Genomic DNA, 104,702 nt, shown 5'->3' on the forward strand with positions numbered 1-104,702 from the left:
ATTTTAAGAAGCAAAAAATAAAGTAATAACATCTTGGATTTAGGGTCTGTTCTATAGCCTGGTGTTAAATGTAGTCTTCCACTGAATCCCCAGCATTAAACTGAGCCTTATTAATGTGAAGTGTTTCATTCTGGGGTGTGTAATTGCTCTCTGACCTATCTGCCACTCACAGAAATACTGTATTTACCACCTTTCTGTAGGTGAGAAACTGTGTATCAAAATTATGACTCAAGCTCTCTACCAGGTTTTACAGCACTGCATTGCTAGGAGGTTGTGGAGAGCGGCGGTTACCAGGAAAGATTTGCTGCTACCCGATCCTCAGCAGCCCAGACTCAGCAAAACATGAAGCAAGGGCAGATTGCTCCCAGCTCTCCCATTTGCATAAGGCCAGAAATTAATTTAGTGGCCATGAACGTTGTGTGTGGTGGAGCCATGGACCCCACTGGTGCTTCCCAGCTGCATCTTTTCCCCTTTCGAGGGGTGAAGCATGGCCAGACTGACTCTGTGCATTGGCAAGCGTCTGCCATCTCTCTTTAGTAGATAGATGCTGCCAGTTGACTGAAGACCCAAGCCCTAGATGAACTGTTAAAGGACAAAGAGGGACAAGGTAAGAGTTAACATGAAACATTTGAAACCATATTCTCCTGTTCACGAATTCACCCCTTTTTATATATTTTTCTCAGTGAAAATGATTTGTGAAGGGAGATAATAGCTGTTTATAAATGTGGCAGCGTGTGTTATTACTGTGAAATAAGAACGACTCCTGAAAAACATAAAATTATCTAAATTATGAGAGAGGCCGTTGAACCCCACAGTGCTGACATTTAGAATGGTAAATATTGGAATGAAGCAAACAAGTGAATAATGTCTTTCCACAAAACACTGCACATAATAATCGACTTTTTCAGTCCCCACTTTATTGTTATGTTGTTTGTTAAATACTTGCCAAATTAAAATGTAAATTTCGAATTTCAAATGTTACAGAAATAAGTCTCACTACCTTGAGGAATGATTTTAATGTCAAACACAATGAGCTCACCGTTAAACAACAGCTTATCTTCTGTTATGGACATTCTGCAAAGACATGCAAAAACATTTCTACAGAGGTAAAGAGGTTTGTAGTGGGGGTTTATAGTACCCCTCTGGAGCATGTATTATTATACAAATACCAGTTTCTTCTTACCTGTAGCTATATTTATCCTAAAGTACTCCATGGCTAATGTTCTAGATATGATTGCTGATGGTATGGGGAAATGTATGGGGAAAGATGGTGGAAAAGAGGAGGGAGAAAGGTTGAGGAAGGCGACCCTCTTTCCCTCTGCTTACCCCACCATCCTTCCAATTCAATTCTCCTGCTTTCAGATACAGCAGTACACAGTAGGGGAGCGGTATGTGGGCGCAGAAGCTCTCCTGAGAGAATTCCTATAATTTTCAAGTTGTTTTTTTGTCTGCAAAGTGTGAATACTATGTTCTGTACCACAACACTCAAAGCAGAGAGGAAATGTAAAAACGATGAATCCCTAGACTGCTTTTCTAGGCCTCATGGCGGCCTGTAGCTCCCTCACAAGGGGAGCGGAGGGGCAGGTGCTGAGCTCTGCTCTCTGGGGACAGCGACAGGACCTGAGGTAACGGCATGGAGCTGGGACAGGGGAGGGTCAGGCTGGGGGTTAGGGAAAGGTTCTGCACCAAGAGGTGGCTGGGCACTGGGACAGGCTGCCCAGGGCAGTGGTCACAGCCCCAATCCTGCCGGAGTTCAAGCGTTTGGACAATGCTCTCAGAAATGTGGCTTACTTTTTAGGTTGTCCTGTGTAGAGGCAGAAGTTGGATGCTGTGATCCTTGTGCATCCCTTCCAGCTGGAGATATTCCATGATTCTACATAATTTAGATTACAAAGACAATGTTCCAGGTACAACAGTGTCAGTGTGATGTGTTGAGCCCATCAACAGCTGTGCATCCAGTTTTGGTCAGTGAATATCTGAGGTTTATTAATAAGAAGCACTTTTAATATTTACTAATGTATGTGCTATAACTAAAGCCATTTTTGCACTTCAAAGGAATTTGCACTATATTTATTCCCTTTTAAGGAGCTTATTTTTCATCTGGAGACAGATTTCCTGTTTTGAAGCTTTAATATTTAAAACTAATATTATCTCATATTAAGGTTGTTACCTAATGATTAAGACAGGGATTCAGCTCAACTGGTCAAGTCACTTCATATCTCCCCAAGATGTCAGCTTTCATGAGATGAGATTGCTAACATCTGCCTCCTTCATGCAAAGATGGGACAAGGTTTATTAGCTTTTTGTAAAGTTCGTTGAGTGAAGGACATTGACTTTGTGAAGTGAGGGACGTTTTGCTGCTTCTTGTAAATTATCCTCCTGCACCACTGACCAGCGTAAGACTCATGTTTTGCAGTCCAAAGGAGGGGTTGTTGGGCTTTAGTGACCCACTGATTCACTCAGACACAAAGGTACAATTAGTAGGATGTACTGAGCATTCAAACTTCAAAACCTGTACTCCAAAGGAAAAACTGATGCCAAGTTAAGTAGCTCCCATGAATTTTAGCTTGTGCACTCCATAATGCACCACACACGAGGCAGCCCAGCTCTTTTCTGAGTTTTGCTGTTACAGATGACTTTTCTCACTCTGTCACAACTCTGAATGTGAAAGCCTTGCTAGTGTGATGTTTCTCAGGCTTTACAGATTTTTTTTTTAATATTAATTTTCAGGAAGTATTTGCACAAGACTTTACAAGCATGTTGCTTTCAGCAAAGGAGGTGTGTTTGTTTATTCTCAGATTGCTTTTGACTCATAGACCTTTCCCAGATTAACAATTATCTCCAAATTACACTCTTGGTTTCAAGCTTAAGGAGAACAAGCTAATTGCAAAGAGACCTTATGCACACAGAGCTATTAATTGTAGTGAGAGTATAATATACAGGAAGGCTGAGAGAGATAAAATTTTGTTATCTGGCTGCAATCAACTCACATGGACCAGGGTTGTAAACTTTATTTCCCATCATATGACTTCTCTTTCTATTCCATGGTAGGCAGCCCTGAAAGACACCATTGTAATTTACAAGTCCTATTAAATTTTCATAAATATTGAACTTTGGTGGTGATTTACTGAGTGTCCTGTACTTTACGTCCTCTTTCATCTTGGAGTGATTTCCCTTGATAAACATTCATGAAAATGCAAGCAAAGTTAATTGACACAATTTCCCATTTTTATTCTGAGTGCAGTTGCTCTCAGTTCTACCCTGTTTGCACATGTCAAGGATCAGTTGTCTCAGAGATGGACTTACTCTGCCTGAGAGAGAAAGATCCCTGTTAATCATAACATTTTTCCACAGGCATGTCCATAAGTCTTTTGCCAGTCATTTTCATACCCAAAGATAGCATTAATCTTGTGGAAAATCCTTATAAAACTGAAAACTGTTGTCACTGTTAGAAATCAAGAAGCACTCCTTCCCTTCCACACAGCCCCATAACTTCTCCCTGAAGAGATACATCCCAGGAAATAGATTTTCTAGCTCTGTTTTAACCAGAAAGTAGTTAAGAGTTTGCTTTTCTTTAGAGATTTACTTCTTCTCTGAGAGCCATGATATCAAAAACATTGTTTGGCAGTGTTTCCTAAACAGTATTCATAGCACTCATTTGTCTCTAACCAAAGTCCACCAAATATTTAGTGACAATACCAACTACTCTTTCTTAAAAATAACAGCACCAGTTGCTGCATTCCTGAAGATTTTTATACCATTTCATATTAAGGTTTCAAAATAGGAAGATAACCAGAGAAAATAAATGTATTTTTGTAACATTTAATTTTGTTTATGATGTCATTATGTACACAGAATGCTTTCTTCAGACATGCCTCCAGCTTATGTATTATTTCCTTGCTCAAAGCCCTCCAAATATTAGTGAACATGTCAACATCAGTTAGTACAAAAGCAGCCTCCAGCACCAAAATGTGATGCTAGTAAGGTTTGCAATTCTGTGCTAAAAGGTCTTACAGTTATGAGTGTGTCACTTTGCTCTTACTATAAGCTATAAAATATCATTATATTAAGAATTTGCAAATATTTTTGGTTCCCTTCTTTTTTAGGGGAATGTTGTTACCATGTTCCTAAAGATTCCTGAGTTTTAGCAATTTTCTAAAGCTTCTCCACAACAAATTCTGACTTCCCTTCCACTTGCCGGGCAGTTCTCCCGTCGTCCTTTTCGCTGTAGTTGCAGGAGCCAACCTGCTTGCCTTTGGGTTCCAAGACAAGACCATGCAGAGTTAATCAGACAAGAGATTTCTCTGCCAAGGAATGGACAGAGTCAAAGAATGTCAAGAAAATTTGCGCATTCAATCCCATCTGATCTCAGCTCTCACCTCTCTAATCCCTGCTGAGATCCTCCTGTTATGGGAACTAAGGTATCTGGACACCTTGGAAAGCTGGGCTCATTGCTTGAAGGTAACCCGTGACCAAACGATAAAAAAATCAGCACTGAGACATTCTGTGGCGTTCTAAAATGATTTTATTTTTATATTTTTATTTTTATTTTTTTATTTGTTACTGGAATGGTATAGCAAAATAATCCACTCCTGATAATCCACTGCTGATTGGATTTTCAAAGTAAGGCCACAGTTTTAGCATTCAAATTTGGTTTTCTTTAACATTAAATCCCCAATACTAGTTTTTTGACAGTACCTAAGTCCTGAAGAAAATGAAAATCTTCAGGTGCTTTTGAAAATATCATCAGGCCTCTGTATTTTTCACATGCTTAAGCAGCAGCCTTTTCTGTTGGAAGAGACACAGGGGTTAGTCTCTTCACCCCAGCATCTCTCGATGAAGAGATGTAGAAAACAGTGGGGCTTTTCTGTCTCATTCATCATCTGGGCAGAAATTCTGCTTCTTTAGACAGGTATTGGGCCATGATTGTGTGCTGCAGTTAGAGAAATAGAGAGAGATGAATACAGAGACACATACAGATCTACTCTACAGCCTGATCGGGAAACGGGATGTGAAGGGGGAGCATTTGTACAATGAAACTTTTTTTTCTGCAGGCTTTAAACTTCCACATTACAAAACAGACACTGAAAATGATATATAAGTATGGGTAGTACGCATTCATAGGTGATCAGATCAGAACCAGGGATTTTCTCCATACAGGGGATGACACGTAAGTGGGGTGGTGAATGAAAGTGGCGAAACAGCTGCGTGTGTAACGGGAGTCAGCCTGTGCCAGGCTGGGGTGCTCAGGCATCACTTTGAGAAAAGGTGGCTGGGACCTCTTCCCTGCAAGCTCTCCATCCCACAGATCACAAACCAAGAGGCTCATCCACTCTTCTGTAGCCACTTATGTTCAAGGACTCATGTTATTTCTATATCATATAAACTAACGTAGAGTAAGAAATTACCTGGTTACGTATCTCGCTGTTCTCTCTGGTTTGAGCTGATAATCAAGGGTAGGCACACCACTTCCATGCAGCAGCTGTAGGATTAGTATTTGCTGTTGAGAGATACAAAACTGGTAAAATACAACAGCCTAATGCAAAACCTTCTTTTTTGTTTGTGGAGTGACACCCAAAGATTTCAAGGGGATTTTGCTCAACCTCAGAGCACCAGATTTTCCAAAGATATTTAGATGTCTAATGGGATTTTCAAAAGTACCATAATAGATTAGGCATCTAGTTGCCCTGAGATTTATGCACCTCATTTTTTTTCATCAGATCTTCATTTGAAAATGTGATGTCTGGGTGCCAGCTGCATTTCTGGAAATCCAACAATCTTTGCAAATTTGACTGCTAGCAGTTTGCCAGTGAGCACCTAGTATGTCAGTGAGCAAACTGAAGAGCACTAGCTCTGCAGCCTAGCTCTGCAGCCTAGTGATTGTGGCTCTCTTTTTGAAGCCTTAAGCATTAATGAAATTTCAGTGCATGAGTATGTCTGACTGACATGGATAAAAATAACTGTAAAGACATCGAAAGTAATTCCATGTCCTGTCCATTCCACATTAAGTTTTATGGGAAAAAGAACAGATATTTGTACTCTAAAGAGAAAGAAAAAATCCACTTTAGTTTTTGGCTTTAAAAGTGCAAATTAATTTATTTTTACCTCATCTGGATGTCTGCTTTTATTTTCCATAGTGGCTGAAAACTCTCCATGCATAATATTTTTTTCTTTTTTTTTTTTTTAATTTAAATCCCTCCTTTAAAGTTCTGTGCCCTATACTGCCTCTTCTTCTTCCTGGAAATTTTTACCATGACAAAAGAGGAGCAGGCTGAGTTAGGGTAAGGGATACCGCTTTATTTCACTTGGCCTTTGCATGGACCTACATACTTGCTTCTGATTTGCAAGGTTGCTGCTTTCATCTGGGCAGAAAGTGGTTGCTAAGCAGCAGCATTGCTTTTGAAAAGGCAGACCCAGGGCCTGATCCTGCACCAACTCGTACATGTGCTTATTCACAGGCTTGTGCCCAAGGAATGGGAAAAAAGTAGCTTATGCATACTTCCCGCCTACACACTAATGTATGTCTCTGTACAACTGACACGGGTGTGTACATGCGTGTATATATATGTACCCAGACAGAGAAAAAGAAACGGTGTTTGTGTGATATGCATTTCTGGGTGCATTGGTACAATTTGACTTAAAACCTAGTAGCTGTGCTATTAAATGAATAACTAATTGCCTGTAATTGTGGTGATGGTATGCAGCAGATCCACTGACTTGTGCCTTCAAACGATCCATCACAAAAGCCTTGCATCAGCTTTTTCTTGTGAGCTTCTTGCCAGACTTCAAACACAGAACTGAAAACCTTTGAAGCAAACAAACGAGGTTCATAACATATACGAGAACTATCGAGTAATATCTCAGCCATTAGTGCATGGTCGTGTCTCTGACATTATTTTTACTAAAAATCACTCATCTGTTGAAATTTATGCAAGTGTGCAAGATGCACAAGTGTAATATCGTTTGGAAATTTCTCTAATTTCCTGAAATTCATGCAAGTGTGCAAGATGCATGACTCAGTAATAGCATTTGGAGATTTCACTCATTAATTCTTCACTGAGTTTTTACATTTGGTCTTGAACACAGCAGTCAGGAAAATTCATGCTGTTATTTTCATCTCATAAAACAGACCAAAAGCCTTAGAGAGATGAGCGCAAATACATGAATTAATTTTAGATGTGCAGGTGAAGTAACTTTACCAAATGTAACCTAAAACACTGGAAAGCCACCATTCCATATAGTACTGAGAACTGGTGTGTTTTTAATCTTCAGGCCGGTTTGTATGCTTTACCTAATTCTCAGTAGTGCCCTTGAGAGGTGAGTCAGGTATCTGGGTGCTTGTGCAGAACTAGGGGAGCCAAAGCATTGCAGTGACTGTGTTAAACAGTGGGTTGGATTGAGCAGAGGTGTCATAAATTCCTTGCTTCGTGAGCCTTGTGGTAAATAGGCTGGACTGCAATCCATAAAATAAACTCATAAAATCCCCAGATCTGGCACAGGCTGCCAGGTGACTTGGGGCAAACCACATAGTTTATCCACATGTTGTTTTCTTTGTGTGTATAATGCACTGCTCTGGCTCAGCGTTGTGGCACAGGGGAGATAGTGTTGTAGCAAACCAGGCGACATACACGTGCCGGACAGCTCTGGATCATTACGGGGCTACACACATGCACATGTGTTTAGATAACTGTCTGCAGATCGCCGTGTTCTCTCTTTCCTCCACCAGCATCTGCATTTTTGTGGCAAATCATGCAGTCATGAGTATTAAATGACATGGATGTGAACATTTTAAAGTGTAGTCACGTCTGACAAGGAACAAGGTTGTTTTTCTTTTTTTTTTTTTTTTAAACAGGCTTCTGCCTCACTCTTTCCCTGTTACTTTTATAAGAAACAGGAGACTGTAGAAGACCACAGAATCTCAGAATCACAGAATCATCTAGGTTGGAAGAGACCTCCAAGATCACCTAGTCCAACCTCTGACCTAACACTAACAAGGACTAGATGAACTTAGAGGTCTTTCCAACCTTAATGATTCTATGATTCTATTCTATGACCGCAGCTTCTTTGTACAACTGGAGAATCTTTCGGCATCAAACAAAGGCTGGGGCCACAGTTTTGTTGAAATGAGCCCCTGTATGCAATCCCATGGACACAGAAGAATGGGATGATATTACTTCAGAAGAGCATGATTAATTTGGAGGTACATGCCAGTAGCACTTAGCTCAGGTTAGATCCCTGGTACAAAAGTTGGAGCAAAATGAAACAAGCTTCAGAAGCAAACACTCTCACATTGTTGTGGTACTAAGGCCAGGTTGTTAAAACTCTGTTTGAAGTACTATAGAAAGAGGACAAGGAAAAGCTAGGGTAAATCATCAGGGGTTGTCTCATTAATCCAGACAGGATTATACAATATACTTCAGTGAGCATTGCAGTATTCCCCTTTATCTGTGTTTATTATTTTTTCAGACTACCCACCTTACTAAGCTTTAATAGTTAATTAACGATATATGAATACATTGCCACTAGAGTGGGACTGTAGCCTAAACTTCTCATATTTTTTCCACTGCTGCTAACATTAATTCACTTTTACAAGGTATTCCAGCAACCAACATTTTAACCAGTCTGATGCTATCTTGGTCCGACATGGTCTAGACTGCTTGCTTATCTAAAATAACTTCAGCAGCGACTCAGTAGCTGTGTTCCACCATTGATTAAATAAGATACCCCTAGTACCTCCAATCTGAATTTTAGATATATGCAATCATATATACTTCTCTCATATTCTATAGCATTGTGTAAATGTCAGGGTTTAAAACGACTTTGCGTTCTTAGCACATGAAAACTTAATGCTTTGGCCAAATCTCCAGTTCTTGAAAGAATTTATTGCTGTTTCTCTTCAGTGTCGAAAAGCAAAACTGATTTAAAGTATATTTTTAAAAAGCCAGTGGGAAGTTAAAAAGAGAAGTCATACACATGACTCATGGTCCTGGAAACAGCTGTACTGCTTTTGGTAACAAAGGGCTGTTTTTATGCCTTATGTAACTTCGGCAAAATCAATATGCTGCAAACGTACTGAGCCAGAAAGGAATTTGACCCCAAATTTTAAAAATAATACAAGCTGTCCAATCTTATATCTTTAAAAGAGGGCTCTTGTCTCTCCAAATATCTTACTGTCGTTTCCAGAGAAAAGAATGAGTGACGTGTTTGTGGTAGATTGGGTCACTGGGGAACACCACAGATGAGGATGGGTTCAGGGTTAATCACTGCTACATCAGGATTGTTTAAGAACATAAGGCTTGTTGATCAATAAAAAAAAATGACAAAACACCAAGTTGTACCTAGTCTAACTGCAGACATCTTCATAGAGATAAAAAGGGTTATATGGAACCACCAGGCAAATGCATCTGTACAGCACCTACCTTTCTCTGGACTTCAATCTCCAGAGATCTCTGTACAGGGTTCTCAAAACCGCTCATTTCCACACTTCCCAAGTACTCTGAAAATCAGAGCAGGAATGCTGCTTGACTCTCTTAGGCACAGATTCTATCTGATACCAAAAGTGCTGGGTCGTGAACGAATAACTTTTTCTTCAGTATGTATTTCAAATGGTTATCTTTGTACCTGGCTGTATTTTGTTGCCCAGTACCCCTAACAATTTTTAATCTTGTTTTTATTGCTATGGTATTCTGATCAGATTCTATTGAGCACTGTACTAAAAACTAAAGCAAATCCATGTATCTGAGATATATATTTAGCTACCCCAGGCCTACTTATATAAGTGGTATAAGGAATTTCCTTAGACCAGGTTTCTACCTCCAACAGTGACAACAGGAAATGCAAATTCATCCATCAATTTGTCTAATTCCATTTGAGATTTGCACTTACTATTTACCTTCATCACCTCCTGTGGATACCAATTCCAGACATTTGTTACACTCTTTACAAGAAGTACTTTCTTTAGTTTTAACTGCTTCTTACTAGTTTCAACACATGCCCCCTTCTATTGAAGGATTTAGTGGCTAGCAGTTCTGTATTCATCTAGCCGCCATTACTTTTTACTCATTTTGCCATACAACGTACAAAACAAATACAACCAGCTGCTTTATGATAAGGCACTGCCTCTGCCTTCTACTGGTCTTCTTAAATATCAGGTTAGTGACACCTAGGGCTACACTGCACGCAGTACTGCTCTCCTCACATTGGATCCCCTTGTGTGCCAGCTGTAGTGGCAAAAGTAGGTGCAAGAAATGCCAGTCAGCTGTCCATACCCCTGCAAACTCTATCTCTGAAATAACTCAGGTTGAAAAACAGAAAAATCTCCCTAAAAAAACTTGTTTCTTGGCCTAGGTAATTTCCTTATCCTACGTTACAGCATGTCCCAGCAAACAATTGCCTTGGCGCAACACAGGGGGGGATAAAAACCACTGGGGTTACTCTTCCCAGTAGCTTATTTCTTCAGCTGGATTTGCAGAACTACAGCAATGTTGGTAACATATAATGAAGGAACACGTTTATCATATTCCGATTTTCTGTTAGAAGCAGATCCAGATCCTTGTGAAAATAACCTCTTTTCTTCCTTATGAACGGACTCATGGAGATTTCGCATAGAATACATCCCTTTTGGTCCTTTTTTTCACCCTAATTTGCAGAACCCTATAACTCCATGTCTACTGGAGGTATGGGCTGATGTGCTTGTCCTATCAAATCTCTCAAAACTGTTCCTTTACTGCTGTTTTTGGATCTGCTCCTGGAGAATAAAAAGACATTCCAAGTAATCCAGTGGGCTGTGCAATAAACTGTTGTAGATTATCTCCACTGCAGGAGAACCTGCAGTCCTGTACAGCAGCAAGAGATGGATCCCTTCATGGAACAGCTCATATTCTTATCGTTTCCCATTCTCCTGAACAGAAAGTGAGTACAGCTGCAGCTGGTATGTCTTCCTCTGTAGCTCATTTTCTGTATTTTATCCATTTGAATCATATATCCACCACCAAACTTATAACCCCAAGATAGTGAAGCACCTATCCAAAAGCTCATGGCGATGCTGTGCCTAACATCACAAAACTTGGAGACAAGTTGCTGTGGGGCAGGCAATCCTACAGGTCTGTTTCTGTCTTCACTTTGTGCCTTGCAACTCCTTTTGGTGGTGTACCAGAGTTGCTGTAGTCCCTGAAATCTGCAGCACACCTGATTCTCATCCAGTATTTCTAGTACCACAGCACTGAGAGGAGGCAAAGACTAAGTAGGCAGGACTCTGTGCAGAGCTGACTTTCTTCTGCCACATAAACTCAGGACATGTTTTCCATATCTAGGAATAGTTCTCTTGCTGTCTGATCTCCTGTTCCTTTGGATACAGCAGCAGCTGCATGCACAGTGTACCAGTGGTCTGAGATAGGAAAGCAAGTGTTTCTGCATCTGTCAGGGGATTTGTGAAGGAATGGATCTCACTTCACCACTTCACCACCTGCTTCTCTAACCTAAATTCTGGGTAAGGGAGGGAGAAAACAATGAGCTTGGGAGCAAGCAGAGAGCGTTCAGAAGTGAGAGGTGACAAGAAGTTCGACAATAAATGAAGGGTTTTCAGGCAGCAGACCTAGATGTGTGCCTGGGAACGTAAAGGGAGACTGGAGAAAATGACTGGGGACCACGATGAGCTAAACAAGTCCTAAGCTAAGGTGGAGTCAGAACTGGCAAAGTCAAATTCATGAAGAGAGTTAACTTTAGGATGAAGATGAATTGAGTCTGTAGGTGGAGAAGGGTAAAGGAAAGTGATATAAGGACTGCATCTGAAAAAGGAAAAACACCACAAAATGTCAAATAATACCACGTCCATTCCAGTTTGTTGTCTGTTTTTGTTTGTTTGTTTAATGCAGAAATCCTGGAAAGCTTCAGAATGTTTCTTCCTTTCCCTCCTCCCCCAGCCTTTTTGCTACGATCCTGCTGTTACCAGGATTCTTTCACCAAACATACACTTTCCCAGTCCCAATGTTTTATTTTTCAAAGCGGTGGCTAGGAATACTGCACAATACCTGCAGGTAGCCAGTTATTTTGGCCATCAGCCTTCACTGATGACTTCAAAAAAATCTCAGGTTTTTAATCTTAGCCAAACTGATTTCTGGGTATTTCCTCCTTAAGATCAGGCTGAGTTATTCAGATTCTTAAGGTGGTGCTCTTCTGGTTATAGTTACACAGAAGAGAAAAAGAAGCATGCATGCATGAGTCATTTGCTTTATTCTTCTTCACAACAGAACAATAGTTGTATGGTGAAAGTGTTGATAGAGGAATTGGGTAATCTGAATTTAATTCATAATTTTGCTATGTAATTCCCTTGTGATTTAAACCAATGGCTTAGCTTTGTTAAGCCTCAGTTGCTTAAAATGTAAAATGAATCTATAAATCTGAGTCATTTTGAGACTACAGTCATTAATCATGGTTATGGGATCAGAAACTACAGTGGGGAAAACTTTAAGAAAAGTAACTGTGGTTACTGTATAAAATATAATATACTATATAGTATAGTAGAATTCCAAGTAATGACAGGGCATAATCCTGATCAGCTCATAAAAAGGGAATGATTACAAAACTGAAAGAGATCGAACTTTCACTTAAAGATTTGAAATGTGTTTTCCTTCTATACATTGTGGCTGCAACTTATAGTTACGCCACTTCCCTTTTCCTATCAAGCACATTTTCACATCTCATTCTTGCTGTCATTTGTAAGCGAAAGGAAAAGACATCCCATAAAAGTACTACAACAGTAAAGCCACTGGATATCTTTAACAGAGAATTTGTAATATATCACTTTGCTTTTTGCCAAGTGACATAAAAGAAGACAATGAAAATTTCTGAAGAACATTCAGAAGACAGACCATAAATGAACAAGACAAAACAAGAGAAATGAACAAGAGACAAAAATTAATAGATGAAGATACATGATCTTCATTAACTTCTTTGGAGAAAAACAAGAGAACATTCTCAGTTTCTCTTTGGAATTCAGGCCCCAACCATACAAAGTGAAAATGTCTCTGTGGACTGATATAAAATGAGCATCTGCCTTGTTTGCTGTAGTGACCACTAGAATTCACAAAGGCTGAATACACACTGTATATTTTGGAGAGGCTGTATGTTATGTTTGGTCTCCATGCATTATCTGAAGACTGCTGGTAGAAAAACACTAATAACTTTCTCTCCTTTTCCTAAATATATATCTTTTCCTTTCTAATATTAGATACTTACAAGATAATTAAAAATGTAAATCATGCTGCAATTACTTTAGTAAATTGGCTAAAATCAATGTGTAAGACTGATCGGATGGGTGAAGTAAGTGTTACTAAAGTCTATTATTTCACGCAATTACCCAAGAGGCCAGTTCTTGGTCCGGCAGAGTTCAAAGGTAAACATGTTTTCAGTTATCACATGAGTAGAAACTTGACGTTGCCAGGCTGGGATGGCTGATGAGCTTTAAAGCTGAAACAAGATATACATAGCTATCACACATCAACAATCATCTTGGCACCAGACACATTTTTATACCATCACATTGCAAACACTTAATCTTAGGTATGATAATAACATAACAGTCCTTAACATGAAGGTCGTAATGTGGTATTTCATCTTAATAAAGACTGAATTAATTAAATTCCTCTCCTGAGCATGCTGGTATGCTAATATACAACACCTAAGAACAGCAGTATGTCATATATAAATGTACTTATATATTTATATAAAATTATATATTTAAAGAAATAAACTGATCATTTCACTGCAATGTGTTTGGCCAGGTAACAACATTACAAATACTCCAGTGAAACATGAGGCAGCCTGTAGCAGTTACCATTCTCTGTGATGAAAGGACATTGCCAAAAAGTGAGATGTATGACCTTATAATGGAATTTGCAGTCCTCAGTAGAGCAGATATACATGACACAGAGTGTTGCATTTAGTTCACTCCCATTGGCAGCCAGCATGCTGGAATTTTAAATTTCTGCAACCTTTTTGTCTTCTCTCAAGTCTGTGCTGTAATGCAGATTTTTGGAGGGACACTGGTGCTGCAGGACAATTGTTTTTTTGCTCCAGACATGTGCCTTTACACATGTGCTGCTCTATCTTCCATAAACCTTTAAGAACTACTCCTATTTACATTTGTGTGCAAGCCTTCAAAGTACATGGTATTTTCATTACACATTTTTTCTGTGACTGCATTACATAGTGTTGGCAACATAAAGTTGCTTCTGTGCATGAACTGATCCTTGATTAAATCAATATGTGGGTAAACTAAATGTAAAATCAGCCTGCTTTCTTCCCGTTTACTTGTATTTAAATTAACAGCTCTCACTAAGGAGAAACTTGGAGCTACCAGTGTCCTTTAATTTTAATGGTGACAGTTTCCTTAGGTATTATCAGGTCACACTACAGACATTAAATATGAACATCTCCCGTTAAAATTGTGAGATATATCCTCATACTAGCATTGCAATCAGAAGCTACCAGCCTAATATTAAAAAAATCAGAACTGAGAATAGCGACCTTCACGGTTTTGAAAAGGAAGTATGTAAGCAGAAGGAGCCTCAGGTGCCTCAGTTATCCTTTTAGCCCAACCACTGAAGAGATTCCTACTGCAATAAATACAATGACATCCTTATAGCACCAAGTTTTTGTAGCTTTCCTTACACGTCCCCTGTCTGCCATATCCTTCAAGATGAGCCCTGGCCTCTTCCAAGCTCCTGAGAAAGAACAGAGCTGCTAAAGAAACAGGGAGTTACCACCTCTGCAGAGCAGATGAGATCCAGGCAGCAAAGATCCAGCCCCCACACAGATCTCAGGAGGGAACCCTTCAGTTGATATGCTGGAATTAACAATGCTATAATCAAGGCTGTGCTGGAAGTGGTTCGGTACAGCTCAGTACAACCAGCTGTGAAAATCACAGGCAGTTCTCCAACCTCCTCTTAAAAATCATTTCCATCATTTGCCTTCTGCTGCATCTCCCTCTCATTGCTCCCTCCCAGGAATTTTGGGTCATCCCTAGCATGAAGCACTATGCATCTGACAAATGCCATGCCCCGCGCTTGCAGAAGTCCCACAAAACTCCTGATTAGTGGAGACTGCCCCAATCTTCATTTTCTTGCATTCTCTCTAGATTCAGGAGTTGGGCAACCTACTTTTTTTAGTGTTGCCAGTTGCACAGACTCCTTTTGTGATCTCACACAAATCAGACAGTTCTCTTCAAGGAGTCTACTCATCTGTGAAGAAAAAAAAAAAAGCAGAGAATAAATATAAAATAATTATCTTCTCCAATGCATTTCTATGCTGCTGAGTTAATTTACATAACATTCTGAGGTCTTCAAACAGAAAGCATTCCAGAATTGCAAAGTATCAGGACTCATGAAAGAGATCATTCCAACAGATACTCTGCTGGCTAAACTCTACCTTTGGTTCAAAGACAGCTCATTTCTGTGAAAGCATTGCTCAGGCATATTGAAATCCACAATATAGTGCAGTTGTAGCAGTCATCAATGTTTTTGGAAAATCATACCAGTAAAAGAGACATTTCACAAATGTTAAATGAACAAACAAACAAACAAACAAAAACCACGTTTTATGAACTCCCGACATGGATGAAGTCAAAGAGGATCTAAGTCCATGTATAAGAGAGTTATTTTTTCAGATACTACCAAGCTGCAGCATAATACAGCATGAAGACACAGTTCTAATAACTGTGTTCTTTGTATTCCACAGAGGGAATAAATTATGAGTTTTTAGGTTTAATTCATTGCTATTGATCAAGAAACAATATAGCTCATCTTTGGCTTGTTCCTGTGCACATCTGAAAAACAGCCTGAAAGGAGGCTCTCTCATTAACCTTTTGCTTTCCTCTTAGGATGATCTACAATGAGAATAGCTTTCCTTTTGCAGGTCTAAAATGATATTTATATTTTTCTTCTTTTTTGAAATGATATCTCTCAGAGCATTACTGTGGCTAATGCATATAAGCCAAGTTAAACTTTAGAAATAATGCTACTCTTCTACTTGTGCAGAGATTATATATGCATAGTCTGGGTTTTAAATCAATTCTATTCACATTAGCTTTAGAAGTTAGCACTATGTTAAAAAAATAAATAAATAAAGGCAATAGGTTCTTCTTCAAGATTGTAGAAACACTGAAAAAGGAGCTTTGCTTGAAAAAAAGCACCAAAATGGGAGCGTTAGACCTACTAGTACAAATCTTTGCTCACTGCTGCCTGGAACAGTTGCTGAGCTTAATTAACAGTTCCTTAATGGAGGAGGATGCTTAATTCTCTTTTATCTTACGAGAAAAGCAGATAAAATGACCTGATTATTTGTGAACTTACAGCCTTTGTGTTATTTTAAAAGCCAGCCCGAGATGGCGATGATGGACAGTGTATTCCTCACAACCATTGGAATGAAAATAATCTAGATACCTTAAAGGAGGCTGTAGCAAGGTGGGGGTTGGTCTGTTCTCCCACATGCCTGGTGACAGGACGAGGGAGAATGGGCTAAAGTTGCACCAGGGGAGGTTTAGGTTGGATATTAGGAAAAACTTCTTTACTGAAAGGGTTGTTAGGCATTGGAATGGGCTGCCCAGGGAAGTGGTTGAGTCACCATCCCTGGAGGTCTTTAAAAGACGTTTAGATGTAGAGCTTGGTGATGTGGTTTAGTGGAGGACTTGTTAGTGTTAGGTCAGAGGTTGGACTAGGTGATCTTGGAGGTCTCTTCCAACCTAGATAATTCTGTGATTCTGTGATTCTGCAATCTGTCTGGAAGCCCAGTCCTCAGCACAGGAATGATCTCCCAATCTGTTAAGAGGGTGCTATGCCTGCTACCAAAGTTGTATGCTAGTGCTTCTAATTACAGTCATCAGTTAAAGACCAGATTAGGGATGTAAAATTCTGCAGAAGTGCACGTGACACCACTGGCAAGAAGCAGCCTTTTCTAGCTGCCGTGCCCTAATGGGATTCACCAGTTCTTGGCACAAGAGGCAGCTGCCGGATTTGCACGTCTCACTTTCTTTTGCCTGTGTGATCTCACAATAATGTAACTTTTCATCTGGTTAGAGGCAATTCGGTGCTTCTTTGTTTGTTTTCCAGAGATTTCCAAATGCTACTATCCTAATGCTTGAAGAAATTTGCATAGTTGAAGATTTCTGATTTCTTTTTTAGATATTTTTCATTAGATCCCTGACTGAAAGTAATGATGTAGTTTATGTGGTGGGAAAAAAAAAAAAAAGAGAGTGAGAGAGAAGGAAAAAGCTAATTGGGAGCTACCATGCTGCAGTACAGCCAACAAACATATTTTGTGAAAGCAACACGAAGAACAAATAGTACAAAGCTCTTACTTGCATGCACAGTCAGAAGCTGGCAGAAAGTTTAAGGGTCATGAAGGCAAACAATTTAAGAGCAAACAGTTTTACAGCCTTTTATTGTAACACTCTGAACAGGATGTTTCTGCCAAAGAAACTATTGTCCTTATGGAACCAAGAAAGACGTACAGGTATATGGAACAAGTCATCATTTTTATAATGAACAAGTACAATATATTTGCAAATATCATTGCCCAGCAACCATAAATTAGTATAGCTTGAAATCAGGAAAGAGTTCAGGAAATGTTATTGGTTCATTTTAACCAATAACAAAATTCCATGTTCTACAGGAAAGCCATAAACTGGAGATTTTTTCTTTAAAGGAGGATTCCTGATCCAGCTCTTGAGAAGCTCTTGAACATGCATAGTCCAAAGGACTGAACTTAAAGCAAGTCTCCCTTATGTGTCTCACCACATTTGCTGGGGAATCAGATTTCAGTATCAAATTTTGATTTGTTTCCCCAGACAGCAATGGCATAGCAGATACTGCTTTGTGAACACTATTACGCAGTTTACATATGCAAATCCAGTCTTTCAGATTGGCGCTACACCTTAGTTAAATACCATTAAAAATGTTGCAGGCCAAATAAAGATGACTTGTAACATAAATAAAGGTGGTATCTCCATGCACTGAATGGATACACTGACAGTCACCAGGTAAGAATTGTCTTGAAAGAGCTATAAGAGGTATACTTTTTCAAAAATTGTAGCTATTTTCTCTATGCAAGATACATCTGCAGATTGGCGCTCCCATGATGCTTCATGATAAAAGCTGTGTTTCTGAGACTGCAGGAATGATCCTTCAAGGACGGGTAGCTAGATGAAGCTATTTTTTTTTAAGACACTAACTAGTGGCTCTGTCAGAATCCTGTGCACGTTTCTTATTGGCTTAATCCAATGTAATTAATTAAAAATAATTCAGTTTATTTAATGTAAATTGTATGAGACACAATTTATAATCTTGGTGTGGAGGAATCATAGAATCATTCAGGTTGGAAAAGACCTCTAAGATCCTCTAGTCCAGCCTTTAACCTAGTACTGGCAAGTCCACCACTAAACCATGTTACTAAGATCTACATCTACACATTTCTTGAAGAGAGTCTCTGGTTTTCCATCCAAGACAAAACTATTTGAAATCAAGGAAGTTCATTGTGGTGTCTCCTAAAATTAAGGAACAAAGTTGTTTACGCCCCTTAGGAAAGATGAACAGAGACTTGATAGAAAACTGGCATTTAAAATGTAAGGACACAGTTATTAACACTATTCTTCCATACTGTGTCTAAATTTCTGATAATCTTTGCTCCTAAGTAAAGAATTCATCCAAGATTATCATGTTTTGCCTAAGAATAAATAAGGAAAGGAAATGAACTGCACTTCTCAGAGTAGCTGTTATCAGACAGACAGGTGGCAAACGACGTGCCAGAATTTACAGGAAACAGTCCAACACAGACCATTAATTCCAACACAGCCTCTACACCCCAAACACCATTAAAGATGTCACTGTTAAGGATTCTAAGAGCCAAGACACCAACAAAACATGTTCTACACAAGGATTTCTGCAACTATAATGAATTGCTGAAAATCCTTCCAAAATGTAGCAGGGAAAACTTATGGAACAGTAAATTGGTATACATAATAATGTGAGAGAACACGAGAGACCTTTAATTGCAATACCTATCTATCTCTATTTTAAATATATATAGATATTAAGTGAGGTTTCACTAGATTTTATTCAGCTTAACAAAACATTCTGTTCATTCATAAAAGCTATTTGTATTTTTAAAGGAAGACAACTTAAATATCATGGACCTGACCTTGGTAATGTGCCTCACTAAGGCTGTGTATGTCACTGAGCTATACTAGTATGTGTCAAAAAAGAAAAGCTCCATGATGCTAGATTTAAAGATATATTGTTGAGTTGCTTACCTGAAAACAGGATTTGTTGTTACTTCTAGGACTTAAGTATTTTTTCTTCATTTTCTCCATTTTTAATGCAGCAATCCAAGCCACATATTTTGCTCTCACCAAATGAAATATTTTCACGTGTCAGGTGGTCTTTGTGACTAAGCTGTGGAGGAAACAGAGTTTAATGTTATGACAATAAGCCTTCCTGGTACCACAAATTTACAAATTCAGCCTCCACAAGCATAACTTTAGTCTTTTTCTTTTTTTCTTGAAATACAGTGTTATTAAAGACACGGTATTGTTAAAGAAGAGTTCTCAATATCTTAATATCACTGTTACAGCACAGGACAGCTGTCAAAGTAGGAGCTCTAGGACTCTAATGAACATCACCATCGATGCTGCTCTGATGTTTGCACCTGTGCTAACTAGTTCTTCCGCTTCAGCTCCCAGTAACTTAATTGTCTGGTATCAACTTGATCCCACCAGCCCCTTTCAATAAAGTGTTCTTTATGAATCAACCAACCTCGCTTAGAAAACAAAAAATTGCAGTCACAGCTTTCTGCATTCTACTCGTTGACATGCTTCAAGAACTAAGCAATACTGCCTACTTGCCTCTTCTGTTCCACCGAGCAGATTTTTCCCATCCAGAGACCTCATCTAGACAGAGTGATCTCCTGACGTTCAGTGCTTGCCAGTGGCCAAGTTTTGACTACCAGTTTTTAACGTGTATCATCCACAGTTCAGTAACATGGGGAATGGTGCAGCTGCTATCTGAGCTTGGTCATTTAAATTATTAGATATTTATGTAAAGCTGCTCAAGATCTCAAGATACACTTTTGGCTAAGCCATTGGGCAGCCTAGGTGAAACTCAAGCAGAAAATGTACTCATATGTGCGATGTTAAATCTACTGTTGGATTGTTATATATGAAAGAACAAACAAAGCAAGAGAGTAATACCTGAGTATTTCTGAGAGATCTTGCTTTCTTGAGCAAAAGTGACAGCTGAGGAGAGCACACTTGTATCTCACTTTCACTGCTCTCTCTTATAAAAAGAGTGATACTTGTGTCTAACATTTAGCGTAAGTTTCATAGAGACAGATACCAGAGTATTTAGCAAATTTAAATAAACTTATTTGCATGTTACAGAAGGCTTTTCCATCATCACAGGAAACAGTCATGTATCAGCTGTAACAATGGTGTTTTAATAATGTATACTGATTTCATGTGAATCACAAAGCAAGAAGCACCTTTCTGGGGTTGTGAGTTTGGGTGATCATAATGCAACTGGTCCCAAGAAGACAATGCCCGAGATCAGAGTCTAGCCAGTCTCAAAAAGCACAAACATGTTCCTTTGCCACAAGTATCTATGTGAAAAGAACTGGAAATACCCACCTGTTAACTGTGCTGTAAAGAAGATGCTATGCTTGCTCTTTGACATCACTAAGAGTAGCTGATAATGAAAATTAATGGTGATTCATAAAGACGTGTCCTTTCCTAAGAATACTGTAACAGCAGCTTGAGTAATACCGAGATTTACTTAATTAAGGAACATCCCCAGAACTGTTTCATTTGATCACAGTACTTGTGCCTTGTCTTCACCTCCCTCTCCTTCCCAGCTTTACCACAACTGCCTTTGATTAGCATGTCCTTAATAAGCTTCCTTCAAAAAGAAAGCGAAGAGTGGGAAGGTAGGCACTGAGGTGTGGCTAGTAATTTAAAAATTGAAAGGAACAGGGACTGGAAATATATCAGAGAGAGGTGAGAAGCCAAGACATTTCTGTTTGCTGCAGGCAGCATGAGAATCTGGAAAGAGGGCCCAGCATGGGTGCTGCGTTACCACACACATTTCCAGAGAGTGGTTAGATATGTACCCCTGAGCACTGTACCTGTGGCTTAATGCCTCTGTTCACCTCTCATTAGACAAGACAATTACTTTCAGCACACTGAAGCGCTTTCTTCTTGTAACCTCATAACCATCCAACTCCAGTGTTTCAAAATATGCTTTTCTACTGAGACTCTTGAAGAATATTAGGTAAATGGGGAAATATTATCATATATGTCTTACATATTTGACAGCTTAGATTCTGAAGCTGCATCTAACATAACCTCCTATAAATTCCCTAGTTTCTGAACAAGGTGGCCTCAGAATCACGAGAAAGTACAGGGGGAAATAGTGTGGGGAAGCCTGGAAGCCATACCACTGTCTTCCAGGTGACCTTGATGCTTTAAATTAGGAAATAAGCAAGGAACCTCAGACTTCATCCAACTACATGTTTTATTTATTATGATATTGCAGTAGCACTCAGGGCTCCAGCCATGAATCAGAAACCCATTACGCTATCTCCCATGCAAACACATAATAAACAGACAAGACTTCAAACACCCCTCATTTATCAGCAGCGATGTTTGAAAACTCCTTTGCCTAGGAAGATATGATTTATCTCGAAAAGCAGGGGCATATTTCACATTCGGATGGGAAAACGCCTTTATCCGAGCGGCTCACAGAGGCTGAGGCCACAGCCGGCTGCCACACAGGGCAGGCTGCCACGGGGAGCGTCCGGCACTGCGCCAGCTGCCCTCGGGTTATGCCTGTCCACGTATCTGGCTGTCCTCAGCTACAGGCCCAGGTGAAGGGAGGCCACCATAGCTGGGGAGGAAAGGCGTGACTAGGTGTGAGAAACAAAATCATCGAACTGGGCGTGCTTGAACTAAGAGCTACCAGTAAGGGCGCCAGGGCATCCGCTCAGACACGGCCCAGGGCCAGCCTCTGCCTTCTCTCACGCCGCCGCCTCCTTCCCCTTCCCCTTCCCCTGCGTGCCCGGCGCTCTCCCAGGCCCGGGGGCGCTTGGCCGGGGGAAGGCCTCCCGCCTCCCGCCTCCCGCCTCCCCTCACGGCCCGCCGGCCGCCACCGGCTCCCGCTCCCCTCGGGCGGCGGCAGCGCCCCCGTCCTCCCGCCGGCCACCTCGCCCTAACCCCCTCGGGAGGCTGGGAAGGACGGAGGGATGGAGGGCAGGAAGGAGGGCGGAGGCCGGGAGGGCGCGATGCCGCCCGCCCCAGCGCCGCCTCCCGCCCGCCCCGCAGGAGGCGGAGGGCGCCGCGGGCTCTTCCTGCTCCGGCGGCGGGTCCTCGGCGCTGTGCCCGCGCTCCCGCTCCGCTCCGCCTGCCTCCTTCCTTCTCCCTCGCTTTCTCCCTCCGTCCCTCCGCCGCCGCCTCGCTCCGCTCCCTCTTCCCGGCTGGCTGGGGCTGCGTCTCCGCCTCGGCTTCCCCCGCAGCCTGGAGCCTCCCAATATGAACGGCGTCGTCTGCGCTCAGAGGCACCAGGTGGGGCGGCGGGGGGCCGCGGCTCTTTGTTCCCGGCGCGGGGCATGGCGGCGGGCGGGGCGGGCAGCGCCGTCGGACCGGCAGGGCGAGCGGAGCCCTGCGCCTCTCCGCGGGGCCGGGGCCGGGGCCGGGGCCGGGGCCGGGGCCGGGGCGTTCTGCTTTTTTCGAAACGTTTCTCAAATCCCGAAGTTGCGCCGAGGAGAAGAGGCGTGATCCGCCCTCAGGCGGCGCCCCAAGGTCAGGCCGCCGGCCCGCGCCTCAGCCTCAGCCCGGCCGCCCGAGGAGAGCGCCCGGGGCCGGGCCTGGCGCGCGGCGGGTCGCGGCCGGGGGCCGAGGGCCGAGGGCGGGGTGCTGGCACGGGCACGGCCCCCCCGACACCCGCATCGCTTCTGGGAGCGGGCTGCGGGCCCGTCGGTGCTGCTGGAGGCCGGCGATAAATCAGAGGCCCTCTGGGCGTTAACGCTGGAGGGGAGGGGGAGAGCCACGGCAGGGCTGTGTGCCTGCAAGCCCGCCTGGCCGGCGGCCTCTCGGAACGCCTCAGAGGCTTTTCACGACGGAGAACACCCCGGCCTCGGCAGTTTCAGTGCTGCTCCCAAGACTCCCAGAAACATAAAAAGCGAATTGGTTGCAGTTCTGTGAAGGGTGAAAAAATGTTGACAAAGTGAGAGGCGAGGCATCCGAGTTACTTACGAAGGAAGAAGGATAGCAAGGCCGAGTGGTGACAGACTAGTGGAAATTCAGTATCATATCACTCTCTCCGTATTCGTCACAGTTTGTGAAGGGGAATTTTTTTTTTTTCTTCAGTGATGGGTGTGTAGACATCACATTTATTCTTTTCCGTCAGGGATCTACAAAGTAAGGAACTAAGCAGGATGTACCGCTGCAATGGTGAGATCGGTTTAATTTTAGAAGGTGGATTTTGTCACCACAAACCCAGCTCCTGGAGCACAGACAGGATGCAGCAGTCAGCAAATACATGCCAATTAGGAAATGGTACTTTAGCTACTGTAAATAGGTATAATTTCTTTCCTCAGTTTGAGTGTTTAAGAAGTGGGGAGTGTTAAAGGCAAAAACTGCCCAGCTGGGAGGGATGAGACAACAAACAAACAAACCCAAACAGTTTGCTGGTTGTGTGATAAACATTTGAAGAACTGTAGGAAGTGTGTTAGTAGAAATCCATGGGGGTGGGGGGTGGGAGAGAAATGTTCAGGTTTTAAGAGACTATGTATGAGGCAGAAAGTAGACAAAGACAATGAAAACAACAACAAAAAAGTTTTAACGAGGTGGAAAAGGAGAAGAGGAAGTGCAGAACTGGTATGGAAAAAGGAACATGAGACAGTGAAAGAGAGCATGTCAGAAGCATGGCGGAAAAGCACTGGAAATGAGTCCTAACTGGGCAGCTGGTGTGTTGCAGCTGAGTTGTAGTCAAAGGAGCAGTAACATTCTAGCACAAAACCTGCTTCTTGTAAATTTTTCTAGGTCTTCAAGGACACGTTTGTGTATACAGAGCTCTGTAGCCTTGCTCTCTGTAATGCAGTCCAAGTATTGCATTTTCTTGGACTACATGTAAAAGGTGTTGGAAAACGTCCATAGTACTTTCTCCTTTCGCTTCAGTCCCTAACTGGTGGTAGCAAATGCTCTATCCCTTTCTCCTCACTGTGGGGACATGGGGCATGGCGTGGGTTGATTTGCAGCAAAACACAACAATTTCATTTACAGGTTATCTACCAACCAGACTAAATGTGTAGTGGAAAATAACCAAAAAGTAAATATGCAAACCAACGTTGATACATAATCTATGAGTCTTTACTTGTATTAAATCACTGGTGTAAAGAAGTTGAGTCTGTTCGGTGGTGCAAATTATGTTGGTATATGTTTTAGCCCATAGTATTTTACCCAAATGCAAACCCAGACATGAAAATATATTATATTATGATATGGGTAAGGGACTGCAAGTACTCATAGGTCTGACCTACATTTCTTCTAAACTAGGCTGTGAAAAGTAGGAAAGCCCTCAGCGAGCAGAAAACATTTAGGAACACCAAATGTGGTGTTAAATTCCATTTATGTTCCACTGTATCAACAAGTGTCAATCATTCTATCAACAGGCATCAACTTGTAATCAAAAGTTTTAAAAGTATCTCCTAAACTAAAACATTAACTGAAAAATCATTGGTTTAGTGTTGAGTTGAAGAGGTAATACCTTAATATGGTAAAAATCTTGTGCAAAATTGGCATAAAGCATCGACTTTAATTTTTTACTGAAGTACTGCACATGGAAGTACCACCGGACTAGACCCAAGTTCTCAGCTGGGAGGAAAAATAAATAGCACGTGTGGCGTTTGGCCGTGGGCAGCCTCAGCGCTGGGACCTGCCGGCCTGGTACCTCACCCGAGGCTGCAGCACGTGCTGTCCCCAAAAGTGGCTCTGTAGAGGACAGTCCTAGGTCACGGCAACGGGTTTAAGACCTCAGAGAAATTCAACAGTAATCTTAATGCAGGTTTTCTTTAATGGCTTTTAAAAATATTTTTGATGTTGGAATGTTTTCTGCGTGAGGGGATTGTAAGTACTAAACACAACCAACAATGTAAAATGTATTACGACATTTAATTGCTCTTCTAACTGCCTGACCTAATCATATTTCAGTAGTGTTTGCATTGCAAGATAGGTGTAAGAGGAGAGCGTAGTGAAAGATGAGAAGACATTGTTATTTAAATGAGTCTTCTTCGAAAATGCACCTTAAAGTGTATATGCAGTGAAATGACAAGATGAGTTTAAGAGGAGAAAATTTCTCTTCTGGGAGTCAGCTAAGTGCAGTGAACTTATCGTGGAAAATTTTATCTGAGCTGTGAATCTTCCATAAGAAGATATACCACTGGAAATGGAGATCTCAGCCTGTGCATGTGGGTAAGTGTTCGGGCACTGCAGCTACGGGAACCCAGTGACGTTTCAGTCGAGCGAGAAGCAGGCACCTGAGTCGTGGCGTTCCTCTGCCCAGCTGCAGCAGCACGACGGGAGTGCTTAGCGCCCTCGAGCTGGCTCCTGGCTGCGGGGTGATGCCTCCAGGCTCAGCACCAGTCAGAATCCTTAAGGCAAAAACTACAATGCAAACCCAGATCATTCGCTTCTTGCTTTGGTTTAAAACTGTGTGCAGGAAATAGGCCTTCTCTCAAGAAAAAAATTTCTCAAATGGAGATACCCAGTTCCTGCTCAGGAATGCTGGTTCTGTGGCTTTAAAGTCTTAAAATGATTCCATTTTGATGGAGCTTGAAAAGTAATTTCAGTGGTATGAGACCTCATGCTTTACCTAGCTTACAGTGATCTGTGACTGTCGCACTTGATTAAAAAAAATTAAAAATCCTGGAGAATTAAAATAATAATTAAAAAAAATGCTGATAGTTCTGGTGACAGTTCTTGATGGTGAGCTAGAAGGGAATATAAGCAAAAATCAGAAAAAATGGTAATTAAAGGGCTACTTAAATTTCAAAGTGACCATAGAAAGGAATTTGTTTGCAGTACCTTTTTATAACTTTTGAAGTAGCAAATGTTGTCATTCTTGGCTTTTTGTTGATTTTTAACTGATGAAAACAATTGTTCTGCCATTGGCGTACCAAAACGGAAAGGATGCAGAATGCAAATAACACAAGCATATTCATTAATGCTACTTTTGAATACTAATATTAGCCGTGGTTTGCATACAACAGTACTAAAACTTAGTGGCAGTAGTTAGATGTTCAAACTCTTAGAAAACATTAGAAAATACTGCTAGGTGCATAAATGCAGAGGTTTTCATTCATGTGCAAAGGAACACTTTGAAGGACAGATCTTTTGTTTAAGTCCAGAGTTATTTTGGATGCCCTTTATAGGTCTTGAAGGTTGTAAGCGAGCACGCAGGACGAAGTTGAAACGCTGCCCATGAAATTAAGTTGTTCTGTTAGAACAGAATGTGGCAGAACATGCCTGGAGATGCAGACAGAATGGGGATGGTTCTGGCGTTTAATTTAAATTATTTGAATAGTTGTCGTGTAACTTGAAATCTACCCAAAGCCTTGACACTGGTAATTAGCAGCAACTCCAGTGAATATTGAACAGGGGAGTACATAATGCGATGCGCAAGCAGGCTGGAAGCCTGTTTGTCTGGATATGGCAGCAATGTACATTTAATTTGCTTTGGTAATTGTGGAGCTCAGAGCAGGTGAGCAGTGGCTGGATGGTGGTCCCTGGGAGGGAGAAGGCAGGTTTAAAACCTGAAATTGCAAACTCGGAGGTCTCATGGCTGTAACTCTTGTACATTTGAAAATAGTCTTGATGAAGCCCAACTTCTGGTACTTTCTTAGAACTTCTTTTTGAACTAGTTCACTGCCACGCTTGTGTTGAAATAGCATCTCTGCATCTTTGAACAAGAGAATGTTTCAAATGAGATGAATCTCCGTGGGAAGTGTGGACACCAGGTTGTTTGCTTTGTTTTTGAGAAGTGAAACTCCTTGTTTGCTTTAGAAACTGGAGATGTTTTCCCTGCTGTACCAATAAGGCAAGAAGCATTGACTTCCAAACGCTTACAGTTGAATAATATTTGGTAAATAGAGTTTGGTTTCAGTTTTGTAACATGCCTGTAGGATCATTTTAAAACAGCATACATTTAATGTGCAGAGGTTCTTCTCCCAGCAAAGTGTGCTGGGACAAGAGCGTGCTGTGGGAAGCTGTAGGGGTGCCGTGGTGCCCCCCGTGCTGGGGGCCCTGCTTGGCAGACAGGCACCGCTGCTGCTTGAGCGCGGGTGCTCGTGCTCGTGCCTTTGCTAGTGGCCACATGTAGTTAACACTAATTCTGGCTACCTGGCTGTCTGCTGACTGCCACGGCCTCTCCTCAGGGTTGCGGGAAGCTGATAGGGGTGGATGGAAGCAGTTTCTTCCCCTGGGGAGCTGCTGTGCTGTGGGATAATGCCCCCTGCTGCCCGGGAGAATCGGTCCCGTGCTTGAGCTGCTGCTGATCTGCTTGGAGTCCGAAGGAGGGCCAATTCCTGACAAAATGATCCTGGCTGTGGCCGGGCAGGAGAGCCACGGGGCTCTTCTGCCTGCTCTGTAGGTGACTTTTAAGTTTTGACAAGGAGAAATGGGCTGCACCTATTTTGAGGAAACCTGATTCCCAGCACGGCATTTAACCTGTAGCTACAAATATCACTTGGGAACTGCAGCGGGGAACTCAAGTGGATGAAGTGATCGATGTTTTCCCGAGGCGGCAGCAGGGTCATGGAAAGTTCCAGAGTGGGTGGTTGTTGCCTGCTCCCTCCCCACTGCTGCTCCTCCTCCTCTTCTCCCCTCCCCGAAAAGGCCGGCATAAACAGCCCCCGCACGAAGGATCCCACCAAAGCTACCCCGGGCTGCAGTGCCAGCGTGGGGCTTGGCTGCAGCTGACGGGTTCTGCTCGGGGGTAGTGAAGAGACTTGTTATCCAAGAGGTTGTCGTAGAAAACAACAATTTCTGACTTTATAGTTGTTTTTTTGGAAGTACCTAAGACTGGAGACATGCCCAGTCCTTTCAGACGTGTCCTTAATCCATCTTCGGTCCATTTTAGGCATTTAGGAGAAGAAGGATACAAGTAGACAAGTACAGGGAAAGCAAAAGGTAGGAGGCATGTGGAGTGGCTTCTTTTTTTATATATGTTTAGTAGTTTTTGTTTTGTTACTTAAGAGTTTGTCTTGTGTAAGCAAGCAGTAATATCTAGATATAGGTAGGAAGTGCTGAAAGTCAGGATTGGTAAGGAATTGTCTGAAAATTGGATTCAGCTGTTCTAACTTTTTTTTTCTAAATACTGCTGTAGCTACTATCTTGTCTCTGTGTGCATAGGAATTGGTATGGTGCACCTGTTGTTAGACATGAGGATGTAGTGGTGTCAATATGGAATTTCTCAGGTTGTTCGCTCTTTGTCTAGAACACTTGTTTTTGAGGGGTCAGGAACTTCTACTTTAGGAGACTAAATTTCACCAGAAATATGTGGTAGCATTATATATTGTCCTTACTTGATAATTTCTTTATTGCAGATTATGATGCATGACTATCACAGAAGAAATTCATGTCTATAGCTCTTAAGGACTTGATTACATCATCTTCAAGCCTGATAGTTTTGGAATCCATACTGCGGCTGCAAAGACACGTCTGTTTTTGCATTTCAACAAACATCTTCCCTATCAGAGGATACTGAAACTGAAGTGCTCTGTTTTGACACAGGGATACCATTGGAATAATTTAAGACCTCCCAGTTAAAAATTTACAGTAATATATTTGCTAGGTAAGTTAATACTGGTAGGTGTGTATTCAATAATTAATAGTTTTGCTGAAATTCTGTGACTTTAAAAACTTCCTGTCCTCTTTTTTTTCTTTTAATTTTAAATTGTAACAATTGAAAATCTATGCAAATAGAAACATCTGGAAGTAAGACTGTTGCCAGTTTACAGTCAAATACTTTCTGTATTAAGTGAAGGCAAAACAAGTGGAATAAAGCTAGAATTATTTGTGTGGAGCTTGCTATTATTTTTGTACTGTTTCTTTATTTCCAATTTTGTATTTTATTGGGGGGGTTGTTTAATCTTTTGCTTTTTTTTTAAATTTCAGAAGGAAATATAATTTATTGCTGATAATGTTACTAGCATTCCACATATTATTTCCTCTAAAATTGTTGAGGAAATTTTACTTTTGCGTATGTTGGCAACTCAAAGATTTGAGAGAGAGACAAATTCAGTATGTCATCTCAGGGTCATATTTTAGTACTCCTAGTTAGCTTCCTATTTCTTAAGAGAACTTTTTCTAAAGTGCTTAGTTTAAAAAAAAAATAAAAAAAATAAAAAAAAAGACAGTTAAATGACTTACAAAATAGCTTTCAAATTCAAAAGATAGATAGTTTCCTGAAGTTATTTTTCCAGTCTTGGTCCAAGTTGCATGAGGTGACATGTTTGTATATGGGTAAGATGTTCAGGGGAAGTTGCTTTAGCTTCATGAGGACTTAAAATACATGGTGGTGATACAGAATATATTTCAATCTGTCTGTTTTCTTTTATAGTTTTCAGCTATTCTGAAATATGTCAGCCATTACACTCATAAAATCAAGCAATTTTTTTTTTAATTTCTCTGGCTATTTGACTTCCCTTTTTACTTTAAATTCTCAGTTCTTAGTTTTTGATGCAGCTGCTTTTTAGGTCTGTGCAGAAATAAATCTGGTCAATATGACATTTTATGCAGTGAGCAGAAAATAGCAATGAATCTTCCAGATCTGATCTTAAGTGGAGGGAAATAAGGCTTCTTGCCTAATCCAGAGGTTTCCAACTTGCTTACAGAGAGCAAGCACAGGTTCAGCATCTGTTTTTGGAGCTGGTACCTGCGGAAGTGATGTGGAGAAGTTGAAAGGGAGAAAAAAAAGTTGTGGAGCATCTCACTTTGAAAAATCATTAATCTGGTCAATCCGAAGTATTGTTGTTAACACATAGTCACCAGCAGTAGTACTCTTGTAGTTTCTTTCTTTCTTTTTTTTTTTTTTTGAGGTGGATGTTTTTTTGAAAAAGTTCTTATGAATGTTTGCAAGTGATGTGTTAATTGTACTTCTATACGGAAGCAAAATGTTATATCTGAAAATGATACACATTCTGTTCTCAGCCAGACCAACTCCAAAATGATTCCTAATGGATATTTGATGTTTGAAGATGAAAATTTCATCGAATCATCTGTTGCCAAGCTAAATGCCTTACGTAAAAGTGGTCAGTTCTGCGATGTCCGACTCCAGGTAACTTTTTTCCTCTCAAGTATTATGGTTGAATGTGTTTTTTCATTGTTTTGTAGTACTATATATTTTTTTTCTGGAAAATCCATATTTAAAAGAAGAAAGCAGATACTACTTTGAGAGAAGCACCATACAACACTAATGAGTTTTTTCAGGTGATGTAAGTTGAAGGCAGTATTGATTAATTTATTGATTAATAAATTGATTTGAATGGGGCCATTCACTTGGGAAGGTCTTTATACTGCGTTACAATATAAATCTATTTTTTAAGAAAATCTTACAACCCTGTGGATTTTTTATCTGTTTTTTAAATAAAGGTGTGTGGACATGAGATGTTGGCGCACAGAGCTGTGCTGGCTTGCTGCAGTCCCTACCTGTTTGAAATCTTCAATAGTGATAGTGATTCTCATGGAATTTCCCATGTCAAATTCGATGATCTCAATCCAGATGCTGTTGAAGTTCTGTTGAACTATGCCTATACTGCTCAGTAAGTACTTTTCTGAGAAATGAGAGAGGGCAAGTTTTAATTATAAAGAATCAAAGTAATGAAGTTATGTTTCTTTCTTCAATAGGTTAAAAGCTGATAAAGAACTGGTGAAAGATGTATACTCAGCAGCAAAGAAGTTGAAGATGGAGAGAGTTAAGCAGGTACAGTTCTCAGCTCTTCCAGAGGTCTGTTCTGTTTTCTCAGTCAGACAGTGTTATGCTTTTTGGTGGTAATGGGACTAAAAAATGATTCTGTGGAAAAAGTGCTTAGCAGGTAAGCTTTTGCATAGTGTTAATTTGAGTGACATCAGGATGTATTGCTTTGGTTTGTGTTATCTTTGTGCTGAAGGCTCTCTGAAGCTAAATTTTTATTTGTGCACATGTGTAAGTAAAATGGCTTATGAATCTTAGCTGGTTAATTACCTTAAGGTTCATGGGAGCACTGATGTGCTTGGTTGTTTTGGGGGAGGCATAATTGGCTCTGTAACTCTGTGGCAGTGGTATGTGAAAAAGGAATAACCCACACACTGCGGAATGTAAGTTTTGAGCTTGGTTTCCAAAATACTTGCTCTTGCTGAAAATGGGGATACCTTTGACAAGGGAATTGGGATTTGTATCTTCACTTAATTGCAGGTAGGCAGTTTTGAGCAGGTTTGCAAAGAAACGCATATATGTAAGTAGCTTTTATATGTGTAGGACGTTCTTCTAATGTATGCATATTCTTATGGAAGGCGACATTTCATTTACAGCAGCTAGTGTGGGGAGATGACAACAGACAAACAGTCACTGTTCTGCAGTTAAAAAAAATTTGTTTCTGTGTGTTGGGGTGGATAATTTGTACATATAAGAATCATGTAAATTAAGATGCAGCTTCCTTTTTTAAAAGGTTTGTGGTGACTACTTGCTCTCCAAGATGGACGTTCAGAGCTGCATCTGTTACCGAAATTTTGCAAGTTGTATGGGAGACTCACGTTTGTTGAACAAGATTGATGGCTACATTCAGGAACATCTTTTGCAGATTTCAGAACAGGAGGAATTTCTCAAACTTCCACGGTTAAAGGTTAGCTGAAGTTTGTAGACTTACTTTTGTTATGGGACTGCAGGCAATGTGAAGGGAGTTACAAAATCACCTTTACAAAAAGTAATCCAAGGAACAAAGGTAAAGTTTTCCTGCTCCCAAAAGGGAAGCCATAGTATGCTGAGTTTTAGAAAACAACATGAACATTCTGTATAATATTCATGCTAATGTGCAACTTGACTGTAGAGCCTGTGCACTGTCATCCTTGTCTAGAATAAAACGTAACTGCAGTTGTACTTCAATGGGCTTACTAGTTTGAGCTTGTGCAGTAGAAAGCTCCTGCTGTCTTCTAGCTCCAGTGAAAAGCAGGAGTAATGCTCACTCTGTAAAGTACGGTATGCTGCAAATAAAAGGGTAAAACCTGTGGAGTAAATCATCTAGTAATTCACTTCCCTTCTTCTTCTATTTCAAGCTTGAAGTAATGCTTGAAGACAATGTTGGCCTACCTAGCAATGGCAAATTGTACACAAAGGTAATCAACTGGGTACAGCGCAGCATCTGGGAGAATGGAGACAGCCTGGAAGATCTAATGGAAGAGGTTAGTCTTTAAGAAAATGGGATTAACCATCTTTTTCTTTTTTTTTTTTTTAATATAGAAAAAATCAATATGAAGGATGATCCCTTTTTCTTTTTTTTCCACTTTTTTAACTATGACCCTAAAGAATTTAAATTTTACTGTAGGTACCCCTAAGCTGAGAAACTGGGGGGGTGTTCAGGTGAGCTGAATGAACTGTTCAGTCTGGTCTTCCGCTTTCCTTTTTTGCTCACTATGTGCTGTATAGTAATCTCAAAAGTGGCATGTATCTTGCTTTAGAACTGGGGAGGTGGTACTGAAACTTGCTGTAGATTCTTGATGTTTTCCTTTGCAGGTTTTACTTGTAAATGCAAAGTAGGTAAAAGCTTCTAATGGTTGTTCCTCCCCATTGATTTATCTCCCCATAGGTTTATTAACAAAACTAGGATACCAAGGCTGAAGAACCAAGAAGAAACCTCAAGTGTATTGACACGTACAGAAGCAGCAGTCCTGCCCCAGTTCTCCTAAGAAAATCCGCTGTGGGCAGAGAACGATGATGATGATTTAATGGTGTTTACTTACTCCTTTACAGGATATATTATTTTAAAAGTTGTGTGTTATTAAATGGCTTTACTCATGAATAATAATGCTAGATGTAGCCTGGGCAGTTTTTAATGGAAAAATTGGTGGGGAATCGAAATTTCTAATTGGCTGGAAAAAATGGGCTTTAGAAATAGACACCAAACATCAAAATTTTCCCAGTTTGTTACTACAGGCACGGTAGATCTTCAGAAACACTTGTATAGGCAAAAGTACATGTTGATAACTGTCATACCTTCTTGAGTGTATATTTCCTCTTGGAATAACTAATTTTAAGCTTTGATCATGTTGAAATTCAGATGCATTTCATTGAAGCAGTTGCATCTGATGTTTAGACGTGGACAACAGTTTCTTCCAGAGCTTAAATTTGTGTTGTCTCCCCTCATCCCCATACCTTTCTTTTAGAGTCCACTGTTGGCTTCCCTTAACTCTTTCTGGTCAACATAAATATGTGTATTTTTCAGAGCAGAAAACTTGTTTGCGGGGATAACAAAAATGCTTGCATGAGATTGTGAATTTGTGTAATTCTGCAAATTAATGTACCTCTTGCTTGTCTAATGTTTCTGTGCTGGAAAAAACAGTAGAAGTCCTTGGAAACCGAAGATTTCTTTCAAGCTGAGAAAGTAAGGAACCTTCATCCAATGTTTGAAGATTGCCACCATGACATCTGCTTCCTTTTAGTTTTGTCATTCCGCTAGATTGAGATGAGATGACGAGAAGTATGCTGGCGACTGCCTTTTGTAATCTGCCTGTAGCTAAGTAATAATGGAGACAGTAGCCACATGGGTATTCTGTTGTTGTTTTTGCAGGTTCAAACGCTGTACTACTCAGCTGATCACAAGCTGCTTGATGGAAATCTGCTAGATGGACAGGCTGAGGTGTATGGCAGTGATGATGACCACATTCAGTTTGTGCAGGTACAACTTGCAGAGAGTCCGAGGTAACCTCAGGTAGACTGGAGCAGTTCACAGCAACCTGAAGTCTTGTATACTGTAGCAGAGGAAGCAGCAGTAGCTTTAATGGTGAAATACATGACAAGAAAGCATATCTTTCTTAAAACTGCTGGACGCAATGATTTAGACTCTACTGTCAGTTTATCAGCAGGCTGACTCAAAGCGAGCCTTTGCAAAATTAAGTGCTTTAGGTTTGACTTTTAAATAAATCTTGGGCTGTTAGAAGGAGGAAAAGGTAGAGAAGCAGTCAGCTGTAGCAGGTTAGTTGTAGCTTAGTAGAAATGTCCAGGAAATCATCTCCAAGAGACTGAAAAGAATCGTGGACCGACTGCTTGGCTTGCAGTTTTCCTGTTCATGAGACTGACTTATGCATCTGTTAAGATTTTGGCACAGAAAAAGATTCCAGACATAAGTTCTAAGCTTTTAGCTGCCAGCATCCATTTCTTTTGTTCAGCTGTATTGGTAGCGTGCAAGAGAGATTTAAAAATAATTTCTGAGCCAGAGAGGGCTGATGCTTTGACTGTCTTGTGTTTTTTGAGTTTTTTTTTTTTTTTTTAGCTGCCAGCCAAATATGGTACTGAATCTCACCTCCTGAAAAACACGTGGCTCAGGACAATAGAGACTATTTAAGAAACAAACAAACAAAAATAAACAAAAGCTAATAAATGTAAATTGTCAGTTGCTTTATCCAAATATAATTTAAATTCATGGAGCTAAAAGTATGTGTATTTTAATTCATAAGTGATGTGTGCAAGTATACATTTCTTGAAATTTTTTAGCAAATGATTACGTAAAATACTTCCATCTTGGAATGTGGATTTTAGAAGTGAAGAGAGATGAAAATGAAGCCAGCTAATATTCCTCTTGTTGTAATGCATCTTAGTAAACCTTCACAGATTTCACTACCTTTGGATGCTATTCCTTATAGTAGTTAAAAGCTAAGAGGTGAACTTTCAAAAATTTCTTCTTCGGAAATGAGGCCAAAGAGTCCTCAACTTTTTCTTTTTTAAATCCTTTTTGATAACTGGAATTAACAATTTCAGAAATTTGCATCCAGCCTTTGGAAAAGTCAGGCAGTCGAGAGAACACCAAAAGCCCACAGACAATGGGTCTGGAAAATGGGTCAGTAACTTTAAAATTTCTGAATTATGGATGTTTGCAATGTCAGTGACTGTTGAGGTAGTTTAAGGATAGAAGAATAAGCTCTTAACTGAATGAAGATTCAGAAACAAAAATGCTATCCACAAATAAATTGGTTTTCATGCAAAGCTGAGTGTAGCTGTCAAACTCTGTGTAAGGTTATCTATGAGTTAGATGGTGTGTTCTGGAAATCTTATGACAGTTTCCATAGAAATCAGACTCCAGGGAACTGTGCAGGCACTGTAAATTTTGGTCCTGTGGTTATAATGTCTCTTCTTAAAAAAATAGAATTTTAACCTCCCTTTTGGTTCTTCAGATTCAGAAAAAGCCTGCATAATCCGACCAGCTGTGTCTGAAATGTGAAACTTTGGCTTTTCTTTTTTGGCAAAATAATGTAAACTACAGTATAAATTTAATTGAAGAAGAAAAGAGAGCAGTAATCTCCTGTTAGTGGGAAGTATCAAGGGAGTAAAATCCAAGAAACGGCTAATCTGAACACAGAGAGGAACTGAACTGAAATTAATTCGTCTTCAGGGAATGAAGAGAATAGTTAATTCACTTCCAACAGCTTTATACAATTAACTCAAGTTCCAGAAGCAGAGTTCAAGTGTGGCTTCTACTTTGTGAATCTTTTTTTTTCCAAGTAGATGGAGGTTTTTCCTTAGCCTTGAAAAACCTGCTAGTAATGCATATTCTCATCCAGGAATTTGAAATGATTTCTAGTCATACACCAGCAGTACAAAGGTGCAATCAGAGGATGAAATGAGTACCAAGCTAAGATGTAGGGTGGTGTTGGCAACTGTTGTTGAGTATGCAACAGTAGGTGGGCTATACACGATGCTCTGTGCAGGTGGTAGCTGAAGTGTTCTCTTGAATAGTTATGTATTAGCTCAGGGAAGCAAAGGTAGAAAGAGGAGCAGTCTCTGGCTAGGTTTCTGTAGCTGCCTTTTGATTTTGCAGAAGAAGCCACCACGTGAGAATGATCACAAGCAGATAAGTAGCAGCTCCTCTGGAAGTCTTTCTCCAAGTGCTACTGTTCAGAGTCCTAAACATGAATGGAAAATCATTGCTTCAGAGAAAACTTCCAGTGAGTATCTGAGGAGGCAGGGGAGTTGTCTAAAAGATGCATCTGGTGTTATGTACCCACCACCTCTCACACTCAAGGGTTCCCTTCAACATCTCTAAGCAGCACTTTTTCTTACTGATGATACGCTAATTTGTGGGGTGTTTCTAAAATAACTGGGGCCAAGCTGGGATCACCGATGTTTCGATCCCGTGTCCACAGGGCCATTAGAAATCCTGTGGTGTGTATAATTTGACCCAGAAAGTCCTAAGTCATTCGTATCAGTCTTCTCTCCTGTTCTCCTGACTTACAGGTAATACCTACCTGTGTCTCGCTGTTCTGGATGGCGTGCTGTGCGTGATATTCCTGCATGGCCGCAACAGCCCTCAGAGCTCTCCCACCAGCACGCCGCGACTGCTGAAGAGTCTGAGCTTTGAGCTTCAGCCAAACGATGTAATAGAGAAGCCCATGTCTCCCATGCAGTATGCTCGGTCTGGATTGGGCACAGCTGAACTTAACGGCAAGCTGATCGCTGCAGGTAAGAGAAGTAGTAACAGTTCTTTAGAACAGCTTGCTCAATTTGGAAGGGGTGCAGTTGGTCTTTGGAAGTTTGATACCATTTAACCTTTTGATTTTAGGTGGATATAACAGAGAGGAATGCTTGCGCACAGTGGAATGCTATGATCCGCAGAAGGACGCTTGGACTTTCATTGCGCCTATGAGAACGCCGAGAGCTCGGTTCCAGATGGCAGTTTTAATGGTGTGTGGAGATCAGATGATATGTTGAGATTATGTAAACATAGGTGGGATGAATATTGGAAACCTTATAAAACAGTAATACAAGTTGCTTAATTGAATTTAGAAGGTTACTAAAGTGGTAACGTTTTGAGTTGACCACTTGTATGTGAAAGGTACTCATTTTTTCCATTTAGGGGCAGCTGTATGTCGTGGGTGGGTCAAATGGCCACTCGGATGACTTGAGCTGTGGAGAAATGTATGAGCCAGAAATAGATGACTGGACTCCTGTTCCGGAACTGAGAACCAATCGTTGCAATGCAGGTAACACCTCTGCAGCTGATCAACTGTTATTTTCTTTATTAATTTATTAGCTTACTTATTATTCTTTCCTATATGAATAGGAGTATGTGCCCTGAATGAAAAACTTTACATTGTTGGTGGTTCAGATCCTTATGGCCAAAAGGGACTTAAGAACTGTGATGTGTTTGATCCTCTGACAAAATCGTGGACAAGTTGTGCTCCACTTAACGTCCGTAAGTCTGCTGTGCAATTTGGGAGGGAGGTTTTGCAGTTGCAAAACCATGGATTTTAAACAAAAAAGCTGGTTAAGTTTCAGCTGCTGTGGCAAGCTGTTAGTGCGCTGCGTCCGTGCTGCTCTGTAACTCGTGGTGTTTGGTTGCAGGGAGACATCAGTCTGCAGTGTGCGAGCTCGGCGGGTATTTGTACATAATTGGGGGAGCAGAATCGTGGAACTGCCTGAGCAGCGTGGAGCGTTACAATCCAGAGAACAATACCTGGACTCTGATCGCACCCATGAACATGGCTCGACGGGGAGCTGGAGTGGCTGTTCACGATGGTAGGCTCCTGCAGTCTTATGCAGCCTCTTATGCTTAATGAATTTTTCATGTTGAGCTACAGTGAAAGTAGAACACAAAGGTGTCTATTCCTTTGTATTCTAATAAAGGGAGGGAAAAATACTGGAAGAACTTGGTTTATGCCTTCAATTACTTAAAAACTAACCAGAAAAATGAAAAGCTCTGACTTTGGGAGCATCTCCCCCAGCCCTTTTTTCTTTTTTTCTCTTTTTTCTTTTCTCTTTTTTTTTCTTCCTCCCCCGCACCCCCCACCCCCCCCAACATCACCCTTGCAGCTTCCAGAACTGCACCTGTTTGAATTTGGGCTTTGGAAATTATTTCAGACCAATCAGCCCTAATGATCAGAAGAGCTCAGCAGGTCTGTGCTGTGACTCCAGAACCTAAAAAAAAGCAAGTTTCTGCCAGGAAACCCTTATGTTCCTTCGCTCTGGCTTGGTCTTCCGGGAAAGGAAGGCTGTGTTTGGAAGTATGGAGGGTGCTTAGCAGTGAAACACCCATTTTATCTCTTTTTCATAGGAAAACTCTTTGTTGGTGGAGGCTTTGATGGCTCTCATGCGGTGAGCTGTGTGGAGATGTATGACCCTGCTAAAAATGAGTGGAAGATGATGGGAAATATGACTACTCCGAGAAGCAATGCCGGCATCACGACGGTGGCAAACACTATTTATGCAGTTGGGGGATTTGATGGCAACGAATTCCTGAACACAATTGAAGTCTACAATCCAGAATCAAATGAATGGAGCCCCTACACAAAACTTTACAAGTTTTAGGTGAATTAAATTCCCTTTTCAAACTAACAGGCTTAGTGATGTAATTGTGTTTTAGTAGAGGTACACTTGTGAATAGGGTTGGGGAGGGCATAGATGTTGCCAACAGCAACACAGAGCTTTTGCATATTGCATATTAATGTGCTGTACATATTTGTTTTGGAAAGAATATCAAGATGAAGGGTTTTTTGTGTATTTTAGAACTTTGTTTCAGGGTGGTGGGGTTTTTTTGTTTTGTTTTTTTTTTAAGACTTTGACGATATTGCAAGAGAAACTAGATGGAGCGTATCATTTCAGGAGCTTCCCCCAGTGTTTGTTTTTGTCACTTTGCACATTAAATGATGTTTTCTTTTCTGTACAATGTGTTCTTGGGGCAGGAAGTGTAAGGTTTATGGGGGATCGTTTTTTCATCAGGCCTTGTTTTCTTCAGTAACTGGAACAATCTGTAACAAGAAGCCTTATTTAAATAGATATAATGGCTATTTTTTTTATTAAAAAAGCTGACATGCCTGCCAATACCTTATCTTTTATGATTGCCTTTTTATAACAGTTTTTATATACTCAACGGAGTATTTTATCTGTTGAAATGAAAACGGCAGATAAATGGTTATTGAAGCAAAAAGACAACCTTGGAGTTCATAGAGACTGAGTGGGACTGCGATTTACCACTGTAGTTGAGCTTCTGAGCTTTTGCCTCTGCTACAATATTGCAACTTAGTATGCAACACTTTCATTAGATCCAAATGGAGTTTCTGAACATAACATAGCTGTGACTTTCTAGCATGGGAAAATTATTTTGGCTCCAAATATTTTGACAAAAATGTAGAGGGTGCTTTCTGTACAGCAGTTTTGTTACTAGGGTTGACCTAACATTTGTAAAACAAACTTAAGTGTGGGGTTTTTCTCATGTTTTTTAAACTCTTCCAAGTTGGCAATGGAAATGTATTCATCTGATTAGTAACTGTTTTAAGTTTATTTTTCTAATATTACAAACTGAAAATGTGATAGAACACCGATAACTTGACTTCATATGTACTCATAGTGCTATGTTTTAGTTCACTTTCTCTATTCATATGGATAAAATGTTGGTTTGGATGACTTGGTGTCGAAGGTGTAGTGCTGCACATCTAAACTCCTGGTGCCAAAACTAGCACTTAACTGCTTGCTGCTCGTGCAAACACATTAAAGGTACCTTTTGGGAAATCCTTGCACCACAGGCTTCGTGTGCTGTGTCTTGGTGTTCCTTTCTTTAACGAAACAGTTTACAAACAACGTACGCCACTGAAAGGGGAGTTTCAGATGGATATAGGCGTCAGGCAAGCAACCTAGGACATTTAACTGAACTGCTGCAGCTCAGCCTTAGGGGGGTGAAGGGCTGTGTACCCCACCTGCCTGTGGTCTGAGATCCCTGAGCTCATGGTGCAGACACCAAGGCCTGGCTCACCACATCCAGCTACCGCCCCTGGGTTGGAGAAAGTGTTGCTCCTAGGGGCCATGCGAATTGAAGTGGGGGGGTACTGAAGGTGAGATGAGAAACTGGGCCTGTGTCTGAATCATTTCAAGAAACTTCATTTAGGTGTGTTCCTAAGCGTAGGTATAGGAAATAAAGCTGCACCCATGGTGGTGCTCATTTCTGTCCCCATGCCATTCTGAACTCGATGATTTGATTCACCTCTCAACAAGGTAACAGCTGACTGATGCTACCGCTAGGAACAGGCTTCTGCTACAGCATGTTTCTACTTGACACCGTGTAATGCATCAGCAGCATACTACAGCTGGACAGCAGAGCAGAAAAACAAGACCCAGGAGTTACTGATTAGGCCAAGCTGTAAAACTGGGTGTGTTCTCACAGGAAGAGTCTTTATAAGAAAAAAGCTGAATAGTGTCTTAATCTGTCAACTCTCTCCCCTGAAGTTTATCAAAAGTAGACATGAGCTAAGGCAGAAAAATGTGATGTGCGTAAGTGGGTCTAATTTCCTATGTATATGGTACAAACTGCCAAATAAGATTATCTGAACACAGCATCTTACCCACAACTGTGGGATAACAGCGTCAATGGAAATATCCCCAATAAGAATTTTGCTCTGATAGTTACTTTTGCAAGCTACTTAGCACTAGGCACTTCAAATCAGGGAAGAGAACTGCATTAAACTTGCATCCACAGCAGCTAAGCAAATAGAGTGAAAATAAAGCTCGTCAAAGCAACATTATCAGAATTAACTGTCATTTATTATAACAATAAATTAGATTTTTTTTCTTACAATAAAGATTTTTTACAAATACATCCAAAAGTTAATATCAAAATAAACACTTCTAGAACTTTACTGGTCATCTCATCTCTATACAAATACATACATAAAAGAGGTAGCTTTAAAGGCCACAGCAGCATTGAAAATGGCTGTTAGAAAGTTTTGTTGACTTAAAGCAGTTTTAGAAAGCAACATACAACACATTCAACGAGAGATGTCACCTGAAGAGCAGAGGCAAGTCACTGTGTGTAACACAGAGGAAAAAATGCTTGCGTCTTTACAAGAAAAGATGACAGAAGGATGAGGAATTTACCAAAAGATTTTTTTCTAGCAAGTTTCCACTGCATCAAGATTTAAGTGGCTATTTTAACAAAGGAAAAATGCCACTGTCTTCTGAACTTAATACTTTTTTTTTAAAGCATATTTCACATGCTTAATTACAAATGATCCTGGTTTCACTGCTGTTAACAGCCCGGAGTTTTCATTGGAAAAGGTCATACTGAGTATTCTGACAAAAGTACTTAAAAAGAGGTTCAGGACAAACACTTAGATGAGTTGTGGTGTGTGTGTTTTGTCTGTTTGTTTTTAAATAAAACAAGCATTAATCCATTTCTTTCCTCATTCTATATCCTCCTTTCAGCCTTATGTAGTGCAGTACATAGGACACATACTGCATCTGTGTTTTAGTCCTTCATGTCTGTAGGAGTGTAAGCATCATGGGCATCTGGCTTTGTAGTCAACTGCTGTCCTTCAGTCTTTTCAGAGCCTAGATATCACAAAACCCTTTTTTCCCCACACTGTTCACTTCCAGAGTGTCAGGAGAAATAAAAACCTTACCCTTATTTTTCTGTATAACCATATAACCATTAGTAACAGCTCTGACTTCCAACACAAACTTCTAGCATTTAGCACACCAGTCCAGCACATCTTGGTGTGTCCCAAAATTTTGTTGTATCGATCCAGAGACCCTCACTTGAGCCAGAAAATTCTACTAGCTTGCAACTGGCAGAAATTCTGACATTTAATGTTATACATGTATAACTTGTTTTTGTTTTCCCTTCAACTCAAATATAAAACGGCACCATTGAGAAAGAAGAAGGCAGGTTTTTTTGGCTCCGTGAATATTCCCTTCCCTCCCACCACGCCCCTGAGGAGCAGGACTTCATGTGGGCAAAGCAAACAAAGGGGGGTGAGAAGCACAGCTCCACACCTTGAGTCAAGTGTCACAGCCAGCCCCTGTTCTTTGCTTCCATGTGAGCAGATGCGTTGCACTGCTTAATAGTGTGCTCCAGCTGGGCCAGTTGGCAACATCCAACTTCCAGTCTTTCTCTAGAGATGAAAAGATACAAACCCAGGTTATCGGGACACAGTGGATCCCATTTTATAGACAGGAACATTTCAGCATATTGCTTTAAAACAGAATTCCAACGGATTCTAATACTGTGCGTTAACACTGTCAAAAGCAGAGAACATTCTGTACCTCTGGAAATCCAGATGTTAATCTTTTGCTGTAAAAATAAAGTAAGCTTATTGCAGAGCCAGCTAACCATTACATGCTCCCAGCTGTATCCTGCAATGAAACCTTTAAAATGCAACAGCCTAAAAGGCACACAGCAAACACTATTTCAACCTCAACACAAACCAAGCCTTCAACTAACACCAAATTTTGCCACTTTTCACAGAAGGTGTTTAGCTGCAGTTCAGCTCTGCAGTTCCTGTACATCTCTGGCCCGCAGACAGAACCAAGTTCCACCCACAGTTATGTTACAGAGATCCGCATTTTAGGCATGTGGAAAATTTAACTTCAATCTCTAGTGGGTACAGAAGGTCCTGTGGCTCTCGCACTTGCCTGACATCTGTATTTTTTCTGCTAATCCCTGGAGCGCCACCAACACAGAAGAAGAGACACTTTTATAAGCTTGTGCTCGTAGAAGTTAAATATAAGAAATATTTTCTGGAGTCTGAAAAGCCCAAAGTCTGGTTTGGAACACAGGGCAGGCTGGCAGACAGTGATGGATTTTGAAATAGTAGCTTGGCACGTGAAAACCTTCCCAATGTCAGTGGTTCCTCTGAAAGAAAGCACAACAAACCTTCCATCTTCAGAGTGCTTAAGTAAGCACTGGCAAAATGACCGGAGCCAGGACATTCTTTCCCCATGTCTCACTTCCTAAAAGTCAACCTGCAGACACCGAACCACCACAGGTCTGCAGCACTTGTACCTCCTCACATGGTTTGAGGGTTTTTTCCTGCACACTTTGCCTTTTCTCTAAGCTGTAAACTTGCCAAAATACCTGTTCTTGTTTTTGTCTCCAAACTTGGAATTAGTTGGTAAAAAAAAAAATCCACGCGTCTACACACAAGTTACTGATGCAGCCACTCCCCCACATTATCTGCTGGGTAACTGCCAGTATTTGCAGACAAATGTAACTTCTGAGCCAGAGCAGCCACCGCAAGGTGCTGCTTGCCTACCAAGACAGTGGCTGCACAGCTTGAAACCTGCTGTCCTTACTCAAAGGAAATACAATTTACTACCATTTTTAACTAGAAAAGGATATTGCAAAAGACAAACTACGCAGTTGTGATCTATATAATTGTAGAGGCAATTTCCATAAAACGCAAGGAACAGCTGTAACTTTTGCCTTAAAGCTGCTAAAAACAAGGATTTTACACAAATACCTTAAAAAAGCCAAACAGCAACACAGCAAAGTGGCAGAGCTGCTTTGGATGTTTTGCTTTTCATTGTAATACACAAAGGTAGTTTAAAAAAATAATCAGTTGAAAGGCCACTTTCATCAGCTTTCTTGACAGAACAGGGATTTTATAATGGTAGGTACAATTCAAACCATCGCTCTTATGTTTGCATATTTACACACGCAATAAATCTCTTGACTACAGAGACTGATTATTTAATAGACCTTTGTTTCGAAAGAGAAACCTAAACCTGCTTACACAAAAAACATTCTGCAGCTTTGGTTTTCCAAGATACTTGCTGGAAAGAACATTTAAAAGACTCTCCTTAAAAGCAGGGTTAAATCACGAGTGCAGCCTGAGGGCTACCAGACCAGCCTCTTAAATCTTTTTCCTTTTTAAACCATGCCAAGCACAAATTTACACACTTTACTTTTCTCCATGGCTGTATCCATGCAGATTTTATTCCCATCAGCTAGATCTGGTAGGTTTTCTTTCACTTGATCAACTTATAAAACACATACACGTGTATGTGTATATATATATATATATAGAAAAAATACAATTCAAACTAAGGGATGCAGTTAGAAGGATATGCACCATACCCCCAGCACTTTTCATTCTCACAGGTCACTTAAGGCTGGAGGATCAGCCCGCCAGCGCAGACGACTGAAGAGCGGTTAAAACAAAGAGCATTTCTCTGGACATAACGCCCAGCACTGGCAGAGCCGCGCTGACGACCACCCATCCTCCAGCCAAAGGAGCTCCGTCGCCAGGCCCAACCTCTCCAATGCTGCAAGCGCCTCAACAGTCTTTAGAGAGGAGTTCTTAAAAACTGGCACGGAGAAACACCTCAGCTGAGACATGGGTAATAAGTCACCCGTATCTAATTAAAATCTCCCCTACGTTATTCTAGCAGCCGCTGTGCAATGGCTAAAATGGTAAATTGCATGATACTAGCACAGGATTTACACCGCGGAACAGTGCAGCATTTTAGCCCACATGTAATTACCGCAGTTCCCGCCTGAAATAATTTTAAGTGGGTCGAGAGAGGGTGTTTCTGCGCCTTCCAAAACACAGTGGTGGATGGCGGACGGCAAATACCTTCCAGCAGACCACCAGGCCCGTCCCAAGGGGTGGCGAACGCAGCAGGGCACGGAACTGCTGGAGACCCCGCTCAGAGTGGCGATGGCAGCGTGAGGGCGGCGAACGTGGCAGGGCGCCTGCAGGACCGGGACCAACGTTCAGGAGGCGGGGGAAGTTTCACGGGGACGGCTGGGGCCGTGGTTTGCAGAGCCCGCGGTAGCTGGGGACATTTGATGAGTCTGGGTACGCCTTCATCGTGCGAAGGAACGCCTCCACATCGATTCATTGTCTGTCGACACGAACTGCTACCAGCCCCTCCGCAGGGAAAACTCCAAAGCCTTAGGGAGCAACCTAGAGACTCTGAGTCTCCGCATTAGCTGCTTGCCACAGAAACGAGTGACCCCTCTGAAATCTTCCTGCCATCCAGCACCTCTGCTCCCCCCAGGGCACAGCTGAGCCGGAAGGGAGGGAGAAAGAATAAGGGCTTTGCATAAACTCCTCTCCATCTACCCGGTTCTTCTGCTGAAGCAGCTCAGGGCTGTGCTATGTTCCCACTATTCGGAGGGAAAAAGCTTCACTCCAATGGGATTTTTGTCATGTTACGAAAAGCTTTGCTTTCTCTCTCTGCCCCCCCCACCCGGCTTTCACCACATCTCTACCACTATAAGTGAAGCAGCAACAGGAAAAACAAACAGAACAGCAGAGCTCTCGCATCAGCACTGCTCAGATCTGTAAGAGGAAGACTGGAATCTATTAGGCAACTGGTAGGGAGGCTCAGTCAAAAAAAAAAAAAAGTTACACAGAAGTTCCTGGTGTCTTACTGGAAAAACCTGTACTGTTGATTTGTTGAAACCACAAAAAATGGCAACAACTAGATGTCTGGGGAAGGGTCAGACCTTTGTTACATTTATGTCTTTAAGATCCGGATCTTTATATCGTAAAGACCTGGGCTGGCATCTTCTAAAGGCTGCTGTGATACCAAAGCCTGTAGCACCACGCAGAGACAGGGAAGCAGTGAGACCTGTGCATGTAGCTGTGGCTATCTAACAAGCCCTTTTCTTCTCCAGATAAGAAGAAATACTTTGGGTCAAAATCTCAAGAAGAGAGCATCTTGGGTTTATCCCAAGAAAGGAACAGTCACAGTACAAGTATCCTGCACTAAGCCACCTCCTTCAGGGGCCAGGCTGAAGTAAAAATGCTCACTGGTAATTGACACTGGGGAAACACTTTGTTCAGGAACTTCTGCTGAAGCCCGAGTAATTCAGCCTGCCTTAAAGCAGCCTCCATCCTGTGCTTTTGCTCTTGGAACACCTCCTTTTAACTGAGTCCTTTTAAAAGTTCATTTACCATCCCACGTTTATTGGGTGGAGTTATGTTTTATTTCCCGTCTGTAATAGCACCTAGCTTCATTCCTGCAGTAACTGACAACAAGACTTAGGCATAAGAGGGATTCTAAAATCCTGTGGATTAACTTTGTATGTTTTCAAAGCTTGTAACCTCTAGATAACAAAAACATCCCCCTCACCCTGTAGCACCACTCATCACAGAAACCAAAGTTCTGCTGAGAACATCTTTTTGGCCATGAAACCTCCTGTGGCAGACAGAAATCACAAAAACTCTCCACGTTTTTGGGCCCTCTGACAAAGTACGGACCTGGGGACACCTTTCAAACGTCAAGAGACTGGAGTTTCCTCGATACCCGTAGCACAACACCCAAGGCAGTAACACCGTAGATTTTACACAGACATTGACAACAATGTCCACAAATGTCTGAAAACTGCTGTTTGGGAGCTGTGGTCACCAGCTGAAGCCTGCTGAGCTCGCAGACCACTTGTCTCTGCTGACACATGGATGGAATCTCTCCCTTCCCTGCCTAACTCTTCTCCCACCACCCAGCAACGAGCACTTTTAAATTCACAGAAGAATTAGGAAATCAGTATCAATCCAGGCAGGCAAGTGGAAGGTTTCCAGAACAATTTTCCTACTTGGGTTAAAATAATCTGCAAGCCTTTTACACAGCTCATGGAACCACACTTCATATTCTGGTAAGTTACAGCTAACTCATATATATATTATATGTATGCTTTAACAGGAACTTCAAAGAAAATATTTACCTACCTTTTATTATCCACTCACGATTTATTTAAAAAAAATTATTTATATAAATTCATGGCATTTTAAAAACTCCATTGAACCTGGTTTTACAAGCCCTCAATTACACAAATTCAGAAAAAAACCTTCTTATGAGCCAGAAAATTTCCAGTAAAGAACTAAGACTTGTATGACAGTTATTTTTAGACTAATGTTTCCAAGGTCTTTAACTCAGCTGTACAACAGATCGTTTATTTCCCTCTGACTGAACTGTAAGAAATAAAATAAAATGGAAACAGAACTCGGAACCTTAAGTTTGGTTCTCCTTTTTTTCTAACTGTACTTTACTACACACAATGGCTTAATTTATGACTTCAAGTTCTCATAGTAATGACAAGTTCTGCTACAAACAGAACTGCAGTTATAATCAAATCAATTTAAATGCAGTCTCACATTCTATCCTACCTTATAACAGATGCTGACCTATAATGGCTCTGTCTGCCACTAAACCATGAATCCACAACCGGTACAGGGTAGCAGGACCAGCACCTTGCCCTGGGGTCAAACAGCTGAAAATCTCCTTCTGGGTGCTGTTGGCTCATCTCTAATTTATATTCTGTCCTCTCACATTCTGTTGTAACAGTATATCATAAGAAAAAAATCTCCATACTTTATCCCTAGCCCCTTCTCAGGATGGCAATTATTTTATTTAACAGAACAATTTCTCTTACATTACTCTGGTATATAGTAAAATGCTGTCCCAAAACCTATTTGATGTGGTCAGTAATTGGCTTACCGATACAACTCCTGTGAAACACACTCATAAAGCTCCTCAGCAGTAAATTTTATACTGTTATAAATCTAAAACAAAGAACAAAGAGCAAAGAATTACCAAAGTAAATTACCAAGTATCGCATATCAATTAAAATTATACAGCTGGTGTAACAGATATTATTAATGTATTATCTAACAGGCTCTCAAGTTCAGACAGTACATAAATGAATAAAATCGTGCTATGTGCTATAATATTAAATATTACCAATTAACAATCACGATTGTACATGATGGGAGGGACAGATACCACCCCAGCTCCATTTTTGAACCGTTTCTGCAAAAATGTAGAAGACCTTCAATTGTTCTTCCTCCCCTCTCAATTTACCCTGTAAACCTATAGCAACCAAAGAAAGTTCTGATTTGCTTTAATTCCATAAATACAGTCACCCCATATGTACAGGTCTGAAAAACAATAAATATATTTTCCTGTATAGGACTGCAAATCTGAAAAATGCAGTACACTAAACGGAAAAACACCTCTATTATACTGCAAACACTTATTTCTATTTCTTCTTAAAGTCCTTCAGCACAAATGAGTTAAAATTCATGGATAACTGATAATTTCAATCTATCTTCTTCTCTCTGAACTACGCACAGGATTCTCCATAGAATTACCCAGCTCAATGAATCACAGAATCATAGCAGCATTTAGGTTGGAAAAGACCTCTAAGATCATCTGACCCAACCTTTAACCTAGCAAAACTCTCTATCTTCTTAAAACGACTACGTCAGGGATGGTTTGGAGACTTCAGCTTCAATGCTTTTACTCTCTACAAGTCCTTCTTAACAAATGAGTGCACCAAGAGTCAGGCAAGCAACTCAAATACTGGTACAGATTCTAATAATTTTTGGTAGGTATCAACTAAAAAAATATTCTTATGTCTAATGTCTAATAAACAAAATACAATCCTCAAAATTCTAGTTTAATGGAAATATAATGATGAGACAGCTAACCTCCTGACTATTTTAAATAATCAGAAAACTGCAATAGAAGTGTATCTGACAAAACAATAATGAAGACTTCATACCTCATTGCTTATGAGGAAGTTATAGAGTGTCCAAATGTCTTGGAAACTACTGGTTGGGGTCAAAATTCTGAAAAAGAAATTTTTATTTATTTATTTTTTTAAAGTGTAAAATGATTCTATGGAACAATTAAAAAAATAGCAATCAGAAATGCTTCATGAAAAAATCTTATTATTTTTGAAAAATTTTCCCTTCCACCCATCCTTTTCCACTCCTCTACAAGAACTAAAAATGAGCTTATTATGTCTGCAAGGACCTTCTATGAAGGCTTTTCATAATTAAAAATTCAACTGATATTTTTATGAGCAATTCCTCTGAAAACCAGCAATATTTAAAAGCCTTTTGTTTCAGATAAGCAAAGCATGTTGTATTAATGTGGAGCAAGAGAAAACCGACACGCTTAAAAAAAACCTTCCCCCACTAGTTAACGTTGTATCTCACTCCCTCCAGTACGTTAACATACAGCCCAAATTTTACATTTTCCATACCATTTTTGCTACTTCTAAGAATAACCAATTCACACCCAATACTGAAAACTGAAACTAGGATTTGACAGCCGGAGAGGTGCTATTTTAACAGAAGTACTGTTCTTTTATTTAGCCCCAGAAGGCGCAGAGCAGCCAGCAACGTTCTTGTCCTTCCCCAAGTCTCATCCCTGTCCTACACACTACATTCAGGGATACCACCTGAAGAAACCCGTCGCTTCAGTGTCTCCAGACAGAGCTGTGAGGCTGAGGGACGTAAGCCCTTTTCCACAAGGCTCCAAAAATGATCCAGTAAGGAAGTGATTCGCTCAAAAAAAATTACTTCTCTTAATCTAGTTAAGCAGATATAATCCAGTTATACCTCAGTGTAACTTCATTTGCATTCACAAGGAAAGAAACCAGAACATTCTTGTATTACATTAAACATCATGTAGCACTTTACATATATTAAGAAATCCTGATAAAATTCTGCTTTATGTTACATTCCAAGTATGTAAATAGATTAAGAAAGTGATTTAACGTGAAAAAAACTGTGCTTTTGGGAAACTGTATTTACTTTCCCATGGGAAAGTGCCCCAATTCTCTTCCCCCCTCCCTCCCCTTGCAAGTCATAGTCATAAGCCTTTATAAATGAATTAATTAGGAACTGAAAAGAAAAAACAAACAAAACTAACAGAATCAGTTAAAAATCCCAGATAAAAACGACACCGTATTCTAAACACGCTGGAAGACAGTGACATACTCCAGGATTTATCGTAACTTGTAAGTCTGCTGCTTATTTTCATCATGATTTTACACAGGAATTACCACTGTTCACAAAAATTAGTCACACATTCTTACCCCCTTCATAAGAAGATGCACCCAGGATTTGTTCCTTAAAGTGGAATATTTAGACCTGCCAAATAGAAGTCAGCAAGAGAACCCACTGGCTAGCCTTCCTAAAAATACCTCGAAATCCTCAACAGCTACCTCAGTGAGAAAGCCATCAACTTTGACAGCATAAAACCCCTGCACAGACAACCTGGCAAACATCCTCGTAAGTGCTGGGAATCTTGGCAGCTTGAAGTGCATCGCTGCTACGATTCCCACCGCCGAGCTACGCGCAGCCGGAGCCAGCAGCCCTGTCTGCATGGGACAACGCATCAGCTTTGGCTATCACAGCCCTCAGCCACGGCACAAATAAACGAGCCTACCGAAGCCTGGGAAAGTGTGGTTTCTACTGCTGCTGATTTTTGTACCGTTCTGCCTTCTGCTTTGTGCCAAGAGGAGAGCCTGGGTATTGAACTGTTTTCACAAAACGGAAGGCAGAGTACTGCAGTGCCCAGAAGGTGAGGCACTACAGCAACTTCCCCCGAAGGCCATCGCATGCCGCCACGCAACGCGCTGGGGCAAAATTCGCCCATCCATGTATCCTCCTGCTCTGACAAGGACACACAGGGAAGGAAGAGTGCTGGGGTGGGAAACCAGCCAAGTAAGCTCTTCACCTGGGGGAAAGGGCAGCTGGGGAGAGAAAGAAGAGCTGCAGGAATTACAGGCTTCTGGGCCCTGCGGAAGAGAAGCACGTGGAAGAGGGAGAGACCGAGGGCAGAGCAGGCGCAGGGTGAAACCACGCTCCGTCTCCTGACCGTACTGCACCTGGCGCGGGGACTTCTGGCCACCCGACTCACCACGTCCCTCTCCCCAGGGCCTGAGACCTTGCGTGTCCCGCAGCCCTTCTCAGCAAGGCTACCTTTACAGAGAACCCGTCTGAAAGTCACTCCCCAAGCCCTATCAGGCCTTCGTTCCAGGTTCATTTTTAGACCTCTAGCTTTGAGCACAATATTAACTGTGGACTTAAACTGACACCTCCCAGACCGTGCACTCCAGGCACCGACCAAGATGACCCTCACTACTCCTCCTATTAATTTCTGGTGAGGGGACCAAGTTGGAAAGCACACGTATTTCTGTACTGGTGCCAAATGGTACTAGCAAACTGCTAACACAATCAGTTCAGCTCACCAGACCCCAGGTGGATGCACAGTCTGGCTGTGTTTCCAGTTCTTCGAAAGATCCAAATGCAACATGTTAATAAGTATATAAGTAACTTACTGTTCAGTCCTGCAGCTTATTTTATGGAGGCAGACTGGACAGTCACAACCGTTACTTCTGGGTTTGTAACATGACTAACATTTGGCCCAAAGCACTACGATATCTTCAAATGGAAGGCATTTGTTGTCTTTAAGGAGGAAACATCGCTATATGGGGAGTTCTGAAAAGAATTTATCGAGAGAGGAGCCTACACAGCGACTTCCCCCACAAATTCTTAATAGGTCAACATCCATAAAAACGCTTATTGTTGTTTTCAACTAAATAGGAGCTTGAATACAAGCTCCAGGCTTGGAATACATGGGCAGGGATTTTACACTGCTGCTGCTGTCTGCTGATTTAAATCATTTCACATTCCTTTCATCTCCTGTAGCCACTATTCTGTGTTATGGAAAACAGAAACTTTATGAGATGTACATTTGGAAATCCGGACATGTTTGCATGTACACCTACTCTGCATCTACTTCCTCATTAAATCACACTGATCAAAGTTTCCCAATGAAAAAAAATCTACTGCAGCTACACAAATATAACTAGAAACCAACCTCTAAATCAGTAATGCAAGAAGTGGACTCTTATGAAAAACTCTCCTAATGAGCAATTTCAGTATAGTGACCGCTGCAGTATTTAACCACTGCTTTTTCTTCTCTCTCAACATCAAACATACTTCAAAGGCAAATCCACTGACTCACTTTAGTCTTATTTTACTTATATTACTCTATGTCATGCACTTTGACTTTTAATTATTCCAAACACCCTGCTCTAAGCAGGTGTTGGCAAAGTTCGATTGTCATTAAAATTAAATTAGTTCAGGCATTGAGCTGTAGTATGGTTCTGTGCAGTTTTATGAGAATATTTAGTGCATGAGGTACAGAAGGGCATGCTACAAAAAAACACAATGCCAGTATGGGTACCAGCCACAAAATGGGGGTTAACTCTTGTTTTGGGGAGAGAAAGGAGAGAACCAGACTTAACAATTGCTACCTCATAAGCACAAGGGCTTTCCCCACCCCTCTGAATGTTTGTTTACCTGCTGGCATCAGACAAGTGACAGGACAAATGCACACAGAGTGAAATATATGATAATCAAGAATGGAAATGGGTGGGAGACAGCTCACAACGTGGTTCCTCACTTGTGCATGCACAAGACCTGGGAAATGAGCAAAGCCTATCTGGAAGGGATCAGAAAATTAAATTAGCAAATAAAGAATAATTTGGCAGGGAAAGCGGGTCTGCCTGCCACCCACTCACAAACACTGCAGTCCTGGGCAATGACAAGCAAAGCATACAGCTACAAAGCTGCATGAGAATACGTGGCAAGCATCCCCAGATCTGTCCATACCTCAGTATTTGTTACCCTAAGCTGATACCTCTCTTCAAGGGATACATGTAATCGCCTGTGGTGTAAGCCTGAGGGAGCCATCATGCAGCACTGGCCAATTCGATGAATCCATGGGCTTCACCACAAAGGCATATGTGACTTAACTGTATAAAGTCAACTTAACCCATTAAAAGCCCCATTGAACCTCAATGACAGAAGATCAAGAAAGCAGAAGAGATGACAACTGGAAAAACAAAACTACTATGTTGCTTAAAATCTTGGTAATTTAACAATTCCTCATGACGCTATGCTGCAATAAGGGACTCAAGCAGATGTTGGTATAATAGTCAACACATTTCAGGATTTTGTTTCACTGCCTTTTGAGGAGTTATGGGGATTTTTCCCAAAATAAAGTTAAGCTCATGCTGTCTTCTATAGTGGAAGTATTTCAGATGTTAGGTCTCAGGGCCACTTTGTCTAGATGATGCCTGTTCTGTAGCTTTACAAGGCCAGAAAGGACCATGGCTTTTAAAGCTTTAATTCAGTTATTTCTAGTTATTTCTTCCAAACTTTTCAGACTGGGTTAAAGGCAGCAAGGTGTAGGCACAGCATCACCTTGGCCCCACATCCTGTGAAGTGCTGACCCATTTCAGCTTCACTCGACAGAGGCAGAGGCCTTGAAACATTTTAATTTCTTACAGCTCCCATCCAACCAGACAGCTGGATAAAGGACCAGATTTGGACTCTGGCAACAGAGAAGGCTGTAGGTAAATTCAAAAGGAACAGAAGATTACAAAGACTTCACTTATGAAAGAAAATGTTACCACTGGAAGAAAACTGTTTGCCAGACACTGGCTTCAACATTATTGTTTTCAACAGTATCAGACAACAATTAAAGGACACGATACTACAGAAAGATGAGCTTCATAAATGTTATTACTGACATATGGTAATTTTTTTCTTAGTAACCACAGGCTGTTTCCACATTAGTGCTGACCCCAGGGGAGGGCCACTTCTACAGGCAACCCCGCACTGCGAGCTCCCTCCAGCCACAACCCTGCCCGCAGCCCTGCCAGCCCAGCCTGGCGCGGGTGTAACACGCCCCACAGAAGGGGCTACAAATCCCCTCCCTGCTCACTGTTTGCAGGTTACTCCAATTACGTTAATGCAGCTTGTTCAGAGATCAGAAGACTGATCACACGTAGCACACGCTGAAGCAGCGTTAGCCTCAGGCAGTGCCGTCGGCCAGGTCTGACAAACTGCACGTGGACCCGTGCCCCACGTCCATGCAATGTCTAGGTGCTGTATTTCAAACAACCGTTTCTCATCCATCCCAATTCGGTTTACGCTGGGAAACTGCACAGAGCCCAGCACTCTGAGGCTGAAATTTACATTTAATTTAGCTGCTCTTCTTTAGTGGGTCAAGAATGTTTCATGTTTCACCTAAATTAACAATAAAAGAACCAAACAGCTAGTGCTAGGAAAGTCCAACAATTTTTGAACTAGGAACTACTCGCTGTTTTACCTGCAGAAGGAGACAGCATGCGGAGGAAGATTAAAAGTAGAGCTCTTAATACAGAGACTTTATGACAAAACTGACTAAATATCTTGGCAGCCTAAGGGAAGAAAGACAATTTCCTAACTAGACATCAAGAAAAAGAAATCTCAATTCCCTCACTGAGTTTCTCTGAACCCACAGAATTGTTTTTAAATTAGCAGAACTGTAAAGTTAGTTAATCCCAAAACATTCAATTCAGTGACCAGATCTGATACAGTGATGTTTTACTTTAGAAGACTACTGTTTTACTGAGATCTTAAAAAAATTATACTTTAAAATTACAAATATTTATGGATTTCTTATCTAAATCAGTGCTTCCCAAACAAGCAAAAATATTAGAAATTTGACCAGAAATTCCATTCAGGTAGAAAAAGGAGAAGTCAGGTTACTTAGTGCAGTCACAGATAACTATATTTGTACCTGACACTATCCTAGCGTAAATGTCTGACTATTGTATCTAAGAGTATTTGCTGTAAATTGTGAGCAATTTTCAAGTTTGCATGTAAACAAAACATTTTTTCTTAGCATACTGATAAAAAAATAGCAAAACGAATAACTAAATCAGTTCACAAAAGACTAGGATTTTTTTTGTTGTTGTTAAAAAGAATTTCTTATCTAAAACTTGGGCAGGAAACACGAAGGCACAAGAAGGTTCCCATGTAAAATTCCCCAGAGGAATTTTGCATACAAACCCTTGAATCACAAGTTATACTCAGCTGAGGGAAAGTGAGCCCTACAGACACATTTAAATGCTGCTGTTGAAGCCTTTGAAGGTGTAAGAAAGCTGTCTGTTTCTAACATTCCGAACAGTATTTTAAGGGGATGTTCTAAAAGCAACAAGACATAAAAATATATTTCAGAAGACTGATCATGAAAAGCTCCAAGTACTTCCAATCTCCTGGTAGCACTGGCACACGCCTTAACTTCAGCAGGTGAAGAAACATATCCTGCATGCAGAAAGTGGAGGGACGTTATGATGCAACTTTAGGAGAGCGTCAAATACATCCCAAGTATATACACCTGCTAGCAGTGGCCTCTTGCGAGGCATTCTGCACTTCTTAGAACAAAATTTATTAAAAGCTAATTATCTGTGATAAATACTTTCCTTCTTTCTTCTCCAAACCTTTTCTTCTCTCCAAATAGGGAGGGCCCAAATGTCTTCCACCAGAATCAGTGGAAGAATGTTTCTACAAGTGATGAAAGACTTGGCACAATCCTTAAAATCCCTAGTTGCAGGAATACTTCTGTTGCCTCAGAGAGCTACTTGAAAACCAAGAAAATATTTCATGGATCAGGACTTCAATTAGGCCCCTTTGTAAATTAGTTCCAAATACTATCCAACATGAATAATCCACAATAAATATACAAGCATGAACGATCACTGAACACGTGCATAAATATTGTTTCATGCAAAAATTATTTTTAAAAAATACTTTAGTTACGTAAAATGACTTATGGACCATCATCACTTTGCAACAATTGAAGGATGCCAAAAGATTTTCCGAATCAGTCAAGCCTTCTTTCTCCTCTCCTGTCTGAAATTTTATAAATAACTTAGTAAAATTGCTTTAAACATGACAGAGAAACGCCCAGGTAAATTCCAAGACATTGAGTGTGATAGATGAGGTGCTGATTTTGGGCACTGTTGTACACCTAAGAAACATTTCATGGCTTCATAACTTCAAGTATAAATTTCAGAGGTTTAAGAATGTTTGTTCATTCTTGGTCAGTGTAATACATGTGGAACAGATATAATGCCTTCTGCAATCAAATGTGGAAAGGAGCCATTTTTAAGTGAGCAAATCTCAAAAACACAGTGATAAAACAAGAGCTGCCAGGATCAGCAATATTTGAGAGAGAACTATAAAGTAACACGTATTTGTTTAAATAAGAATCCTGCTGCCAAAAGAAACAGGTAGGTCATCTACAGTTGATAAGCCATACTAGCTATTGTCTTTATTGTAGTGCTGAATTATTGTAAAACATTTATGGCATGCAGCACTTTACAGCACACATTCTATTCTGCTGTCAATGTCATCATAGGAAGAAGCAAAGATAAAATCAAACATCTGTACTGTATGACAAAAGTTTCAAAACAGCATATGATGCAAATGCCTATCAGTAAGAACTCTTCTATCAAACAGCTGTGACTTTTTTTTTTTCTTTTTTAATATCTGTATTTGTCGTATGTATGTTCCGGTTATCAGTCTGAATAGCCATAGTACTGACACAGAATATATTTGTTTGTGAGGAAGTACATCATCACATACTTATCTCAAAAAGTGTGATTGTGCTTTTCTAATTGTTTTTAACAATCTGAAAATCTGAACTTCTAATGCAGTTGTACTTTCAGTACAATCTATAAAACTTCGAAACTTTCACAAGACAGTTTCTTTCTTCTTTGTTCTACAAAGCAAGGAATAGAAAATACCGTAGAAAAGGCTTACATTTTATCACTAAATGCTGTATTGCCTCCAAATATTCAAGTTTTTTTTACTAAGTTTTCTCCAGATGCTTCCTTTGCTGTAATCAAACCATTAGGTTAACTTTAAGTCTCTGAAAGGTATTTTTTTCAAAAAAAAATAAATAAATATATTCTAAGTACAGTCTTAGAAAGGCTGAGCAACCCAGGTAAAATGAGCATCCTCACTTTTGCAAACTTCACTTTTTGTTTGGCACCCTGTAATACATATAAACCTATGATGATTTATAAACATGACTTGTGACTTTGGAAAACCTACTCAAAATCCTCAAACTAAGATTAAAACAGATTACACAGTTTCTGAATTTCTTGCTCCACGATGCCCCCTACTGCAACTCTGAAGAACAAACACAGAGTAAGCATTTCAGAATGAAATCTTTCCAAGAAAATTCATCCATAGAATCGTAGGGTATTCCAGTTTAGTGGTAGAAAAGAAAATTTTAAGGAGTACAAAATTAATTTTTGAAACTATTTCATTACATTGTCAGTGTAACTATTGTCAGTGAAACTACTGCATTGTCAGTGCAATCACATAAAACAGAAGACAGCCTCTCCATTTCAAATAAAGTCAAAGGACTGAATCCTGACTGAATCCTGAATCTTGCTACAGATATTCCTCTAATCAAAAAGCACATCTTCTGAAAAATAGATTTCTCTGATATAATAGTACACCTTATTATTTTTAAAGAGTTCTTCCATAAGGCACTATTAATGTACAGGGCAAGCCCAACTGTTTGGATGCATCTTTTTGGACAGTTTTCTAATCTATGTGCCCCAGTACAATGCAAAGAATTGTGCAAAGTGATATTGTTTTCCTAACTGACACACCTCTAGACTCTTAGATTCAAAGCCTGTAACAATTTAGGATGCTCACAGCAGTTACTAGAACTTCAGCCACCATTACAAACCATTTCCTACAAACACCCTTTAAAGTCAGTAAGAAACCGAGGGAACTCTACTATCAAAAGAATTTAAAGCACTTTCTGTAGCTGTTCCTGCTGGTGAATAAACTTTACTGCTACAAAATAAGGACTAAGCTAAGACTACACAGGAAATACCTTAATCTTTTTGAAGCTTCACTTTTATTACTCTGCACACTTTAGAAAAAACAAGGGGGGGGGGAGGAGGAAGAGAGAGGGAATACCCTGCCAAATCTGAGAGTTCAACTGATTATCAGCTGCTGTGATAGAGGTTTTGACTAAAGAAATATGCTGTAGAATTGGTAACAGTGACATCCTCCAAATGTATGGCTATATTGGAATTTTGCCCCAAATCCAGTGGGCCTCACATTTGAAAAATAAATGTTCTAAATTACCCTCAGCTCTTGCCATCAGAGCTAATGTATCATTTAATCATGTCACAGCTGCTGTTTCACTATAAGCAGATGTCAGTGGTTTGTCATCAAGTACTGGAAAACAAATCCCAAGTCATAAATGAGAAAATTCACTAAAAGGGATCTGAATGTCCAACAGTTTCTTGTTCTCTTGTTACAAAGAAATGGTTCTAGATACACATAGTACTGATATTTTACTGAAAACTTTAAAACTAAGCATGCACACTTAACTTGTAGTTTAGCATCAACAGCTTAGTGATTTTTATAGCTTTAACTGACTGCTATTAAGGGAACCTGGACAAGCTTGAGAAGTGGGCCCATGTGAACCTAATGAAGTTCAACAAGTCCAAGTGCAAGGTGCTGCACCTGGGTTGGGGCAATCCCAGACACGAGCCGGGCATGAGCCAGCAGTGTGCGCCTGCAGCCCAGAAGGGCAGCTGCATCCTGGGCTGCACCAACAGAGGTGTGACCAGCAGGTCGAGGGAGGTGACTGTCCCCCTCTGCTCTGCCCTTGTGAGGCCCCACCTGGAGTCCTGCATCCAGGTCTGGGGCCCCCAGCACAAGAAGGATGTGGGGCTGTTAAAGGAGGCTCAGAGGCTGGAGCACCTCTCCTATGAAGAAAGGCTGAGCGAGAGCTGGGGATGTTCAGCCTGGAGAAAACTCTGGGGAGACCTCACTGCCTCTTTTCAGTACTTAAAGGAGACATAAAAAAGATGGGGGGCAACTCTTTACTCAATTGGATAATAACAGGAGAAGGGGGAATCGTGTTAAGATAAAAGAGGGGAGATTTAGATTAGAGGTTAGGAGGAAATTCTTCTCAGAGGGTGGTGAGGCACTGGCACAGGTTGCCCAGAGAGGCTGTGGATGCCCCATCCCTGGAGGTGTTCAAGACGAGGTTGGATGAGGCCCTGGGCAAACTGATCTAGTGGGTGGCGTCCCTGCCTATGGCAGGGGGGTTGGAACCAGATAATCTCTGAGGTCCCTTCTAACCCAAGCCATTCTATGATACTATTCTCACTAGGTTTTAGGACTAGCTTAAATGCTTACCTACGAATTCCTTCAAGGATGTCATTCACAGCTGCCAACAGTTTCTGCAGACCTAAAAAAGCTTCTTCAAATGAAGACTTTGCAGTTACTGTGCTGGGGTCCAACTTTTGGAAAATTTCAAGACTAATATTACCAAAAAAAAAAAAAGACAAAACAGTTAATAAAAATCCTCAAAATTAAGAGAAACTCAGTACCTACTGCATGCATTGTATTTTGACTATTAAAAACCCAAGGTCAAATGTAAATCTATACTACTACCATGTTATCTAAAGCAGTCTTGGAATAAACAGTGGAAAGACTATGCCCTAGAGCTGTACTTCTCTGTTGAAATTTTTCCTTGGTAATTGCACTCTATAACAGTATTTCACTGACTTTGACTTAAATAGATTTATCATTAAACTTCATTTGACAGTGAAACCAATTCCTCATATACAACCTGAGTAAACCTCTCAGAAGAGAAGAACTGCTAGGCTGAAGAAGCAAAGTAAACTGCCTTCTTTGCATTTTTCCAAGCAGTTTCATTCTCCAGATTTAGAACAGGATTGACACCTTTCCTTCACTAGTTGCATTGGGATAAGCTGCATTGCACTTGTGAAGAATAATCTCCACTGGTGGGAGACAAGTAGTATTTTCTTGACAAGACGAGTGTGAAATGAACTATAATTCTAAAATTGTATCTTCTTTTCACAGCAAGGTTGTTAACAGCTGGCAAGAACCAACACCTCAGTTGCAATTTCATTATTAAGGGATACATTTGAAAGAGGTCTTCCTCTTGAAACAATGCCTATATGAAATTTTGAAGTTCACAAATATCCCAGTAAGAGAAACAATTATCTCCATTTTGGAGGCTAAACTGTTATACGCTGACACCGTCCTCTGGTGCACATTCTCATTTGACTTGAACACCACACCAAGCCAACTCCTCACAAGCTTAAATGCAGATTAATTTGCACTGGTGGTAAGAGGAGTTACGCTGGTACAAATCTATAGTATATTGAAATGCTAGAGTAGAAATGGCATTGGTAGGGTTACTATCATTACATGAGTCCTTTACAGACCACCAAAAATGGTGTTCCTTTGTGCTTGACATAGCTCAGAATCCTTCCTTTAAAAAGATTTTAGATTAAGACTACAAAAAGAAAACAGTATTTATTCTGATTTTTACAGCATGCAAAAGCATGGCGCTTCAACGATTTTCAAGCAGACTTTTTAAAAACAACCAAAATAAAAACAGTGGTAACACATCTAGGTGGAGGGGTTTTTCATTTCATGCAATTTTAAGTTTATGTGAGAAAGGAAATTCATCACTAGATTCTGCATTTGGATACTTCACCTTTAATATGAAGGATTTTGCTTAACAAGAAAATTGTCTATGTTGTAAACCAATTGAAATAGTAACTAAAAACAAGTAAGTGCTTTTGCTTAGGCTAGTACACATCCACAGGGTTTGAAAAGAAAATAACCACAAGAAAATCTAGAGCTTCGACGCCTCTTTTTTATGGACAAAGGTGAGATTTTCATGGATATCTCCCATTTGCGTTTCTTAAAGGGCTTTCAACGCTATTCTCTGAAACTACTTGTTCTAGCCACTGTCATGAAAAAGAGCAGCAAGCTAGACAGACAGCTCACAGACTGCATCTAAGTTATAAGTTGTATCTTCCTAACTTCTTTGTGTGACAAGCTGTGTGATGTTTTTGTCAACCTGAACTAATTACTAACAGGTGTTTCTCTAAAATGAGAAGTAACAAGCAGTTCCTATGGTATGTTTGCTTAAAAATTATGGAAGATTATGTAGGACTTCAAAATTTATTTAGCACACTGTACCTGTACAAGTTCATTGTATTCCATACACCTTCAAGGACTGACCAGATTTCCTGGTGCCTGTTTTCTTGAGACACATGAATGCTTGCAGGTAACTTTTTTTCTTCACAATTTTGCGGATTTGGTGTTGTTGCTTCCATTCTTTCACATGGAACACTTTCTGAAAGAACCATGATGTCTTCTGATAAATCTTGCTCACTGTCTGACCTCACCTTATAAAAGTTTAGCAAACAAACAATGAATGTATTTAATTCCTAACTTAAGAAAACCTGAACGCTTCTAAATGTTTTGTGGTTTTTTTTGTTTTGTTTTTGTTTTAAAAGTAACGTTCAAAGAACCAAGGCATATCTGTTTTAATTGTAACTATCTTTATTATACTCTGTATCTAACGCATCTCTCAGTCTTTTACCAAGTCTTTCTGCTACATGTATAGATCAGGAAACTGAAGCAAAGGGAATCCTACACTAAAGCTTAACACATCCAGTAAGCTGGTATAAACCAGAGTTGCCTCTTACTTGCACACATGAAGAGACAACATTGCTCCCTGTCCCTTGACTGTTGGCACACTCCTCTGGAATGGCATAAAGTATTCACATACTCATGATAAACTGGTTCAGGAAATTTATCCAGGTAAAACTGATCTGACAATCTAGTCCGTGTCATGGCAGTTCTTTGCAAAGTCAAATGTCAGACAAGGATGGGAGGAAAACAAGTTTTCCAACAGAAAGGCTGCTTCTTATGGCAGTTCACAGAACTGTAGGATAAGTGGCCAACTGCAGTGCATGCAGAAGGTACAGCAGAGCAGAGAATCAAGACTCCCTAGCAAAAGCTACTGGATCATCCGTCCTCTCCTTGATCTTCCTCTTCATCCTTTCCCCTTCAGCTTTCTCCAGATGTGAAAAGAACTTTTTAGAGTTCTGACCTGTACTTTTTTCCACACGTAGAAATACTTGAACTCATCCATGCTCACTACTCCCTTTTTTATGCCATCACATTTGGGACTAACAATTACCACAAACCAAGACACCAAAATTTCTCCCCCAGCAACTCAGGGATGAGCTGGGTGCACACGCATATTTCTCAGAACACAAGATGTATCAGGACACTCTCAACTACCACAAAGCGCATGGTATAAAAAAGTCCCTGATGCATGTGTAGGAACAGAGCTACCAAGACAATGAAAGCTGAAATAACATACCCAGGAATAATGTCAAAAGTAGAAATTACAATTTTATTTTTAATCTTTAAGGCCCTTTTTTATCAGTTACAAATGCAATAGAAAACTAAGATGTTTTTCTTGAAGGTAACTAAGCAATGTTTTTCGGTCACCCTTCTGATACCAGCATATTTATATTAGAAAAAAGGCCTACCAAGCACAAACACAGAGACAGGTATTTGCTACAAGAAAGTAAATGTTAAAATTGGGGTCTATTAATTTAAAAAATAACCTAGCAACAACATTTCCTGCAATAATTTGTTGAATTTATGGGAATAATTTAGAAGCGTAAGATGGGTTTTTAATACAAATATAGAGCATCTCCAAGAACCTGTTAAGTGAATAAACACTGAAACTCCTCTTACCTCTGTAAATGTTTGGTACAGCTTACTCACTTCGGCATAAGCCTGGGGAAGTACACCATTATAGTCAGACCTTGAACTGAAAGCATGCAATAATTTCTTGGATTCCTGGAGCAAGATACCAGCTGTTGAGGAGTTCACTGTTTTACCTGATATTTAGACATTTACATGGGAAATTAAAAAGAAATAAACTAGATGTTAGGAGATACTACTCTTAGGAGGCAAATCTAATACTCATATCTGAATTAACTGAAGCGCTTATAAAGCATTGAAAATGGTTCAGAAACATTAAACAACCTCAGGAGAAATATTAACAACAGTGTATAGGGTTAAGACTTCTCCCTTGTTAACCAAGTCTTCCCAACTTATCCACAGTCTGGCAAGAGGCTCAAGTGGCATATTTAACACAACTGAAGAACAGCAATATCCCAGAGGATCTTTATCTGTTATAAACAAATCTGTAAAAATGACATTAAATAAATGAAAGGGATTTTTTGTTTGTTTGGTTTTGCTTTTTAAAAAACAAACCTCCCTGTCCTCATCTGTCACATAATGTAATCTTTACCCCTCCCCCATTTATTTAGCAAATGTAGATCATTTGGCCACACATAATCTGGTGGCAAATTAAGGGAGAAGGATTATTTGCTTTTTAAAAATAGTTCAGAAACTTCAGTGACCACTGCTGCATATGTCCATTAAAATGTTTTTTCCTTGATTTTTGCAGATACATAGAGACGTGTGAAATAAATAACCTTAAATTTAAAAAAAAAAAAAGCAGAAGGAGATGGACTACTTTACTATTTATACTATTTATATACACTATTTATATATTATATTTATATATTATATTTATAACATATTATAAATATATACCATAAATGTATATTTATATACATATAATTTAATTATAATATATACATTATATATTTTAATATATTTATTTAAATATTAAAATATATAAATATACACAATGTAAATATTAATAATATTTACTTATTATTTTAATATATTTATATATATTTATATATAACAATAATTATATATAATTATATTATATATTTGATTGAATTTATTTATATATAATATATATTATAAATTTATAGTGTTTATATATTATATGCTATTTATATATAATATAAATATAATATTTATACTATTTATAGTGTCCACCCTCAGCAAGTATGCCGATGACACAAAGCTGGGAGGAGTGGCTGACACACCAGAAGGTTGTGCTGCCATTCAGCGAGACTTGGACAGGCTGGAGAGCTGGGCAGGAAGAAACCAAATGAGGTTTAACAAGATCAAGTGTAGAGTCCTGCACCTGGGAAGGAACAACCACATGTATCAGTACAGGCTGGGGATGACCTGCTGGAGAGGAGCTCTGCGGAGAAGGACCTGGGGGTCCTGGTGGATGACAGCCTGGCCATGAGCCAGCAGTGTGCCCTGGTGGCCAAGAGGGCCAATGGGATCCTGGTGTGCATTAAAAAAGGAGCGTGGCCAGCAGGTCAAGGGAGGCGATCCTCCCCCTCTACTCTGCCCTGGTCAGGCCTCACCTGGAGTACTGTGTCCAGTTCTGGGCTCCCCAGTACAAGAAAGACAGGGATCTCCTGGAAAGAGGCCAGCAGAGGGCAACAAAAATGATACGGGGCCTGGAGCATCTTCCCTATGAGGAAAGGCTGAGAGACCTGGGTCTGTTCAGCCTGGAGAAAAGAAGACTGAGAGGGGATCTTATCAATGTTTATAAATACCTGAGGTGTGGGAGACAGAGGGATTTGGCCAATCTCTTTTCAGTTGTTTGTGGGGATAGGACAAGGGGTAATGTCCACAAAATGGATCACAGGAAGTTCTGCACCAACATGTGAAAGAATTCCTTCACGGTGAGGGTGACGGAGCACTGGAACAGGCTTCCCAGGGAGGTTGTGGAGTCTCCTTCTCTGGAGATATTCAAGGCCTGTCTGGACGCCTACCTGGGCAACCTGCTCTAGGGAACCTGCTTTGGTAGGGGGGTTGGACCCGATGATCTCCTGAGGCCCCTTCCAACCCCTACAGTTCTGTGATTCTGTGTGATTCTATGATTCTGTGATTTAATCGTACAGACTATGTGCCTTTTCAAAGTGTCTTAACTACTAAAACCAGAACAATGAGTTTATTTACAAGTTTATAATTAACTTTCTCAGAGATTCTTACCTGTACAAAGGTGTTTATAGAGACATTCAACAGTTGCAAGTAAGCTCCTTGGCACAACATAACCAAAAACAGCCACCCAGTGTTTTTTAAAACACTGCAGCAAGTTTGCTAATGTCCATGGTGGCTTCAGGTACAGTATCTGAAAGAGAATACATTTAAAAATCCATAGACATAGTCGTATACATTTCAGAACAGTAACGTTATGATTTGTGCTTGCTCAAGTATAATTTCAATGATTCCTCAGAAATAGTTATACTCAGATTTAACAAATTTATCTATCTAAAAAATGTGATTTGGTAACATCATGGGTTACGCAGAGATGCTCATGTAGAAGTGTCCAGTGTACAATAATAAGCTTTCTACATTTGCATGAGGCTTTGTTCTCCTTTTCTCAAATACTGAAAATGTCCTCAAGTAAACTCTAAAGAGATTTAATGCATTGTTTATGTAGAAATGCCGGAATAACAGTAAACATGCCTTTGATTATCTACAATTATTGAAAAAGTAAAAAGAAACATGTTTCCTACCTGCGACTATACATACATGAAGTAATATGCGCATATTGCAATGAAATTTTAATTTATTGCTACAAAGTGAAACCAGAAATTGGAAAGACGTTGACAAGTATCAGTTAAGTTAATTGTAAATGCCTAAATACTTAACACCTAATCAAAGCTCTCTCCAATGAAACAACATTCATCCTATGCAAACCATTTTTTTTAAAGCCACAGAGGTATATCTTCAATTTAAACTTCTGACTAATCCCTACCAGCTATAAAGTGGAACCTGAACCAAAGCATGGATAATTGGAAAATGTGTTGTACCTGAGTACTTATTTTTTGCTAACAGTACTTTTGAAAAAGTGAGTGTTTGGACGTCCTGGTTAACATCCCTTTAATTCTGCATCTGAAGTATAACGTGTGAATAACCTTATGCAAGTAGTATATAAAAGCATCAGCTCCAATGGGAGGTAAGTGTTTGCAACAAGTGCAATATTATATAAAATATATTATTTAAAAACATGATGAAAGTATTTCTTGAAGGACATATTTACAATGCAGTGATTTAACCACACTGGAAAAGCAGAAATCTAAATCTAATGAAATTAATACAAAGAGGTCTGAAAACTCACACTTCACAGCCAGCATTTCTATCACTGTATTATTAAAAGACTGCCCATATTACTAAAACACTGCACGGTCATTACTGGTTAAGTACTGGTTAAATACAACAATCTTGTTAGAAAGTGAAACTGTAAAATGGAACACTTGTTAAGTGAACTGTTACGTTAGTGAATTATATGAATTAGCTGTTTGGTTTAGCATAGGTGCTAATACCATTAAAATACCAAGGACACTTAAACCTCTTAATACTTGAAATATTAAGAAAGATGTCATATGAAACTACCTCCATCCATAGGTTTCCAAATGCAATTTTCATTTCAGTCTCCAAAATACATGATAAAGCTTCTCCTAAGTTCTTTTCAAGATCTGGAAGTATATTTGGGAATCGAGCAGAACGATGTGCTTCACTTCTTTCTGTTTTCTGGAATTCCGCATCTGTAAAACCAATGGCAATTAGAGGTACTTATTGCAACTGCTTCTATAGCTAATTTAGGTTGATAGCACACAAATCACTTGTTCCCATAAATAAAAGGCAGACTGCATTTCATATTTATGTTACAAAGCAGATGAGCTAATTAAGTATCAAACATTTTTACTTATACCTACTTGTATTGCAAGTATTTTTAATTATGAGCTACTAAACAAGAAAATCTTATTTCTCCAAAGCATTATTAATTTGTGATAGCATTCCACGTTACTTTTTTCCTCAAATAACTTAGATCATATACAGCCAGTGGGGTTATCAGCAAGTATGAGCAGAACACTACTTACTATTGTAAGCTGTGTAAGCTATTGTATTTGCATTCTTAGAAACATGAACAGGCAACCCAAGAATCAAGACTTACTGGTTGGGATGCAGGTAAAGCCATTATTATTAAATGTAAAGGAGTGATCTAAACATACAAAATTTTACAACTAAATATGAATAGAACCCAAACTGGTTCAACTGGAAAAATCTATTTTCAGTCCTAAAAATTTCAGGACACCTTTTAAATGACTATAAACGCAGGTAATCCATGCTGTGGGTTTGTTTCTTTTTTCTGTCAAATAAAAATATGTCTCATGAATTTCCTCAAACCCTACGAGACAGATGTTTTAATAAAGGTCTCAAACTTTCAGGGAACTGTTTACCTTTGAAAACAGAAAACCTGTCCAAAACAAGAAGTATTTTTATCCATTCAAAGCGCATAAAAACTGAGCTTAGAGTAGAAACTCTTCTCCTGCCCCTACAGTGATTACTGTCTCAAAAGTCAGCACATTTATGTACACATTAAACAAACTTACCATATTTTGACTGTTGCAGCTCAACACAGTTCTGATGCCTGCTTACATTCAGATTCTGTAGAGCAGTAACCAAATCTGCTTTGCAAAATGCCTTGACCTCACTCACAATGGCTTTACTGCATAAATTTTTATCATCCCTAGAAGAGAATTAATTTCTGACATAAAACTGACATTACTACGTATTAAGTAATAAAAATAACACACTGAACAATTTGTCTTCTGTAAGTTAATTTTGTAAGCTTCATTATATACAAAGTTTTCTATCTCAAGCAAGTAGAACCAGTGCAATGAATTAAACCAGAATATTAACTAAAGCAGCTATTGTGAAAAAATATGTTCCAGGCTCCAGGCTTGCTTTACTGAAAACAACCATAAATACTGTAGTAGTGACACCCAGTTGTTATCAACTTAGAATGCAAACAAAGCAATGATTCGAAGACATACCTTATTAGATTAATATAACAAATCCTCATTTTTTACACCCATTTCTACTGTTCTGCTGGCCAAATTGTCACAGATGCTACCTTGAGGCATACATACTCCAGCTACAGACATACTACAGACATGCAACACAGACTTGGATTCTAATAGTTTCCCACAAATTCCCATTGCTGCTATTGATAAATGCATTTTCAGATGAAAAGCGCCTCTGAAGTCACCTTCAACATCTCCTGTTCTTTACTCTGATAAATCTAAAATCACACCGATACTGTGACTGAAATAGTATTTCCAGCAACATCCCAGTTTCACACATCAACTTACGCAAACCTATGAACTTTACCCCACTTCCTGAAGCTACACAGCAAACAGTTTTAGCAAAGACCAAACTATATACAGTACCTGTCAAGTAGTATAAACCTTTTAAAAACTTGCTTTACATGACTTATATCAAACCGAGAATCAATACTCGAAACTCAGCTGTTACCATCACAGAACAAGAGGCAAATCTGTCTCTGTCTTCCATCTTTCTATGATTGCCCTTGTCAATGTTTATTATTATGTCCAACCAGGTGGGCAGAAGCAAGTACCTAACTGGATCTCAATCATTAAGACATTTTTTTTTCCAATTTCATAACTCTAATATTTTTGTGAGAAATCGGAATAAAATCTGAGAAAGCTACGCTTTCAAAAGTTTTAAAATTGAACACTGAATAAACTTTGTCCTACTTCAGGCCTCCTGCACATGAAGGTGATTAAGCCTACAACCTCTGTGTTTTATTGTACCCTTCTACTCCAGCTTTTAAGAGGGTGACTACTCCTCAAAAACCTTACTGCTGAAGCAGTTCTTCACTTTAAGGTATGACTTGAAAATGCTGTATTTGGCATGAGACTACCTTAAACTTCATAAGAAGTCTAGAAACACAGGAACTCACGTGCACAGTATGACAACAGCTTGAGGAAAGAGGCTCTGATACTGCAGACAACATTGTAAAACACGATCATCATTATTCTCGTCACTCAGGCCATCTGTAAATTTAGTTAAGACAGTGCTGACTTGTAACTAAACATAAGAAATACTTCAGTGTAGTCATGGTACTGTTTTTAAATGTAAAAGTCCCTAAACAAGGACAGAGAAGTAATCAAAGCACAAATATGAGTTTTGAATTCTGAGGTACTGCTCCACTCAAAAACACTACAGTTTTGCCAGGAAACCTCAAAGTGAAACATGCATAAGTTTCTGAATATGTTAGATTTTGCAACAACTTCCTCAAAAGCAAAAGCATAAAACATATCCTTAGCCTGTAGATAAAAAAAAAGGAGTAACCAGATGAATTTTCATTAACTAATCCCTCACTTAGCAACATAATAGGTGCAGCTTAAAGCGAGAAACGACCAATAAAACAACAGCGCACAAAGCACTAACACGAATAAGTTATTTGCACACTATAGCCTTCGATACGCTCTGAAGGCTGCTGTAAGCCATTAGCGAACTTTTATTAGCAAAGTGCGAAGTCAGAGTGAAGACTGTATTAAACTCAAAATTTGCTGCTGAGGTTCACACTAGGTGAACCACAAGGATTTAAGAACCCAAAAACAAATAAACTGCATATCTTACATGTTTTTTGAGAAGCAAGCTGCATGGATTGCCCCCACAATTTTGAATCTTGTTTTTTGAGACACATGTAGATAAACTGGACTGCAGGGATAGCTTTGTCCCGAACATGCTGCAACATTTTCCCCTTCTTCAAATGGTCCAACTCTTGTAAAACAACCCAGGGAATTATCAGTGCAAGTCTACCGACACCTACAAGGAAAAAAACAAAGACATTTTGAAAGATCAACTGATAATACAGTTAAATTTGAATCCAAACACCATATTTATGTAAGCTCACCCCTCCCCCCCTTTTTTTTTCCCAATAGTTTTCATTTTCAGTGCTCAGGAACACCTAGCATTAAAAAATGAACAGCTAAAGTTCCCTCTTTCTAATCTAACTTCAAACTGGAAATGTACCAATTACATGTAAAAATAACAATATTAGGCAAACAAAAGGAATAAACAATTTTAATCAAATGAATACCTTGAAAACAGTGTGTAGCAATATTGTAAAACATATCTACAGTGATTAACACTCCATCACACTCACCGTAAAATGTTAAAGCAAGGTGACAGTAGCTGAAAGTACTGGAATGAGCATGATAGTCACTATGCAAACACAAACATGAAATAAAAGAGTAATGGTTTGCACTAACTGCCAACCAGCATTCCTAAGACAGGAAGGGGAAGTATGGATATTGGACCATGGTTTTATTTGTAACTAATTCAGAAATTTTATGATTGTTTTGTTGGTCCACCCAAAACAAGTACTTCAACTGTTTTCTTTCCCATTCACATGATAAGAATACAATATTTAAGATATCCATTACCATCCATCTGCATTGCAGTAAATAGGTCAGTAATCATCAACCTTCTGAACCTTTTGCGTAATGGGTCTGGTGCATGACCAGAAACTGGGAGCTGCAATATTCTTAAAAAAATGCATCTGAGCCAGCAGCTCCCAGTTTACACAACGCAACACCATTCATAACTTGGGAAAGAGAAATACAGTCTGACACACTCTTGAAAATTACTTGGACCCTTATTATTTTCCATTTGGCTGGAATAGGTGTATGCATTAGCTAAGAGAATCAAAGCACCACAAGCACTCTGATAAATTCAAAACACGTCTAACAACAGCTAACACGCACCATCCTACTTCTGCTAACAGTAAGTCGCTAAAACGTCACTACCACTTGTAACAGATTAAATGTTTCAAAGTATATTCTTGCAATATGTAAGACTTATTTACTTCTAAAAATTCATACACATTCCTGGGAATGTAAGCACACAAGTATAAGCATAGTAGGTACTACTTCATATCTGAACTTTCCTTAAGAGGTAGCCTGTTTGGGTTCACAGAACCAGCCACAGAAACAGTGTGAGCCTCTTGTCTCTGCATGAAACCTGATGTCTTTTCAAGGAGCCCTTTTTTTTTCTGTATTTTTGTTTTGGTTTTTGTTTGTTTCATATAGTCTGATATTCTTACATCTGTTTTTTCTTAAAATTTCTTGTTGGCCACCATGTATTCACATACCTGGTATATCCTCAGATTTCAGGGACTTGACAAACTCAAGGTGACTGATCATTATGTTTGTGTCAATCACCACTAATATGTTCAGACCAGAAGTAGAAGCCCCTGCGGAAAAAAACCAACCAAACAAACAAAAAAAACAGTTATGAGAAAATCAGTTGTATACTCTTTACTCAGGTCACTGATTTTAATGACCAGATTCAAGTAGATACCAAAGAACATAAGATCATGACATACCAGCCGAAATATTTAAATCCTGTTCTGGAAGATCTATTTCCATACTTGTAAGTTCTCCACAGGTCTGTGCTACAGACAGAGACATCCTCTTTTCAATACGAGCAACATGCAAATCTTCAACTATCTGCATCTACAATGAAAAATATGTACACATATGAACTTAATTATGTATAAGTTATCACTTTTGAATTGTTTCCAAAAGAGATATATTTGCATTAATGGTTTTATGTTGAAACTGACTAAAACTGGAACAAAACATTTTAAGTTGGTACAGCAAATGTAAAGCTGTGAGAATCTTCTGCCCATCCTCCACTGTAAGAAGTCCACAAAAAGACATCCAAAATATGGCCTAGAAACCTTTGTTTGTGACCTAGTACCCAAAATTTTTCTTCCATTTTCTTGCTACACAGACTGCAATTCACCTATCAGATGTTTCTCAAAAAGTATCTCTCTTCCTTCTGGAAAGTTACAGGTAGGCAAATGTGATAGCTAGAGTATGCAAGCAACTACGAAGGCCCCCAGTGCTGCAGAGAATAATAGAAATATTATACCTTTCTATCTCAGAAATATACCTTTCTATCTCAGAAAGTTCCTGACTAGCAATACTTCACTTTAGTATTTGAAAAAAATGCTCCACATATTTAGAAGTGTAGATCATAAACCATCAATGAAGAATACTAGGGAAATCCACGGAGTTGTCTAGCCACAAAACTCCATTTTTTAATATAACTAAGAAGTGTTAAATGAAGCATTACTAACCTCTTGGTCTCCTTCTAGGTTCTCACTGCCTTGAGGGGGTGGAAAGACTTCAAAGCTCTGTAGGAAGAATTACAAAAACATACCAACACCACAAAATATCAAGGAAGACTGAGGAACAAGTGATCCCCTTATCAGGAGTTTCAGAATATAGCTCTTTAGTATTAAACAAGTATATCACTTACCTTTTGGATAGATTTTATATTCTCTCTGACTTGGTAGGAGTCAGATGTGCATGGGACCTCAAAATTCTAGAAACAAATAATAACAGAAGTAGGATACGTAACCGTCTTTCAAAAAGAATTATTTTTAGAGAACACTGAATATTGCCAAGTGAAATTAACAGGTAACGTAAAGCATGTTTTTGATATCCATGATAAAGCATCTACAACAGCATTTTAAAGGGCTTATAAGGTTGGCTTTCCTTTAAAATAAACGTAGTGGTTTACACAGTAAATTTATTTTTCCGATCTCTTGTGGGTTTCTGATTATGAACTCCTTAAAATATTTTTTTTACAACAAACACTTAAAACTATTACTGAAGTATCCAATGGCTTTAAAAGTTTGTTTTTTTTTTTTCTTTAAAAAATCCTTTAGAGTTTGTATTACAATTTTAGCAACTACATTAACTCCAGTAAACCGGTGTTTTCTTGATCTGGGCTTCACAGTACAAGAAAGACATATTAATGGAGTTGCACAAAAGGTTATTAAGATAATTAAAGGTCTGGAGTGTGTCATGTAAGGGAGGCTGAAAGAGCAGAGACTGTTCAGCCTGGAAAGGGAAGGCTGAGGGGGCTCTTATCAATATATATAAATATCTGATGGGATGGTGTAAAGAAGAAGGGGCCAGGACCTTAGTGGACTACAGACACAGCCCAAGAGGCAATGGGCATGAATCGGATGGGCATCGAAACAAAGGAAATTCCATCTGAACATTAAAGTTTTTTTTTTGTTTGTTTGTTTGTTTTACTTTGAAGGTGCTTGAACAGGTTGCCCAGAGGGGCTGTGGAGCTGCTATTCTTAGAGATACCCAAAACAGAGATACTGGACACAGTCCTGGATAACCTGCTCTAGCTGACCTTGCTTAAGTAGAGAGGTTGGACTAGATGATCTCAAAGCACCTTCCAACCTCAATGATTCCCATTACTCTGTATGTGATTATAATCTTCGCATGTGCACAAAACGATTGCACTACTACATGAACTGAAATTTCTAAAAGTTAATGCTAGGCATGTTAAACAACGACAACAAAAAGTAAGGATGCTCAAGATAAGAAGATATGTAATTAGAGGTGCAGAGACAAACACAACTAGAACTCACAAACAAACCGTATCAGTGCCAAACAAGAATTTATGCAGGAAACGTATGAATTCAGTCCTAGATCCACAAGAACAAGTTCTCCTGGCATCACTTTGCTGGCAATAAGCACCTGTTTGGCAGGGAGTTTCATTGACTCAATTTGTGCATACAGCCCTGTCAGCTCAGAAAAATATTCCGTTGACTTACACCTAAATCGAAGTAACCCAAACACCTGGCAGTAAGGTAAAGCTACGGAAGCATATGTGCAAACGCAGTCCTAACACACATGACATTTATTCTTCCAGTTTATCTAACCATTTAGCAGAGCAGAGAAGCATTTTAATGTGGTTTACGGTGTGATCAGAAAAATCCATCTAGTTGGCTATGGAAGCCTGTTTGAATTCTGCAGGACAGTCAGCCTACATAAAAACCACCAGCCATTCAGAAAACCTGCCTGGAACAACTATCTGCATAGTAACAGAAATAACTGTGTTCTTGTTACCTGCTTAAAACATACTGCTGGGGCTTCAAAGTCTGTTTCCTCAGTCCTTGAATTACCAGCAGCTTGATGAGAACCAGCATCCTGTTTTTTCCATTTACAACAGTCCCATCGTTGAGGTGTTTCAGTTGATGGTGTACATTTATTAGCTTGCCGATTTTTCTTAGAAAACTCCTCATATCGTTCTTCATACTCTTCTTCACAAGTCCTAGATAATTTATTTGACTTCTGAGTGAAAGGCCTATCATCATGCACATCTGTGGATGTGCTAGGTGACTTTTTTGGAATTCTGACATCTTCACTCCATTTTTTGTCTCTGTCTGCCTTTTTATGGGGAACATGCAAATCATACACAGATGACTTAAATTTTTCCAACATAGTTTGTTCAGCTTTTGCCTTTAGTTTGCAGAGTTCAACTTTCTCTTTCCTTTTCTTCACCACCTTGTCCCTCTGAACTGCAAAGCTATGCCAGAGTCTTTTTCCTTCTGTTCCATCAAAAGGACCTTTGTTGTGATTTTCCCTGCTAGTAGTCACTACATCAGTGGTGCTTGCACTTTTTCCGCATTTAATTTCTTTGGATTTAAATTGTATAACTATTCTCTTTCGCTTTTCAGATTGGATTAAAGAACTGTCTGTAGTTCTGCTTCTGTTTGGAGATTTTCCTTGGGATCTTCCATCAGCACCACTCTTAGAACTTTGGTATCGTTTCTTCCCTTGCCCATCTTCCTCTGTTTTGAATCTACAGAAATGTTACCAAAAAAAAAAAAAGCTCAGTTGATATAATAGAACAAAAATCAAAGAAACAAACAAGCACAACTGTGCTTGATTTTGGCAGTTACAACTACGAATTTATGAGTAGCACATTGGTGTGTCCTTAACCATGAGCAACATCTGTCCTTTAAAATAACTTCATACAGCACTTTTGGTATATACATCTTTATCAGCTGTACAGCAGTTTCAATTTACCAAATTGAGAAAAGATTTTTTTGCATTTTACTACCTCTTGGTTTGAGAGTTGCCCTAATGCAGTCTAGTTCCATCTTACCACATTGGCAAGTTTTAATGGTGTTTTAGTGATGCATAAGGTGTGTCACCCTAAAATTCAAGTATGCAGCAGTCTTGGTCACACAGTGCCAAGCACTTAATGGCTTTCAAACAGTGCAGGTTAAACAGGCTGAGTAACTTGGAAAACGAATGACTGAGGGAAATACATTAGCATTCTACAGGAATTATGACAGGAAGACTGAATAAGAATCTATTTCTTGTAAGAGCAGAGAAAATACTCAATGAATTTATGATACACTAGGTTTAAAATACCCAAAAAGTTTCTGCCCTACTCTATAACAGTGTTATCAAAAGTACTGGAGCAGCAAAGGCTGTTTAGGCAACTTGTGTAGGACAGGTTACTTAAATGCACTGACAAGCATGCAACAAGATTTTGCCACAATTAAGAAACAATCCAAAGCTTTACCATCTCAGGACTCATGAGACCATTCTTACCTTGCATCAAATAGTTTTTGAACGCTGTTTACACATGCTATTAAGGTGAAAGATTGCTTTCTTTGCCTTGGAATCAGCTACTTCACACATCTGGAGAAATCAATGATTTCAGGACTACAGAGCATCTATTTAAAGTGCTAATTTCACTGCAGAATTATCCTCCAGACTTCACTGTAGCCTTTTTTTTTTTTTTTTTGCTAACAGAATGTGTAATATGCAGTACAGATCAAGAAAGTAATACTCAAGACAGGAAAAAAAAAAAGATTTTTTATGACAGTAGTGTTGGAAGGATATTATTCCTATCTTATTAGAGTTTAAAAAAAAATGTTTGAACCCTGTTTTCTCCACTATCTCAATATGACCATCTTAGACAGAATCCACTCATAAACGCAATGCCAATACTTCATCCGTTAAAATGCCAGATTTTACCTGAACAAGTCAAATACAAATCTTAAATTCAAATTCAATTTAAAGCAATCTGATTTTTTTTAGCAGTTCTATTTAATGACAGAGCAAAAACTTACCTGTGAAATTCTCTCTCTCCTTTCACAGTAAGATTATAAGATCCTGTGTCTTCAGAGTTCTGAAAGAAGGGAGAAAAAACCCAAGGGTTTATAGAGAAAACAGCCATAACAAAACCTTCACAAGATGGAACAAGCTATTATTTCATGCTAGATTCATTACGATTTCAAGTAAGTTAACCTTGAAAAAGGCAGATCCATACCTGTCCAGATCCAAAGAAGGTGTTTTCCTTCAACCTAGTCACGATGTGCTATATACATTATCATCTTTTGAATTGTTCTACAGTATGTGATTCCCTATGGAGTTGGATTAGATTTTCTAATTCCCTTAAGAACAGGAACCAGAGTTTGTATTTCTAAAGGTGCAGCTAATATAATAGGTTCTGTATCTAAAAGGGCTGTATAGGTGGTTAGTAGCAATTTTTTTCCCAAGGTATCATGCCATCACTTTGAACCAAATTGTAGAGCGGTTAACTGGCTTTTCTCAAGAGCTCATTACCACAGCCCCTGCTGATATCCACTCACATTACTTGTTCCCTAACAGGAAAATCCCCGATTACTCTTGGTTTGAGTGGAACTTGTTCTATTTCTTTAGCTAAAGCCTGATAACATGACAATGTAGGGCTGTTTGAATCCTTACGGCAATCTAATAAACGTATATTGTATTCCACCCCAGGTAAAAGCAAACCTTTCCTGGTCCTCAGGTTGTAATGGGACCATGAAAACATATCCTTGGTGCCTAAGGCACTGTGGTGGGTACACTCCACTCCTGTACTTGGCATAAGTCCTGCTCAGGCTTATGAGCGGCAGTAGGCCTCAATGAAATCGCTCCTTGAAGGGATTGCTCGTTAGCAATTGAGCCCCAGGCAGAGCTCATGCCAGGGCACAACCTGATAAGGAATCTGAGATGGACTGGAGTCAATCACTTCATTCAATGAATATGAAAGGAAAAGCCATCATGGCATCATTCCTCTGTTACCTCCAGAATTTGGTGAAGTCTGACACTGTTTCACCCCCCTGTTGAGGACTAAGGGTGGTGGTGGTGGTGAATTGCACAACTTCATTCCTAAACAAATTGGCAAAAAAACTAAATCCTGGAAAATTACTGACCAAAAGACAACGGCCTCGCAATCACACAAATAGTGATCCCAAACAAGAACTCCTGGAACTCTCCAGGGACTGCAGTGGTCTGCACCCTCCATCTCCCCCGAGCTGTGGGGACTTCAGGACACCCCTGAGGAGACGCGCATCGCAGGGCTGACCCTTTGAGGAACAAGCTCCTCTGTGGGACAAAGCAAGAAGGATGCTGAGTAATTCACTCCCAACAAGGGAGTAGGGATACCCCTGAGGGGATGTACATCTCAGGGCTGAACTTGAGGAACAAGCTCTCCGCAGACCAAGAGGAAGGCTGAGTAATTCACTCAAGGGGATATTTGGGAAGCATGTGACTGCATTTTTAACCCCCCTCCCTGGACCCTGTGGTAAGTCCCAGGTGAACCTTGCCATTCGCAAATCTTTAAGTTGGTGTTTCTACTGTAGCAAATGTCTTTAGATCATTGTGTTAACTAACTACTACTTAGATACTGATCAAGTGCTGTCAAAATCACATCCCTGCCCATGGCAGGTGGGTTGGAATTAGATGGGGTCCCTTCCAACCCAAACCATTCCATGATTAAATCTAACTTTGTTATTTGTTTTAATGGTATATAATAAATCTTCAATTGCTGCTACATTAGAGTTGTGCAAAATCTAATTCCATGACAGGCACCATCTAAGGATGAGCCACTTGTTATAGACAGTAACAGAGGTGACAGCAGTATGTAACGGTCTGGTATTTTCATTCAATTTATAATAATCTATTGTCAAATGCCAGGTGCTATTAGGCTTATGAACAGGCCAGACAGGGGAATAATATGGGGAATGAGTTTTCTGAATAATACCGCATCATTCTAAATCCCAAACATGATACCATTGTACATGAGTTAAGGTACTTTGCGACAATTTACTTGCGGCCTGCAACAGAAAAGCAGTAGACCCTTCATCTGATATTTCACCCATGGAGATTACTAAGTTTTGAGTTAGAGGGTTTGGCACCCAAGTACCTAAAGGAGCCTCAATGCTCTGAGATTTTAGTGTATCTGTACCTAATACGCTTAAAGGTCCTACTGCAACAACAGGTCTTCCATTGGGCAGAGTCAGTTTTATCCTGGCTACGGGAAGCTCTTGCCTTTTCCCAACAATTCCTGTGACAGAAATTCTTGAGTTTTCACAATTAATCCAAGAGCATTCTCCACCCTGGATTGGTATTGAGGCCCCCATATCCATGAGAAAAGAGACAATATAATTATCATTTACCTTTAGCAATATAGAAGGACTGTTGCTAATATTAATTCCAACAATTTCAGCCACTTGGGACAGTTCATGGGAACTCCAGGGGCTTGAGTTGAGGAGTTCTTCTGTCAGTTTCAAGACAGAAAGGCCAGGGAATCAGGTAGAATATTATCTGGGGTCAGAAAAGAGGAAGCAGATGGAACAAGGCTGTCTGGCACCCTTTCAGCATTCACACCAGGGGTCTGAGCACAACTGCAACCCCTCCTGTGCTTATCCCATAATCTCAGTAAGAGAAATGTAGGCATTTTATCTAAATGACCTGATGTAAGACCTACCTTCACAGAAGACCACATGAAGACCTCAGTCTAGGTCTCCATCCCATCTATCAGAGAGTCTACTATAACACCAATTAATTTCAACATGGAATTTAGGAACATTTTGTCCCTTATGGGGATTTCCTTTTGACATTTGGACAGCCCTAGCCTTTTTTTCCCTGTGGCAAGTAGCTGAGTCAGGCTTATTTTTGATGAAAGATGTCGTTTTGCAGCTCTCAAGACGTTATATTACTCCAAGTCTGGGCTCCACTATGTAACATGCATTTATTTGCCTTAGAGCACACGATATTGAATTTAATAAAGAGAACACATTTCGACCGACCCCTGCATTGGGATTTTAAAGAACTATTCTGTTTCCTAGGAATTTCTGTCCAGCTTTATCCTGATGAAGCATGAGAGCCCCTGCTCCCAATTTGCAGAACTGTCCCACCTATCCTAACTAGTCCTCCACTGAATATTTGGAATATCGTAGGGATATCCGCCTTAGCTGATATGCAGTGTAACTGGCAGCAGTCACTGTGACCTGAGGTGGTGGGGGAGCACCTCTGTTGACAGGAGGGAGTTGTACCATGCAAGTTTTAATGACAGGGATCAGAGACTATGTTATCTTGGTTAGTTCAAATAAGGATGCGGGGGCAGACAATTCAGCCTCAGAGTCAGCATGATCCTCCTCATCAGCACATGCATATTCTTTCAAGGATTTCACTCTCTGAAACTGGACATGTATGCTCTTGTTCTAACCAGCATAAAGCCAGAGGTCTGAGATTAGTTTCTTAGTTGTTTTTCATATGACTACAGGATTCAAATGGCAGCTGCTTGTGTTTTGCCATCTTCAGATCACTGTAAAGCAGCCCACGAGTCTGTTTCTTTTCTTCTAGAAACTTTAGTTTCTAGTTATCACAAAAAAAAGTGCCTACAGTAGCAATTGGCTCTGCAAAAAGCCCAATGAAAGGTCCCTTCTGCTCCTTTTACATTTATGACTTTCTTGACACCTCTGAAATTCTTCTTGCAGGATTTCCCAATTACAATTCTCACCTACTGAACTCCCATCCCCTAGACACTTTCTTTCCCTTATATTCTATCCCACTTTGCTATTTTTTCCACAGCCTCCCCCCACGTATCCATGACTTGTGTATTTCACAAAATCCCCTTTCTGACACCAATTAAGGTCCAAGGTGTGGAGCCACCCAGCCCACGGGTATACAGAGATCACAACACTGAGTTCAGGTAGAACTGTTCGGTTACTAGTTAGGGGGAACATTTTGAAACCAGTTGCACAGGCTTGGTTAGGAATACAGATAGTCCCCAAACAAAAAAATTGAACAGTTCTCAGTTAGAAGGCAGTTATACTACTGCTTGGCATATCCGTATTGTCAGCTGTGTCACATTAGTGTCAGAGATCAACTGGAATGCAATTTGATCAGGTCAGAACAGAAGCAGTTCGCTACTGCAGCTACAGAAGAGAACACAGAGCAGCCGAATGACAGGCTCTACTGATACAAACTCTGCCCTCCGCTGATATGACTTCTGACCAGTTAGTTTATATACCTTTGGGTTATACGACTCAGTTTTTGCAGAACTACAGCAGAATGTAGTAAGTTACAACAGGGAAGGGTAACATACAGAATACTTCAGATAAGGAAGCTGTAGACGGTACATCCTTTTACAAATAATTCAATCCTTCAGCTATTGGGTCATGATGACTTGGCAAGGCCATTAGGTCACTGCTGCAGACATTTTCCTAAGCATAGAGGCTTGCAAAGGCCTAGGAGGCATTAGCTAGTTTGCTTGTACATTAGAAAGCACTTAAAAAATAAAAGGGTTACAGAAACCAGTGGAGCCCTAAGGAAATTAAAGAAATCTTGAGAACTTCTGACTGTGGCTGATTCTAGAGTTCCAACAGCAGAAAAAGCAAAGACATCATAAAGTAAAAGGCTGTTACAGGCTGCTGCCATGCAGAATCATGTCATGTAACTTGCTGCTGGAAGTGCTACTCAGCTCACCCGATTATAATCAAATAGGAATCAAAGTGTTTCATTGGTTTATTAACAATTTGATTAACTTGCAATCAGTGAGCTAAATGCTCAGAATCAATACCAACAAAGTCAAACCATAATAAAACTACAAAATGATACAAGATTAAATGATTTGGTACCAAAAAGTTTTAATCTCACAGACCTACATGACATACAGTGGCACAGTTATTTACACACGCATGCTGCTGGAGATGCAGGAGCTCCAGCCCTGCGCACAGCTGTGCCACTTCTTACAACCCCCTAATGTACACAGGGGTGAGAAGGGCCCCCGTGAGCTCACGCACACACCCCCACGGTGTGCAGCCCTACGGGTTGCACCCCATACCATCATCCCACCGGCTGGAATGAAGGTCACTGGGCATCTGACCCGGAGGGTGCTCCATCAAGGCTAGGTGGAGGCTGCGATGCTGGTGGGGCCACAAAATCAGTAGTAAGTTCTACAGCTTATCTGTTACTGCTTTCTCACTTCAGGTCTCTTCCCCTTCACCTACAAGTTCTTGAGATTTTTTTTTAAATACTTCCTTTCAACTTAAACCCTTCTTTTCTCAGAAGTCTCTTGATCATTCCCTGATTTTCATTTAATTTGGTCATCTTAAGCAAACTTTCCTACTATGACTTTCCTCTTAGCATTACTAGTCTTGGGTAAATGTCCTCTTAGAACAGACTGTTTTAGATGTTGTATTTACACACAATTTACAATCACATGGCAATCATATCAATCATATCGTCTGTTGTTATGCAAGCCACATTACCAAGAGGTGGCAGTGCTGACTCTTCCAGACAGCTCTATTTAAAGCTGTTCTAAATTATCCTGTAACAAGTGTCCTTTCATTCATACTTCCTGAATTATATGCCAAACTATTAAATGCTAAAAGGCATAAAATCTTTTGTAATCTGCAGTCATAGTTATACCACACAAAAACAAACAAAAAAACCCACAAACACCCTACAATTGTACCCAAATATGACGCCATAGAAATAGCTTACCCTTTCATCTGTATGAGCCAAAGATCTCTTATCCGTACTATGATCACACTAAAGATCCACTTGCTACTATTCAGAAGTTTCCTTATCATTTTGCTATTAATAGATTAGGTTCCCACTGTTCTTTGCACTAGGTCAATGCTTGCATGTAGCAATATTTAACTTTGGCCCAAATAGACTGCAGACATGCAATAGTGAACTCGGTACTCTTTGAATTGGTATAGGCATTAGTAAAGGCAATACAGCTGTAGTAGGAGGTTTCAAGCAAAATCTTTAACCTTTGTACTATAGAAGAAAAAATAAAAACGGCAAAGCCTTAGAGTAAGCTAATATTAAAAGACAAATGGAATAATAAGGAATTTGGAAGAAAAAACAGACATTTGGCTTTGAACTGTAATTTCTACATGGGCAAAAGGTTTCTAATGTGTATAACTCAGTTTATAAGGCCACAATATCACATTCATCAACAAACACTTGTAAATATTTGTTGAAAGATAAGACAATATGATAAGACAAAAGCACTCGCCTTTCATATATGCTTTACGAAAACCAAAGGAAAAATCTAGCAAACTGAAGCATGGATTTATTAAATTACTGGTTTATTGGCTATATATTACACTAGTAGTAGGAAATCTTTCCAGAAGTTCAAATGAACAATCAAAAGATCAATGGGAAGCTACATACAAGCATAACCAAAATGATTATCAATGATTATTTTACACACACACAACACACCCTACAATATACTAAGAATCTACATACAATTTTAGTCATTGCTTTGAATCTCATTGGTTAAGAGGAAATACCCAAGAGTCGCTTGTTAAAATATTGCAACTAATCATAAGTTATATATATATATATGAGCCAAGATAATGAACAACCCAGGAAAATGGTAGTAGTTTTGGTTACAGATTTCAGCTCTGCATTCCTCACCAGGAAGTTACACTTAAAAAAAAACAACTCACAACTTCCGACATGTATTCCACCCAGAGGCTCTAGAGAAAAACATATACCAGCTACCTGACTAGAACTTAGTAATTATCTGACAAATTCAGTCCTCCTGCTGTTTTTAGTGGTCCTACCTTTCATTGTAAAGTTTGATTCATCCTTCCATAACAAAACTGCTAAATAATTCGTGTTCCTCCCTTGAACATGGGCATATGATTAAAAAAAAAATTAATACAACTATTCCTACTTTGTCATCCTGGCCATCCAAACTGTCCTCCTTTCCAGTTAATTTCTTCAGTTTCTTTTTAGGCATCTTCAAACCCTAAGGGAAAAAAAAATAAGTGTTAGTATTATTATTTACTTCAAATTTTAACCCTTACTGGTATAGAAATAATTTAACTTCATTATGAAAAAAAAAAAACAACTTTGTTTTCTCTTCCAAGTACGAGCCACAGCAAATTTGAACAGTGTTGACAATCCATATCTCACTGACAAAACTACCCAGAAGAAAGGGTGGCCATTCCTTACTCTACTATCTGCTTCCGAGATGTAGATTTTCTACTAGTAAACATACCAGATGAGCAGAGGCTAACACCCTTTTATAGCCTTTATTATAACAGTGAACTTTTAAAGCAGTTCCAACTCTAATTCTTGCCTTAGACTCCCCCCTTCCCAGGAAGGAAGATGTTATACGACACAGGGCCCTTTGGATGCTGAGTGACAGAACTACACGTGAAGCAACACCAAATTTGCCATGACTTACTACAGAATTGAAATACTAGTTTTTGCCAATGATAAGCAAAGAGCAGAACTGGATGACAGAGAGGAACAGTAAGCAGTTGCTAAAGCTCAAGTCAGTTAGGTCTCTCACCCTAAAGAGACTAACAGGGAAATCTGCTCCACAAACAAGTCTCACCCTGCTGTCACACCAGGACAATGCCTTCGCCAGGCTGCCCCCCTGGTCCAGCCGCCCAAGGAACACAATTAGTGCTCCCTCAAACCGTGTATTTAACGCAGGCTGAGCCTGGGAGACCTCCCTGCTCCCTGGTGAGCTTGTCACCTCATTACTTCTGCCCCAAACCTGGACGTGCTGCCTCTCCGACCGTGCCTCGCCCCAGCTCGACGCGCCCCATGCGAGCAGCGCAGCGAGGAGCTGGACGAGCCTCGTGCCTGGCGCGGCGCTCTAGGGGCACAAGCCGCTCACCCCCGCCGACGAGGCCAGCGGCGGGCGTGGAGGGCCGTAGGAAAGCTTCACCGCCCGCTCCCAGACCCCGCAGCCGGCTTCCCGAAGCACCGGCCAGCCGCCGGCGGAGCGGTGCCGCAGCAACTGTTGAAGTAACCGCGGCCGGAGCCTCCCCTCAGCCGAGGCCCAACAAGTCCCGGCAGCGCCTGCCCCAGCCCTCGGGGCACGAACCGGGCGGCCTCCCCCCGGCCGCGGCCTCCCCCCGGCCCCGGCCCCGGCCCCGGCCCCGCCTCGCACCCACCGCCCCGCCGGCGTCGCAACGGCTCGGCTCGGCGCGGGGCGCCTCAGCCCCTCGCCCCGCTCCGGCCCAGAAAGCGACCGCTCCCTGCTCCTCGCTCCTCCTCCCCCCGTCCTTCCCCCGCCGCGCAGGGCCCGGCCCGCGGCCCAGCGGCGCTCTGGGAAGTGTAGGCGGCGCTCGGCACCTCCCCGCCCGCCCCGCCGTCGCCGCGCCCCCCGCCCGCCTCCGTCCCTGCCTCCCTGAGAGGCGCGGGGATCTCGGTCCGGCCTCTGCTCGCCTGCCGCACGCCCCCGGAGAAGATGGCAGCGGAGGAGGCCGCGGAGGCCGCGCTGGCTGAGCTGCCCCCCGAGCGGGAGCGGGACGAGGAGGAGGAGGACGAGGAGGAAGAGGAGGAAGAGGAGGAGGACGAGGAGCGGAGCCCCGGGGGCGGCGGCGAGGCCGCGGCGCTCAGTAAGGGCCGCGCGGGGGGAGGGCGCGGGCAGCGGCTCCCGGCGGGCGCTGAGGGGGCGGCCGCCATGTGGCGCCGCGGCGTGAGGGGCGATCGCTGCGGAGCGCGGCCGCAGCGCCGAGCCGGGGCCGGTAACAAAGAGCGGCGCTCGGCAGTGCCAGCCCGCCGCCCCGGGCAGCCGCTGAAGGTGCGAGAAATGGGCTGCGGGGTGCCCGGTCACCGGCGGTGCGGGCTCTTTTCCTGTGGTAGCGTTAGCAGCCGCCTCGCAGCACGTGCGGCCGCGTGCAGGCCTGATTCTTCTTACAGCTCTCTCACCAAAAAAATCTTAGTTTTGTCTCTTCCGTTAATAAGCTGCGTAGAAACCATCACCAGGCACCACGTAACTCTTTAATAGATGAGTAGGCAGGACATCGAAGTATGTCTCAGGTGAGTTTTCAGCTTTAAAAATAGATCTGTGAGAAATACAGCGATACTCTGAGTTGCAGGGCTGGTCTGGATCTGATTCAAGGTACTTGGAAGAATTTTGCTCTGCGCTTTCTCCATTTTTCTAAACTATTTTTCTCTGATCTCTGTCTTCAGGTGTTCATTCCTCTTTTTATTTCTTTGTAATAGGCAAGATCCGTGTCAAACTGCAATGTTTAAAAGCAAACAGACAAGACAAAGCAAGGGAGCCTTAAGAACTGCTGTAAGATCTATTCGGGCCTTATCCTGTCTGTAGTAGTGGCCAGAAGTAGATGACTGGGGGAAGAACAGAGCAACCAGCCGACCATTAACGCATTCTCCAGAAATACTTTCAAACACAAAACACCTTGTGGCTCATCATTTTCTTGAGCCAAAGGTAGCGCTTTGGGGTTTAAAAGCCTGTTATGGATTTCTCTGCAGTATAATTCTTTCTTTGGCACTCACAGACTTGCAGCAGCCAGTGGCAGGGAGGTCTGCAGCATAGCAATAGGTTATACAGAAAACTTCTGCTCTGATTTTCCATCTGCTCTTTTCATATGGTCCATCCCAGGTTCTGCTGGAGCACTGCTGATGTCTGTGCTCCCCCTGTGTCTCACGACTTTATGGATGTTATGTACGGGCTGAAAAGTCATAGCCTGTTCTGTAGTTTCTCCATGGCTAAAATCCTATGCCATAAATCTGTTGTTTCTTGTCACCCTTTTTTGGAACTTCGCTGGTTCTGTGTCCCTTTTGAGCTTGGGGGATATGTGGCAATACTGTTCAATACGCAGGCTTTCTGCATTTTTTCCTAGAACTTCCTTATGCTGGGTTTTGGAGGGGATTTATACCTGTTCTTTCAATCAAAATTGTTTTAAAACCCTAAGATTGTAATCCTGATGATGCTCAGCTCAGAGCCCATCCATTCGTTCCATTCATATGTGAAATGAAGATTATTTTTCTCCCATGTCCACCACTTCTCTTTGTTTGTTTCATTGCCCACTCAAACGCCTTTTTCCAGATTGTTCAACTAGTCATAAACAGTTCTAAACTTCTGCTTTTAAACTTTATTTATCACTACTCTATGGTTAAACATATTTGGACTTTCTGCTTGCCTGCCTTGTCTTGTGTTGCATTTTGCCAGAAAATAACATGCAAATATTATTTTATTAACTTTAAACATCTGATAATACAGATGGGTGAATGGTTTCTTCCGTGGATTCCAAGGATAAGCAATAATCATTCTGATGTTATTCTCAGTAGTGATTATACAATTTTTCTCCTTCACGGTTGTTAGTCACATTTGCTGTTAGAAGCGCCAAATTACTGCAAGCAAATGAACTCAGTTGTATAATTCAAGCATATCAATGACAATTTTACTGTTGTTTTTTTGTTTTGTTTGCTTGATTTTCTTAAGATGGTGTGATCGACCCTGGAATGGTGAAAAGCAACAACCTGGGTGTGAAAGTTGCTGAGTCAGAAGTGGAAACCAAAGAAAAAGGAACTGAGGAAGAATCCACAAGGGAGTCTGAAAGTAACATTTTGGATGTTTCGTCGGATTATCCAAGAGGTTTGCTAACAAACGATAAGAATATTTGTGTTGTGTGCTTGAGCAAAGGAGGAAAAAAGTAAAAATAGCGGGAAAGAAAGGTAAAGGGAATGTGTGAAATTTCATTTTTAATACATCTGGTAGGTATCAATGCTTTTTCCCGTGCAGATGCATACTAAAATTTGTAGATGCCACTTCAGAATTTGTGCATAATACAGTGGCAAAAGAGAAACCGTTATGTCGGATGAGGTATAATCTGCGTCAGGGGCTGATGCTAGAAGCACCACAGAGAGCAGCGAAAATTGTATCCCAGTGCAGAAACTGGGAATTAGGAATTGATTTTAACCTTAGCTTTAAAACCAACTGCTGTATCTTCATACATCAATCAATTGCTTTATTTGTTTCATATAAGAAAGTCTGAAAGACTAATCTTGTAAAAACATTGTGTGAAGGTTTAAAATGACTACAGTATCAGTATCGCTAGAAACTGAGATGTTCAGTGTGCTATAACCAACAAAATTGATCAGGTAAACTAATTTTCTTGTTTTTAGCATATTCTATGCTATTCGCATAGATAAGTTGAAAAATGGGAAGGTAGTTTTAAAGGTTCTCAAACGCTCCTAAGGAAAAAAAAAAAAGTGATAGAATTTAATGTATCCTGCCTGCACAGTGGATAATTGCTAGTTGCAACGGGTCTGCTTCTGGCCAATACTACAGTTTTGCCAGGTAGTTCACGGGATGATTTTATGATTTTATACCGCTTTGTGTGTGGCTCGCATTCTGTAACCGCCATGCAGTAAAGTCAGAAGTAAATGGTATGTGACTTGCTCGCTTCTGCTTGTTTTTTCAAATAAAGATCATTCCAGTTTGAGAATTGTGATGTGTTGTCAGCATGAAAAAAGCAAGTAGAAATATTTGTATCTTATTAAATAAACATTCTGAGGATAAACTTTGGAAGTTGTACCTTCTACTATAGTTTTGCATGTAAGCTAAAGGATGCAGACAAGTGTTCTAATTGGTACAATAGGCCTTCCCTAGTGGTAGGTTTGAATTGATGGTTTGAAAAATAGTAGTAAGCTAGAAAAAAGAGTTTTTAATGAAGTATGTTTAACTTCTAAATATCTCTTGATTTTTAGAGAAACATATTTCCATTCAAAGACAGCTTGCTGAACTAGAGAAACTAGCTGACCTGAATGAAGGTGAGTTTACCTTGGCAGTATCCCAGAACACAGATCTTCATGTTACAGGTATTTACATTCTTCCTTAGTTTTTATTTTTAAAACATGACATCACTTTTATTTCTTGATTCATTTGTGGTGCTGAAAGATTAAAGGTTTCATAAAAAAAAATAGTGTCATCTTCCCCCTCCTTGTTTATCAAATGTTGTATTTCCTTCAGTAAATTTAGGGCTTTAACGATTCCTTTCCATCAACTTTCCTCTGCGTTGTAGCACTTCTGATGTTGGCAGTGTGCATGGAATAGCAAAACGTTAATTCTAGCTATACGTCATCAGTTTAGTCTCAGTTATGTTTTACTTCAAGTGCCACACGAATAGGGAAGCTAATTTTTGTCTCTGTGGTGTTTGAATATCATTTTAAACAGGTATGTATTCTGTTTTGGTTGTTCCCTTTTTTTCTCTGCATTCAGTGGTATATCGGAGAGTTGCTTAAGAGTGCTAAGTGTTTTTATTACAACTCTTAGTTTTTCTCAGATCGCAGGTATGTATTTAGTGCTAATAGTGGCAGCCCTTGCGACTGAAACTAGTTTTTATTCACAGAACAAGAAAAACATCAGAGTGCACACAGGTACTGCATCGTAGAGCTCTTGCACCTTAATCATCTTTTAGAATATCCACTGACAGAAATAATAGCCTGCTTCCATGGCTGTTTAATTTTACTAACAAATATGCCAAGAGTAAACCTACAGAAGTTAGCTTGTTTGTTATTTAATGAGGAGTTGGGTCATAAATAGTTCTTAGGTCTGATATTTATGGTTTTTAGCCATTATTGAATTGAATTAGATGTAAATCCACAGTAGCGATTAATAAATAAATAAATATTCCCTTGCCTATTCTCAATAGTCATTTCTTTCTTCTGCTGAGAACGTGACATTCTTCTGCTGTGTGCGTTAATGGACTGACTTGTATTTATTACCATCACCTCATGTATTTGAGACTCAGTAATGTGTGACAGTAGCAGAGTCTGATCAACATTAGAGAGCAGTGATGATTTATGTGAGCTGTAGGCCGCCGTCGCTGGTTTCAGTGGCATGAGATTCTTCACAGACAAGGTAGTCCACTCATAAAAAGGCCATATCAAAGCAATTTTACTGTCGTGTGAGCCTAAGTAATTATTACACATTGCCCACGTTGTGTGGCGTGTTTCAGTATTCATCCTGTACTATTCAAACACAAGCCTGTCTGCTAAATTCTGCATGAGCGGTTGTTTGATTTTCAGCATTGTAAGACCCATCAGCAGATGTATCTGCATCTCTTTTGAAATGCATGGTCACTGCATCTTACATGTTTCTCATACTTTGTGTTTGTGTTTTTAGATGAAAAGAAGCCTTGTCCATTGTGTCCTGAGGAGAAATTCAAAGCTTGCTATGGTCATAAACTCCATCGTCACCTCCAGAATTTGCACTGGAAAATTTCTGTTGAATTTGAAGGTAAAGGAAGTCGTATTTCAACAGTAAATACCAGACGGAGTAGTGTAGGACGTGTAGGACATTATTCTGCATTTTGTCTTGTTAAGTTCTTGTTGACTTAAGCATGAATTTCATGCATCTTGTTATCAGCTCTCAACTAGAACCATATTTTGATAAGATGAATTTTGCCCTGGGATATAAAATGTAAATGTAAAATAGCTCTGTATTTTCTACATGACAAAATAGTCCCAATTGTGCATTTTCTCATTAAAAGAACAGCAAATGCTTGGCGTTTCATGATAATGAAATAAAACTTATATATTTATTTTATGAAAACGACTTTAATAAAAGTTTTTGTCATATCATTAATAATCAGAGCGATTTCCACCATCACTACTACCACACCCCGCCAAAATTTTTGGCTTGTCATAAAGATTACATAGTTTCAGATAACTACTTAAAGTATTTATTTAATATCAGTGTTTAGTAGCTTTTTCTCTCATACAGCCAAACTCTGTGATCTGTTTATAAAATGCATTAAAATCCCTACTAGAAATTTAAGAAGGAAAAGAGAGTGAGCAACATCTGTTGTTTTTTTTTTTTAAGAACTAGAGGTATGGGTTTGCAAGAAATAAAGTAACCAACCAGAATATAGACAACATTCAAGTTAAATTTAAAAATGATCCAACTGAAGTTCTGTTTTTGCATGCATCAGCATGTGTCTTCTCTTTGTTTTTCTTTAAACCACAAGACAAGTTTTTACAGGAGTCTTCACACAAGTCTGTTAGCCAGGTAGCAACCCTTATAAGTGTTTGTATTGTATTTTTGAAAGTTATATACTCTACAGCCTGAATACTCGCTGTAGCACTGTAGGAAGCTAAGAGACTTATCAAAATGAATTGTCTTTGTATGATTTTTGAACACTTCAAAAATTCAGTGTATACCTAGCTGATGAATGTCTCTGTCCATTGGTTGAATGTCTCTCGCCATTGTCTTGTGGCAATATTTGGTAATCTTAGTTGAGATCATGCAATAAAAAAAAATCTAAAACATACTAAATCAAAGAGTTTCTGGTATAGGACATAAGCAATTCTGTTTGCTTACTGTACTGTGTTGTGACATGCACTTGTTCTCCAGGGTACAGAATGTGCATCTGCCACTTACCTTGTCGTCTAGTAAAGCCAAACCTCATTGGAGACCAGGTAAAATGCCGAATCAGAGAAATATTTGTTGCCCTACATCATGGGGGAAGTGGGTGATTTGGAGGAACTTCTGCAACCCATTCTTAGTCTCAAAGTATGGCGTGCTATCCATTCTGGCAAACGTGCATCAGTTGAGAATATAAAGCTTTCGTGTAACCTTCAAGTAGTTGAATGTAGTTGTCTATCCCTCTTATTTTTGTGGGTAGCTGCCTATCATGTAGACAGCAGCTTTGTGTGGAAGAGGTGAAGGGATCAGAGTGCCCCGCAATGGGTGCATCTCAGTCCCTTTCCTGTGTGCTGAGTATACGGAGTATTGGCAGGCAGCTGAATGTCGTGGTGCTGCGACAGGACAGCTGTGCTGCCTCTGTGGGAATGATTATTTCAGTCCCCATAACTATAGACGCAGGATATTTTGTATGTTGTAGAGTTACAGACAGATGACTTCTTCATCTCCCCATATTTAGGGATAGTTTTACTTGAACTGTATTTGTGTATTCTGAAACTGCGTATGGTTTATTTCACAGACATTTTCAAAGATGGGAGCCCATTACCATTGCATTATCTGTTCGGCAACTATCGCTCGGAGAACTGACATGATAGGGCATATTAATCGTCACGTGAATAAAGGAGAAACTGAATCAAGGTTTATTACAGGTAGGTTCTCACTTCTGTAAAATGATCAATTCTTTTATACCATGTAGTACTTGGGTTAGCTATGATACCTGAGTGACAAGTGTAAGAAAAATTCCAGAAGAAAATTATTTAGGTTTACTAAAGAGAAATCTGCCCTTAATCTTTCAGAACTTGTTTTTTTTCCTCAAAGACGTAGGAGTGTTGTGATTTTTTTCTCTGCATTAACTAGTTTCTGTATTCTTACTGATAAATAATATTCACTTCAAAAGCAGTTTAAAGTTGTAAATGCAGGCTTCTGCAAAATAATGGAGGACATGGTATCTGTAACACAAAATCTGTCCAGAGAATTTCATGCCTTTCTTTGGCTGTATTTGTTCTTTTATCAGTCTTCAGTAAATCTCTCTAGAATACAGAAAATGTTTTGCTCTTTTTAACCAAACTGGATCAACATGAATTTACAAAACAAGATGACTTTCATCCAGTACTGGAGAATCATGACAGAGGCATCAGTGTTTCTTTGGTAAATTATAATCCTTGTCTGACTCTCTCAAGAATTAGAATTCTGTTTCCAAACTTGGATAAACTAAATTGAAAGTATTTTGAATAACTAGAATATCAAGTGTTTAAAATTAATTTTATTTCCTTTATTTTTGTAAGATTTCTGTTCTCTGCAGATACCAATTTAAAAATTTCATTATTGATTACCTGGTGTGTAAAAACTTTTTTTGTAATGACCCAGACTGTTTACTTTGCAAATTTGTCTTTTTTTGGTGGTGGTGGTGGTTTTTTTTTTTACCCCTCTCCATCTCTGTATAGATGTATGGATTTTACCTAGTTATAGTAAAGACAGGACTGGAAGCTATTGAGGATCATACTTAGTTCTGTTATCAGTCTGCGGTTTAGGGAGTAGTAGCTCAGTGTCTGGGGATCGGTTTTCATGGCTAAGAAGCAATAGTAGGACATATTTCCATGCCTTTAACTTAAATAGTTTGTGATGTGAAATACATTAATCTGTGCATCATTCCCTCCAGAGCAGTTAGTACAGAATGGCTGATTTGTCTTTTTTACGTGAAATGCCCGTGGTTATTTTCCCTCATGGAGAGAGGTGAAAGCTACAGATGACATGTTTAATACTTAGGAGGTACTTGAACAAAAGTTGAAGGCTGTAAATGTGGAGCAGGTGGTAGAGCAGTTGAAATAATTACTTGAAAGCACAGAGGGATAGGCGGGCCATGCACAGAAAGGTATCTGGTTGAAAGCTAACAAATTTTGCCTGGTTGTTTCTGGGTAAATTTTGCTACTCTTAGACTGGAGATAAATTTCTCAGGGGAATGACAATGTGCGTTTACAGTTGTCAAATCAAGAAAGCTTGTTTTGCCACAAACTTTTTTATACAAAGCCTAAGTGCTGAAATTGTCCCTATGCTTGTGCTCTCTGTACACATTTCATGAAGCTGTTTGGTAACTTACAGAGATTGAATCAAGGAGTTCAATGGTATAAATTCAGCACTTTGTTGATAGGGTTTTAATTACTTAGCAACATACTACATTTGAATGTGCAGAACAAATGTGGTAAGCCTCAGGCTCAGGGGCTTCCCTTCTAAAACTGGAGTGGATACATGTGCGAGCCCAACTGAGAAATGGATCTGGCGTTCTATTGGAAGAAAATTGTGGTAGAGCTTGAGCCTAGTCAGCCACTCTTAAGACTAGAAGATAAATTGTTGCTTCTTTTTTTCCCCGGTGTATGAGTTAACTGATCCATGTGCGCCAGCTGGATTACTGCAAAGTTTAGTCCTTTTGCTACCTGGGAGCACATTTTCAATTTCATGTATCAAATGTGCTAACGTTAATTTCAATTCTCACTCTCCTTCCCACACAATTACTTTCTTTTTAGCTCCTGCTCCCAAGTCATCTCATGAAGTGCTGAAAGAGTCAGACACAGATGTGCAGGTTCTTCCCAACTACTCCACACCGCAAAAAACAGATTCCTATTTTAACCCCAAAATGAAACTCAACAGGTGAGAGAACAGGGAGTGGGAAGATACACAAAAGGGATGGTGACTTTGTAGTGAAGAATGTTCATACATTTTGAAAAACAAACCCTGTGAACCCTTTGTTCAGAGGGAAGGAGAAATAGCTTTTTCAGTAACAAGATGGTTCTTGGGATAAAATTCCATTTAGATGTGTTCCATTGTATTTGTCTGCTAAGATAATTTTTGTTAATTTTGGAAAGTTCTCCAGCAAAAACTCTTCTTGACAAATAACATGTGAAACCGAAAACACTGTGTGGGAAATACTGTTGTCTCTGAAGCAATTAAGGATGTTTACATAATTAGTTTATGCAAAAGAACAGGATTTTAAAAGAAGAGCACACTTGAAAACTCATTTCCTTGTACACACTTTATATGTTTTTGTGTGTCTCCACAAGATACAGTGGTTGGTGACTGCTCTCTCTCCTTTAACTGAACAGCAGCATGCCTATAATTTACAGCTTTCATATTGCAAGCCTTGTTTATATAGGCTTTTCTCTCTTGGGTGCCAAATTCTCAAAAGTTCCTTCTCATATTTGCATTAAAAAAGATGAAGGAAGGACAGTTTTTTTGTTTATTTGTTTTGTTTTGTTTTTTAAGGAGACTCATAAATTATTTCTATACCACAACTAAAATGTGCAAGCATTAACACCAAAGCATAGCAGTAGGCTTCAGCCTGTGCAGACTGCTCATGTGTTCAGTGCTGTAAATATTTCAGCTTCCAGGTTTAAAGTTAGCTCAGATACATTTGTCAAAACTTGCCTCTGAAGAATGCCATTGCAACTAAGTTTGCGGCTATTCCTATGTGAACAATGCCTGTTCAAAACAGTGGAATTTTTTGTTTCACAGTCGTTTCTGATTTCCTTTCAAACACAGAGCTGTTAATTGGGTAACATCTGATTGTGCTGGGAACGGAAGAGAAACACTACTTACTTCTAAATGCTTACCACTTTTTCCAGTGCTAGAGTAACTGTAAGATGATTCAGGATCCTACTTTATGAATATTCTGATGTGTTGAGTCACTAAATTGAGTATGAAATACTGTCATATCAATTGAAAAGCTTAAAAGTAAACAATTACTGTATTTAAAAAATGATCTAGCTTAGAAGTTCTAGGAAGATTCACAGATTCACAGATTTCTCTAGGTTGGAAGAGACCTCAAGATCATCGAGTCCAACCTCCGACCTAACACTAAGTACTCCACTAAACCATATCCCTAAGCTCTACATCTAAACGTCTTTTAAAGACCTCCAGGGATGGTGACTCCACCACCTCCCTGGGCAGCCCGTTCCAATGCTTAATAACCCTTTCGGTAAAGAAGTACTTCCTAACATCCAACCTAAAACTCCCCTGTCGCAACTTTAGCCCATTCCCCCTCGTCCTGTCACTAGGCACGTGGGAGAATAGACCAACCCCCACCTCTCTACAGCCTCCTTTCAGGTAACTGTAGAGAGCGATGAGGTCGCCCCTGAGCCTCCTCTTCTCCAGGCTGAACAAGCCCAGCTCCCTCAGCCGCTCCTCGTAAGACTTGTTCTCCAGACCCCTCACCAGCTTGGTCGCCCTTCTCTGGACTCGCTCGAGCACGTCCATGTCCTTCCTGTAGCGAGGGGCCCAAAACTGAACACAGTACTCGAGGTGCGGCCTCACCAGAGCCGAGTACAGGGGCACAATCACTTCCCTCGACCTGCTGGCCACACTGCTTCTTATACAGGCCAGGATGCCGTTGGCCTTCTTGGCCACCTGGGCACACTGCTGGCTCATATTCAGCCGACTATCCACCAATACTCCCAGGTCCTTCTCGGCCAGGCAGCTTTCCAGCCACTCATCTCCCAGCCTGTAGCTCTGCTTGGGGTTGTTGCAGCCCAGGTGCAGGACCCGGCACTTGGCCTTGAAGATGTTCAAGGGGCCTTGAAGATGTTCAAGGGGAACAAATAACCAAGAGGAAGAAAAAAATATTTCTCATCTTACTGTGGCTTTTTTTTCCCCCTAGGCAATTGATATTCTGTGCACTAGCTGTTTTAGCTGAAGAGCGTAAACCAATAGAATGTTTGGATGCATTTGGTGCCACTGGTAAAGTCAATTTCTTTAATCTTTAGCTATTATCCAATACTATGAGACTGCAGAAATCAGTAGTAACTGATACTGTTGTGTTCCTCAGACTGTGTTCGACTATGCAGTTTTCCTCCTTAGGCAGGCAATCATTGGCTTCCATACAAAAAACACAGTCTTCAAGAGCCTACAAGTCCTTCAAAAAGATTGTAAATAATAAATCAAAGTTGAGTGATCTGCTTAAAAATTAGTTGCCTTAAAATGTCGTTGAAATACCACCTTACTAAACATGTGACCAGGGTCCCAAATCTTTTGTGACTTTGTAAAATCAACCTCTGGTTAAAAAATTGAAATGAACCCAAGCATTCTCTACAGATTCATCTGTAATTGATTTCAAAAATTCTGAATGTGAACTAAACGTGAAGTCATTTGGTCAGTGTCCACTAACCATCTAGAACAAAAATCTAAAGAAATCTGACCTCTGCTGCCTTATTATCAGTCTGCTGTTGTAAACCCAGGGTTATAGTTGAGAACAGCAGTAGCTGCTTAGCATTTTTCATAAAAATTCTTGGTAATGAATTTATCACTGTTCCGAGCCAGGCCAGATATCACAACTGCAGCCTGTCCTGCACTTCCTCATTGTTACAGAGTTTACTATGAAAGTCAGCAATAGTTTGGAGACGGCCTAAGTATCTTCAAGAAGGTGACAAATTGACTACTGCACTTAAAACTTATTGTTGTTACTATTACAGCACTGTGTGCTGATGCAGAAGGTCACCAACACAGTTTTTTATGGAACACACCAAAACTTGCCTCACACTTCCATATTATAAGCATTTAAAAGGATGGATTTTTTTCTCACTGATTTCAGTGAACCAGAAAACAACTCGCGGTTTTGTCACGGAGTTACAATTCTGTCTTTCCCTAGGTATAATGGGATTACAATGGGCAAAGCATCTCAGAAGTTCCGTGAAGGTTACAATTAATGATTGTAATGAAAATTCTGTGACAATGATTCAGGAAAACTGCCATTTAAACAAAATGAAGGTGAAACTGAACGCTAAGGAAGAAGACAATGACGAAGCTTTGGGAGGTGGAGAACAAAATACTGACACCATTGAGGTGACAAAAATGGATGCCAATGTTATAATGCATATGAGATCATTTGATTTTATGTAAGTGTTAAAAGTTTATCTTAATAAACTTTCTGTTTTGCTAATAACACCCCATAACCCACCCCAGGCCCCACCGTATGATAGGGAAGTTGGAATGAAAGAAGTAACCAACAGTCAGTTGATAATTCAAAAGTAATTGTATTGTCCCAGGACAGGTGTGGAAATGGAACATCAAATGTTTTAGAGATTACTGGGAAAATATTGGCAAAGCCTTCAACATCCAGAATGGAATATAAATATGCATGAAAATTTTAAGCCAAACTATTTTTCGTATAACTTCATTGCCTGTTTGATAAAGAGAAATGTTAAATTTGTCCTTTTCTTCCCTTGAGGCTTTTAATTAGTTAAAAATTCATTCATTTGCATGCTGTTGTATAGGACTGCATGTTTGTTGCATCGCTTGTTTTGATCCGTTCTGCAGCATGTTCATCTTCAATTGAAGCAGTCTACTGCTTTCAAGTTGGACTTACAGACGAATACATTCAAAACCCCTACAGACATCAGAATAAATTATTGGATTTCTTTTGGTATTGATTAACATCCAGTTTGTAGCTAATTAAGCAGCATGTATTCAGAGTGAAAATTACGCAATTTAGTACACAAACTGGAATGCATATGTTTGAAAAGCAAACTTGTTTTTATAAGTTTCCTTTTCTTTTAAGGACAAGGATAGGTATCAGGCCAATGTTCTTGTAACATGAACTAGTCAGGGGGTCAGGATGCCAAAAAAAACCCAACAAATAACTGTCAGTTTTTGTGGTGATGTGTATTTTCCAGTACAGTTCTGCCTTGGTTCTTGCAATTTGACACTTAATCCTCTGGTATTCCAGACTAATTCATGAGAGATGTGCTGTCAGTTTTAATCCTGCTTTCTCATCTTGTTTTAAACCTGAGCATAGATAAAGATTCTCAAAGTTTTTATTATTTTAACAAAGGTTAGACGGTTGAGCATCTATAGATGCAGAGTGAGACTTGTTTTCATTTCAGACATTTGGACCCATTCGGAACTTCTGTGAATTACCTGGATTCTGCCTTTAGAAATGTGAGAAATCTTGGAATCGTGTCCCTGACATCCACAGACATCAGTTCTCTGTATGCAAAGGCTCAGCACGTTGCCCTGCGTCATTACGGATGTAACATTGTCCGAACAGAGTACTACAAGGAGCTGGCGGCCAGAATAGTAATTGCTGCTGTGGCAAGGTTCTGTTAAAACAAATCGGCTCAAATTCTGGGAGAAAATTGTTTTTGATACAAAACTTCAGAGTGCTGCTGTAGGTTGTGCATGTTGAGTTTCCAGAATTCTTTAATTCTAAAAAGCAGACTTCTCGATACAGAAGTTATGTTTCATATGTTATGTGTGCTGCTATGGGACAATGTAAATCTTAAACTAAAAGACCGGGGAAGGTAAAAATGCATAAATGGGGTAGGGGGTTGGGATGGCGGCAGGTTTTTTGTTGTTGTTCTGGTTTTTTGTTTGTTCGATTTGGCTTTGGCTTTTTGGGGGAGGGGTGGGAAGGTGGTAATCTAAAAAGTAATAGCCAGACTTGCATATCTGCAAGTTCTTTTGTTCTTTTCTCAACTTTGTGGTCATTTCAGTGCTGCATAGGACTTTGCAAATGTTAATTAAACTACTGAAGTGGCTTCTAGCTAAGCATTACAGTTACACTTGCTTCAATGAAAACTGGAGTTAACGGAAACTGGTGTTCACTTAAGGTCCTTGTGCTTGAGGTTGAAATGATGCATGTAATTATTAACTTGTGAAATAAGTCTTTTGCATATAGACATTCTTACAAACTTCAGACTGATAATTGAATGAAGGTAGTAAAACTAGTTTTTAATTGAGGAAGAAGGATAAAGGCAAGAGGATTGGACAACTGCTTGGGAAGATGGGGAGAAAATAAAGTGTGCAGAGGTCTTAAGCATGCTGGAGCTAAAATGCCCACCTGAATTCTTTTAGATTTTTCTTCTTTATATCCCTGCATGTGTTAGGTTGTCCCTTGGGGAATGTTTTTAGACACAGATATTCTGTATCTAATTAAATGTGACCTTCCTATGAAACTATGTGATGAACTGAGATTTTGGCAAGGGGGGTGAACTTCTTGGCTGTTGAAGCAAAGTTTTAACTGTGCTTTGGGTTACATGCTCCAACTCCCGTAAAGGTTTCTTCTTCCTTGTCAGTGCTTACCTACCAAGGAACTGCTCACTTACCTTCCCACAGCCCTTATTTAATTAACACTTGATGGTTTAACATCATGTGTGTCCCTCTAAATCTCTACTTTCTCAGATTTTCATGTAGCTTGTTAATTTTTTTGTTACAACACCCTGTCATTAAGCAGGTATTTGTATAGAAAGATGATGCAGAGGACAGACTGCTGTTTCCAAGCGTGATAAAAAGTTAAACGTGACTTCCATAGCCTTACAGGAAGTAGAGAACACTGCACATTTAAGAAACGACTCTCTCCATATCACTTTCTGAGATCTTCAGTATCACTTTCTAGAAAGTGGATGAGGTCAAGAATCTTTGAACAGGTTTAGGTGTCTGCGGAAACGTTAGTCTGCTGAATTCAGTACAATGTGTGTCTGTGTTTGTTCTTCCTTCGCAGAGCTGCAGCTCGCTGTAACAAAGGCATTGAAGTTTTACTTGCGGTAGCTCTAGAGCACTTTGTTCTAGTAGTCGTCAGAGTTTTACGGGGACCATCTCCTGCAGATGATTCAGCAAAGAAAGTAAGATACCTCATCCACTGCCAGTGGTGTGAAGAGAGAATTTTTCAGAAAGAGAGTAATATGGTAGAAGGTAAATAGATCTTCCACTGATATTATAAAAGGTCTGATTCCTGGATGTTTGGGTGGCTGGGTTTTTTTTGCTTGTTTAGGCCTTGTTTATGTTTACATGCTTTTGGCAAAGTAGTATTCTGTAGTATTTCTGTTTAATGTAACTAGAGTATTGCATGAAGTGGAAAAAGTATTTCCAATGCAAAATACCTGTTTTATGGTACCAGGTTAGATCCATTGTGTGCGTGGATTTCGCCATAAATGTACTGGATTCGTTTGTAGGTGGGGTGTTCTCCAGCTAGCTTTAGCTGCTGAAGGGTGCCCGATAGGCCCTTGGATCTGTCCTTTCAGTGAAGGGCATGAAGAGTGGGACACCTGTGGCTGCTGTGTTGTTCCTCCATACAGGGGCAGCTTGATGAATTTAGGTGTCAGGTTGCTCTTCTACAATATCACATTCCCCCCAGGTTAGGGTCTGTTCTGCTTGACCTTGGGCAGTATCAGTAAATGCCTGATGGAGATAATCCCTGTAGGTGTGGTAGGCAAGGTATGCAGCATTCCTGTGATTTATCTAATGCTTGGCGATAAATCAAGGCAGCCTCTAGGTTAAAAGCCAGCTGTTCATGTGCGGTCTCTATACACAAGTTAGAGGTGGGAGGCAAAAGTTAAGCTAAGGAGTAGCTCCTAGCCAGATGGTAGCTTGAATAAATCCAAAGGAAAAACCTTGGCTTCAATGTTGCGGGTTCTTGGATACCAACTACTCAGCTGATGGTGTCTTTGAACAAAGTCAGGTGCAACAGTGTGCAATGACCTTCTTATTAAAAAGATTTGGTCCTGTTTTAAGAACAGAAAAGGGTAACTGATAAGAACAGTGTTGTGGTAGAGATCTTAATTAGGAAATGAATTGTTTACTTAATGCCTTACCTGCAAGCAGGCTGACTTACGGCTTAGAAACCCTGTAGGCGGCTGTATTTTGTATATGTAACTGACAGATGGTTGCATTTTTTTGTTGTTGTTGATACTATCCTTGACAGCTGCTTATATAGTCATGGGAAAGAAAGCTAGTAATTTCCACATGATTTGAAATCTGCCAAAAAATATAGCGCATTAGGTGGCTTTTTGGTGTTTTTTCCCCTTCAGTGTCATTTCAACAGTGATTAGAGATCAAGCCATCAATCACTAAATTTTCACAAGTACTGCAGCACTGCTTGTCAGAATTGGGAGTGGTGTTGCACTTCTGCTCGTTTACCCTTTCAAATACATCCATTTAAGTAAACTAGTACTTCATATCTGTATCGTCTCTCTTCAGCAAAGTGAGCATTGCTGGCTATTTCAAAACAGCTTAAATTCTGTTTTTCTGTTGTAGAAAACCCTTATCAGCAGCTGCCTTGTGATTGTCACGGCAGTATGCCTGGGAAGACAGCAGTAGTTCTTGGTCCCCTCTGGTAAGTACAGAACACAGTGAGGAATCGGAATAATTGAGGCTGGGAGGACATCTGGAGGTCACGTTCACTCACTTAATAGAAATGCAAGTCTGTTGGATATTTTAGCATTACTAAAGGAAGTGTAGCAATCAGGAGTCATTCAAGAAAGAGTTAATGTATGGCAGTTTCTGAATTTAGTATAGGTTGTTCAGTTTTTGGTTATGGTCATAGAGTTCAAACCGGTTAATATATAACAAATTCACTCTAAATTTCATGTTTACTGTGACTGTTTTAATACATCCTGCACAGGAGAACCTGGCTCTGTGTTCTTCTAGTTGCCAAATGTCAAGCAGCTCTATTACTTGGTACTTGCAGAAAATGTATGTAGTAAATCCTTACATGTGCTGACAGTAGCAAATAATACACTACTTGATACTTAATACTTACTCTGATTTCTCACAGGAGAAAATTTTAAATCCTTCACTAAGTCTTTTAATGGCTTCAAAGCAAATTAAAAATAGTTGACAATTGCCAGTACCTTTCTTCCAGACAAAAAATAGGGTAAGATGACTTTCTCAACATAGTTGGGCAAGTCAGTGGCAGAAATAAAATTCCTGAGATGGTTTTTAATGTGAGATCAATGCTGCTGTCCTTGGAAACAAAGCAATGCTGTATTGCTGCAGCAAGAACACAGTCAGGTGCAGCGCATTGGTGTAATGTCATTGCTAAACAATTTGGGTGAGAGATTTTTTTAAGGAAACTTTTTTTGCTTTCATTAATAGGTCTAAACTTCTCACTGGTCTTGTGTTTCTTAGGTCAGGAGCCCTTTTTAATACTGGATTCCTCAGAAGAATGCTGTTTGAGGCGGTCCAGTATGGCTTAGATGAAACTCAGCCGCTTTTGAAGACGTTAGTTTGTGAAGCTGAGTGTACAACTTTAAAGAATTTTTCTACCCATAGTCCTTATGATGAGAACAAACAAGGTAAGAAAACCAGCAGTTGTTTTGCAAAAAGTCTGACCTGGTGGTGATTTTAGAGAGAGAATGCTCTCTGATAACTTAATGCTAACAGCAGTGTGAGCATTAGGTAGGTACACGTTAGGTCAAGAAAATATTTGTTGCTTTGAATCCAGTGCAGGAGTTGTCTATGCTGTAAAAAGAGCATGGTCTGTCAGAGCCAGAGTGCTGGATTTAAACATCTTCAGTCAGTACAGCAGATTGTGAAACAAGTGAATATCATGCAGGCAGACTGACCACCGTGAAATCCAGCACGTTCCCCACAGGAGCCGGAAACAGCACGTGTCTGTCCGTCCTCTGTGTACCCTGCTGCAGACCTGGGAGCCCGTGCCATTAGGAAGAGAACTCGGCTGGCCTGCTCTGCGTTCTCTGCAGGAATTGCAAATCACTGCACCAAAAGAAATAGTCTTCCCTAGGGGAATGCTGTTTTACCATAAAATGAAATTGCTTTGACTATCCCAATGCTGATTGCTCAATCAGATAATGACAGGACAAGGGGGAATGGTTTTAAAATAAAAGAGGGGAGATTTAGATTAGAGGTTAGGAGGAAATTCTTTCGCTCAGAGGGTGGTGAGGCACTGGCACAGGTTGCTGTGGTGGTTTTACCTTGCTAGGCTGCTGAACTCCACCACAACCGCTATCTCACTCCCCCTCCTCAGAAGAGGAGGGGAAGAACAAAAGGAAAGAAACAACTCACAGGTTGAGATAAGGATAATTTAATTAAAGGAAAAATAATTATTAAGGGAAAATTATTATTAATTAAATAATTTACCTAAAGGGAAAAACCAAAACCAAGCAAAGGCTGTGTGGAAGCACAGAGGAAAGAAATTACTCTCTACTTCCCACCAACGAGCGATTCTTGAACACGTCCTTGAAGCAGGGCCTCAATGCACATAGCCATTGTTCGGGAGGACAGATATTTTCACAACGAGAGCCCCCCTCTCCCCTATTCTTCCTTTTTGCACCTTTTATTGCTGAGTGTGACATCGTATGGTATGGAATATCCCTTTGGTTGGTTTAGGTCAGCTGCCCTGGTGATGTTCCTTCCTCACCTCTTGCCCACCCCCAGCCTGCTGGTTCTGGGGGGGTTAGAGAGAGTCCTGATACTGTGCCGGCACTGCTCAGCAGCAGACACAACACTGGGGTGATACCAGTGCTGTTCTAGCTACAAGTGCAGAGCACAGCACTGTATGGGCTGCTGCACGGAAAGTTAACTCCATCCCAGGCAGACCCTGTACAGTTGCCCAGAGAAGCTGTGGATGCCCCATCCCTGGAGGTGTTCAGGACCAGGCTGGATGCGGCTCTGGGCAACCTGGTGTGGTGGGAGGTGTTCCTGCCTATGGCAGGGGGGTTAGAACTAGATGATCTTTGAGGTCCCTTCCAACCCAAACCATTCTGTGATCCCCTGATCCCCTCTAAATTCAGTTACTGAGCTGGTAGGTAAGTTACCCGTGTATGTGCTTCTTTAGGCTGCGATGTGGTGGACATTCTTTCTGTTTACCTAAGGTATTTTGCCATCCTACTGTTTTACAATAAGACTTAACTTTGATCTTTAATTGTATTCTAGAAGAGTGTGGCGTATATATTAAAACACCAGATACTTCAGCAGAATCCTGCGTGTTACATGGTAAGTAGATCATTTGGTGCAACTCCAGCAGCTTCAAATTAAAGTACAGTTTCAGTGATGGCTAAACCAACCTAGTGTTCACATAAAATTTTTCTACATTCAATGATACTTAAGTAAAAGTTATTTTCCCACTGAATAATGATTTTACTTTTTCCGGAATCATATTTTCTGGTACAAGCCAAATGCTAAATACTGAATTATGCATACCTGGCCTCACTTGTTATTACTGAAAATGGTGTGTAATTAAATTCTGGCTAGATTTTAACTCTGCAAAATGTTATCTCATATAAACATACATAAAGGTGTGCGGTTGCTATGTGGCTTTTTTGTACTTCCTGTCTTTGGCTTCACTGGCATTTTTTGTGGACTTCACTGAATATTCAACAATTTCACTGGCATTTTTTGTGGTCCAGGAAAAAGAAAAAATAATGAAGTGGTGCGAAATGCAGCCAAGCGACAAAAATCTGACAACAGTGCTGAGCACCCTGCATTCTACTACAATATCCACAGACACAGTATTAAAGGAATGAACATGCCAAAGTAAGGCTTTAAGTTCCACCCTTATATTACTGTGACAACTAATATGTAGCTTGTATTGAATCAGCCTTACTGGTGTTAACTCCTTTTTAAATGGCTTTTTCAGGTTAAATAAGTTCTTAAACTATCTCTCTGAAGCTGGATACAGAGTCAGTAGGACCCACTTTGATCCCATGGGAGTTCGCACGAATGCGCCCTTGGCGCAATTTAAGACTATCCTTGTGAAGTACAGCACTCCCACATACACCGGGGGGCAGGCGGAAGGCCCTCTCCATCTCACTGAAGATGTCCACATGGGAGACCAGGTTCCAGCTGCTGCAGATGGCAAAGCAGGAGATGCTGAATTTCTGGAAGATGATAAATCTGGAGACACTGCCACCGTGTTCACAAACGACTGCCCTACTCACTGTGCAGCTGATTAATGCAAATCGTCTTGGTCAGGACTTGGCAACTACACCCTGTTTGAGTACACCCATACTTCTTACAGAAAGAACTGCATTTTGACAGTTTGAAGCACCTGCTATTTTCATTTGAGAAGACAGTTTAGAATTATGTAGCAGAATTTACCACTGAACACGGTGTGTGTGGTCAAGGTACTCTTGCTGTGGGAAAGTCTCTAGACAGTTCTTTCACGCTCACATCCACTTTTACACCAAGGCATTGTGGTTACCCCCAGGTCTTTGTACAGCCTTATTCAAACTGCTAGAACAGAATCCAGAAGAGTGGATGGGGCCTAAAGTCTTAAGTGTTTCTGAACATAAGCTTAGTATGAAATGGACTACCATTCCTAAACCCTGACCTGTTAGAAATCAGAGGGAGGTCATGTTAAGATGGTAAAACAGTACAGAATGAAATGTGATGTGAACTGAAGCAAGCAAGAAATTGCTAACTCAGTGCCCTTCTAGCTCCGCATTGCTTGTGTAATTCGGCCTTCAGTTCCAATTTTGTAGTTCTACCTACAGGCAAGATCCTAACACAAGTGAGAACAGAAAGGAATGGTTACAAAACTGTTACATAAACTTCAGTTCTTAACCAAACTTCAGTGATTTGTGTTTAGTCACACTAGGTAATTGTCAGATTAAATTTGGTTGTATACCACAAGAAGGAACAGTGACCAGACACAAGTTGAAGTTCTGGAAAAATATGTTCATAATACAATCTTTGCTGTTACGAGATCTCTTCAGTGAATGAGCAAAGACGCAGTGTGTTGGTAGTCATTTCTGATTTCCTTAAATATATGGCAGCATTCCAGCCAAATAAGCTTGACTTTGTCCTTTTTTCCCCCACCCCCAAAAAAAACCTTTTTTTCAGATACCTGCATATGTTTCACTTGACTTATCACATTTGAAGTAGTAATTCCAGTTTTTCACAGGCTTCGTGTGCAGCCTAGCCCAGTGCCAGGTTCTCTGAAGAGATGGTGGTGAGGGATTATTCTTATTTTCCCATCCCAGAAGCTTTCATTAAGAGCATTAATTGTCTCATTGAAAACTGAGTGCTGAATAGGAGTATTATGACAGATACAATCCTGATAGTGCAAAACTTAATAAGCTCCTCTCAGTCCAGAATTGTTACTGCCTTTTATAACCATCTTAAATTCATGGCTGCTTCTATAAGAGTTGTTATTTTCATTTATTGCCTTCAAAAACGTAGTGCTTTACCTAGGATAACTTGAGATCAACTTGGAAAGGTGAGTCTGAAGAAAAAGAATAGTTTCAGTGTTCCACAATTGTTCTGAACTAAGTATATTTTTTAAGTGGAGAGGATGGTTAAAAGGTTTCACTTGCAGGTAATGCACTGCTCC

The 104,702-nt window shown here is 40.2% G+C and overlaps 4 protein-coding genes across 19 annotated transcripts; 2 read left to right on the plus strand and 2 right to left on the minus strand.

Moving 5' to 3' along the window:
* Positions 1-1,039: 1,039 nt before the first annotated feature.
* LOC310903602 (uncharacterized protein) lies at positions 1,040-22,202 on the minus strand. 6 transcript variants are annotated; one of them, XR_014587616.1, is made up of 6 exons: positions 19,304-22,202; positions 15,159-15,239; positions 13,358-13,467; positions 6,680-6,805; positions 5,409-5,500; positions 4,481-4,933 (listed from the first exon to the last, which is right to left on the minus strand). XR_014587616.1 is itself a non-coding variant. In XM_083847150.1 (5 exons), exons 1-5 carry the CDS (start codon positions 9,474-9,476, stop codon positions 3,021-3,023), a joined length of 399 nt encoding a protein of 132 aa, XP_083703276.1. In that variant the 5' UTR covers positions 9,477-10,359; the 3' UTR covers positions 1,040-3,020. The 6 variants fall into 6 exon arrangements, 5 of the variants coding, with proteins under 5 accessions (XP_083703276.1, XP_083703275.1, XP_083703274.1 ...); XM_083847150.1 differs by lacking the exons at positions 4,481-4,933; positions 13,358-13,467; positions 15,159-15,239; positions 19,304-22,202 and adding exons at positions 1,040-3,057; positions 4,380-4,464; positions 9,420-10,359 and having other exon boundaries at positions 5,407-5,500; XM_083847149.1 differs by lacking the exons at positions 4,481-4,933; positions 13,358-13,467; positions 15,159-15,239; positions 19,304-22,202 and adding exons at positions 3,838-4,253; positions 4,380-4,464; positions 9,420-10,359 and having other exon boundaries at positions 5,407-5,500.
* Positions 22,203-22,355: 153 nt separating this feature from the next.
* On the plus strand, positions 22,356-39,801 carry IVNS1ABP (influenza virus NS1A binding protein). 5 transcript variants are annotated; one of them, XM_083847111.1, is made up of 15 exons: positions 22,356-22,603; positions 28,642-28,889; positions 30,248-30,374; positions 30,689-30,858; positions 30,944-31,019; positions 31,744-31,917; positions 32,348-32,473; positions 33,859-33,966; positions 36,103-36,229; positions 36,519-36,743; positions 36,844-36,965; positions 37,138-37,264; positions 37,345-37,476; positions 37,626-37,799; positions 38,335-39,801. In XM_083847111.1, exons 3-15 carry the CDS (start codon positions 30,264-30,266, stop codon positions 38,586-38,588), a joined length of 1,926 nt encoding a protein of 641 aa, XP_083703237.1. In that variant the 5' UTR covers positions 22,356-22,603; positions 28,642-28,889; positions 30,248-30,263; the 3' UTR covers positions 38,589-39,801. The 5 variants fall into 5 exon arrangements, with proteins under 5 accessions (XP_083703237.1, XP_083703239.1, XP_083703240.1 ...); XM_083847113.1 differs by having other exon boundaries at positions 22,357-22,603; positions 30,252-30,374; XM_083847114.1 differs by lacking the exon at positions 22,356-22,603 and adding an exon at positions 22,637-22,840.
* A 994-nt stretch (positions 39,802-40,795) lies between these two features.
* Positions 40,796-83,502, minus strand: SWT1 (SWT1 RNA endoribonuclease homolog). 5 transcript variants are annotated; one of them, XR_014587615.1, is made up of 19 exons: positions 83,364-83,501; positions 82,127-82,201; positions 75,249-75,307; positions 73,228-73,963; positions 71,612-71,677; positions 71,430-71,486; positions 70,671-70,800; positions 70,437-70,538; positions 68,921-69,109; positions 68,238-68,331; positions 66,865-67,001; positions 65,864-66,015; positions 64,457-64,595; positions 62,273-62,418; positions 60,695-60,851; positions 58,871-58,993; positions 48,562-48,628; positions 47,496-47,560; positions 40,796-42,163 (listed from the first exon to the last, which is right to left on the minus strand). XR_014587615.1 is itself a non-coding variant. In XM_083847076.1 (19 exons), exons 2-19 carry the CDS (start codon positions 82,190-82,192, stop codon positions 42,058-42,060), a joined length of 2,643 nt encoding a protein of 880 aa, XP_083703202.1. In that variant the 5' UTR covers positions 82,193-82,201; positions 83,364-83,500; the 3' UTR covers positions 40,796-42,057. The 5 variants fall into 5 exon arrangements, 4 of the variants coding, with proteins under 4 accessions (XP_083703202.1, XP_083703200.1, XP_083703203.1 ...); XM_083847076.1 differs by having other exon boundaries at positions 60,695-60,903; positions 83,364-83,500; XM_083847074.1 differs by lacking the exon at positions 40,796-42,163 and adding an exon at positions 42,170-42,903 and having other exon boundaries at positions 60,695-60,903; positions 83,364-83,502.
* A 62-nt stretch (positions 83,503-83,564) lies between these two features.
* On the plus strand, positions 83,565-104,158 carry TRMT1L (tRNA methyltransferase 1L). 3 transcript variants are annotated; one of them, XM_083847099.1, is made up of 16 exons: positions 83,565-83,810; positions 85,664-85,816; positions 86,932-87,042; positions 88,349-88,462; positions 89,579-89,643; positions 90,168-90,297; positions 92,170-92,293; positions 94,296-94,375; positions 95,283-95,529; positions 96,517-96,729; positions 98,133-98,323; positions 99,665-99,743; positions 100,538-100,704; positions 102,305-102,364; positions 102,778-102,904; positions 103,008-104,158. In XM_083847099.1, the coding sequence occupies exons 1-16, from the start codon at positions 83,660-83,662 to the stop codon at positions 103,321-103,323; spliced, it is 2,328 nt and encodes a 775-aa protein (XP_083703225.1). In that variant the 5' UTR covers positions 83,565-83,659; the 3' UTR covers positions 103,324-104,158. The 3 variants fall into 3 exon arrangements, with proteins under 3 accessions (XP_083703225.1, XP_083703226.1, XP_083703227.1); XM_083847100.1 differs by having other exon boundaries at positions 86,932-86,994; XM_083847101.1 differs by lacking the exon at positions 83,565-83,810 and adding an exon at positions 83,912-84,234.
* Positions 104,159-104,702: the final 544 nt, after the last annotated feature.

This window comes from Anser anser (assembly GCF_964211835.1).
Source record: "Anser anser genome assembly, chromosome: 8".
Taxonomy (NCBI): Eukaryota; Metazoa; Chordata; class Aves; order Anseriformes; family Anatidae; genus Anser; species Anser anser.

Excerpts from the sequence above, each read along its gene's own strand:
- LOC310903602 (XM_083847148.1), bottom strand. The coding sequence starts at position 9,476 with ATGAGCGGTTTTGAGAACCCTGTACAGAGATCTCTGGAGATTGAAGTC. Across the intron at positions 6,806-9,419 it reads AGATTGAAGTCCAGAGAAAG|GTTTTCAGTTCTGTGTTTGA; the intron begins GTAGGTGCTGTA and ends TTTGCTTCAAAG. Across the intron at positions 4,465-5,406 it reads AGCGAGATACGTAACCAGGT|TACCTTCAAGCAATGAGCCC; the intron begins AATTTCTTACTC and ends TTGGTCACGGGT.
- IVNS1ABP (XM_083847111.1), top strand. The coding sequence starts at position 30,264 with ATGATTCCTAATGGATATTTGATGTTTGAAGATGAAAATTTCATCGAA. Across the intron at positions 33,967-36,102 it reads ACCACATTCAGTTTGTGCAG|AAGAAGCCACCACGTGAGAA; the intron begins GTACAACTTGCA and ends TTGATTTTGCAG. Across the intron at positions 36,966-37,137 it reads TCCAGATGGCAGTTTTAATG|GGGCAGCTGTATGTCGTGGG; the intron begins GTGTGTGGAGAT and ends TTTTCCATTTAG.
- SWT1 (XM_083847074.1), bottom strand. The coding sequence starts at position 82,192 with ATGCCTAAAAAGAAACTGAAGAAATTAACTGGAAAGGAGGACAGTTTG. Across the intron at positions 69,110-70,436 it reads GAAATCTGAGGATATACCAG|GTGTCGGTAGACTTGCACTG; the intron begins GTATGTGAATAC and ends TTTTCCTTGTAG. Across the intron at positions 66,016-66,864 it reads GCTGCAACAGTCAAAATATG|ATGCGGAATTCCAGAAAACA; the intron begins GTAAGTTTGTTT and ends TTGGTTTTACAG.
- TRMT1L (XM_083847099.1), top strand. The coding sequence starts at position 83,660 with ATGGCAGCGGAGGAGGCCGCGGAGGCCGCGCTGGCTGAGCTGCCCCCC. Across the intron at positions 89,644-90,167 it reads CAAACCTCATTGGAGACCAG|ACATTTTCAAAGATGGGAGC; the intron begins GTAAAATGCCGA and ends TTTATTTCACAG. Across the intron at positions 102,905-103,007 it reads AAAGGAATGAACATGCCAAA|GTTAAATAAGTTCTTAAACT; the intron begins GTAAGGCTTTAA and ends TGGCTTTTTCAG.